The 144,179-nt window shown below is 37.1% G+C and overlaps 1 pseudogene across 1 annotated transcript; it reads right to left on the bottom strand.

Annotated features, from left to right (window-relative positions):
• Positions 1–13,157: 13,157 nt before the first annotated feature.
• On the bottom strand, positions 13,158–15,313 carry LOC306661305 (heat shock cognate 71 kDa protein-like; annotated as a pseudogene). The gene has a single exon. The product of its transcript is annotated as a heat shock cognate 71 kDa protein-like (transcript).
• Positions 15,314–144,179: the final 128,866 nt, after the last annotated feature.

The raw sequence follows: 144,179 nt of genomic DNA on the forward strand, positions 1-144,179 counted from the left end.
TTGGGCTAAAGAATCTAAATTGGGATACTACTTTCTGACAAAAATATGATGGATTTATTCAGTGTGTCACAGTGAGAAGCATAACCCTTCCAAGAAACAAACAATTTAGTATTTCTAGGTCATGGGAGACTGTGAATTCTACCACTGAAGATATTTTAGGCATGTTTAGTGTAAATGCAAATCTTACCAAAGAGTGGAATGACAGCAGGGTTTTCCATGACTCGTACTTTAAAAAGCAAGCATATGAATTGGTCTTTTCTAAAAGTTCAATTTTTTCTGTTACACCATGTCTTATGATAACTTGATATATGAAAAATAGAGAATCCAAATGGAAATACATATGAATAAACATCTCTGGCTTTACATACCTTGGGAAAAGAAAAAGATTGAGATTTTCTAAATTTTATTACAAGGGCTCAATTACAAAGGTAGAGAGGAGAAGATATAAAGGAAGGTATCAGTTAATACCTGTGAGGTGGTCATAGGGACATCAACAAAAAGATTGTCCATATAGAAAACTTAAATTCCACCAAAGCTGACCACAGGACCATTGCACCCTTTCTTCATATAAACTTTCCCAACCATTTAACCAATCCAGAAGCAACAAATACTTCTTATAGACTGGACTTGTATCCCAAAGCTGCCTCATGTTATCTGACTCCTCTTATCTGCAGCCACTGTAGGTTAAAGTGTTTTCCTTCCCCAATACTTTTAAAAAATGCTCTTAGCTCTAGCAGAAATTTTTCAGATGCCACCTAAAACTGCTGCTGGTAGTTGTAGGAACTTGTCCCAGGACCTGGTCATTTCTTTTCCTAACTAGCATCTGCAATGCTTCAAAAAACTCTTAATTTCAGATATTACTTGATCTTTAATGTTTTGGCTTAACACATACCCTTGCTTCTTGTTTCCTGTACCTTAAAATACACTTAAGTATTATTCCTTTTGCACACATGAAATTTAAATACCACTCAATAAATACTAAGCTACTAAAAACAGTGAAGCACATTTTCACTATTGTGACGATCCACATGACTTTACCGACATTTTCAGGTTCCTGTCAGAGATTCCATATAGAACAGGCTAGAGACTAATACTGAAGTTATATGTTGTGTTTGGATTTGAAGTGCTCCCCAAAGGCTCATGTGTTGAAGGCATGGTCTCCATTTCAGCAATGCTCACTCAGAAGGGGGCTTTTGGAAAATGATTGGATCATGGAAGCTCTACCTCATGAGAGGATTAGTCCATCAATGGATTTATAGCTGAATAGATTGCTGGGAGGCAGAGAAAACCATAAGAGGCATGTTATGGTTTGGACTTGGTATGGTCCCTGAAAGCTCATGTTTTGAAGATTTGGTCCCCAGTGCAGCAAATGTCATGGGAAAGGACTTTGTGGAAGTGATTGGATCATGAGGGCTCGGACATCTTCAATGGATTAATCCATTGATAATGGAATGGATCCCTGAGAGGTGGTAGAAACTGCAGGGCATGGTAGAGGAAGTAGATCAGTGGGAATGTACATTTGGGGACTAAGTCTTATCCTTGTCCTCTTCCTTTCTATTTCTCCTTACTGGCTGCATGAACTTAGCAGCTTTCATCTGCCATGCCTTTCCTCCATGACATTCTGCCTCACCACAGGTCTAGAAATAATGAAGCCAACTGACCATGGACTGAAACCTTTGAGACTGTGAGCCAAAATAAATCTTTCCTCCTTACAGTTGTTTTTCTCAGGTATTTTTTTCACATGGATAAAAAGCTAACTAACACATTATAAGAGGTGATAGAGCAGTGATAAACCACAGTACCCAATGGATCCTGGAAATGTTTTTGAGTCCTTTGGAGTATGAGAGCAGTGATTTGACCAAATACTCTTTTACTTTTTGTTTGTTTTTTTGGTTTTTTTTGTTATCTTTGGAAGTTAGGACACCCACCTCCAAATATATTATTCCTTCAGATAACCAGATAACTCAGTCAGTTTTATGTGCATTTTCTCCATTTGCTAAATAAAGCATTTCAGTTTCCAATCTAGAGGCATATTCTGCAGAGACATTATGGAGTACCAAACTCTGGCATCAGATATAGGGATGCAAGTCTTAATCTCAGATTTAGTCATTGTGTGACTTTGACCTCTCTGTGCCTTTATTGTCCTCTGTTTCCACTTAGGATTGTCAAGAACTTAAATGATAGAGTAACCATAAAGAACTTAGAACAGGTTCTTTCATAATTTAAGGGCCTGAATATATTAGTTATCATTATTACATTTCAGAAATACATGAACACTTTAAATACAGCTCTGCTAGTTGCTGGAAAGTCTGGTATAATGTACACTGACTTTTCAGCTGCACCTGAGTTCTAGCCCTATCTCTAGTCCTTATGGGACTATGTAATGAAGTAAGCCTTTTATTGGCCTTGAGCTTTGGTTTCCTCATCTGTAGAGTGAAGCGTATCAATGTCTTCCTTGCTGGGCTGTGACAAACTTTCAGATTAAATGTTAATGTTCAGCAAAGAAGAGAATTTCTCACATCTACATTATGCTTCTTTAATATCATATCAGATTTTTATTGTATACAGTTTTGATATATATATAGATACATACATATATATGCACACATAAATATACGTCATATCCTCTACACTTTTTGAAAGTATAAAATTTTAAATGTATGATTTTTTTAGCAGGAAAATCCTGGAAACCATGTTGTCTAATGATTATTTCATTAGCCAATAAACTAAAAATGTGCACTGCTGACAGCCGCATGGTTAATTAATGGCAGATCTAAGGCCACAGCTTTCTGATGAGCAGACAAGAGCTACTATTTTTTCCATATCTATATTTCTAAATGATCCCTCTAATGTATCTAAGTTGTATTGCAGTTGCCTACTGTTTAATCAAAATAGTCAAGATCTTTGTGCTTTCAATTACAAATATTTTCACATTTTGTTTCTTCACTTTCAATGACTTAAGTTTAAGAATATTTGATTTGCTTTATGACAAATATTTTTGTTAGACAAATGTTTCAGCAATATAACTTCTTGTGTACCCTGCTTGGTTAGGGCAGAGGTACAATGAAGGGGATTTAAGAAAAGGAATGCTAGATCAGAAGAGCATTTGGAAAAGAAAATATTGCCTGGTCTCATTTTCCTTTTAGGGTGACAAGCATCAATGTTTAATTTACTGTATGGCAGGTATCAGGTTTTGTAAATCTTAGAGTTAAGAGAAATTATCACTGTATTTCCAAAACTAAATTGAGAGAATGGGCTATGCATTACATGCAGTCTGAAGTATTTGCATTGAATATTTAGATACTGGTACTCATTTCATCAACTGTCTGAGTATTTTCTGTAGCATCTGTATATTTATTTAAATAATATGTTTATATATGAGACCAATAGCCATTCACTTCAATGAATTCAGTCAAAGCAAAGAGGAGGCAGCCTTAGTTACCTTGATTGTTCCCATTACTCCTCTTCCCCAGCGATGTGATTTTATTTTATTTTGGAACTTCTCACCCAGTAGACAATACTATGCTTAAGTCAAAGTAATTTTTGAATGGCAATCAAAACCCTGCTGTGAAAATGTCAGTTAGTTTTAATTCTCTGATTTGCAAATCACCTATGTTTACAGGTGTTCTTGAAGAACTGTGCATTTGAATCAATGAGTTCTTTAAAGCACAGTGAATATTGAAAGTACTAGTTTTCCAGTGCATTCTTTATTACAATACAAAAATGAGTCAAGTATACTGCAAACATATGTTATCAAAAAACTTTTACTTATTGTACATCTACTTAACTGAAATAAATTGCAAGCCTACCAATTTCCAAGTACTATGTAGTATATTTTATTAAGCAATAATTATATTTACAAATTATTTTCATCAAAAAAGAGGGAGAAAGGAAAAGAAACCTGGAGATATCAGTCAACTATTCAATTATTACAAAGTATGAAGCAATGTAGAATGTGAATTGGTTTTCTTCTGTCTTGTTTAAAAACAGGAAAGAAAATTGAATGAAACTCTGAAATAAGTTGCTTCCAGTGTTCATATTTTATACATTTATTTTGCTTCTCATTCTTTAACTTATATAAGGTAAATTAACCTTCTCTTCAAATGAGTATATAGGTTAGATATAAGAAAACACTTCTCATCAGAAAAATTTATCAAAGCACACAATCTTTTTGAAAAACAATATAAACCCCAACTCTGGAGTCCTTTAAAGGAAAAACAAAATGGACAGGGTGATGATGCATTATTTTGTAAATAACTTGGGCTGAAACTTTGCCCAGCTCCTTATTCTATAAAGAGCCTCGTCCATTGTGAGAGCTTAATAAATGTTGAATTTTGAGTAACATTCTTACATAGCCTCTGGGGATGGACTCTCAGTCCTAATAAGACTTTTCCGATTCTAATTCTCATGATTTGCTGCTGTATAGGTAATAGTCAAGAATTCAACAATATCTATAAATGCAAAGTATTTTGTAGTCTAATATGTCAAAGATAAGATTTCATTGAAAGTAGTATTAATATGAAGACCATTGAGTAATTCTGCAATATAGATCTAAGGACAATCTATAGAATTTCCTATGGAGTGAGCATCATATGAAGTGCTAACCCTGGTTAATTTTAAGGTGAGATTGATTGGGAAATAAGATGAAATAGAAATAAAAAGACATTATCCTTAAAAGTGAAATATGCTGGAGGATTTATGGTGGGAAAAAAGCAGAAAAGACCCGAACTAGTGAATTAGGTAAAAGTTCAGTATATATCAAGTTGATCATTTTGGCACTAATACATTTCTTGAATAATTCTGCTTTAGACAATACATGAAAAAACATAATGTGTATAGATGGTGGTGAGATTCAAGGAGGGTGGGAGGAGGGTTTCAGAAAAAATTGAAGCAGAGGTGAGGTTAATGCATCTTTTGGATTAATGTGGTCACAGTGTAACTGATGCAAAGAGAGAGTAGGTCATAAATTGCTTCAAGGGAATCAGAGGGCAATAGGGGGCCTGAGCAGACACTCTGAATAATAGTTTCAGAGCATCTGCTGTGCAATATGGCTTGAACCTTTTCAAACCCCACTGTATAACTCACTTGTCACTTGGCTTGAGGAAGAGATGACAGATCTGCCAGGGACACTCAGAAAGATTTTTTTTTTTCTAAGTAAAGGGTACAAGCCAGCTGTTCTTGTTGTATTGGTATTTTAACAAATGTATTGATCTACGTATTCCAAATTTATCTCAGACTTTAATATTTAATATATAATACAGTAAGGAAAAATACTGCTCTAGTACCTAGAAGAGGGCTTTCTAGACCCAGAATGAAGCCTGACGGGACATACTTAGCACAAAGTCATCTTAAAGATTAAGAAACGCCTTGTTTTATTTCCTGTAATTTGTTTCATTATCTTTTCTCTGAGTCTCCCTTCACCTCATGAAATGAATACAGAAATTTGACCTTTTCAAACTGTGAGGAAGAATAAGATTGCCCAGGCATCAGTTGTGAGAAATTCCAGCATTTAGAGAAGCAGAGGTTGTATCCTGCTCTTCCCTCTTTAATATACACCCACCCTTAGATCCTCTCATTTCTCTCTCTCTCTCTCTCTCTCTCTCTCTCTCACACACACACACACACACATACACACACACATGTGCACACAGGGGTGGGTGCATGCACTCCATCATCTCTACAAGTGAGCCATTTATGTTTAAGGTTATCCAAAGTTCCCTGGATTATTGCCTTAGGCACTCATCTCTGCCACATATAGTCTCCAATTTCCAATAAGATGGGTGGGATTTCTAAAAGGTAGATCTGATTGCATTACTAATTCCCTTCAAATCCCCTTCGAGTGACTAAAGGCTATTCATTGCTTTTAGTCTTCTTGGCATGTCGGTCAAGGTCTGAGTTCTCTTACTCTTTTTGGCCTCATCAGCCTGTACTCCCTCCATAAACTCTGTGATCTGGTTTCCTGGCTCTGCTTGCCATGCCTGAAAAATGTCATGTTTTTCCTTAGTGATTCTTGCACTCTGATAGCTGGTTTGTCTGAGCTGAATCCCTAATGTTCCTTTACTTCTCTTTAAGTCAGATGAAATCCTACCTAGTTGCTCTTTATGGCTTAGTTCAGTTGCAACCTCTTCTATAACATCTTTTTCAAAAGCAGATATAGATTTTTGCAAGCAATTATATTATTTTCTTCATGATTAGCTTTTGTACTTACCGACTCAGAGCACAATGTCTTGCTATTGTTAGTGATGGTTTTTCTTTCAATGTCATGACCTTGTTAGGTCAAGAAACATAGTTTAATAATTTCTAAAGCCCGAGGACCTAGCACAGCCCTCACTCATGAGAAGTATTTCTTGAGTATTTATTGATAGAGCACTATCCTCACCAAAGCCCTAAGGCTTATATTTTGAAGCTTGTTATTTTTTAGCCTTTTCCTTCCTATGAGGTATTCTCCCCTCTATCCAAATCCCAGATGTCAAGATAAAAGTGTAGTCCAGCTGCATATCTTTGTGTTCAACTCTAGAAATACTCAAATCCTATATATCCTGTCTCACATAACTTATGTGGTTCTTGTTTCACATGATATGAAATAATCCCTTTAATGCTGGCACTAAATTTCTGCTGTTCACCTGTTTTTCTTTCATTTTATACATATCAAATGCCAATTGTCTTGAATCCTTAATCTAAGATGCTTTCTTCTCTATTCTTCGGAGGCCACTTATTTATTTATTCATTGGTGATTCTTCACTAATACTAAACACACAGCTAAGTGCTAGGGATATAATGAGTTCTATCTTTTTTAAGCCTGCAACCTAGATGGGAGATAGAAAAAGTATACAAATAATGGCAATACAATGTGATGTGTACACATATAAAGAAAGTAAGGGTGCTTTAAAAGCATATTGGTGGTAAGTTTGCCATGACTTGGGGACTGAAGTTAGAAAACTTAGTCATGGTTAGTCAGGTAAAGAACTGGGAGAAGAACATTCCAGCTAAATGCAAGAGCAGCACATGAAAGTTTGTAAAACAAAGAGTATGCATACACTCAAATTTTAAAAATATCAAGAGATAAGACTACCAGCTAAGCTGGAGTAATACTATACAGTGTCATTAAAGTAGTTTCAATTTACCAAAGAAAAATGAGATATCCATAGAGTATTAAAGAGCGGACCTAATTAAATTTATATGTTAGAAAACTCAATTTGCCTCAACTACGGAGAATGGGTTGGGGAAACCACAAGTAATGCTGGAGGAGCAGCTAGGAGTTCACAGCTGCCATTCAAATGATAGATGAAGGTGGGTTCAACTAGGTAGTTTAAAAGATCCAAGAAATCTGAGACTTAAAAAGTGTTTCCCCTCTGATTAATTAAATATAGGGAAGGAGGAGGCCAATGGGAAATTAGTGGTGGTTTAGGAGTCAAGGAAAATGCTTAGGCTTCTGTTTGGAATGATGTAGACAGTAGAAGCAATTGCTATGCTAACTAAAAATGTAGAACCAGATTATAAGAAAATAGGACTTGGACATTTTGAGACGAGGTGTCTGTGGTTAATAGCAATGAGCCTGCAACCCATCAAGAAACCATTAAGAATCATTAGCACTTGAATTTCATTTAAATAATGGGAGTGAATGTGTTTGCCGAAGGAAGCAGAACACTCAGAAATCAGGAGAACCTAGGTCAGAACTGATGGATGGGAAAAGAAATCCTCAAGGAAAGCAGAGGAGAGGCAGAAGGGAAATCAGAAGCATCTGAGCCCCTGAAATTTAAAGGATCGGCATGATTTCAAACAGAAGAAAAAGGATATTGGTGTCACATGCTATGAAGAATTCAAGTGAGAAAGACTGAGAGATGTACATTTAATTTAGTCACAAGAAGAACTTTGACCCTAGTGGGTGCTGCAGATAAAGGTCAGATAAGAATGAGTCGAATTGTGAATGGGCGATGAGGAAGCGAAGATGGTAATACAATATCTGAGATGCCCTAACCTGAAGGAAAGGACAAAAGGCATTGGTGCAGTTCATGAGTTTTCTGACTTTGAGATCCCTCCCAATTCCAACCACTTTCGTTCTCTCCCCTGAACATCCTTCATTTATGAAGCTGTTCAACTTACTGATTTTCAAAAACTATGAGTGCATCCAGTCTACAGAAAGACTGGAAATTTCCATACAAGGCCCCAAAGGCATCATTTCAGATGTGTTCGAATGTCTTTTTAGTAATACAAGTGTTTTTAAAACTCTCATGAATAATTCTAATATATTAAAAATAGATTAATTCTGAGCCATTCCGATTTAAATAGGTATGAAGGGCCTGAAGCCCCAAACTCCTGTCCCCTATTTGATTTTCTGAGGTAGTCCTCACACGTATTTCTAAAGAAAACTGGATTCAGAAAAACTCATATTTAAAATCGCCTTCCAATTCACAGGTTACTTGGGTGGAAGACACTGACTATCCACCTCCTGATTCTGAGATTTTCACTCACAGCCTCTGGACAGGTACTGAGAAATGCTACTTGCTATCAGCAAATATCCTCAGATAGAATAAAATAGCAGATTTTTGAGATAACAGACACTTTAGTAAAGGTCAAATTCAGTCAAAAACCATTTAAATGGTACCAGAGTCTCAAAAATAGCATCTAGGTAAACAATTTCTTTTCAGAGTATTTCCCTGCTCTGTTCTGTCCTGTTACTCTACAGAACTTTAGAAAGCCAAAGCAGGAAATGAGAAGACAGTGATGTTGAGGATGTGAGGGACTTTTTGTGAATTTTCCATGAATTGTCTCCCGTTTTTTCTGAGGATGTTAGAGCATGTCAGGAGAAGAAAACTGCATAGAGACCCTGTTTTGACAAAGTATAAACTATGTGGGTTCTTATAGAAATTGCAGAAGAATAAGCAATAGAAAATAATAGACATCTGTGCAGCACGGAGCACATGCAAGAGCTGCCCAACATGAATGGAGCCAAGCTCTCAGGACTTCTTTCTATCTGTGCCTGCTGGCTGGCAGCAAAGGAAATCAATCCACTGCGTGAATGAATACAGGCAGAGAAGAAGAACGATGTTGTGCTGGAATAATACTCTATGCAATGTCCTTAGATAGTTTATATCCTTCCTGGCAAGCACAGAGAAGTCCAGGAGGAGTAAGAGGAGAAAATAAATCACAATATCCTTCAGAAACTTTATGATATAGATACTATTATCCTCATTTTGTAGACAAGAAAACTGAAGTGCAAAGGTCATTTTATTGAGTGACATGCACCAAGTCACAGGGTAGCCACAGGGAGAAGGTAGAATTTTCTCACATTGTTCCCAAAGTGCTCTCATTATGATAGTAAATTAAGAAAACAACATTCTTAAAGAATGTGACTAAGTATTGGCCATGAAGAGAACACAGGGCTGCCTTTTCTTATACTTACTCTTCACAAGTCTTTCAAATAGTACTGTTAATGGTTTCCTTGCATCTGTTAACTGAAATTTAGGTCAGCTCTAGATTTACCCTTTGGTAATAATATCTCAGCTAGTTAGGATGAAGATCACCAGGTAAAATCTGAGTGCTAACCAGAAGGATACTCTCAACCTATCCAACTCCAAGCTAAGAATTACAATCACACTGCCTGTGTTTTCTACCTGAAGAGCTTTTTTAAATTTCTTGACTTTTCAGCTTTGTGTCTTTCAAAAATATAAATGTTCTTCAGTTAATTCAGTTCATTAATCTTTTTTAGACTTAAGTTATACAGAATCTTTTATTGGGTAATATAGTAGAATTAAACAAAGCAAAGACCAAGCCTTCATTCTTTGTTGTAATGGCAGATGGGGTTTGAAAAGAAGCTCCCCTACTACTAATTTTTAAAAGATTTAAAATTCACATATGAGTAATCCATTAAAACACCTGGTCCTGCTACAAATGGGCAATTTGGGGCAGCCTGTCTCCTTTTCCACATATTTCTTTTCAAAGTATTCTTTTATGGCTCTTCCTCTAAAAGATCACTCTCAGTGACTATTGTAAGTAGGTTTTATCAGGGTAAAAAATGTTGGAAATCAGCTCCACATGAACTATATAGGATTCCAAGGAAGATTTTTGTTCCCTGGTATCTCATGGGAGAGGAGTTTATTACTATCTCAGCTTCCCTGTTCACTATCCAAGGTTCTGATACACTTTCCTTGGACAATCATTAATGTTAAACACCCCAGTTCTAGTCTAAGTCGCAATGTTATTCCGGCAATATTCCATTTGGCATATTATTTGAATTGGGATTTAAAATGATATCCAACTATGGAGGCTTTCCCCTTCCTTTAAACCAAGTGATTCTGAACCAGTGTCATTGCAATATCTGGATACATTTTTGGCTGCCAAAATTGGGAATGTAATGGAGGGGAGGGGTATTACCGGCATCTAGTGGGTAGAGGCCAGAATACTGCTAAGTGTTCTGAATTGCACAAGACAGATTCTCACCACAAATAATTATCTAGTCCATGTCTGTAGTGCCAAAGTTGCCAAACCTTGTATTAGATAAATCTCCAGAGAATGGGACACTGCTCCTTTCCCTCTTCTGGTATGGTAAGTCAAGAGACTCTCTGAAGGAGGGAAATTTGTAATTAAGAGTTGGAGTATTGAATTAGTCACATGTGGACTTTTCTCTCTAGTGACATGAGAATAAATAAACTCAGTTTCTCCTACTATATTCTCACAACACAGATCACTTCTGTACTCCTAAAAATATGGGAAGTTTTATCCACCATTAAGCAAGCTACTAATTCTTCAGTGGACAACAGCTGGGTATCCTCTAATTTAATTCAGTTCTGACATTATTTATCTGTATGTCAGATATCACAGATATAGGGCTAGACCCTAAGACTATTCCCTCCCCACACTGGATGCCAATCACAAGTCCCAGTTTGTTTTACCTGTGCTTCTGACCAACTGGCTATAAATCAAGTTTCCTCTAACTTCCTTTTCAGGTTTAATTAATTTGCTAGGGCAGCTCATAGAACTCATGAAAATATTCATGTTTTCTGATTTATGATAAAGGTTATTACAGAAGATACTGATGAATGTCAGATGAACAGATGGATGAGGCAAGAAATAAGGGAAAGAGTGTGGAGCTTCCATATCCTTTCTCCACAGGAAGCATGAACTACTCTCCAGGAACTTCCATGTGTCAATTATCCTGAAACTCTTCAAATGCGTTTCTTTTGAGTTTTTGTAAAAGTTTCATTATAGAAGCATGATTGATTAAATCATTGGCCTATTTAACTTTTAGCCCCTCTCCCTTTCCTGGAGTTTGGGTGGTGGAGCTTCAGATCCTCACCTACTCCTGCCTTTGTCTTTCTTGTAACCAGCCCCCAGGAGGCCTGCCAGGCATTGGTCAACTCATTAGCATACGTATGACAATTATCATTTTGGAGTTCCAGGTATTTGGGAGGTTGGAAACAGGAAAAAAGGATAAAGTACATATTTCAAATGTCATACTGACAGACGCCCCACTTATTATCTTTGTGATCCTGCATAAACTTCATAACCTCTCCATAACCCAGTTTTCTTAGCTGTAAAATTAACAATAGTATTATTTTATTAGGTTGCTGTGAAGAATCATCAAATGCATAAAAATGCTTGGCAGAGACCCTAGCAAACATGAGCATATGTGAGCTCAACGATTGCTATTCTCCAGCTAGAGCTTTATCAACTTTCAGTTCAATATACTCAAACTGTAGAGAAATAAGTCTTGATACAAACCAGTTCTAGATTCATAAACCAAAGGACACCCTTCAGTACCTTTGCTAGATTTTACTATTTATTAGCCCACTGTTTCTTCTGTGGGCCCTTTCTGGTGGCAAACAGGGAACACATGGGGTGATGGTGATATGAGCAACAAAACTAGTCACTAATGTTCATTCAATCATTCATTATATAGGCTGGGCTTGAGACAGCAGGAAAGAAAGTAAGGACGGGTGTACTAGATGTAAAGGTAAAACAAAAATGACTAAGATTTGACTTCTGATAAAGAACTCAAACGACAGATTTAGGATAGGGAATCTAAGGCATGGACAGGAAAGCTTGATACAAAGTGGAATATTATGATCAAACGCCAGAGAGAAAAAGTGAAAGATGAGCTATCCATGACAGTTTTAATGAGAAGAGACCATCTATGGATGGGGGAAATTTTGAGGAGGTGGTGATGTTTGCTTTGGATTTGAAAATAAAGGGATAATTTTTGTAGGTAGGGATTGGAGAAGTCTATCCAGATGGAAAGAATGGCCTGACCAGTTAATTATAGAGAGGCAATAAATCATGAGGAATATGGATGATATGATTTAGTTTAATATGGCATGCATATCGGTTAAGTACGGTGAGATAAGCCTGCAACTATGAGTGGGGACTAGTTTATAGGGGACCATGGATGTTAATCCATGTTAGTCACTGTTCTTATGGAGTTCATAGGCAATCCACATGCAAAAGGTGACCTACTACCCAAGAGTTAGGCATTGCATCCTGTCAAAGAATAAACAGTTCAACCTCTGGGATCAGGGACAACATCTCAATGAAGGTGACACGTAAGTTAGAACTGAAGGATAGAGTTTTCCAAGAAAAGAAGGAAGCTGAGTATGGGAGCTGGGAAGAAAAGTTAAGCCCCAGGCAGAATAATCAATTATACAATAAACAAGGAAAGTCATTTGATATGCTTGAGCCAGGAGTAGGTGTGGTTAGCAGAAGCCGAGATTAGAAAGGAAGACAGCAGCAAGATGACAGAGTTTCTGTATGCCACATTAAAGTATTTGGTGATACCTCTGCAGTGGGGAGTCCTAGAGCAGGTTCAAAATGGGGACAATAAGGAGACATTTGTTTTTCAGTGATATCACTCTGACAGCCCTGGGTTGACAGAATGGGTTGAGAAAGTGAAGACTAGATGGAAAGACGCCAGTTTGGCAGATACAAATTGTTACAGCCCAGGAGGAAAGGCTGAACCTAGCATTACTAGCAGAGGTGTGACAAGAAGAAATGAATTTATAGGGGGCAAAATTTACCAGACTTGGTGACCAATAGACACTAAAGTGGTGGAAGGAGCTGGGCGATGACATCGACACACACCATGCTGATTTTCTTCATGGTGCCAATTTTAAATACAGTTTTATTTAAGACATTGCATTTTCCACTTAGAAGACAGCGTTTATAAAGTGCAATGTTATTTCCTTTTCCCTGTGTACATGTTCCATATTCAAGTATTGGGAATGCCCAGTAATTTATTATAGCATCAACATTAAAACTGCCACAGAATTTGCTACAAATTTGGGTCCTTGCATATTTTACTGTGGAATAATGCTACATCTATAGTTAGACTGACTTAATCAACCTCTTCAATGGTGGGCCCAGAGGAAGCACCAACAGAGGGAGGAGCTTCCCCACCAGGGAAGCCCCCAGGCATTCCTTCTGGTATACCTCCTACACTCTGGTACAGCTTGGTAATGATGGGGTTGCAGACTTTCTCCAGCTCTTTTTGCTGATATTCGAATTTTTCTTTCTCTGCAGTCTGATTCTTATCCAGCTAGTTGATGATTTCATTACATTTGTCAAGAATCTTCTGTTTGTCCTCATCATTTATCTTTCCTTGAAGTTTCTCATCTTTAACAGTTGATTTCATGTTGAATGCATAGGACTCAAGTGAGTTCTTAGATGACACCTTGTCCCTCTGCTTTTCATCTTCAACTTTGTACTTTTCAGCTTCCTAGACCACGTGCTCTATGTCTGCCTTGCTCAAATGACCTTTGTCATTAGTGATGGTAATCTCGTTTCCTGTACTTTTGTCTACAGCAGAGACATTGAGGATGACATTGGCATCAATATCAAAAGTGATTTCAATCTGAGGAACACCACAAGGTGCAGGAGGTATGCCTGTAAGTTCAAACTTGCCAAGCAGGTTGTTATCCTTGGTCATGGCACTCACCTTCATATACCTTAGTGAGCACACCAGGCTGGTTGTCAGAGTAGGTCGTGAAGGTCTGCATCTGCTTGGTAGGAATGGTGGTATTACACTTGATGAAGACAGTCATGACTCCACCAGCAGTTTCAATACCAAGGGAAAGAGGAGTGACATCCAAGAGCAGCAAATCTTGAACATTTTCAGATTTATCTTCAGATTAAATGGCTGTCTGGACAGCTGCACCATAAGCAACAGCTTCATCAGGGTTGATGCTCTTATTCAGTTCTTTGCCATTGAAGAAGTCCTGCAGAAGCTTCTGAATCTTGGGGATACGAGTAGAACTACCCACCAGTACAATATCATGGATCTGTGACTTGTCTAGTTTGGCATCTCAAAGAACTTTTTCCACAGGATTGAGGGTGCCGCAGAACAGGTCAGCATTCAACTCTTCAAATCAAGCACATGTAATGGAGGTATAGAAGTCAATTCCTTCATAAAGAGAATCAATCTCAATACTGTCCTGTGTGCTGGAAGAGAGAGCGTGCTTAGTTAGCTCTTTCACTTGCAGTATGGAGATGTCAGAGGGCTCTTTTGTTCTCACTGATGTCCTTCTTATGCTTGTGCTTGAACTCAGCCATAAAATGATTGACCATATGGCTGTCAAAGTCTTCTCCAACTAAGTGGGTGTCTCCAGCTGTGGATTTGACCTCTAAGATTCCATCCTCAATAGTGAGGATTGACACATCAAAAGTGACACCTCCTAAATCAAAAATCAGCACATTTCTTTCAGCTCCAACCTTTTTGTCTAAACCATAGGCAATAGCAGCAGTAGTTGGCTCATTGATTATCCTAATCAATGGTTCCGGCATCTTTGGTTGCCTGACGCTGAGAGACATTGAAGTAAGCTGGCACTGACCACAGCATTGGTAATAGTCTTCCCAAGGTAGAATTCTGCAATTTCCTTCATCTTTGTCAGAACCATAGAAGACATATATCCTCTGGATAGAAACTTTTTGTCTCTCCCTTGTATTCTACTTGAACTTTGGGCCTGCCTGCATCATTTGCCACCATAAAGGGCCAGTGCTTCATATCAGACTGCACAACAGCATCATCAAATCTACGTCCTATCAGACATTTGGCATTAAAAACTGTGTTGGTGGGGTTCATTGCAACCTGATTCTTTGAAGCATCACCAATCAATCATTCAGTATCAGCGAAGTCGACATAGTTTGGGGTAGTTCAGTTCCCCTGATCATTGGCAATTATCTCCACTTTTCCATGTTGGAATACACCCACACAAGAGTAGGTGGTGCCAAGATCAATGCCAACTGCAGGTTCCCTAGACATGGTTCCGTATGTGTAGGCCAGAATCTACTTGCGAAGAGACCATGCAAATCTCAAAAGCTGCCACCCCGTTCAATGAGTACCATGCTAATTTTTACCACAGGCTCCAGCATCAAACTGCATGGATTTAAATGCTGGATATATCATTCTACTAGTTCAGGTAACTTACTAATTGGCAAGTTACTTCCCAATTTGCAAATTGAAAGTGTTGAAAAACAGCACAGTTCTTGTGATAGTTATAGGATATAATCCAAGAGAAACACTTAGTGCAGTGCTTGGCACATGGTAAAATTCCATAAATATTACAATATTAATTCTTCTCATCCCCTTCCTCTTCCTCCTCTTTCTTCTGATTGCTATTATCATTACCTATCATCTTTGATAACATGATCATTATTGACATTGTTACCATCATTTTGAAACAATTCCAGCTCAAACAATAGAGTGGTGAAGTTATTCTCCTAAGTAAATGAATGCAGTAAGAGGCACAGAACGGAACCATCATCTCACCTTTCCAATTCAGTCTAACCATTTACCAACTCAAGGCCGTAGTGCAACCATCAGTTAGCTTTAGCTTGTGTCATTAGAAATCATCATGGTGGAGTGAATTTACTTTATATGCACTTTTAACTTTAAAGAATTTGGTTAAGAACCTGTAGCCATGAAAGAAAGCTAAGAGAAAACAGGAAAAGAGGCAAATTCAAGTAGTGGAGCTAAAATAGCCCCCTTAATAAGCATTTATTTACATTAAGCCTGGGGGCAAAAATGAGTGTTTAGCCACATACAGTGTCATTTGGTGTATAGAGGCACACACCAGAAACATATTCCCAAGCATAAAGTGACTCCTTCATCTAAGCCCATATGAAGACAGAGCTGTCTCATTCAATGCTCCTGTATGGAACTTGGGAAATGGTATAGTTTCCCACATGCTCTTTTTTACTGGTAATGTTTTGACTTTTTTTATTTTCTTTTTTTTACTGGTAATGTTCAATGGATGTTACTTTTGTTTTATGATATGATATTAGAAACCAACCTCTATATAAAGTACTATCATATTCTGTTTTAACTTTGGTTTCATCTTAGAAATTTTCTCTTATCTTTTGTGCCCCTTTTAAACACTTCCTCCACTTACCAATGATCAATGCATACACATCATACTGAGCATTCATACTCTTTCGCTGTTTGATCACATAAATGATGCCTACAGCAAGGTAATCAGACAAATTTTTGTTTTGGCACATCAACTTCAAAGATGCTTCTTTAGCAAAGGTGGTTTGAGAGCCTCTGTTTTTGAAGGAATACTTGAGAGGAGGTCTCCTGCATTAATAATACCAGTATCTGAACTTGGTTTGGGGGGATCTCAGAGAAAAAAAGATAGTGACCCACCTATGATTATAAATGTCAATTACATTTTCATATAATGTTTATACTTTGGATTAAGGAATCATTGATGCTTACTGTGATCCAAATGGCTCTGTAAAATGATATTATTTTACTTTCAGTGATCTTTCCTGAAGTCAGATTAACAAGATTCAAATTCTGGTTCTACCCATTCCCAGCTGTAGTATTGAAAGGGGTTGTTGTGACAACTTACAAAGTTAAATGAGATAATGCATGAAAATGCCATGTCTGATCCACACAAAGCTACTAACAAGCACTTGCTGCTGTGGTGGTGTTTGTTGATATTATTCTTCCTTGAGCACAAGGTGGGGGGGCTTCAGTGGAAAGACATATGAAGTAGTCGATGGATAGCTAGAGCTTTGCACAGTGTTCGCTTCATTTCGGTTCACTTTAGAGAAATAAAATCTGCCCCAAATGTACGTCACTATTTCCCTCAATAATCTGAAATTTGATGGGTGCTCCTTTCCACCTTGTAATACAGGAGTTTTCAACCATGCAGTTAATCTCAAGTGCCAGCTGTCTGAGCAGATTATTCAGGCTGAACAGTTATAAGTTGGAGCTCTCTGATTTGGTTGTGCCCATTGATTAAATGCTCTGTATAACTACCAACTTTTCTCTTATATCAATGCTCTTAGTGTGGCCCACTTCAGTAGGATTCTGATTTCCTATCATTAGCACACACATGCCACATAAGGTGTGCGTAGCCTAAATGAGGTGGCCACCTCTTTGCAAAGGCTTCTTTAAACCCTCGGATTGCATTACCATCTATTTTCTCAAAACCAGAGTAGAAGTAATTTTGTTTACTTTTTTTAAATTAAAGAAAAATAAAAGCATATGACTCGAAGACACCTCAGATGTTCTTTAGATTAAGAGCTTATGTCAATTTCCTGAATAGTAAACACCATTTATTCTTTATCCAAGATTCTTTCTCAAAAAGTTTAGAGGGATTGTATTAATTCTAAACCAAGTGATTAATTAAACTGACTCTGAGAGTCCTCCCTTCTTTCCTTCAGCTTCAGTGGTAATTAATCATGGCTATTCCTGGCTTTTAATAGCATTAAAGTTGTGCTTTACTACATTATGTTGATTGTCTCTTTGGAACTCAATCGTGTCAGCATACAATAATGCAAAGAATAGGTTCAGAAATGTAAATTAACCTTGATTCGTCCCATCTCTGAAAGGAGCTCCTGGAGTCTTTCAGGAGAATGCTTCCTGTCATCCAATGTGACAATATCCATTAAGGCCTAGGCGTCTAGAATTTTTCAAAGTGCTCTCAATAAGGGGCCAGATAGTTTGGCAATGGTAAGCATATCCTTGAATACTAGCGAACCATTTTCCTATTTAAATAGGTTTTAAAAGTTTTAGACCAAGGGGTAAGAATATCAAATATATAATGTCATAAGGGCTTTAAATTCATTAATATGATTTATGTTGAAAGGTATCATATATTTTAAGCCCTCTTTCAAAAAGAAGTTTTAATTTTCTGTGTTTAAGATCTTCTGTTCTCAACCACCCCACAAATCTTCATGAATATCTGCAGAGGGGAAAATATTGCTATAAAAAAAGATAGTGTTATATCTCATGCACACACATGCACACACACACACACACACACACACACACACAAATTAGTCACTGCAACAGTATGACATTTCCCAATGTTTGCAAGGCAACAGTGACAAAAAGAGACTTATGATTGATAGCAAATGCTGATACACACATGAAAGAGACACACCTTCTTTCTTGAAGAACTCTAAGGTGGAAGATTGTTCATCCTCCACTTTTTGAACAAAGTATACAAGATCTGCAGCAAGAAAAACTTTAAGGTTATCACAGTATATTTTCACAAAATGAAAAGATAGGAAGTAGAAAGGGCTGGTGGTAGAGCACTAAGTTTTGGGAATTAGAATTCCAAAAAGTAAACTTTAGTCTGGGATGCAGATAGGAGAAGCCCCAGTGCAGGGAGGACTGTAGTTGCTAATGCATTTTATCTCTTTTGAAGATAAAGGAGCAGGACTGAAAACAGGCAGAGGCTCCACTCAATTCTGGTGTCCCATGGAGAAGAATGCCTTAGGGTCATGAGAAATAAGCTGATACCCAGGTATTTTAATTGGTCTTCCAGCTGTGTACCTAAAAAGGGAATCTCACTCACATCCAAGGATGCACCTGTCAGCTGCCCTGTTTAGTATGTGTATCTGTTAATTTGCATATTTATGAAATGAACTCTCTATTTATACTGTAATCTCTTGGATTAGTGGAGACAAGTTGATTCCCCCTTCCCACCTTGGAACACATAGAAAGCACAAAGGGCCTTTCTCACTGTGTGATTCTTTATGTTTTAGATTGGATATGAATGTTCTCCAAAAGCCCACGTGTTAATGGCTTGGTCCTCAACTTGGAAATATTGGAAGGCAGTGGAATCTTTAAGAAGTGAGGCCTACTGAAAGGCTTAAGGTCACAGGGGCATGCTCTCAAAGGGATTGTGGGACACTTGTCTCTTCTCTCTCTTTGCTTCTTGGCAAAGAAAATTTCCTCATCAGTACAGACTGGAACCTGGAACACTGTGAGTCACAATAAATGTCTCCTCCTTTTAAACAGATTATCTCAGGTGTTGTTCTACAGTGTATGAAAGCTAATTAACATATCTCATAACCAGAGAAATAGACCAGCAAACCACATTAAAGATTAAAAATAACAATGACAATACAAAACGATTTTGGGTTGGTAGAAAGCATGCCTCCATTATCAACACTAATACCATTCCTCCTTTCTATATATCTCCATCTCTTGTTCACTAAAATGTTTTCCAATCTAAGCCAGAGAATGCTAGATTTTTAAATTATTTTCCTATCTAGTTCCTATTTGAGAGGCTGGCCACTAGTAATTAGTTTAACATAATATCAGTCAAAAAATACATGTGATACTGGGATCATATTGCAAGATCTTTTTGAGTATAGGATGTGATAATACTTGAAAAACATTTATTATAGTATCCATCACATAAAAACACCGCATACAAGAAAACCTAGAAAAATGTCTAACTAAAACATAATTTTGAACCAAGTCAAAAATATCACCAAGACATCAATAGTCTGGCCTGTAATCAATAAGAAAAAGAAAACTCTGGGCTCAACTAGATAGCAGGGGCAGGAGAAGTACATACAAGGGGCCCACATATCAGCTTAACTGAAGCCTGCAGATGTTATATCTCATTTCATAATATCCTTTCCTTCAAATATCAGGGATCTCTTCTCTCTCTCTCTATCTCTAGTACCAGGGATTGAACACAGGGGTGCTTAACCACTGAGCCACATCACCAGCCCTTTTTTATATTTTAGAGACAGGGTCTCACTGAGTTGCTTCAGGCTTTGCTAAGTTACAGAGGCTGGCTTTGAACTTGAGATCCTCCTGCTTCAGTCTCCTGAGCCACTGGGATTACAGGTGTGTGTCACGGCACCAGGTCCTCTCCTCTCTCTTATAAAATGAAATTGAGCTTTTCTTTCTTTCACACACCAGAATAAAAACAAATCAAAAGGGTCCACAGAGCATTGGTAACATGACTTCTAAAAATTAGAAATGAATGCTGTAGCAATCTATGACAATAGCCAGGCTAAATAGGATCTTTCTTGATCCTTACATGACCAACTATCTGGAGAATTTCTCTGTTGTGTTGGAAAACTGTGGCTCTGGTATGAGACTGGACAGTCTGAATCTTATTGTCTACTCCCTGACATCTATGCCTAAGCTACACTAGGTAGAACTCTTTCTGGGCAATACTATCTGTTTTAACAGATACCCCCAAACTCAGTGATTTAACACAAGTATCAACTTCAAATCAGGCATTCCTGGCATTCCTCTTTTAAGGACACCTATGGTTTGTAAGTGTCCCTCAAAGGCCCATGTGTTAAAGGCTTGGTCCTGGGCTTGTGGGGCTATTGAGAGGTGGTGGAACTTATAGGAGGCGGGGCCTAGAGGACTGGAATCCCTGCCCTTTTCTCTCTCTCTCTGGGATTCCTGACCACCATGAGATGAACAGTTTCTTCATCACATGCTCTGTGCCAGATACACTGCCAAGTAGTGTGGCCAAATAGACTGACTCATCTGAAATTGTAAAGCCAAATGAATCATCTCTCCTTTTAAACTGACTTTCGTAGGTATTTGTTATGCTGAGGGAAAGCCCACCAACACAAGCAGTGGTTCAGGGATTCAGTCTCCTTCTGTACTGAGCAGTCAACTTCCAAAGTCAGCATGTTGTATATGACTAACTAGTAGAGACAGAAAGAGCTTCAGTGACACCAGCCTTCAAGAACAGGTAGCACTTCTGCTCATATCTCACTTCACATGACCCCACTTAAACAAGGAAGTCTGGGAAATGGGGTCTCCCTGTGTGACCATGAGAGAGGGGAACAAGATTTTATGGTCATCCATAAAGGATCAGGACAAGGCCTGTTGGGAAATAGAGTTGAGAGAGAGAGCTCTCCTCAAGCCTAAGTGAGCATTCAGCACACAGAAGCTGTTACAATTTGTGTATGTTCTCCAAAAGTTCATGTGGGGAAACTTAGTCCCGAAATCCATATGTTAATGGTATTTGGAGGTGGGGCCTTTCAGAAGTGATTAAAGTTAAATGAGGTGGGATCTGCATGATGGCAATAGTGACTTTATAACTAGCAAGACCTGAGTTAGTGTGCTTCTCTGTGCCACTATGTGATTCCTTCTGCTTTGTAATCTTGTGATTCGGTTAGAAGGCTCTCACCAGATGCCACCGGCTTGATACTGGACTTCACAGTCTCTAGAACCTGGAGCCAGGTAAACCTTTATTTATCATTTAGGAAATCTGTGGTATTCCATTATAGAAATACAAATGGATGAAGATAGATAGACTAGATAGATTCAAAAATACATACACACATACGTACATAGAAACATAGAAACATAGAGAGATATCCCTGAAACATAGAGAGATATCCCTGAAATTAAGCTTATGGAAAAATAAGCTCAAATACTTGGAGTCAGGGAAATTCACAACTATACCTAAGACTCTATGGAGCACCCCACTGAAGAAAGTTATTTAATCCAAGTAATGAAAAACAAATGATGAAAAATGCCTTCCTTGATGATCCAACAGCATCCTTTCTTCAAAGCGACTGTGAAGGTATGATGAAAGAAAAGCCTGCGAAGGATGCAGGGCTGCAAATAAAGTTTCTATAAGAAATAATGCCTCACAGAAATCATCACATCCTGCCTTCTCACATGCATAAGCATGATAAAGGTTCTCCCTGGTCGTTCAGTGCTCTTTCACAGCATCGGTGGCTTATTTTTTACATCCAAATATTCATGATTGAAGCTGCTTCTCAGACTGCTTCATGTGCCTCCTCTGTAAATGTTTGGAGTTTATGCTCCCTTATGATTGTCAATAAACTTTAGAATTTAACATGTACATGAACATTGGGAAAACTAATATCTCTTGATATTAATCTCCTGATTTACAGATAATGTATACGCCTCAGTTATTCAGGCTTTCTTTGAGGCCAATCAAAAAAGTTTTGACATTATTTTCTTATTTCTCTACATTTATTGTACTGATAAAGTAAACTCGGGCAAATCAATCTTCTGAAGTCTAATTTTTTTCTTCTTAATTGAATTAATAACACAAGCGTATTTACAGCAGAGTAGTACTAAATAAAATAATATATATAAAAGTACTTGGCATATGGCATATGGAGTAATAACTTCAATACATTAGTAATTATAATTGTTACTAGATTATTTTGATTTTATTTAATTGTCCTTTTATGTAAACATGACTACAATAATTTGCTTATATTTTCTAACTGGAATATCAGCACTTTTCTTCCTTTTATTAGGTATATAAGAAATATTTTACTTACACTTACTAGGTTTATGGTTTACTAGATTCCAATTATTTCTAAAATTTGGGTTTTTTTCCCTAATAACTAAACTTTATTTTTATCCTATATTACCTCATTGACTAAAACTGACAGAATAATGCAGATTAGTACTAGTGACAGCAGCCAAAATTTATCATGTTAAAAAGGTGAATTTTGGACTGGGGATATAGGTCAGTGGTAGAACACTTGCAGAGCATGCAAGCGAAGGCCTTGAGTTTGGTCACCAAAATTGCAAAATTAAAAAAGGAAATTGTATTCCTCCTTTAGGTATGAAAGTTTTTAATTAAAATTTAATTGGGGGTGCTTTTATCACATATTTTTTAGGCATGTCTTATAAACGTCATGCTTTTATGGGTTTGATCTAATACTGTTTGAATTAAATTAATAGATTTTGAACCACTAGTATATTAGTGGAATATATCTTACTTAGTTTTAATGTAGTCTTACAATACATTTCTGGGCTTGATTTTTTTAATTTGTTCTAATTAGTTATATATGACAGTAGAATGCATTTTGATACATCATATATAGATGGAGTATAATTTCTCATTCCTCTGATTGTACATGATGTAGAATCCCACCAGTCATATAGTTATAAATGTATGTAGAATAATAATATCTGATTCATTCTACTATCCTTCCTACCCCCTATTCCCTCCCCTCCCTACACTCCCCTCTTGCTAATTTAAAGTAACTCTATTCTTCCTTAGCTGGCCCACCTTACTGTGAATTAGCATCTGCATATCAGAGAAAACATTTGGCCTTTAGTTTTTGGGGATTGGCTTATTTGACTTAGCTTGATATTCTCCAGCTTCATCCATTTACCCACAAATGCCATAATTTAATTCTTCTTTAAGGCTGAGTAATGGTCCGTGGTATATATATATATACCACATTTTTTTCTCCACTCGTCTGTCCAAGGGCACCTCGGTTAGCTATTGTGAGTTGAGCTGCTATAAACATTGATGTGACTGCATCATTGTAATGTGCTGATTTTAAGTCCTCTATCCCACTCCTTGGTTTATAGCCAAAGGACTTAAAATCAGCATATTACAATGGCTTGATTTTTTAATGTTTTTTATTAAGAAAAACTAGATTTATATACATAAGTAGGATTGGATTCTATTTTAAAGTTCAATATTTGTCAGATTTTGCAGTTGGATTTTATAAAATTCTTTAAATTATTTAGGACCTCCCTTTTTGTTTTGTACTAAATAGATCATGTAATATAGGTAGCATATATTTTTTAAAACTTGAAATAATTAACCCATAAAACTACCTGGAGTTGGCATCTTTTCTAAAAATAATTATTGGTCATCATTTAAAATTTCATTTCTTTTTTTTGTATTTTATTCTTTTATCTTCAGTTCATTTTTCTTAGAAAGCCATCTATTTCCTGCAGAATTTCCTAATAAAAGACATAAATAAATGTATACTGCACTTTTGTTTTAAATGCTTTCTTAATACAAATACCGACTTTTCTCCCTGTAAAATAGACCAGTTAGATGGAATGAGTTCTAGAATCCATTGCAACTCTGACCATGACTGTGATCCTTTGATTGAAGCAAGTAAATTTCTAATTCTAATAAAAGAGATTAAAAGTAGCTTCCATTTAGTATTTTTACCTCTATTTTTCCATCTATGTACCATCATCCTGGCTCTCACATCCCCTTTTTGAGAAATTCATAGTTGATTTTCTCTCAAGTATCATTCCCTCAATTCTGTGCTTACTATCAATGCCAAAATAACTTTCTAAAGCCAGTTTGAATGTGATACCTCTTAGAATTCAACCCACTCCCACCTATGAAGACATTTCTTCATCCTTCTGTTTTCTAAATCTCAGGATCCACCTCCTCTATCAAATCCGTGCTGGTGATTCCTACTCTTGGGCCCATGTCACACTTAGGCTCTGCCCTATCACTCCTAGCCCTGGTTGTGTTTTTTTTTTTTTTTTTTTTTTTTTTTAATTTATTTTTATTGTAAACAAATCAGATACATCTTGTTTCTCTGTTGGTACATGAAGTAGCGGCATACCACTTGTTGTAAACATACCTTTACATAGGGTAATAGTTTTTGACTCATTCTGTTATTTTTTTCTCTTTCCCCAAACTCCTCCCACCCTTCTTTTCCCTCTATACAGTCCCTCCTTCCTCCATTCTTGCCCCCCTCCCACACCCCATTATGAGTCATCATCCGCTTCTCAGCGAAATCATTCCTCCTTTGGTTCTTTGAGATTGGCTTAAGTCACTTAGCATGCTATTCTCCAATTTCACCCATTTGCCTGCAAATGCCATAATTTTATTATTTTATGGCTGAGTAATATTCCATTGTATATATATATACACCACAGTTTCTTTATCCATTCATCAATTGAGGGGCATCTAGGTTGGTTCCACAATCTGGCTATTGTGAACTGAGCAGCTATGAACATTGATGTGGCTGTATCTCTGTAGTATGCTGATTTTAAGTCCTTTGGGTATAGGCTGAGGAGTGGGATAGCTGGGTCAAATGGTGGTTCCATTCCAAGTTTTCAAAGGAATCTCCACTCTATATTCCAGAGTGGCTGCACTAATTTGCAACCCCACCAGCAATATATAAGTGTACCTTTTTTCCCATCATCCTCTCCAACACCTATTGTTGCTTGTATTCTTGATCATTGCCATTCTAATTGGGATGAGATGGAATCTTAGGGTAGTTTTGATTTGCATTTGTTTCATTACTAGAGATGTTGAACATTTTTTCACATATCTGTTGATTGTTTGTAGATCTTCTTCTGTGAAGTGTCTATTCATTTCCTTAGCCCATTTGTCAACTGGATTATTTGTATTCTTGGTGTAGAGTTTTTTGAGTTCTTTATATATTCTGGAAATTAGCATTCTATCTGAAGTATGAGTGGCAAAGATATTCTCCCACTCTCTAGGCTCTCTCTTCACATTGCTGATAGTTTCCTTTGCTGAGAGAAAGCTTTTTAGCTTGAATCTATCCCAGTAATTGATTCGTGCTTTTATTTCTTGTGCTTTGGGAGTTCTGTTAAGGAAGTCTGATCCTAAACCAACATGTTGAAGACTTGGACCTACTTTTTCTTCTATAATCTGCAGGGTCTCTGGTCTGATTCCGAGATCCTTGATCCATTTTGAGTTGAGTTTTGTGCAGGGTGAGAGATAGGGGTTTAGTTTCATTCTGTTGCATATGGATTTCCAGTTTTCCCAGCACGATTTGTTGAAGAGGCTATCTTTTCTCCTTTGCATATTTTTGGTACCTTTGTCTAGTATGAGAAAATTGTATTTATTTGGGTTTGTGTCCGTGTTCTCTATTCTGTACCATTGATCTACCTGTCTATTTTGGTGCCAATACCATGCTGTTTTTGTTACTATTGCTTTGTAGTATAGTTGAAGTTCTGGTATTGTGATACCCCTGCTTCACTCTCCCTGCTAAGGACTGCTTTAGCTATTCTGGGTTTTTTATTCTTCCAAATGAATTTCATGATTGTTTGCTCTATTTCTGTGAAGTACATCATTGGGATTTTAATTGGAATTGCATTGAATCTGTATAGCACTTTTGCTAGTATGGTCATTTTGACAATATTAATTCTGCCTATCCAAGAACATGGGAGATTTTTCCATCTTTTAAGGATTTTTAAATTTCTTTCTTTAGTGTTCTGTAGTTCTCATTGTAGAGGTCTTTCACCTCTTTTGTTAGATGGATTCTCAAGTAATTTTTTTTTTCAAGGCTATTGTGAATGGGGTTGTTTTCCTAACTACTTTTTCTGAGGATTCATCACTTATGAATAAAAATGCAACAGATTTATGAGCATTGAACTTATAACCTGCTACTTTACTGAATTCACTTATGAGTTCTAAAAGTTTTCTGGTGGAATTTCCTGGTTCCTCTAAATATATAATCATATCATCAGCAAATAGGGATAGTTTGAGTTCTTCTTTTCCCATTCATATCCCTCTAATTTCCTTAGTCTGTCTAATTGTTCTGGCTAGAGTTCTGGCTAGAGAACAATGTTGGATAGAAGTGGTGAAAGAGGGCATCCCTGCCTTGTTCCAGTTTTTAGGGGGAATGCTTCCAGTTTTTCACCATTTAGAATGATATTGGCCATGGGCTTAGCATAGATGGTCCTTACAATGTTAAGGAATGTTCCCACTATCCCTATTTTTTCTAGTGTCTTGAGCATAAAGGGATGCTGTATTTTATCAAATGCTTTTTCTGCATCTATTGAAATAATCATTTGATTCTTGACTTTAAGTCTGTTGGTATGGTGAATTACATTTATTGATTTCCAGATGTTGAAACAACCTTGCATCCATAGGATAAAATCCACTTGATTGTGGTGCACTCTTTTTAATGTATTTTTGTATGTCATTTGTTAAAATTTTGTTGGAATTTTTGCATCGATGTTCATTAAGGATATTGGTCTGAAATTTTCTTTCCTTGATGTGTCTCTGTCTGTTTTAGGTATCAGGGTGATATTGGCTTCATAGAATGAGTATGGGAGGGTTCCCTCCCCCTGTATTTCATGGAATACTTTGAGGAGTGTTGGAATGAACTCTTCTTTAAAGGTTTTGTAGAACTCGGCTTTGAACCCATCTGGTCCTGGACTTTTCTTTGTTGGGAGGCTTTGGATGACTTCTTCTATTTCATTATTAGAAATTGATCTATTTAAATTGTGGAGGTTTTCAAGATGGCGGCCTAGAGGGTGGCTGCATTTCATGTTGCTCCAGGACTCAGTATTCAAAAGAGGAGATATTGAGACACTTGGGACCAACTCAAAGCAGCCTGGTGACTCTCACCCATTGGGAAGGCGTCTGGGATGGGACGGTGGTCCTGGAACGCAGGAAACTTTGTGAATTAGAGCTGCCGACGAGACACGCCTCCCCTCGCTGAAGCAGTGAACTCAGAAAACTGGGAGTGCCGTAAAGGAGGCCGCTCAGCACAGCGCTGGGACTCGGAGCAACCACTGGGGCTCCAGCGGCTGCCCAGGGGAGCAGTGGCGAGGAGAGCTGTGTGGACTCAGAACACTGGGGCCTGCCCTGAGAAGGAGGAGGCGGAACGTGGCCACTTGGATTCGGAGTGACTGCACCAGAGCTACAGGCGGTTGCCAGAGGAGAAGCTGCGCAGTGAGCTGTTTGGACTCAGACCACTTCTGAACACCGGGGCCTGCCCGGAGGAGTAGGAGGAGGAGGAGGAGGAGCGTGGCAGGGCGTTTGGACTCGCAGTGACTGCATTAGCGCTCCAGGCGGCTGCTCAGAGGAGAAGGCGAGTGGTGAGTTGTTTGGATTTAAAGTGACAGCTCCTGAACACAGGGGGGCTGCCTGGAGGAGAAGCGTGGTGGGTCGCTTGGTATTGAGTGACCGCACCAGAGCTCCGGGCGGTTGCCCAGAGGACCCGTGCAGCGGGTCACGTGCATTCAGAGCCACTCAGAGTGACCGCTCCTGAACACCCGGGGGGTTATCTGGAGAAGGAGGAGGAACGGGGAGGGTCACTTCGACTCGGAGTGATTGATTGCCCAGGGCTACGGGTGCTTGGTGGAGTTGGAGGCACGCAGTGAGTTTCTTGGACTCCTAGTGACCGCACCGGAATACTGGGCGGCTGTCTGGAGGAAGAGGCATGTGGCGGGTCTCTGGGACTCCGAGCAATTGTATGGGGCCCCAGGTGGCTGCTCAGAGGAGGGGCCGCATAGCCAGGCGATTAGGTGCAGAGCAGGGTCCCAGGATCTAGGAGGCTTCTTGGTGGAAGAGCCGCACAGAGACAGGCTTAGGGCGGAGCGAAGGTTCCAGGCCTGCGGGCAGATTCTCTGAGGACGGGCAGCCTAAGGAGATTCATCTGCGAAGGGTGAGGCTCCCAGGCCCAGGAGGTAGGGCTGGGCCCCTGGGAACTTTGTAGAGGAAGGCAGCCCAGCCCAGGCGGTAGCTGTAAATTGAGGAGAACCTCTAGGAGGGAACTGACCAGCGAGACCACCCCACCGGGTGAGTCTTCAATGCCGGGTGAGGTTTCCCCACAAGGACGGTAAAACCAGAGACTCAGGCCCAAACAGGCCTTGCCTCAGCCCGCAGCCAAGGTCCCCTTTGGATGACCATTGGTCAACAAGTGGAGGCACCTCTGCCCACTAGCAGGGATTATATCCCACCTGAAGGCCACCACTCCTAGAGAGGCAGCTTCCTTGTGGAGCACCGCATTATCAACTTCCTCCAAGACTTCAGCCTACTGAAGGCTAAGGGGGGATATATATAGAAATCTTCAGGGACATTGTAAGTCAATAGAGGAAATCTGCAATGTCTCAGCGGTCCACTGATACCTGAACAATATGAGAAAACAAGGAAAGAAAATGCTGCAAACAAATCTAGATGTTACATCAATAAAACCCAATGACAGCATGGCAGAAGAAATGACAGAAAAGGAGTTCAGAATGTACATAATTAAAATGATCAGAGAAGCAAACGATGAGATGAAAAAGCAAATGCATGCACTGAATGATGAGATGAAAGAGCAAATGCAAGCATTGAATGATCGCGCCAATCGACAATTAAAAGAGCAAATACAGGAAGCAAAAGATCATTTCAATAAAGAGTTAGAGATATTGAAAAAAAACCAAACAGAAATACTTGACATGAAGGAAACAATAAAACAAATTAAGAACTCCATAGAAAGCATATCCAATAGGATAGAACACCTGGAAGACAGAATCTCAGACATTGAAGACAAAATATTTAACCTTGAAAACAAAGTTGAACAAACAGAGAAGATGGTAAGAAATCATGAACAGAATCTACAAGAACTATGGAATATCATGAAAAGGCCAAATTTAAGAATTATTGGGATTGAGGAAGGCCTAGAGAAACAAGCCAAAGGAATGAACAATTTATTCAATGAAATAATATCAGAAAAATTCCCACATCTGAAGAATGAAATGGAAAATCAAGTTCAAGAGGCTTATAGGACTCCAAATACACAAAATTACAACAGACCCACACCAAGGCACATTATAATGAAAATACCTAACATACAAAATAAAGACAGAATTTTAAAGGCTGTGAGAGAAAAGAACCAAATTACATTCAGGGAGAAACCAACACGGATATCAGCAGATTTTTCAATCCAGACCCTAAAAGCTAGAAGGGCCTGGAACAACATTTTTCAAGTTCTGAAAGAAAATGGATGCCAACCAAGAATCTTATACCCAGCAAAACTTACCTTCAAATTTGACGATGAAATAAAATCCTTCCATGATAAACAAAAGCTAAAAGAATTTACAAAAAGAAAGCCAGCATTACAGAACATTCTCGGTAAAATATTCCATGAAGAAGAGAAGAAAAACAAAGAAGCAAATCAGCAAAGGGAGGAATTATCCTAAAGGAATTGTCAAATAAAGGAGGAAACAAGTTGTGTCAAACAAGTAAATAAATAAAATTTAAAAAAATGAACCAAATGACCAGGAAACCAAATCATATCCCTATAATAACCCTGAATGTTAATGGCCTGAATTCATCAATCAAAAGACATAGACTGGCAGATTGGATTAAAAAGAAAGATCCAACAGTATGTTGCCTGCAAGAGACTCACCTCATAGAAAAAGATACCCATAGACTAAAGGTGAAAGGATGGGGAAAAACATACCATGCACATGGACTCAGCAAAAAAGCTGAAGTATCCATCCTCATTTCAGATAATGTGGACTTTAAGCCAAAGTTAGTCAGAAGGGATAAAGAAAGTCATTTCATACTGCTTAAGGGAAGCATAAATCAGCAAGATATAACCATCATAAACATCTATGCCCCAAACAGTGGCTCATCCATGTATGTCAAACAAATCCTTCTCAATTTCAGAAACCAAATAGACCATAACACAATAATACTAGGTGATTTTAACACGCCTCTCTCACCACTGGACAGATCTTCCAAACAAAAATTGAACAAAGAAACCATAGATCTCAATAACACAATCAATAATTTAGACTTAACAGACATTTATAGAATATACCATCCAACCAAGAGCGAATACACTTTCTTCTCAGCAGCACATGGATTCTTCTGTAAAATAGACCATATATTATGCCACAAAGCTACTGTTAGCAAATACAGGAAGATAGAGACACTACCTTGTATTCTATCAGATCATAATGGATTGAAGTTAGAAATAAATGAAAGAGTAAAACACAGAAACTATTCCAACATCTGGAGATTAAACAATATGCTATTATATGATGAATGGATAACAGAAGATATTAGGAAGGAAATTAAAAAATTCTTAGAGGTAAATGAGAACAAAGAAACATCATATCAAAATCTCTGGGACACTATAAAAGCAGTACTTTGAGGGAAATTTATTTCATGGGGCGCATTTAATAAAAGAAGTAAAACTCAACAAATAAATGACCTAACACTACAGCTCAAAGGCCTAGAAAAAGAACAGACCAGCACCAAAAGTAGTAGAAGACAGGAAATAGTTAATCTCAGAGCTGAAATCAATGAAATTGAAACAAAAGAAACAATACAAACAATTGACAAAATAAATAGTTGGTTCTTCGAAAAAATAAACAAAATTGATAAACCTTTAGCCACACTAACAAAGAGAAGACGAGAGAAAACCCAAATCACTAAAATTCGGAATGATCAAGGAAATATAACAACAGACAGGATTGAAATACAAAACATAATTAGAAGCTATTTTGAAAATCTATACTCCAACAAAATAGAAAATTTTGAAGACATCAACAGGTTTCTAGAGACATATGAATTGCCTAAACTGAACGAGGAGGACATAAACAATTTAAATAGACCAATTTCAAGTACTGAAATAGAAGAAGTCATCAAAAGCCTACCAACAAAGAAAAGTCCAGGACCAGATGGGTTCTCAGCCGAGTTCTACAAAACCTTTAATGAAGAGCTCATTCCAATACTTCTCAAAGTATTCCATAAAAAAGAAGAGGAGGGAACCCTCCCAAACTCATTCTATGAAGCCAATGTCACACTGATACCTAAACCAGACAGAGACTCATCAAGGAAAGAAAATTTCAGACCAATATCCTTAATGAACATCGACGCAAAAATTCTCAACAAAATTTTAGCAAATCGCATACAAAAACATATTAAAAAGATAGTGCAACATGATCAAGTGGGTTTCATCCCAGGGATGCAAGGTTGGTTCAACATCAGGAAATCAATAAACGTAATTCACCATATTAATAGACTTAAAGTCAAGAATCACATGATTATTTCAATAGATGCAGAAAAAGCATTTGATAAAATACAGCATCCCTTCATGCTCAAAACACTAGAAAAAATAGGGATAGTGGGAACATTCCTTAACATTGTAAAGGCCATTTATGCTAAGCCCATGGCTGATATCATTCTAAATGGTGAAAAACTGAAAGCATTCCCCCTAAAAACTGGAACAAGGCAGGGATGCCTTCTTTCACCACTTTTATTCAACATCGTTCTTGAGACTCTGGCCAGAGCAATTAGACAAACCACAGAAATTAAAAGGATACGAATTGGAAAAGAAGAACTCAAACTATACAAAGGGGCCAAAAATATGCAATGGAGAGAAGATAGCCTCTTCAACAAATGGTGCTGGGAGAATTGGAAATCCATATGCAACAGAATGAAACTAAACCCATATCTCTCACCATGCACGAAACTAAACTCAAAATGGATTAAGGACCTCAGAATCAGACCAGAGACCCTGCAGATTATAGAAGAAAAAGTAGGTCCAAATCTTCACCTTGTTGGTCTAGGATCAGACTTCCTTAACAGGACTCCCATAGCACAAGAAATAAAAGCTAGAATCAACCACTGGGATAGATTCAAACTAAAAAGCTTTCTCTCAGCAAAGGAAACTATCAGCAATGCGAAGAAAGAGCCTACAGAGTGGGAGAATATCTTTGCCAATCATACTTCAGATAGAGCACTAATCTCCAGAATCTATAAAGAACTCAAAAACCTCTACTCCAAGAATTCAAATAATCATGTCGACAAATGGGCTAAGGAAATGAATAGACACTTCACAGAAGAAGATCTACAAGCAATCAACAAACATATGGAAAAATGTTCAACATCTCTAGTAATAAGAGAAATGCAAATCAAAACCACCCTAAGATTCCATCTCACCCCAATTAGAATGGCGATTATCAAGAATACGAGCAACAACAGGTGTTGGCGAGGATGTGGGGAGAAAGGTACACTCATACACTGCTGATGGGGCTGCAAATTAGTGCAGCCACTCTGGAAAGCAGTGTGGAGATTCCTTAGAAAACTTGGAACGGAACCACCATTTGACCCAGCTATCCCACTCCTTGGCCTATACCCAAAGGACTTAAAATCTGCATACTACAGAAATACAGCCACATCAATGTTCATAGCTGCTCAATTCACAATAGCCTGACTGTGGAACCAACCTAGATGCCCTTCAATTGATGAGTGGATAAAGAAACTGTGGTATATATATACAATGGAATATTACTCAGCCATAAAGAATGATAAAATTATGGCATTTGCAGGCAAATGGATGAAATTGGAGAATATCATGCTAAGTGAGATAAGCCAATCTCAAAAAGACAAGGGACGAATGATATCGCTAATAAGTGGAGGATGACACATAATGGGGGGAGGGAAGTGTTAATGTTAGGGTTAGAGTTAGAGTTAGGGAGGGGGGCAAGTATGGAGGAAGGAAGTACTGTATGGAGGGTAAAGAGGGGTGGGAGGGGTGGGGGGAAGGGAAAAATAACAGAATGAATCAAACAACCTTACTCTATGAAAATTTATGATTACACAAATGGTATGCCTTTACGCCATGTACAAACAGAGAAACAACATGTATCCCATTTGTTTACAATAAAAAAAAAAAAATTGTGTATGTTCTCCTGGCTGAGTTTAGGTAATTCATATTGCCTCTAGAAACTTGTCAATGTCTTTGAGATTTTCTATTTTGTTCAAGTATAGATTTTCAAACTAGCTTCTAATTATGTTTTGTATTTCAGTCGTGTCTGTTGTGATATTTCCTTGTTCATTCCGAATTTCAGTAATTTGAGTTTTGTCTCTCCTCCTCTTTGTTAGTGTGGCTAAAGGTTTATCAATTTTGTTTATTTTTTCAAAGAACCAACTATTTTGTCAATTTTTTCAATTGTTTCTTTTGTTTAAATTCCATTGATTTCATCTCTGATTTTAACTATTTCCTGTCTTCTACTACTTTTGGTGTTGCTCTGTTCTTCTTTTTCTAGGGCTTTGAACTCTAGTGTTAGGTCGTTTATTTGTTGATTTTTTCTTCTTTTATTGAATGAGTTCCATGAAATAAACTTTCCTCCTCCTACTGCTTTCATAGTGTCTCAGTGATTTTGATATGACATATCTTTGTTCTCGTTTACCTCTAAGAATATTTTATTTCTCTCCTCATGTCTTCTGTTATCCATTCATCATACAATAGCATATTATTTAATCTCCATGTGTTGGAGTCTTTTCTGTGTTTTATTCTTTCATTTATTTCTAATTTCAACCCATTATGTTGTGATAGAATACAAGGTAGTATCTCTTTCTTCTTGTATTTGCTAACATTAGCCTTGTGGTATAGAATATGGTCTGTTTTAGAGAAAGATCCATGAGCTGCTGAGAAGAAAGTGTATTCACTCTTTGTTGGATGGTATATTTATATATGTCTGTTAAGTCTAAATTATTGATTGTGCTGTTGAGATCTATGGTTTCTTTGTTCAATTTTTGTTTGGAAGATCCGTCCAGTGGTGAGAGGTGTGTTAAAATTGCCTTGTATTATTGTGTTGTGGTCTATTTGGTTTCTGGAATTGAGAAGGAATTGTTTGACGTACATGGATGAGCCACTATTTGGGGCATCGATGTTTACGATTGTTATGTCTTGCTGATTTATGTTTCCCTTAAGCAGTGTGAAATATCCTTCTTTATCCCTTCTGACTAATGTTGGCTTGAAGTTCACATTATCTATTATGAGGATGGATACTCTGGCTTTTTTGCTGTGTCCATGTGTATGGTATGTTTTTTCCCATCCTTTCACCTTTAGTCTATGGGTATCTCTTTCTATGAGATGAGTCTCTTGCAGGCAACATATTGTTGGATCATTCTTTTTAATCCAATCTGCCAGTCTATGTCTTTTGATCGATGAGTTCAGGCCATTAACATTATTATTGAGATATTATTTGTATTCCCGGTCATTTGACTCATTTTTGTTTTTTGACAAGACTTCATTTCTCCTTTATTCGGCTATTCCTTTAGGGTAGTTCCTCCCTTTGCTGATTTTCATCATTGTATTTCATCTCTTCCTCATGGAATATTTTGCTGAGAGTATTTTGTAGTGCCAGCTTTCTTTTTGTAAATTTTTTTAGCTTTTGTTTATCATGAAAAGATTTTATTTTGTTGTCAAATGTGAATGTAAGTTTTGCTGTGTATAAGATTCTTAGTTGGCATCCATTTTCTTTCAGGGCTTGAAAGCTTTTAGGGTCTGGATTGAAAAATCTGCTGATATCCTTACTGGTTTCCTCCTGAATGTAATTTGATTCTTTTCTCTTGAAGCCTTTAAAATTCTGTCTTTATTTTGTATGTTAGGTATTTTCATTATAATGTACCTCGGTGTGGGTCTATTTTATTTTGGATATTTGGAGTCCTATAAGCCTCTTGTAGTTGATTTTCCATTTCATTCTTCAGATTTGAGAAATTTTCTGATATTATTTCTTTGAATAGATTATTAATTCCTTTGGTTTTTTTCTCTAAGCCTTTCTCATTCCCAATAATCCTTAAATTTCGCCTTTTCATGATATCCCATAATTCTTGTAGATTCTGTTCATGATTTCTTACCATCTTCTCTGTTTGGTCACCTTTGTTTTCAAGATTAAATATTTTGTCTTCAATGTCTGACGTTTTGTCTTCCAGGTGTTCTATCCTATTGGTTATGCTTTCTATGGAGTTTTTAAATTGGTTTATTTTTTCCTTCATTTCAAGGATTTCTGTCTGGTTTTTTCTTGAGTATATCTAATTCTTTATTGAAATGATCTTTTGCTTCCTGCATTTGCTCTTTTAACTGTTGAGTGGTGCAATCATTCAATGCCTTCATTTGCTCTTTTATCCCATCATTTGCTTCTCTGATCATTTTAATTATGTACATTCTGAACTCCATTTCTGACATTTCTTCTGCCATGCTGTCATTGGATTTTATTGATGTAGCATCTAGGTTTGTTTGGGACTTTTTCTTCCCTTGTTTTTTTCATATTGGTCAGGTATCTACTCCTCTAATAGTGAAACTCTATTGATTTATAATGTCCCTGTGATTTCCAATAACTCACCTCCTAGCCTTCAGCAGCCTGAAGTCTTGGAGGAAATTGATAATGCAGTGATACACAAGGAAGCTTCCCCTCTAGGGGTGGTGGCCTTCGGTTGGGGTATATTTCCTGCTGGTGGGAAGAGGCAACTCCACTTGTTTACCGATGATCAGTAAAAAGGGGGACTAGACTGTGGGCTGGGGCATGGCTGGTCTGGGCCTGTGTTTCTGCTTCTACCACCCTAGTGGGAAAGCCTCACTGGGGAAAGACTCACTCAGTGGGGATGTCTTGCTGGGCTGCTCTCCTCCAAGAAGTTCCCTTCGGTCCAGGTCTACCACCTGGGCTGGGCATCCCTCCTCTGTGACATTCCCTGGGGCTCAGAACTACCACCTCATCTGAGGTCCTGGGCCTGCGAGGTGCTCTTTCTCTGAGTGGCCCTCCTCTACCATGTTCCCTGGGAACTGGACCTACCGCCCAGTCCTGGGACCTCGCTTTGCAGCGAAGCCTCTTGCTGGGCTGTCCTCCTCTACATGCTTCTGGTTTTCTGGGTTCACAGTTCCAGCAGGGGAGTCTCACTGGGCAACTCTACTCCACAAAGTTCACTGCATTCCAGGACAACTGACCCATCCAGGCACCTCACCCTGTAGGAGAGACTCATCCGGCTGCTCTGAGTTAGTCCTGAGTCTCTCTATACCTCCTCTTCTTGAATTCTATGACCTGTCAAAGGGCCTCCAGTCTCCTCTAGGTGCCTCAGGAAGGGAGCCACCCTTCCAATGCTGACTGCCACGCCCTCAGGAATAATTCAAAGTGCCTGCACCTGCCTACAAAGAAGCTGGGTAGCCCCAGCAAGTGTGTGCCGAGTGAGCACAGAGGGAAGTGCAGTGTCCCTCAGCAGTAGGGGGGCAGGCAGCTCAGCGATGGCATCCGACCTCCATGTGGTGGTCAGGCGGGCTGGCTAGCTCTGCCCAGGTTGGTTTTATTTTACACTGTCATCTTTCCATATGTGTCTTGCTTAACTGGGTTGACAGCCTTGACAGTACTGGTGGTGGTGAACCTGTAGCATCAGGTTAGTTCTATAAAGTATGGGAGTTGGACAGAGCAATGAGTAGCCAAGGTAGCCAGGACTTTTCAGATGCCAATGATTTGTATATTCTGATCATATGACTTTCCATAGAAAGGAATCTGAGACTGACTCTCCAAAACCAGACTCTAAGTTTTTGGGGTGACAGTAGGAAAAGAGTTTCTTCACAGGGATCACCTGATACTCAAAGTTTCAACTCTTTTCTTTTCATCCTTTTATTAACATATTCCTTCTTGTTTTTTTACTAATGATTATTGATATCATTGTAAGATCACATGAATTCAGAGTCCTTCCTATTTCCTTATGGAGAAGCAGAACATAGGCTATATTATTAAAAATAGTACTGTCTCAAGACAAACAACAAAACATAAGTTAAAGCTAACATTTGACTGTACTTGCCTAGTGATAATACACACACACACACACACACACACACACACACACACACACACACACAGTTCATGGAATGCCTCCATATGACCATGGTCCATTTTCACTACATAAAAAGTGGGGTATGGAGTTGGGCAGAAACAAGAAGTTAATAGTTTAGAAACTGAGAGTAGAAACAATAATATAAAAAAATTCTAGAATGTGAAAGAAATTTAAGCACTCCCACAAATTTGCCAAATAAAGTCTAAATTCCTGACAATGGCCTACAAAGACCTAATAAGACTACACCTTATTTTTCCTTTCAAATATCATTTGCTACTTCTTTGTGCTACTCACTCCTTTTGTACTATTCTGGCTGCCTTCCTCTTCCAACAATGAACATTTTTTTTCTGCTCCAAAAACTTTCACTTTATTTAGTCTTTTCTCAAAATTGGCCTCCTCAGAGCATCCATCTCTAGTCATCAATATATTTAGTACCAATCCTTATTATATTCCATTTTCTTACTGTTTTATTATTCATGTCCTGACAGTGTTATTGATATTTCATATATCTCCTCCACTGAAATGTAAGCTCCATGCAGCAGGCCTGTTCTTTTCCAGTGTTTGGAACAATAACATTCCCAAAGTATTGCTCCTAGTCACGGTCTCTTTCTCCACATGCATCTGTGGATACACCATGATTAAATTAATGTTCCTATCACCAAGTTGCAATCTCATAACTACATTTTTCAAATCACTGAATTCTTGCTTATTGCTTACAGAATTCAGTCAAATTCTTTACAAAGGTGATTTGATTCAGTCCTAATTTTTATGCTCTTACTATCCATTAAAACTTTATTTCAACTAAACTGGATTTTGCAATGTGATTTTAAAAATGTCCTCAATATTGCAATATCCATATTGTCAAAATTTTGCCTATAAGTCTTCTCTTAAATTATTCGCTCCCAATAAGGAAATTTCTACTCTGCATTCCTGAAGAACTTGGTCTCCATTTTTTTTTTTTTTTTTTTACTGGATTTATCTGGTCTTTACTTCTCATTCCATTACAAGACCAAGACCATATTTTGCTCAACTCCAGTTGAACCCGGCACAGCGGAGTGCAAGACTCATGGTAAGTGTGCATTTTTTTGCACACTTGTTGATTGTTGAAAGAAGGGGTGAGTGTTGGATCAGAAATAATGTAACCACCTGTGGTAGAACCATTATTAATTCCATTGTACAGATGAGGTTAGGAAACTCATTTAAGGTCACAGTGGTGGAACTAGATTCCAACTCAGGTATCTTATCACCAAGGTAAATGCTATTGTGAGGAGAGACAGCAGCATGATTGGAAAGAAGATCGCTATTTTGGGTGTGAATTTTAGGATTTGTTAAAAAAAAATTTTCCCTCTTGGCTGGTAGAAACGGTTTATTTCTGTGTTTGATAAATCTTTGTGTTGCAATATGTTTTTGATGGAAATGATATGCTTTCCAGATTTACAAAACTGTTTAAAAACTATACATTCTACACCACTTCTCAATTGAGTCACCTGCACTTTAAACCAATCCACAATGTGTGTTCAAGTGTTGGGGGCTGTGCCATGTGGGCTGCGCCGGGATGACGCCTGGTGGCCAGCCAGAGGTTGTTTTGATCACATCGGCAGTGAGGAAGTTGATTAATATAAGCACACCCAGGTGATTTATCATTGGCCTTATTCAATTAAGTCCACGCACACAACGCGTGCACAGGTGTTCCCAAGTGCTCCTGCTCGGGCCAGCTCGTTTTAACTTTTGCCGTGATAGGGCAGCTGGCTCCTTGCCTGACCTCAACTGGCGAGGCCCTGCCCTTCGCCTCCTGGAGGGAATAAAAGCGGGCAGTAGGTAGAAGGAAAAAAGAAGCAGCTAGCAGAGAGAAGAAGCAGCAAGCAGTAAGCAGCAGGCAGTGGCAGAAGGCAGATCATAGAGCGGAGAACTGTGAACACACCTCTAGGTCGTAGATCACAGATCACAGTACGTGGGACGCACCACTAGGAAGCACCTCAGATAGATAGCACCTAGTTCACAGGATGCGAGACCTACCTCTAAGAAGAAGCAGCAGAACTCTAAGAAGAAATAGATCTCTGATAAGCGAAGTAAGCCTGTCTTTCTCTAAAAACTTCCTCTATAAGTAAAGCCTCTTTCTCTCAAAGCTTCTCTTCCTCTAAAATCAAGCAAGCCTCTTTTTCCTCAATAAGCTAGGGAATAAGCAAGCAAGCAAGGCAGAAATAGAAGTAGTTTATTCCCAGTCCACCTCCGATAAATACTGCAGGCGGTAACGAATATCCACGGGATTGTTGCCGCGGGCAGCGACACTCAAGATGATGAAGTGCACAGAAACAACTAGTCAGGAAGCTTTGGCACCCAGAGGATAAATTGCATTTATACACACATTCTGGGTCCATCACACAAAACTCTTTCATGAGAATAGACTATTTATTCTTGTTCATTAAACAATGTCTGTTGAATGTTTGTGGATGGTTTGTACAACCCAAAGCTTTTGTTCTTACAGGTCAGAGCACAGACTCCTCACACAGAATATTGTACAGGCTACTTACAAGGGAAGATGAACTATGTTGATGCAGTTATCAACATTTCATGGGCTTGGAATCTACACTAAACTCTTGAAGGTTCTTTATCACATTTTTATTAGCTATTTGACCATGTGGCATAGTGGGAACTATATTAAACTTAATTTAGGAGCCTAGACCATCCTCTCACTAGTTTATGATCTGGGAAAGTCATTTTTCCCTCTAGTATAAAATAGGGAAGTTTGGTTATGAAAAAAATTCCTGATTAAAAATTCTGTATACTGTTCCTACTGAGATGTAAGAATGCAAACTGTAGAGTTTATAAAAATCTATATACATAATAGATACTCATGTCTTACTTTTCCTTATAAGAACATTTCCTAAGCTCCAGGGGGAAGTGATATTAAAAAAAAAAAAAAGGTTCTTGAAACTTAGACTTGGGAGAGGAATTGGATTAGATGTTATTGGTCAAAACCAAGCTCTGTTTGATAGGGTGAAGGAATATAAGTCCATGTGCTTCTTTTTCTTAGGTTTTGCTGTTCTATACAGGGTTTTGTGACTCCCCAAGAGCTATTACTGTTGGGATCCCAAATATTCCCCAAAGGCCATGTATCTAAAGGTTTGGTTCCCAGGGTGGCTCTGTTTGGAGATAGTGAAACCTTTAGGAGGTGAGGACTAAAGGAAGTTAGGGCATTAGTGATGTGCTATGAAGAGATTGTTGGGTTCCCCGCCTCTTCTCTCTCTCTTTTTGCTTTGAAGGGAGTTGCTTTGCTTTACCCTGTGTTCCCTACCAGGATGTTCTGCCTCACCACAGGCTGAAGGACAATGGAGTCAACCAATCAGGGACTGAAATGTCTAAAACCATGAATCAAAATAAATATTTCTTCCTCACGTTGACTTTCTCAAGTATTTTGTCATAGTAATAGAAAAGTGACTATAACAATGATCCTAAAAACATTCAGCCTCAGGGAATATATCACTAAAATATGTTGAAGTAACAATAAAATAAAATCCAACTCAAACTATGTAAAAACTTCCTTAAAAAGTTGTTTACTTTCTTCAAGAACTACTTTTTAAAAAATATATATTTATGCAGACATTTATATACAAATACACATATGATACAGCCTATCTCTAATATATACAAAAGTATATGATTTATAGTTGTTGTGTGATTTAACACATGCCTAGGTTAATATAAAAGTGATTTTTAACCTTTTTCCTCTTGTATTTACAATTGTAACAGTTGTTACAAAACAATTACTTTCATTTTAACCATTGTATAGTAATCTATTTTTAACTGGTTCCCCTCCATATGAACAATTAAGTTGTTTCCTATTGTATGCTTCAAGACAAAGTATCTAATGGATTATTCACCCACTAGGGCAAAAGAGGCTTCCCCAAACAGACTACTTGTTATGGTAATGTCTCTTGCTGTTTCTGCCCAGCTACCAGGTTTTCATGTGAACATAAGTTTCCATTTTTCTGGGAGAAATGCCTGGGACTACAATTGTTGAGCCATATGGTATTTGTATATTAGTATTTTAAGAAGCTGCCAAGATTTTCCAAAATGCATATACTATTTTACATTCCCACTGGTAAGTAAGAGTGATCCAGTCTTTCTGTATGTTTTTTAGCACTTGGAATTTCAGTACTTTTTATTTTAGTTATTTTGATAGGTGTCTAGTTATATCTCATTTTCATTTTAATTTTCATTAACTTACCTTTATATGCACATTCAATATTATTTTAAATTGCATTTATTTCATTGGCTAATTGTGGTAAGCATATTTTCATGTACTCATTTGTTATCTGTATATCCTTGGCAGTCAAATGTCTTTTCATATTTTTCTAATTAGATTGTTCTCAATACTGGTCCTTTGTCAGATATGGAGTATTCAAATACTTAATACAATCCAGTAAACTGTCACTTTATTAGCTTCATGTGGACTTTCCCAAAATGTAAGTTTAATAGTTTAATTTTGGTGTTGCTCATTTATTATTTCCTCCTTAGATGAATTACACATTATCTATAGAGATCAATGTTAGGGGTTGCTGGTTCAGTTGTGGCTCGCAGGTAGCTCCCAGAAAAAATGCTCTGCAGACATGAGATCTCATGCAAAAGACTATTATTGGGGATGGATAAGGTCTGCTCGGGGTGGAAAAAAGAAAAAAGAAGAAGAAATGGCGTATGGCTTCTCCCAGATATTGGAATTTCACGGGTTGGGAGGAACCAATCGCGGTGGAGAATTCTTGTAGACTGACTGATGGACCAATAACATGTTAGGACATAATGTGGGAGGCAGGAAGATGATGGCAGTGTAAGCCAGAAATTCCTGGAACGTAAGAGGCGGGCAGAACGCAGATTGACAGGTGGTGGGGAGGCTGGAAATTCCTGTAACGGGAGAGAAGGGTGGCTTTATACCTTACAATCAACAATTTTTCTCCAGCTATCACACAAAAATATTTTTAGCTTTTTATTTTATATTTAACTCTGTGGTCCACTGTGAATAAATTTTGTATGAAGTGTGAGATTTTAAGTCAAGATTCAATTTTTACCTCTGGTTGTCCAGTTTGCTTCAGAACCATGTTTTTGAAAAGATCTTTAGAATAGTCATCAAAAATCACAAAAACATATTTTTTGGGTCTATTTCTAAGTTCTCTGTTCAGTTCCATTGATGTATTCTTCCACCATGCTGTCTAATTTACCTTAATATTGGGTAGAGTCATTCGCACTATGTAATTCTTCTGTGTCAAAATTATTTAGTTATTCTAGTACTTGGGTGTGTCTACAGAAACTTCAGAATAATATGTCTACAAACAACTTTGGTGGGATTCAATAGGAATTGCATTAAACACAGATCACCTTGGAAAAATTTCCTATTTTGAATCTTCTAAACCATGAGCCTTCTTTGATTTCTTTAATCAGTATTTGATGGCTTCTAGCATAGAGATATTGTGTTTATTTTCCTTGGTATACACCTGATATCATTTTCTTGGGCACAAATGGGAATTTGATTTCAATTTTATTCACTTGTGAATAGTTAGTGCATAAACATACAATTGACTTTTGCATGTTGATCTTGCATTTTGTAGCCTCCCTGAACTCTGTTATGATTTCTAGGAGGTTTTTGTAGAATCCTTGGGGTTTTCTGTATAGATGATAATATCATCTGAAGATAGCAACAATTTTGTTTCTTTGAAATAATATGCCTTTATTTTCCTTGCCTTATTTGTGGCAAGTAAACATTTTAGTACTATATTAAATGAGAGTGGATGGTAACAGTGACATCTTGCCTTCCTTGTTCCTGACCTTAGGGAGAAAACTTTCAGAGTTTCACCTTTATTTCTAAGGTTTCTGTTGGGGGCTATGCCATGCAGACTCTCCAAGATGGCGCCTGGCAGCCATCCAGAAGTTGTTTTGGTCACATGGCAGTGAGAAGGTTGATTAACATAAGCACACCCAGGTGATTTATCATTGGCCGTATTCAATTAAGCCCACGCACAAAACATGTGCACAAGTGCTCCCAAGTGCTCCTGATCATGCCTGCTCATTTTGACCTTTGCCATGATTGGGCAGCTAGCTCCTCGCCTAATCTTCGCATAATTGGCGTCAGCCCTACCCTGCACCTCCTGGAGGGGATATAAGTCCGCTCTCCTCTAGTAGCAGAGTTCGGAGTTGGAGTTCGAGGTTGAAGGTCTCAAGTTCCAGGTTCGATGTTGGAGGTTCCAGGTTCGAGAGCCAGGGTTCCCGGGTTTCCTGATTCAACAATAAACCCTTCCGAATTCAAGAGCCTCTCTACTCATTTGTCCCCTGCGCCAAATTGATGCCGCTGAATGGTGTCAGTTTCTGTCCGTGTTCTTTATCAAATCAAGGCAATAACCCTTCATTACTAATTTGATGACAGTACTTATCAGGAATGGGTGTTGATTTTTTTAATTAATTTTTATTGTGTCAATTGATTATAGGATTTTTTTCTTCCTAGTGGATTTCTTCTTTGGTAGATTAGTTTGATGGATTTTCTAAAGTTTATCAAAACTTGCATACCTTGGATAATTCCCACTTATAGTGTTTAATTTTTCTTGTACATTATTGGATTTGGTGTGTTAATATTTTGTTGAATATTTGTGACAGTTCACAAGAGAAACTTGTCTATAGTTTTCTTTATGTGTACTCTCTTTGGGAACTTTTGGTGTCACATTAGTAAGGGATTCATAAAAGTGAATTGAAAGTGGTGCCTCAACTTGCATAATTATTTTTATGCTTCCTCTTCTAATCCTTTTCTAGAAGATTATATAAATGGTTCTGCTGTGTGGCATTTTAATTATCATTATTTTAGTCATTCTGAAATTTCACTTCTGATTTCCCCAATTTAGCATAAAGTTTATTTAAGAGAGATTATTACATTTTCTAGTTGGAAAAATCCTTTTATGTTTGAATTTTAATATTAATTACATAACTAATATTGTGAAATGCATAATCATGTTAGAGTTTTACATTTTATAACATTGTGTCTATGTAGAAGGATATATTGTGGTTTTCTTGAAGCCATATAAAGTCATATTTTATGATTGAAAAGATTTCTATTATCAAATTATGAAGCTTGATAAGTTTCAATTAGGTTTACCTTGTTCCATTTCGAATTTCTACATCCATGCTCACTTTTTAAGTACTTCATTTGTCATGGGCTAAAAGTGTAAATTAAAACTTCCTATGACAAATGTATCTATTTATATTATAAAAAATATTTATTATAATTTACTAGTTTTGTTCTTTAAGGTTTTTTTTTTCCCCCCTATGGTTTGGTTAGTAGTTATCCATCACAGGCATATTTTACTGCTGATTTTTCTAATGAAGTGCCTTTGTTTGTTTCATATAATCCTCAGGATTGTGGGCCCTTTAATGTTTTCTTAGGTTTTCCAAGTTACTTTCTTTTATATATTCTCATATGCAATATATAGCTATGTACTTCTTTGTGATCAGGTCTAAGAGCTTTTAAGTTTTACTTAGATGATTTTATCCCATTTGTGTATGTTCCTAGAATACATATTTCAACTTAATGTCATCATATTTTCTTTTATGCTCTTTAGTTATCTTTTTCTCTTTAAACAGTATTTTTCTGTATAACATCAATTTTCTTTATTTAATTGTATATACATGTGTTCCCTAGGGTAATTTGTTGATTTAATTTTCTGTTTTCTTAGTTCTTTTAGTATAACCATTTAGAATATTCAGTTATTTCTTTATATAATATTGATATAACCAGTATAAGCAAATACAAAATTATAATACTTCCACCTATAGCACTTTTTCCTTTTTCCCCTCCACCAACTGATTCAAGTTCTTATATTATCCTTGGTTTTTTCAATGATTAAACTTGCATCATTAAATAGAATTTTATATTTATTACCTAATATCTTGATTTTTAGTTGTATATTTTGTTTGCTATATTTATAACCTGTTCCATTTTCACCATTTCCTCTTCCAAATTTTATAAATTATTTTACTTTTATGTATTTATTTCATATTGCATTCACATTCCGGTCTTTGATCACTGTTCCACTGCTGTTTTATCTACGTGGCTTCCTGTTTATCATTAATTCTCTACTAATAGTTTCTGCATTCATGTCTTCATTGAATAAAGCAAACCCTTGAAAATTTCTTTAGTAAGTGTGCATGTAACTATAATTCTTTAATTCTTACTTATTAATTTTTTTTACTTTGTGCATAAGGTTTTCATTTCAAGATTTCTTTCTTTCAAAAGTTAGTAGGCATTTACTCATTTAATATTTTTGTGGCTAGGTTTATTTGATCTTCTGTGATTGTATTTCCTATTATAGTTAGCAATCTTTTTGCCTGCATACCCAAAATATTCTCCATTTAATTTTGAATCAGTAAATTTATTAGCATATGTCTTGATGATGCTTATTTGTGTATTTTTTTTTCTTTGACACAACATGCCCTCCTTCAGGCTACCTTTTTGAATATAAGTTCAATTGTGGATGGGACTCCATTCATTTTCTGCTTAATTATAGACCTATCTGGGATATAGGAGGTGATCAATAAGTTTTTGTTGTTGTTACACCAGGAATTTGTTTTTAAATTAAAAATGAATCTTTTTGTAAACCATTCCATGTTTATATATTTGAGGAAAAGTAATTTTGCATACACTGTAAAATTTATTTTTTCTAGAATCTTTTTGAATTCTGCTCATGTTAAGTCACTCACATGATTTGATTCTGTCCACTATATATTTTATTGCATTTTCACAAGCGACTTTTCTCCAGTTTCCAAAGGGAACTTCATTTCCAGGACAGTGTTACATTTTCTTCCATTTCTTTCCTGAGCTCAGCTACCTTATTTTTCTCTTCTCAATGTCTTTTTCCTGAAGTTACTCTCAATAGTGACATTTCTGTTCTCAGAAGTTATTTTTAAAAAGTAATTATTTTATAACATTTTTTTTATTTAAATAGCAATGAGTTTTATGCTTATTTTTCTTTTTAAACAACTGAGAATTATAGGTTACAGATTTGCTTTGCATAATTGTGCATTGAAGTCATGTTCTTAACTATTTTACGTTTATATGAGATATGTTCTTCCTAGCTCGACAATTTCAGGTGTGGAGGGGTTCAGCCACTATTCTGAAACAGTAGCAATTTTCCTTGATTTCAAGTGGCAACCTTAATGATAGGTTTTATATGCAAAATGTTTAACTTTCCTTCTTCCATTCAAGAGAGATCAGCAGCTGCAGTATTGCACCCAGATTCATATTTCATTTTGTCCAGTGTGGCTTTTTGCAAAATCCTCGCTCTGAACCCTGTTTGTGTGACCCACTTCCCCATTTATTCCAGTGTCAAATGAGAGACAGTTTGTTCCACCTCAAACTAATTTTTTTTTTTTCAAAACAGGACTGTTGGGTTTGTGCCTTAATATATGCTTCGTGCTTTGAAATACTGAGTTTTTTTTTTTTTTTTTTTGGTTTTTTTTTTTTTGTTTGTTTTGTTTTGTTTTGTTTGCGGTACTGCTGAGCTTTAATAGCCTTTTCAAAGATATGCAGACACCGGTGTCTTGAGCTCCTCCCACACATCTGCTCTGCCTTTGACTGCCCTCTGGACTACATGGAAATCAACTAATTTGTAGTAAATGTGAAGTTTCTGTTCTCTCTCTCTCTCTCTCTCTCTCTCTTTCTCTCTCTCGCTCTAGCTTGGAGACCATTTCTGAGAAGGAGGAGAGGAGGTAGAAAACTCATTATTCTGTCATCTTTATACCAGAAATCCTTTATCACTATTGCATCCCCAAAATGATCACTGATATTGAAGTATTTTACTGGTCAAACACCTTAGTGGAGGAATTTGGGTATGTCTTCCTTCACTATTGATCAAGAAATTAACATCAAAGATATATTTCTTGGGATTCAATACATATGAAGATAGAAAGAATGACCATACGCTGCATCATCTTTTTAAATGAGAGCCATCAGAGTCCAAATGGACCAAACAGAATGATTCTAGTTGTGTTTTTCTGTCTTGGATTGGGATAAGTTAATCCCTGAAATCTGGGTGGGTGATCCTACAAGAAATTACTAACCTACACCAAATGATGTACCTTAATTTTTTGAAGCTGCTGTAACAAATTAACACCTACTTGGCAACTTAAAACAACAGATTTATTGTTTGACAGTTAAAGGCCACAAGTCTGAAATCGATATCACTGGGCCAAAGCTGGGATGTTGGCAGGGCTGCAATCCCTCCAGAGGCTCTGGAGGTGAATCTGCTCTGTCTTCTCCAGCTTCTGCTGACTGTCGGCACGTCTTGGATAGTGGTTGTATCACTCCAATCTCTTCTTCCAGCTTCACAATGTCTTTTCCTCTGTGTCTCTTATCTCCTTCTACCTCTCTTTTATAAAGACACTTGTTTCCATTTAGCATCCACCCAGAAATTCTAGGAAAATCTACCAATTTCAAATTCTTAATTACATCTGCAGAGACACTTTTTTCAAACAAAGTCATATTTACAGGTTCCAGGGATTAGAATCCAATATCTTTTAGGGCCATTACCAGACTACCACACTAATAAAAACCCATTTCTAAAATATCAGCCGTTGATGCATAAACCACATCATTGCATGCATTCTGCAGGCTGGAATCCATTTATCTACATCTATAAATGGATCTCACAAAGCTTTTCAACTGAAAGCACTATTGGTTTTAATAGAGACATATGGAATGCCATGAGCTAAAATGGAAAAGAAACTTTAGAAACAGCAAACAATCTTTCTCCTGTTACCTGTAGGCATTAAGTTGTAGTTATTATCTGAGGTTGTCTATAGGACAATAGAAACAAACACAAATGAGGTGATCCATCAAGGAACATAAATGGGGTATAGTTGTTGAAAGTCATCTAAAGTCAATGCCCTGAGTCTAGGAGACAAATAGCTACAACCAGCAGACGCAATTAGGTAGTCAAAAGGATTATTACTTGCATAAGACAGTTCACTCTTTCTTCTAAATGCCAACAAAGTTGAAATTAAGAAAATCAGAAAGTGTCAAACAATGCAACTAGTCCAATGACCCAGCTGAATGAAACTTGAACACAGTTTATACTGGAATTTATAACTCAGCCAGAAAAATTAACTCATTCAACATGTATGAAATGTAACCAAAAGGATGTGTTGCTTTACAAAGGAGATGAGCAGGAATATAGTGCCGAGAGAGTAGCAATGAGAGATAGTGGACAAGAATCTTCATTAAATAAACAGCTGTGTGACTTCCATCTCTGGAATTGTTTTTTTTTTTTTTTTCTTCTTCTTCTTATCTAACATGGTACAGGGTTTAAACCTAGAGCTATGATGAGTTTGAAAATGTAATCTCCTGCAGTCATTCAAGGTACAATAGTTATGATGCTGTGATGTCAAACCTTCAACATCGTTTCCCCAGGAGCATGAACTTTTGGATTTCAGAAGGTAAATATGGCTAGAATATTGTAATAAGTAGTAACGAGGGAGAAGACAATTGGATTAATTACAACATTTATTTCTTCAATTGGTTAAAGCCAGGTGTTAATTGAGGTCAATGATGTGGGTTCAGTTCCTCTAAGGGCCAGATGGCTTTGCTTAGTTTTGGGGCAAGAGGCTGCTACACTGGTCCCCCACCAGTCATCTCACTAATGTGTGTCATCGATCCTGGAGAAGAAGAAAATAAACCAGAGTCTATGCCCCGTGAGCAAATAGGTCATCATCCTAGACTCCTACATTTATAGAATCTGAGGGTTGAACAGAATAGTGTGACCTTCACAAGGAGAAATTAGTATTACTACAATTAAGATATTTTAAAACCTAGGACCTTGTATTGTTAATCCTTAAATGTCCTTTCTTTGGGAAATGTTGTAGGCTGGGATAACATATCATTTAGGGTTTGACTAGAAAAATGGAATCACTCCGACTTATATAAAGTAGTCTGATTATATAAATTGTCCATGTAAGGCAGATGCTTCTACATCTGGTGCTGGGTCTGGAGTCAGCATAGCAGGCAGTTGGGAAAGAGGTGGATGGATAGTGGAGAGAGTGAGACTGACAGGAACTCACAAGGCGACCAGGAACCTGCCTCTGCCTCATATCACCTTCAGGCCTCCAGCTACACAAGAAGCTGGTGTCCTTCTACCCAAGAGCTGCACAGGAGTCTGATCAGTATTCGGTGAAACTGATGGAGGATGTCTGGCAGGAACTGTAGTTTGAGTTCCTCATAACAAGTTTGAGTTGTCTCATAACAAGACCACGCAACAACATGTGTGAGCTACAACACACCCAGTGCCTCACACCAATCTTAGAGAATAAAACAAAATATAGGTTGCTGCTTCAAGTCTGCCTTTTTCCAAGTCTCATACAAAACATCACTTGTTGTCCATGCTAACCCAGAAATGTACAAAGAAGGGGATTCTGAAAAACGTATTTTTGGTTTAGCTAAATTGATAGAGCACAAATCTACTATAGAAGAGATTCTAATTTAAAAACTCTTATAAAGTTCTGTAAATTCTATACATGTATCCATGCATATATGTGTGTATACATGTGCATATATATGTATAAGAAAATATAAACATGCTCTGTCCAATTACATTATAGTCATTGATGAACTGAATACTTGAGGGTGGTCTCATCAGGTTATATCTTTAGGAACATCACAGCCATCTTAGTTTGTATAATTACACTCTGATGTTTACAAAACAAAATCCCCCAAGGACATTTCTTAGAATGCATCCCTGTCATTCAGAGATGCATGTCTATACATACACATTAACAAACACACATATATACACATATGTGAACAAGTTTTCTTTTAAAAACAATCATTTTGTTTTTTCCCCAAGTATCTGGATGTTGAATCTCTCACTGGAGCAGGTAGGTAATGAATGCCTTCCTCTAGCAGAATTAAATCAGGGGTCAGCACATTGTAGTCTGTTGACCAAATATGGACCACTGTTTATTTCTGTAAAACAAACAAACAAACAAAAATAACAAAATTTCATTGGAACATAAGTCTTTCCATTTATTATGCATTCTCTGCAGCTGTTCTCTCACTACAACAGCAGAGTAGAACAGTTACAACAGAAACGATATGGCTTACAAAACTTAAAATATTTGCTATCTGTCCCTTTGCAGAAAAATCTTACTGACCCCTACTCTAAAGCTCTACATTAGGCTGCTATTTTGAATGGTCTAATTCTGAACCTTCCATAGACAGCTCACATCTTCCCCAAAGTCCTCTTAATCCAGAAATCTCTCCCTTTAATTCATATATATATATTTTTTCCCACAATTCTGAAAATTCTATACTGTGATTAAGTTAAACTTCTAGAAAGCATCTGGAAGTAAAAATTATCAATTTGCCACCCTGTTTTATCCATTCCCATTGAAAGTGATTAGATTCCATTGACTTGATTTATAAAGTTCATTGAGTAAACTCAGGCCTGAAGACATAGTGCTGAAGTGGACACTGAATTGGAGGTTCAGGATTGTCAAATGACCAGTTCAAATCTGTATTTCTAGGTTAACCAGATGTACCTGAGCCCGTCAAAAGAAAGTTACAAGTATTTTTGCCTTGTGGTCAATTTATGAGAGAGGTGAAAATGGAATGCCCACTTCCCCACATCATAATTTTGTTAAAAACCAACTGCTGTTTTGAGTGTCTGTCCTTAAGAATTCCCATTGCAATAGAGTTGGGAGGTGGGGCCTAGTGAGAGGTGTTTGGGTCATGGGATGTATTGGTGTCATTATTGTGAGTGTGTGTTAGTCATCCCAAATTCAAGGTTGTTACAAAGCAAGTCAGGCCATCATGCCTTGCCTTTTTCTAGCTGGCTCACTCTTGTCCCTCACCCTGTGCCACGATCTGACAGGGAGGACATAGAGGGCCTCCTCAATGCTCACCACATGTTCTCAGACTTTCCAGTTCCCAGAATCATTAGTCAAATTTTTTTTTTTTTTTTATAAATCATTTAGTCTCAGGTATTCTAATACAGCTACAGAGAATGGACTAAGATAACAGCTATGTCAAAAAGAGAGACAGTTTTCTCTCCCAGCATATGCCAACTAAAAGAGTCCGTCAGGGAAGACTCAGAACTGCAAAAGAATCCTTCTAGTTTAAATCAGACTTAAGTCAAGATGTCTGCACCCAGGTTATAGCCTTGAGTTCATGCATTTGACAGGTGAACCTTGACTCCATCAATTTCATGATGTAATTGAGCCTCCAGCTCTTTGGAGAGGCTTGCTAGCTCAGCAAGGAAGTCAATGGTCACTCACTTTATTGCTTTCCTAATGGATCTCTGCCACTGCTATCTTCCTGGACTTCTTTTAATCTCTGATTAGGTGTGCAGCATAGTCTCTTATTTAGGTACCTGAGTTTCTTTGTGTAAATGGAAAGCTTTATTAATAAGATACAAGTGAAATCTCAGGAGTGTTTCCTCCTGGGAGGTGACTTTCAACTCTGTGTGAAGCTAACAACGTGGTAAATAAAGGTTATTTCTCAAGGTCTCATGGGCCGAAAAGTGGGCAAAAATTAGAGCAAAGAAAGGTCTTGAGTTAACTTGTGCAGGGACTGTTTATCATGGTTGTACAGCTTACTAAATACTCAAAATCACTTTCTGAGCAATGAATGACCGTTCATGCTGCTTGACTGTGGAGCTCAGTGTGTGTCTTTTAAGGTTACAATAATGTCACTGCTAGTCCTGGCTTCTTAATCAGTTAGAACTCTTCCACCTTAATCCTTGTTCTTTTCAATGTCCCATTTTGTACTGCTGTGATTTCCAGTCTTAGAAACAAAGGCACAGTAGAAAAATGCCCAAATTATTTAAGAGCATCTGCATAACCTGTAACAACAGAAACTTGTGGTTTCCAAGGAAATGAAATGCCAGGAAGTCACTAAACTTTCAAGAATGCAACACTTAATCCAAATAATCCAAAAGCAATCTACCTGGCAATCTAATTATATTTCCTTAGGAGGAAACTGCAATAGTGTTTGTTTGCATTTAATTGCCTCCCTTTAATATGTTTGTGTTGTACTCATCTCTGACTCCATTCCCAATTGAAAGGTCCTGAATGTAATATTTGATTTTGCTTTCCAAACTAACCTAGGGGATTACACTTGGATTCATATATTATAAGACAAGCAAGTTCTTATTTTATGTATGTCAGAGCTAATGTCAGTTTTGAGAAACAATTACTTTGCTTGGGCAGGTAGAAAAGAATACTGTGGATGTAAATGGGCTGATTTGTTTTGTTCCACACTTGTATTGAGGCATTGGCAGCAGACACAGAGAAAATTCCATGCCTCTCTTTCTCCCATGATGTGTTTAATGATAAGTATAGAGAATGCTATGAAAATGCTGCATCACCCAGCCACATGTAACAGAGAAATACCTGCTTCATGGCTAGATTCTGGCATGAGTCTTACTCCTCTTTATTAGTGACAGTGTTGCTTATAATTAATTGAAAATGCCACATTTGCATATCATTCCTGAGTTTTCTTGGAGAACTCAGAGAAGCTGGGTGAAGGTTGAGGCCAAAAGTTACTTCCAACTATCAGGAAAATCACATTATGTGTTTTGAATTCAAAATCATCTTGCTGATGTGGAGAAATGTGGACTTTTTTTTAATGTCAGCACATGCTTTTCTTCTATCTTGTGCTTTAGCATCAAAGCAAAATTTCAACCCTTTTCCAACTATTTTACCTTTTAAAGTGCTCTTCTCTTTCTGGAATTCCTTCCCAGGACTTCTCTTTTTCTCCCCCATTCTCCATTACATCATAGGGATGCTGCTAACTCCAGGTCCTACCCAACAGACAGAAGACAAGATTCTACTTGTATCTCCAATCTAAAATCACAATGTTGAACCCATTTATAATGTCCAATACTATTTGTTGAATAAATGAATTAATATCAATATTTTGACATGGCTTGAAGAAACACATTCTCCCACACTAAGGGAAAGAGAACACTACACAGCATTTGTTAAATTCCTCTATTAAGATCCATGGTTAAAAAAAATAAAAAGACATGACAAGTGAGTCATCAGTTTAGGAGGAGTGATAGAAATGGAAAGGGTCCATGGTTAAAAAAAAATAAAAAGACATGACAAGTGAGTCATCAGTTTAGGAGGAGTGATAGAAATGGAAAGGGTCAAGAGACACATTTATTTTCTCTTTTACATTTTGGAATATTTTTCTTTGTTTTGTAGTTTCAAAAACAGAAATCCCTCATGTTTAAAGTGAAACTTCATTAAAACAAAGAATATATAAATTTTTAAAAGACATGTAACAAATGACTCAGGTAGGCATGTTGATAAAGCCTAAAATTACTAGTAATAATTAGTGGGACTTGGAAGCATGAAGCCAGACAAATCATTTATGGGAGATAACCCAGTTGGGTTAAAATGAGTTGTTTGTCAGGTTTTAAATTCTTTCTTACAAGTGAATGATTTGGGGGCTTTAGCACAAAATAAATTGGTGTATAAGTAAATAGCTAAAATAATAAAGGAGACAGCTAATTAAAGTACATGAAATTAAAATTGCAATGACTAAAGAATATAAGTAAGTGGTAAGAAGTACAAGAGTGATTTAAGCTCAGCTTTGTACACTGTGCCTTTGGAGTGAGGCAAATGACCCTCTGCCAAAAGGAATATAAGTAATTCCTAGAAAAGGAGTTTTTCTCTCCTTTGCTTCCAACCTTGGTAGAATCTTAACTTTTAGCTCTATTCACTTGCAAACCATTCTTTGGGAACAGATATGAAAAATAGACAAATGAATTCCTTAAGGGAGATATTGTAAATTGAGGGAAGAATTTTTCTACTTAACATATTAAGAATCAATATATCAAGCAAGAGTATTTCTGATAGAAATTATCCTTCAGAGTCTAGCCGAGATAAAAGATATACTCAATATGATCCCATAACAAATATTTCAACAGGGGAATGATGGTTAAGATTGCGAAGATGTGAATTAGAGTAAGTTTCCCAAGACAGACTTTTGTAATTTTCAAGCCTGGATTCACTCATTTGTTTATTTATTCATTCATTCAGTAAATGTTCTTTGAACCTCTATTATGTTAAATTGCCTCTGCTCTGTGAAATTTATACTGGAATGGCCATCATAAGCAATGAAAAAACAAGAGAGCCTGAAATGTATGTGATGGCAAAAGAGTCGTGAAGGAGCAAAACCAGAGTAGAAGGGCGTGGCTCTTTGGAGGACTGATTTTTAAGTAGTAGATCAGAGAACCCACCTGTGAGTTGATCTTACCAAAAAGATAACTGAAATCTACTTAATGGTACAGAGAAGAGATCTGAAAGCTTTATCTTTGACCACTCTGACATGTGGAGATCAGGAAGTGGTGGAAGGAAAATGAGGAAGGGGTCCCATCAAGTAGGGATGGCCTGGATGTGCACAAAGGCTGAATTAACTTTATTCCTGGCCTGGATAAGATGGATTTGTTATGGCACTGTGACTGTGTGACACGTGGCCCACTCAGCAGGGCACTGGAGTTCTAGCAGGGCTCTGCAGGGGTACTTTTGCAGGGCCAGCATCTTCCAGGCTCTGCACCTGCGATGTCAGTTTCAACTCAGAGTTTTCCAGGTTCCTCTTAAGCATACCTGAATGAGGTCTGTAAAAAGATAACAAAAATGGTTCATAAGATCAGTATTTAAAACATAAAATAAGCGATAAGCCATGTGTAACTTAACAAAACAATAGCAGTGTGAACATAAAGCCTCTTTTTGTGTTACCTCCCAACTTCCCTCCATCACCCAACAAGGTGCAAGTAAGGAAATAGCTCTGTGCTGACTTTCTTTTTGTTTTGTCATCACCCTCCTACATGGATTCCTGCCCATCTTGTGTCTGTTCTTCTGTTTTCATGTACCCACAATGTCCTGTGCAAATTAACTATACACTTATATCAAAGTGGATATGGGTACTTCTAGTAATTCTCTGCTATGCCACATTTAGTCACTAATGTTATAGACTTCACTGTGTTTCTAAAGCTATGGATAATTATATTTCTAATAAATTGGTTCGTGAGATGCAGGAAGTTAGGAAATCTCATTGTCTTTCACTTCATGTTCTGGAAAAAATGCCTTTCTATTTGGTGCAGGTTCTCTGGTCTAATTCCTAAGTCCTTAATCCATTTTGAGTTGAGTTTTGTGCAGGGTGAGAGATAGAGGTTTAATTTCATTTTACTACCTATGGATTTCCAGTTTTCTCAGCACCATTTTTTTGAACAGGCTATCTTTTCTCCATTGTGTGTTTTTGGCTCCTTTGTCTAGTATGAGGTAACTGTATTTATGTGGGTTTGTCTCTGTGTCCTCTATTCTATAACATTGGTCTGCCTGTCTATTTTGGTGTCAACTCCATGCTGTTTTTGTTAGTATTGTTCTGTAGTATAATTTAAGGTCTGGCATTGTGATACCTCCTGAATCACTCTTTCTGCTCAGGATTGTTTGGGCTATTCAAGGTCTCTTATTCTTCCAGATGAAGTTCATAATTGCTTTCTCTATTTCTATAAGGAATATCATTGGGATTTTAATTGGAATTGCATTAAATCTGTATAATGCCTTTGGTAGAATGGCCATTTTGACAATATTAATTCTGCCTATCCAAGAACATGGGAGATCTTTCCATCTTCTAAGGTTTTCTTTCAATTTCTTTCTTTAGTGTTCTGTAGTTTTCATTGTAGAGGTCTTTCACCTCTTTTGTTAGATGGATTCCCAAGTATTTATTTTATTTTATTTTTTTGGAGGCTATTGCGAATGGAGTGATCTTCCTAATTTCTCTTTCAGAGGATTCATCACTTATGAATAGAAATGCATTAGATTTATGCATATTGATTTTATATCCTGCTACTTTGCTGAATTCATTTATTAGTTCTAGAAGTTTTCTAGTGGAGTTTTTTGGATTCTGTATTCTAAATATAGAATCATATCATTGGCAAATAGTGACAGCTTGAATTCTTCTTTTCCTATTTGTATCCCTTTAATTTCTTCGGTCTGTCTAATTGCTCTGGTCACTCCCAAAGCACAAGAAATCAAAGCAAGAATCAATAAATGGGATGGATTCAAACTAAAAACTTTTTCTCAGCAAAGGATATAATCAATAATGTGAAAAGAGAGCCTACAGAGTGGGAGAAAAATTGTTTCCACGCGCACTTCAGATATAGCACTAATCTCTAAAATTTATAAAGAATTTACAAAACTTTACACCAAAAACACAAAGAATACAATCAATAAATGGACCAAGGAACTGGACAGATACTTTACAGAAGAAGATATACAGGTGATTAATAAATATATGAAAAAGTGTTCAACATCTCTAGTAATTAGAAAAATGCAAATTAAAACCACTCTAAGATCTTATCTTACTTGAATTAAAATGGCTACTATCAAGAACACAAACAATAATAGATGTGGTGTGAATGTGGGGAAAGAGGTACACTTTTACATTGCTGGTAGAGTTGCAAATTGGTGCAGTCACTCTGGGAAACAATGTGGAGAAGCCTGGGAAAACTTGGAATGGACCCACCTTTTGACCCAGATATCCCACTCCTCAGTTTATACCCAAAGAAATTAAAATTAGCATACTACAGTAACACAGTCACATCAATATTTATAGCAGCTCAATTCACAATAGCTAGATTATGAAACTAGCCTAGATGCCCTTCAACAGATGAATGGATAAAGAAACTGTGGTATATATACACAATGGCATATTATTCAGTCATAAAGAAGAATAATATTATGGCATTTTCAGATAAATGGGTGAAATTGGAGGATATCATGCTAAGTAAAATAAACCAATCCCAAAAAACCAAAGGTCAAACATTTTCCCTGGTAAGTTGATGATGATATATAATGGAGGAGGGAGTTGGGGGTGAGAGAAGAATGGAGGAACTTTGATTATGTGGAGGCAAATGAGGGGGTGTATGAAAAATGGTAGAACAAGACAAACATCATTACCCTATGTACCTATATGATCACATGAATGGTATGAACCTACATTGTGCATAACCATAGAAACAAAAATATGTACCCCATTTATGTATGATGAATCAAAATGCAGTCTGTGAAAGTAAAAAAAATTAAAAAATTAAATGAAAATGAAAAAAAAAATTCCTCTCATAAGTATTAGATAAGACCCCAGAACAGCATCATCTCTCCTATGGGAATTTTATACATTTCCCTAAATTGGGTCCAGAAAAATACTTTCAAGTTGGATGTTATTTCAAAACTATAATCTCTTCCTAATAAAAATGAGTTTCTACACGAAATGAAAAGGACCACCCACTCATCTTTAGCAAGCTTTGACCTCTTAGTGCAACCCATTTCTGCTCCATGGTCTACTTTTATATAAAAATTCCTCAGTTTTTAAGTACATACAACTTCTGGCTTATTTAAATGATTCTCTGGTAATTAGCTCTGGTATAGAAAAGTGAGAACCAAAGAATCATAGTTTAAGAATTTGATGTCCCAAGTAATTCAGAAATGGATCCATAGTCTCAAAGTGTGGTAAGGGCAGGACTTTGAATGGATCCCAGGTTTTATTCACCTGCTTCACCACTTCTAGTGACACAGTTGATCCTTTTCCTATACCTCCTCTGTCCACCTGAGCTCTCTGATGTCTGAGGTAGTTAGTAACAACACACAAATGCCATCCAACTGGAGTATCTAATCTCTCTTCTTTTCTTCTAAGGGCTTTGTCTGGCATCAGAGGAGTATGCTTAGCTGCACACAGGTATAGCTGAGGGAGTTATTATCCTTGAGGAAAATCCTCAAAAAGTGGAACATGAATAAATATGGTGGGTAAAAGGGCCTGTAGTTATGTCTTTTGGTGAGCTGATTGTGATGATCATCATTGTGGTTTCTAGAAAGATTGAGTCACAGTTTCTCATAGGACCCTTTATCAGCATGTTCCTACTTCCCTGTATTGACTTCCCCATTTTTTCTCTGAGCTTCATAGATTTTCTTCCAAATAATCTATGGGCACCAACATCATGTCTTAGGCTTTGCTTTTGGGATGACCCAAAACTAAGATTCTGGGTATTTGGAGTCCAGTTTTCAATTAAAGCCCCAACTAATACAAATCACTACCTGGAAAAGGAAGAATTAAGTTAAATTGTGATTTATACCCCATTCTTCTGTGCATCGGTTGAATTGCAACAATAGTAGCACAGTGAATTCTAGGTGGTACAGCTTAAGATGTACATGAATGATCATCAGCAATAAATACAGAAAAAAAAACAAACAAACTTTTCCTCCTTAAATTTTTTCTAGTCAGGTCTTTTAGTCACAACAGTGAAAAAGCTGACTAAAACAGAAATTAATGACCCCAGAAGTGGGGTCATTGCTGTGACTAACCTGACCATTTGGTTCAGAAGTTTTTGAAGCACTTTAGAATTTGTGGGAGGAATTTTGAGATGTTTCACAATGCAAGCTAAAAATGTTTCAGAATGTTGTAAAAAAACTTAATGGGAAATTCTTGTGAGAGCTCAGAAAATCAGAATGCCAATAGGATGGTGCACAGTGAAAATAGGGCTCATGAGGTTTCAGAGGAGAAGGAATCTACTTGAACTTGGACTAGAGACCATCCATTCATGTTACATTCTGGCTAAGAAGTTGTGTTACATTCTGGCTAAGAAGCTGTATTCTTTTTGCCTATGACCTGAGACTTTCTGTGAGACTGAATTGAAAGGTGATACACTTCTTAATCTGTTGGAAGAAATTTCTAGACAGCATAGTATTCAGATGTTGGAATAGATATTGCTGGTGGTTTTTAGCCAAGTTTATTGAGATATTCAAAGCAGAACAGAAATGTTTGAAAAACTTGGACTTGAAAGGTGGGACTAAAACTGGAGCTAAGGAAATTGAAGTTTTTAAAGAAATTACCACCACTAAAGAAATACTAAAGACTTTTCCCAGAGACAATAAGATAACTTTAGAGCATCTCAGGAATTGGCAAGACCACACTTATCTCAGGATCAATTGAGTGAAAATTAAAGTTCCTTTGAGAAGAGTAGAGTGGGATACCCTCTTGTACAAGGGGACCTAGAAAATGTTTTACCATGCTTAATCACCCAGGCACTCAGAGGCTTCAGTAACTAGGGTCCTCAGAGGCATGGCTACTGCCTGACATGGCAGCAGACCTTGTAGGCAACCACATAGTGCTGGTTCTGCAAGGTTACAGGATGCCAGAGTTTGGGGTCATATGTCAGCCTGGAAGGTCAGGCAAGTACAACAGGATTGGCACTGTGCATACAGATAGGAGGAGGAAGCTGCAGCTGCACTGGAGACCCCCAAGATTAAGAATTGTCAGTACTGTGGAACATCTGCAAGGAAAGCTACAGGAATCAAGCAGAGTAAAGCCACGAGAGGCCAGATGGGCTGCAAAAATACAGGTCACAGGGGCAGAACTACACAAGCCCTTTGGAGAGAACATTACAGCACCATGTGCTCCAGAAGCCAGACACAGAACTATAGAACTTGTTTGCCAAGTATGATTTTGGTCTTGCTTTGGTCCCATTTCTTCTTTCTATGCCCCTGTTTATCCATTTTGGAATATAAATATTTACTATGTGATTTTATATATAGGGTATATGTAACTATTACGGGGGCTCATGCTGAGAGTTTGCCTTGAATTTCAAGGAGACTTTGAACTTAATTCTAGGGCCATCTTGGAACTATTGAGACTATGGGGACTCTTGGAAATGGACTAAATGTATTTTGTATTATGAGAGTTTGGGTACCAGGGATGGAATGTTATGGTTTGGATGTAAGGTGTCCCCCAAAGCTCATGAGTGAGATAATGCAAGAAGGCATAGAGAACAAATGATTGGGTTATGAGATCCTTAGCCCAATCAGTGAATTAATTCCCTGATTAACTGAGTGATAACTGCAGGTAAGTGGGGTGTGATTAGAAGAGGTGGGTCTTTGGGATATATATTTTATATCTGGTGAGTGGAGTCTCTCTCTCTCTCTCTCTCTCTCTCTTTCTCTTTCATGACCACATCATGAGCCACTTTCTTCTACCACACTCTTCCACCATAATGTTCTGCCTCACCTCTACCCTGGAGGAATGATGCCTGCTGCTTTTGAACTGATAACGCTGAAACCATTAGCCCTTTTCTTCCTCTAATTTCTCTTATCTGTTCTGTTGGTCACAAGTGGCAAAAAGGTTAACTAAAACATGATGTATTTACTTGTATTTGACTTGGTCTGGGTTATATTCCCAGTGATTAGAACGACTGTTACTCAGAAGTGTAGATGACCCTACAGACCACAGGAAGAACATTGTCCCACTCACATGAAGACTGCCTGAAGGACAATATCTTGGTACATACAGACTGGTCAGTGTCAATATTGCTTGTTGTTCTGGTGATATTAGTTCTCTCATACTTCATAGACTTTGGTTTTCTAAAGCTACCTTTTACAGCATTTCTTCTCCTGGTTCACTCAACCATGTAATTGTGGGGAAAGGAGACATGCGGGCTCTGTTTATTGCTGGGTCACTGATGTGTAGATAATTGAGCCTCAAAGGTTCCTTTACCTTTTTATCAGGGGTCCTGTATCTTCCTTAGGCACTCACACATAAAAACATTCATTCTTATACTTTTTCCCAATATGAGGCTTAACAACTGTTCACAAAGAGCTTACTAGTTCACTAGCAAAAAAAAATCCTGGCATAGTCCTGGACATAGTTCTTAGATTGGCCCTTCTTCTAATGTAAAGGGAAACATGTATGGTTTGTGTTGCTGTGTAATAAATTAACACAAAGTGAGTGAACTAAGGTAATATTTATTAACAAAATATTTGTACATCAGAAATCTAGACTTGGTTGAGCTGGATTTTCTGCTTAATATCTTACATGGCTAAAATCAAGATACTGGCTATAGTCTCATTTTAGGCTGAGGAAATTTGAGTTGTTGGTACAATTTAGTTTCATGTGGCCATGATTTCAAGATCATTTGAATTGCTGGCAAAATTCAGCTCCCTGTGGCCTTGGCTCTGATGTTCCAGGAATTTTCTGACTGTTGAGTGGAGGTTACTGTCAGCTCCTAGAGACTGCCTACTGTTCTTTGCTGCATGTCTCTCTTTCCAACATGCCAGTTGCTCCTTCAATGTCAGTAAGAGAATGTTACATTCTGCATATTTCTGACTTCCTCTATCTCTGAATTCTAGACATAAATTTGAAAGACTCATATGATCAGATCATACTCACTTGGATACCCTCTCTTTTCTTTAATTTTAAGTCAACTAATTAGTAGTGTCAGTTACATCTGCAAAATCCCTTTTGTCATGTAAGGTGATGTAATCTCAGAAGTAACACGCCACCTCTTTCTCATGTTTCTTCTACAATCCAGAGGAGGGTGTTATGCACTCTAAGGTAGGTGAAAGGCATTTCAACAGTGACTTTAAAATGTTGCCTACCCCAGGAAAGCACAGAATTTTATTCCCTCTCAAAATATCATTTCCTTATTAATGTGAAGAACCACTCTTTAAAATGTGAGTTGAGTTCCTGCACTCCTCTCTGTTTGGAATGCAATACAGCCACTCAGTAGGGAGATTAGATTTCAGGTGTCAGAAGTGTAGAACAACAAGGTCCACACTACCATTCAGTTGCTTCTGGAACTGAGATTCTGTGCTGCTGAGGAGGCTGCAAGAAGGCTGGGGAGTTTGCCTCCTACAGTTCTGTTCAATCCTTAGTGTAAGTTCATGAAAAGAAAGGACACATGGGGATTCTGATTTCTTCTATGTTAACAATTATTTTTGTCTTCCTGGATCCTTATTATTGAGGGTTATAAAATATATTCCATTTATGATTTTCTGTGTTAGAAGCTCAAGTCTCTTAGTGTTCTGAATCCACTACCTCATTCATGGTCTTTCTCCCATTTTGCATGAATACTTGTGAAAAAGTTAGAGCAATTGAAAAGACATGTAGACTTGAGGAGACATCAAGCTGTTACAGTTACAAGATGCTCTAAAGAGTTATCTGGAGTCACTCGATGGAGGTTGTGTTGAGAGAATTGCAAGAGGAAGGCGGGACTAAGAAATTGCTCAACCCTCTGGCATTATCTTTCTGCCTTTCAAAAGAGCTGGTGAACTCGCCTAGCATTTGTTCAGCTGATCTGTGCCATCCAAAAATCACCATCTTCTCCACTTGAGAGACAAAAAGCATCTCCCCATATGGCTTTTCTGACAATTTTCTGTCAGACATTTGCAAAGCTCGTCAGACATGCAGACAGGAGCCTTTGACAGAACAAGGGTGACATTTCAAAGAAAGAATGATGATAGGATGCCTAACAGCACACACCAGAAATAAGCACCTTTGAAAGGTACAGTGAAAATTTCAGAGCATCAGCCTGGTATTTCACTGTGTAGTGCTATCCACTGAGTCCTTTCATGTAGCTCAACATGAGTTAAATTATGTAGAAGTTGCAAATGCCAAATCACAGAAAGGTGAATTTAAAATTCTTATTTTACAGCTTCGAATTAGTTTGGACAGTTCCCATCAAGAAGGACATTTGTTTCACTTGAGTTCTTGGCACAAATATTGCTCTTTTATGAACAAATTGCCGCAGGAAAAATGATGTTCCCCACAGGTAGAAGGAAGGCATTGCTTTTACATTTTCAATAACTAAATGAATATGTATTTTTGATAGCCACTTTAGAAATGCCTTCCTTTCAGGGTGTTAGAAACTATAGTTACCACAATTTGAAATACTAAGCCTTAAGCACTGAGAAATAGGTTGGCCTTTCCATAATACAGAATTGAGCAGGAAAGTAAGATGCTGTTAGTGGCTAGATTGCCAGTTCTGGAGGAATTTGACAGTGTGATGAACTCAGTGAGGGCAGAGCCAACTCCTTTGGCTGTTTGCTTCACATCAGAGTGTAATTCTTATAGATGAATCCCCACATGGTGTTGGCACTTCCATTCTATAGGGTCTTGGTTGCAGGAACATTGTTATATCTACCTCCTGCTTAGAGTGGATCCATACACACAGAGGAAACTTTTTATTCCTTGTTTATTTCCTCTCAAATGACAGGTTGGAAATTTTGGTTTCAGTCCCAGATTCAACATACAATCTTTGGAAATTTTGGAACTTCCCTGAGACTCAATTCTTGAACCAGCAAAATGAATTAATCCACATGTTCCATTATGCAACTTTTCTTTTCCAATGCCTACCCATCTCAGAGTTAAAGCTGAAGGTCTTATAATTGCTCCTAAATCCCCATGTGGTTCCTGTGATACTCTCATTTAGTTCTTCTGTCCAAACGCATGAACTTCTTGCTGTTTCTCAAATATTTCTAAAACAGTCCATTCCCCAGAATTTCCCTCTTGATATGCCTGTTTCCTGGCAGTTTCTTCTACCAGCCTTTCTTTCTTTGAGAGTCCCTAACTACTTACTATTCCTTCCCTTCTCAGCAATCTCCCTATGTATTAATTCCTTGATATTTCCCCAAAGGACTTAACATATCTAACTTAGTATATACTGTACCTTTTGTTTATTTATTGGCATATACATTAGTTGATTTTATTATTTACTTCTCTGTCTCAGGGCCAATAATATTTCTTGGCATATAGTAGAAGACCAATGCATATTTTAAATCAATATATGTAAATATTTTAATGGATTTCACAAGTTATTAAAATGGCATCCTACAAGAAGAAAGTAATTTAAATCCCCATTACATGGATGATTAAAATGAAGTTTTAAAACACTGAAAATTCTATTACAACTAGCATGTGCTCAGGTAGGAAGTATCCTCTACCTCTTTTTAATCCAATTTCATATTCTGTTCATCACATTATTTTGTCTCTTTATACTTTAGAGGGCCTGTGTGAGGATCCAATTTAAAATAATTTGAAGTCTTTGAACACTGCAATGTCCCATCAAAGGAATTCTAAACCCTATTTTTGTCTCTTTGTTTTTTGATGAGAAACAAAGTGCGCCTATTAGAATCCATTTCTTTTTCTTCCACTTGATTTCTGACAGGCACAGGTTCAAACATTTCCCCCATGTCCACTGATTCTTTAGGAGATGAAACAGAAGGGAGAAGACTATGTTTAGTGAGAGAAGAAGATGAGGAGTCATATGACAAAGTGGTGTCTTCCTTTTTTTTTTCTTTCAAGAAGTACAAGTTTTGTCATCCTCAGTTGTTGCCATAATCCTAGTTGCATTAGCCTATGACATTGTTGTGTGTCTGTTTGAGTTTCCAGGAGAGTCAGTGTATCTGTGGTGCCCAACACTGCCCATGGAGGGAATTCCGTCTACCTTCCCTTTCTTGAGTGCCTGAGGTGACCACATACATTCGCTTGTTTCCTGTTTCACAGTTCTGTCTCATGACACACTGGCTATAACTCTGGGGAGACACCTTGCTACTTCTCAGGAAGGAAACAGAAATTCTTGGCAGTCAAATAATCACTCTATAAATGTATAATCATTAATTACCTATGACATAAGGGTGAGGGCCAGACAGAATGCCGTGAAATGGGTTGCAAGTAAAATATCACACCTTCCCCTTCCCATTATTTAACAGAATATATTTAGGCATACAACTGTCAGTGTGCAATCACTTGTACTCTTACACACAAGTGTTCAATAGAGGGCAGTCACTATACGTCATGTTCTCCATGCCAACTTCTATCTATGTACAGACTGCCTGTTTGTAACCCATGCAAATGTGGGCAAAACACTTAGCGATTTTTTAGTCTTCCTCGAAGAAATTCACTCTAACATATATGTTGCAAATGCAGATTTTATTGAGAATTTTGTAAAGGAAAAGGATGAGGGCTTTATACTAAGTGGCTTTCTTCAAACAATGTGAAAACCCACCACAAACAATATTTCTTCCTAATACCTCATTTTGGCCAAACCACTGCTCATTGTGTGAGAGAATGCTCTGTAGACCCACCTTCCTTGCTTGGCTGATTCCAGTCTACTATATAGTGTATTCTCAATTATACTCACTGAATGGATAAATGATAGAATCAGTGAATGAATGAATGACTAGAACTTGAAAGCAATGTTTTCAGCAAATCAATTTTCCCAAATTTCTTAAACTCTATGATTCATTGAAAAGACTTTTCTACATGTAAAATATGAACTCTTGAAAAGCTATAAGTAAAGCATTTTTAAATGACTGATGGAATCCTATACTAAATTATTCTGAAAAATGGTTTTGTGAAAAATCAATAAATAATTAACAAGGTTGTGGCAACTTAATCAGCTTTTATAAATTTGATTTCCTATTGGGTTTGTTCAAAATTCATCTAATATGCAGACGGTTCAAGATTTTACATCTCTTTTTCTTAGTCTAGAATTTCAGGTTTATAAAGCAAAACCATATTTCTCTGTAAACATCCAGGAATTGAATATCTAACTGAAATATTCAGGTAAATAAATAAGCCAGTATGTCATATGAGTGAGGAATAATTTTCAGTGTCCTATCAAAGGAGCTCTTTGAGTTGCGTATTGATCCAAGCATAAAGAAAATATGTCTAGGAATTTAATTTGACATTTATAATCAATAGCACTAAGATGTCAGTGGAGCAGAGATTGGAAAAAAAAGATGGCTTTAAAATTACAGTCATGAATTTATAATTACATTAATGAATTGAAGTAATTTATTGAATTACTGTTTCCAGAGTCTAAGAAAATCAGTCTGCCACAGCACATTGGAGAGGTAGGATCTTGATTTTTCCAGATAAGTCTTCCTTGTCTATGTCTTGCTTTTTGTCCAATCATTTGGACTTTTGTGCTTCACTTTCTGAGTTGTGGTCATTTACACATACAAAATAACTATTGCACACTAAGCTAATGCAAAGACTGAGTCACTCAGATACTCAACTGTAAGAATGAGCCATATTGCTTCTGTTCATTATCTCGCCATTATCAAAAAATCTCTAAGAAAATACAATCTGTGTTTTGGGGGAGGAGTGCTTTGGAGGAAAAATAAATATGATGCTTATTGCATATGCCTAGGGTTCTGTATTGAATGAATGAACTAGCCATTGGCATCAGTAGTGTCTGTATAAGGGCACAATCCATGTAGGCAAAAGACACACAAACTGAAAATAACAAGTATGCTCTTAAAACAAAAAGTCTATGCTTGCATAGTTTATTGTGGGATAATATGTACTTTAGGGCTTCTTGATTTGTGTTCTTTCCTCCATGGCATCCTTCCCTTCTTTTTCTACAGTTCCCTTCATGACTTATCTGGGCTCAGAACTTTAGATATCCACCCCTTACTGATGTGCAAAGTCATGTCTTTGTCCATGAATGCTTCCTCCAAACTTAAGTGCTTCTTTCCTCCTGCTTATCCCATTCCCATTAATGGGAAACTCACGTTCAACATTCCTCAACTCAAAGTTTATGATTTTTCCTTTTCCAAAGATGCTACTCTGTCAATCTTCTTTATCTCCACTAATGGCAAATCCCTCTTTAAGAGAAAAATCATTTTTGATTCCACTTTTATCACAACTCAAATGCAATCTGCAGCTAATCTTTATCATCCAAAAGATTATGGAATCTAGCTCATTCTTTGTTTCCTCCCTAGCTCCCTGGCCCCAGTCAACAGATTTCACTTGAATTGTTGCTTTGATCCTTCCAGAAACTCAACCCAATCTACTCTCTGTTCCCAAAGTAATAGGTTTAATGGTACTTTCATAACACTCGTGAGACCACGTCCTTTCTCTGCATGGACCTCTGTGGTCTCCTTCATAGTAAAAACCAAATTGGTACAGTGATCTAAAGGAGCCTATGTGAGCTGGCTCAACAGTAACCTTAACTGATCTCCTTCCTTCAACATCCCCCCCTTTCAGTCTATTCTGGACAAGCTAGTCTTCTTGCTGTTTATTGAACATGCAAATAATATTCTCTTTTTGGGTATTTAGATTTGTTTTTCCCTCAGCCAAGTATTCATTTTCTACAGATGATTTGATTTCTTCACTCAGTTCCTTCAGGTGTCTGCTCATATATCTTTCAATCACTAAGACCTGGCCCTACAATCCTACGTAGGGATTATAAATTATAGAACCTCCTCTCCCACCAGTCCCACCACTACCACTACATTCCTGAATTTTCTTTGCTTTTTTTTTGTAATTTCTCCATAACTTTGATCACCATATGTACCACTATTTGTTGGCCTGTTTCATTTCTTGTTCATATTTCCTATTGGACTGTATGTACAGACATATTTTTTATGTCTGTACATACAGTACATATTTTTAATATACAGTGTATATTTTTAAAAAATATGTACAGACTCTTTTTTTTGATTCATTGTACACAAATGGGGTAAAACTTTCATTTCTCTGGTTGTACACGAAGTGGAGTCACACTGTTTGTGTAATCATACATGTACATAGGGTAATGATGTTTGTCTCATTCAATAATCTCTCCTTCTCCCCTCCTCCTCCCCACCCCTCATTTCCCTCTTCACAATCCATTCTTTGCCCTCATTCTACCCTCCCCACCACATTATGCATCATCATCCACTTAAAGAAGAAATCATTTGGCCTTTGTTTTTGGGGGATTGATTTATTTCACTTAGCATGATATTTTCCTATTCCATCCATTTACCTGCAAATTCCACAATTTTATTCTTCTTTATGACTGAATAATAGTCCATTGAGTTTGTATACCACAGTTTCTTTATCCATTCATCTATTGAAGGGCATCTAGTTTGGTTCCACAAATCTAGCTATTGTGAATTGAGCTGTAATAAACATTGATGTAGCTGCCTCACTGTAGTATGCTGATTTTAAGTCCTTTAGTTATAGATTAAGGAGTGGGATAGCTGGTTCAAATGGTGGTTTCATTCCAAGTTTTCTAAGGAATCTCCACACTGCTTTCCAGAGTGGCTGCACCAATTTGCAACTCCATCAGCAATGTATGAGTGTACATTTTTCCCCACATCCTCTCCAACGCCTATTGTGGCTTGTATTCTTGACTCCCAAAGCACAAGAAATAAAAGCAAGAATCAATAATTGGGATAGATTCAAACTAAAAAGCTTTTTCTCAGCAAAGAAAACAATCAAAAATGTGAAGAGAGAGCCTACTGAGTGGGAGAAAATCTTTTGCCACACTTCAGATAGAGTACTAATCTCCAGAATCTATAAAGAACTCAAAAAACTTTACACCAAGAATACAAATAACCCAGTCAATAAATGGGCTAAGGAAATGAGCAGACACTTCACAGAAGAGGATCTACAAACAATCAACAGATAAATGGAAAAATGTTCAACATCTCTAGTAATAAGAGAAATGCAAATCCAAACTACCCTAAGATTTCATCTCACCCTAATTAGAATGTCTATTATCAAGGACAGACACATTTCTGCTGTTTGGCTTTGCAGCTGTATTCCCAGTGTTTAAAAAGCTTCAATAAATCTTTTTGGATGAATCAAATGAATTACAGTTACCATCCATTCTAAAGCATTGCAAAGCAAAACTGCATTTGCCATTTGAAAGAGGACTATAAAGTTTTGGATTACTTTTTGATCATACTGATGGTGAACAACAATCGTGCTCTTGTTTTTATTCCACTAATATGCTATTAAACAATTAAAATTTTGTTTCATAGTTGCTCTAGGACATGATAAATGATTATTGAATAGGGTAATGTATTTGTAATAGATAACTTGACTCTTCAACCACATAGAGGTCTATTTTGGCCATATTGAGTTGTGTCTAGTGAATAAACATTTCTGATACTCTAGGAAATATATCTCCATTTTCCAAAAGGTTTTTAGGTGGGCCTGCCAACATCGTTGGTAAAGTACTTGAAATAACTGGTAGCTGATGGTTGATATATTTTTTCAGGAATGCAGTGAGAATAGAAATCTGGGATGGCATTTTGAGCTCAATATTTCATTCAGAACAATGCCAACAGTTCTGATGACAGGTAGGTACAGATGTGAGGACACCTGTCCCTCCTGATCCTAAGCCACATTTGTTCTGGTCCATCCAGGCTATTAAAAGGACTGTGGACAGATCTTCTCTCATGATGATTGAAAAGACATAGGAATATACATGTTATACATATTAAAACATAGTTATATACATATGGTGATTCATATTCAAATTAAATTCTGTGCAGGACTTGAAAATCCTTGATATCATAAAGAAGTCATTTTAACAGAATTTTTTTTTTATTGTTGTTCCAGACCAAAGAGATATTCCCTGGAAAGGATCATGATAGAATGAGATCTTCCCCCACCCCTTATTTAAAAAAAAAAACCAAAAAAAAATAAAAACCAGTAAATAAGACTCACAGAGGATTGTTCCTTATTGGAGTAACCTGACAATCATATTTCTCTTTTTATATTTATGTCAATCAAGACCTTTCATCAGTCTGTAATCCAACTACAATGGCTCAGAAGATACAAGCATATTTTGTACTTTTCTACCTGTGGCTTTCCTGCTGGTTTCTGATCTTCTATTCACCTAAAATACTGTGTCTGTACAACTCCAAATGCTGAAAGTTTGCTCATACTTGTAAGTAAAACTCAAATACTGCCTTTTCCATAAAGCTTTCCCTATTTCCTCTAAAATAAAAAAGAAATTAGTCTTTTGCACCTCTGGACTCTCATGTTTGTCAGTGTCTCTGTAAGTCTTGTATGCATATATATATATATATATATATATATATATGTATATATTATACAAATCAAAAATTATATTTATGTTATGTTTTGTGTCCCTTTTAAGTTTGCAAGATTGTGGATATTAGGGACCATTCATTTGACTCTCCACTCTGTGGATAAGCTCACCGTTCCCTGGTGTCCTTAAATAATGACTATCAGTTGACACATGATTTATCCAAAATCTAAATAATTTTCATCACGCCATGGTAGAAAGGGAAGGGGAAAAGAACATGTATATAATGACTGAGAGATAGGACAAGTTTGAGGAACATGAAGATATATGATATAGTAAGACTGACTATTAGTCTCTGCTTAAGTAGTTCCTACCACAGTGGTGCCTAATAATCTTCCCAGGCAGCCTGCTCCTTTGATGTGAATTTGGTAATCCACTGACAGCAGCCTAGGCCAGGCAGAACATTACTTCTTTAGTATTAGAACTGTAGCAAAGCTTTTGTTTTTGTCCAATTTGTTGAAAAAGAAACAAGAAAATCCTAATTTAACAATGGGACAGTGATGGTCCACAAAAGGACTTTTTTTATTGACAACTGAGGGAGAAAATGTACTATAATTATCAGGAGCTCCAGGGAAGATTAGATGTTGGAGATGGTGTTTCAAGCGATTAAAGGATTTTTTTAAATCATCTTTTCTTTTCCAGGATTTGGACCAGCTTAACTGCAGTGAACAGTTTTTCTGGAGGAGTTCCTTGGGAAATGGCAATTGGGGCTTAAATCCCAATTTTTTTTTTTTAGATGAAATTCCTACTCTGCTTTCCCATCAACTTGGGATATCCTTTATCCTAACATCTACTATACTTTGTTACAATTATTTGTTCAATGTGCATCTTTAGTGCCAAACTGTGAGACTGAAACAGTCAGTAATCACGATTGTCTTGTCAATCACTCTATTCCCAGGACCAGCAAATATTTGCAGTTTGGATAAATGGCTGTGGATGGGTAAGAGTATGAGGTGGGTTAGTTAGTATTTTGGAAATTAGTGTGTTCTTTTAAAGGTGACTGCTTACCAACATACATTATCTCTAAGTAATTTTTTTTTTTAAATTAGTCTCCCTCCTCTGCAAGGTAGACATTTATACTGGTATAATTTAAGACTTTGATTTATGACTTACATAGATGTATTAGAATGAACAAAAATGTTTATCTAAAATGATGTCTAGAACTGAAATCATAGAAAAGAGAAACTGAGAAAGGATACAGTAAGCAGTAGGGAAGAATAGAATTACATAGCATCTAACTAAATATCAATTAATTATTTTCTTATTAATAATCTCTTGAAAACTACAAAGAACCACAGAAAAATATATAATGCTGGTGTAAGTTATGCGTTTGGAAAATTCAATAATGCAAACCCATAATGTGGTAAATAATAGATTGGTGGATTGAATTTCCTGAAATAACAGCAAACAAGCAGAGGTTGATGAAGTAAATACCTTGATTTATTGCTTACTACAGTGTAAATTGATTAAGTAAATATTGATTGAGTATTTATTAGGATAGGCAAAATAATAAATGATTTATAATCATTAATTAATTTGATCTTCTGAGACGTGATTATTTTATTTTCCATTTTAAAGATAAAGAAATTAAAGATCAATTATGTTGAGTAATTTGTGAAAAAGTATATAGTCAGTAATGGACAGAACTGGAGTTTGAATTCATGTATGATTTATCCCAATCAAAATCTAAATTGTTTTCACCATGCCATGGTAAAAAGGGAAGGGAAAAGAACATGTATAAATACCAAGAGGTAGGGCATGTTTAGGGAACAGGTAAGCAAAAGAGGTTTGAGGTCATATCTGAAAGTCTTTATTTTGGATATATTGGTTTTAAGTAAGAAAAGAGGATGCTTTTTGAATTGTTCTGCACAGGTGATTCTGACTGCATAAAAGATGCTAAAATCTTGGGCAGTTCTGCAGAGGAATAGATAGAATCTAGAGACGTTTTATGTTAGAGAACTATCTCAATTTCCACAGGATTATTAGCATCAGCAAGTAGGATCTTCCCTCCTTCCATAAAAAGCAAACATATCACCATGAAAGGTGACAAGGCTGCAGGAGGCCATGGAAAAACCTGATCTGATAAACAGATGAGCTCTGTGTCTAGAATTATACCTCGCCTGTGACAGTGAGTCTAAATAAATCCCTAAAAATCACCTCACACAGAGAAAGACAAGCAGGATATATTAACAAATTGAAGAATTCTTCCACAGGAATCATGAGTCTCGATAAGCTATGGTTAATTTTAATGCCTTCCTTAATTTGAACATTATGACTTTGAGAAAGAGTAGAATGAAGGGAATTGAATATTGAACCTAAATTGGTTTGCAAAGTAGGCAATTGTTTTGTAACTATAATTAATTTATTCATGAAATGACACTTGCCAAGTAAAAGAATGATTTAAAAATCATCCAATTAATATAAGAACATGTGAATTTTTTTTTCTGTACAAAGTTCACAGAGAATTATGCAGGGAAAACAATTAAACTCTCCTTCCCTCTCCACTTACTACTACCTTGATTAATAGGATAAATGGTTTCTGTCTGTTGATCATTTTCTCTCTCCCTTTCTATGCAATTCCTTGCACATTTATAATATATATATATATAATATTTAAAATACCTTTTTAACAATTCCAAAACATTCTACAGGAATTGTGTATCAACCTTTTCTTTATTAATGAGCAATGAGGTGATTTCCATTGTCTTGCTATTGCAAATAACACTACAATAAATATCAGTGTGCTTTTATCTTTGTATGTATACACAGACATTTTTTTCCTGAAAAATTTTCACACGTTAAGTTCTTTGGTAAAACGTTATCCACACCTTTAGTTTTGGTAGGTATAGACAAATTGGCTTCCAAATTAGTTTCAATGGTATGTATTTCTTACAAAAGTACATGGAAGTGCCTATGTTCCTTTTACTTCTCAATTTATTTCTTAATCTTTATCCATGTGAACATGCCAAATCACTCCAAATAATTTAAGAAGTTGTTATGGTTTGGATATGAAGTGTCCCCCAAAACTTCACCTGTGAGACAACATAAGAAGGTTCAGAGAAGAAATGATTGGGCTTTGAGGGTCTTAACCTAATCAGTGAATTAATCCCTAATGGGATTAACTGAGTGTTAACCTGAGGCTGATGGGGTGTGGCTGGAGGAGGTGGGAATCAGGATATGGTTTTATATCTGGCAAGTGGAGTCTCTCTCTGCTTCCTGATCACTGTGATGTAAACTGCTTCCCTCCACCACCCCTCTCCTGCCATGATGTTCTGCTTCACCTCGAGTCCTGAGGAATGGAGCTGGCCTTCTAAGGACTAAGACCACTGAAACCGTGAGCCCAGAAATAAGCCTTTCTTCCTTTATAGTTGTGCTGGTCAGGTCCTTTAGTCACAGCAGCTGATTAAAACAGAAGTATAACATTGTGCATAGCAAACAGTAGCAATGGATGGTCTTTCCCTGTTCCAGCCCTCTGCCTTCCTTAACAGGTGTTCAAATGCCAGATTTTGTGTTTTTATTTCCTTGCCTTTTTAAGGAAGAACAGACCTGATTTTCTAGAACAGGTTTTGACTCACAAAACAAGCCAGATGGAAGGTAGAGAGTTCCTTTAAACTCCTTGCCCCCCATACATGCATAGCTTCACCATTGTCAACACCCCTGCCAGAGTGGGACATTTGTTACTACAATATAGTAGACTACATTGACATTGACGTGTCACTACACCCAGGTTCCATAGTTTATATCAGGGTTCACTTTTTTTTTGGGGGGGGGTGCTGGGGATAGAACCCAGGGCCTTGTGCGTGCAAGGCAAGCACTCTACCGACTGAGCTATCTCCCCAGCCCCCAGGGTTCACTCTTGCTGTACGTTTTATAGGTTTGAACAAATTCATAATGGCATAACTATTATATTATACAGAGTATTTCGTTGCTTTAAAATCCTGTGAGTTCTAAACCTATTTACTTTTTTCACCATGCTAACTTCTGGTAACCACTTACCTCTGTACTATCTCCTCAGTGTTGCCTTTTCTAGACTGTCATGCAGTTCTCATTATACAGTATGAAGTATGTCAAGAGTGGCCTTTTTCCTTTAATAATATGCTTTTATGATTCTTTCATGTCTTTTCCTGACTTGATAACTCAATTCTTTTTAACACTAAACAAAATTCCATCATCTGAATGTACCACAGTTTATTTGTACATCCATTTGCTAAAAGAAATATTCATTGCTTTCAAGTTTTGGAAATATGAATGAATATGGCATCCACATGCAGGTTTTAGTATGGACATAAGTTTGCAACTCCTTTGGGGAAGTACTGAGGAGCATGGTTGCAAGATAGCACAGTACAAGTATGTTCAGTTTTTTAAGAGCACCTTCAAAAGTGACTGTACTATTTTGCATTCTCACCATCAGTGAATGAGTTCCTTTTACTCCACATTCTCATCAGCACTTGGTGTTGTCAGTGTTCTGAATTTTGACCATTCTAATATGTGTGTAGCAGAAATTCCTGTAAGCTTTCCTATGATACTGACTAATGTGGTGGATCCCATTAATGGATTTTTGAACATTGAACTACTATTGCATACGTGGGATGAATCACATTTAGTTGTGGTATTAATTATTTTCATACATTGTTTGATTTGATTTGCTGATATTTGTTGGAGATTTTTTCCATATATGTTCATGACAGATATTGATCTGTTGTGTTCTCATCTTAAAGTGTCTTCAGGTAGTTTTGTTATTAGGGTGTCTCTGGCCTCAAAAGTTAGAGAATATCTTCTTTTCCTCTATCTTCTCAAAGAGATGACAGAAAACCAAGAAAATTTCTTTCTTAAGTGTTTGGTAGAATGCACCAGTGAACCCATCTGGGCTTAGTACTTTCTATTTTGGAATGTTAGTTATTGATTCATTCCTTACTTTTTAATTCCCTGGCCTTTTGAACTGAGTAGAGTTTCCTGTTTAATTTTGAGTGTATGAAAACAGTGTCTATGGTGCTTGCTGAGAAACTTGTTTAAAAATTTAATTCTGTGTCTAAGATATATCCAGGTAGTTATATACATCTATGGCTAAATAATTTTCACTGCTATGTAATATGCTTAACTATATCATAATTTTTCTGTGTCTTCATGGGCCTCTGAGTAGTTTCCAATTTTTTGCTATTTGGAAAGTATTTTTATTGACATTCTCAACATGTGTCCTGGTCCACAACTTCTTGTTTATAGATCTCCAACAGGAATTACTAGCTCCGGTCAGGTAAATTAAAGTCTAACACCATAAAATTATATACCCAGTGGACAGCAGGTGAAAATGTCAAACTTTTCCTGAGACCTGTGCTCTTTAAAGATAGGGATTGTTAAGAAAGTCATCATTTTTTGCGGGTGTGGGGTGGTCCCATGAAATGACTTGTTGAAAATACCTTTCCCTATACTACTTACATAAAAATAACAGATTTTAATCCCCTGCCTTTTTACCCATACCAAGACTAGAAACAAGTTCTCTACATTCCCATTATTACCCACTGATCAAACCAGGGAAAATATCTGACAACTTGATTTGCCTAAACTTTAATCAGATTTCTCTCCTACCCCTAACTTTGAATCACCCCCAGCTACAACATACTAAATACAGAATAATCCCTCCTCAGTGGCATCTTTTGAGAATGTGGACTTTAAGGAAAGACATTTTTTTCTGCTCAACTGTTCCATCACTCCACCTCTTCATCCCACTATCCTAAGTGTGGTTCTTTATAGCCTTGTTTACTCCACTTTACAAAAGAAGATTCCTTTCTGCTCAAATTTTGAGACATGCCGATATTATGATGAGAGTTCTCTCCATTGATTTTCTTTCCTTATTGCAATTATCTTTGTAAGTAAAAGCTCTCCTTATTTAAGTCTGGGTTTGTGCTTTTATTTTACCCAGAAACAATAATCAGTGATGGGAAAGGAAGAGTTAATGGAAAATAAGAAATAATATCATGAACAAAATTCTACCATAAAATAAACAAGAAATTGTTAAGTGGATTAGATATACTAATTACATATCTAACAAATCATGCTATGTGCATGAACAAATATACCACAAAAATTCTGCATATATCTGCATGTATATGTATAATGATAATGCATGAAATAAAATAATAATAATAATAATAATAATAATAATAGGAGGGAGATCAGTAGAGCAAGTGGACTAGGAGAGGAAGGAAGGGAGAGAAAAGGAAGGTACTGGGGAAGAAGGTTGAGCAAATTTTTATGTGCATTCTGATTATGGCATAATGAAATCCACTGCTATTTAAAATTATAGCACATCAATAAAAAATAAATAATTTTTACAAATAAAAAATATCCTTGAACAAAAATAAACTGAAGGAAAGCTAGATCTGTATTCATACAATGTGACTAAATAGTATTTAAGGCAAAAGCAGCATAATTTTTTCAGAATGACATTATATACTTATACAAGGTATAATAAAACAACTGCATAAACACACATGTATCTAACAATACATCCTCTAAATAAAATAAACACTAACTAGACAGAATGTGGGAAAAAGAGATGACAGTTACAGGGAATTTTAACACCCCTAGAAACAAAGAGATTAAGAAGGCAGAAAAAGCAAAGTTTTAAAAAACTAAAACAATAGTAATGACAATCTATATTCAGCAAAGAGAGAGAGAGCATTTTCTTTAAGCACAAACAATGATAGAAAAAAAAAATGGTCCCATACTGGAACTCAAAGGAAGACTCAAGAGATTTCAAAGAATTAGTAGAATGTGAAGCAAAAGTATTGCTTTGTAAAATTCATTATGTTTGGAATGCAAACATATTACCAAACAACTTGGGTAAAAAAAAAAAAATGAAGACAAGAAATTTAAGTGTTCAGAATTTAGATAGTAAGTTAAAAGTCATATTGGTAAGGCAAAACTAAAGCAATGCATAAAGGGAGATGCAGAACTATAAATATAAGAACTATAAGGAAAAGTAGAGGATAAATTAATCTAACACTCAGTTCAATCAAACCCACAGAAGTAAGAAAAAAGAAAATAAGAGAAATAGGGGCAAATACATAAAATTTAGACAGTAAGCAAACAAAAATATTGACAAATGGAAAACTGATCCCTCCAAAAGATTATTAAAACTGACAAAGAATAATAAGAAAAACTATGCTAAAAATTGGAGCAGGGGCAGGACCTAGCAAATGAAATTGACAGAATGATGTTAAATGCCTGTACATATATATCCCAATGATACTCACATTTATGTACAATTATTATGCATCAATAAAATTTTTTTTAAAATTGCAGAATGAAAAAGGTAGACACATCTGCACAGTAGAAATTAAAGAGAAGAAAATAACTATAGAGATTTTTTAATGTATTGTGATTTATCATAAGCAATAAATTTAAAATCCAAATGAACTTGATGAATTCCTAAAACAATATGTAAAATTCAAAAGGATAAAGGGATAAGGAAAATTAAGTCGGGTTGATCATCTGCAACAGTGAGTGAATGAATGAATCTGTGTGTTTTCTTCCTGTCTGACTTATTCAACAAATTAGCTAAGGATAATGATAAATGAATGAAAGAATGAATGATGCTCAGATACTCCTATGATTCTAGGTGGAAGTGCAGAGGTAATTCCAGAGAACTGCTGTGACATCGAAACAGAGGATGAGAATTGAGATGGCTAACACTGGAAGAAACAAGAAAAGCGTGTAGTGACATTGTGGGCAGAAGGAAGAATTATATAGAAAGCAGGGACAACAAGTAGCTCTAAGATTTAAGACTTCCTTAAAAACAAACTCTGAGAAGAAGGAAGTGTTTATGTAAACAAACAACTTCCATTTCATGAACTAATTTAGTTTTGGGATAATCAAGGTGAGCTTTTCATTTTTACTTTTCATGTACTGCATCCGAAAGCCAATTTCATGACATTAAAAGAACAGAATTACTAAGAACAAGGCAGCTCCTTTTGGGTAATATTGAAAAGCCTAAGGGAAATCTGAATAAATAAAAAAAAAAGAAAGATAAGGAATTCCATTTTTTTTCCTTCCCATTGTTGAATGACAATTGGCTTTGTATGCACAAGTGAGCTTTGGAAAAGAAAGACACTGTTGTGACAATATCTTTCATGAAATTGGTTAATAGGTTAAACACAATAAATTTCAGATCAAATTAAAGGGAAAACAGTCCAGAGGCATGGTGTGGTGTTAATAAGAACTTTCTGAATGGGTGCCTTCTCAAAACAGTTAACCCAACCTGGGAAAGGTGACATACCACTGGACTAGGGTACTTGAGTCTGTGCCAGGTCATGGGGTGCACAGCTGGTGGAGATCACTGAGAAGCTGCACTGTACAGTGAGTTTGCATGTGTCTTCTCTTCCCAGGTGATCGGGTTTTGAAGGCTTTTCTTCGGCTGTTAACATATTTATTCAACCCACTGAGGAAAGTGAAAGCAAGACTAGCCTGTTTTGAGGATGACTCCTTGCTCCTGCTGTTTCTTACTAAAGTAAGGGAGGAGAAATGTCTTTTCTTTACCCATGCTAAGTTCAGGGTTGAGACCCTGTGACATAAGACATATTGGTGAGTGAGAAATCACATTAATTTATTTTAAATGTTTTATGTGACATGGGACCATCATAAGGAAATGAAGACACAAAGGAACAGTTAAATTTGCTTATTTTTACACTAAGCTTGATGAAAACTGGATAGTCATAGTGAAATATAATTGGACAAAAGGGACCTGATCAACAGGTAATGAAGTAGGAGACCTTAGCCCACTTGCTCAGATGATCTGAGTCCTGTGACTTATAGAGATATGGATGTCCACTTCTCCAGGCATAGGTTAGGCCCCTCTCCCGTGAGGGTCCTGTAACCTGCTGCATGGGAAGGTCAGAACATCCTTCCCAGTCTAAGGACTGCTTCAGAGGAGAAGAGTGAAGAAGGGTGACAGTGATCTTCCTACCCTTGCCTTTTATTCAGATTCCATCTCTTAAAAATGTTCAATACCCTAGTGTGCACTATTTGGAGGAATTGTGTCTCCAATTCCCTCACTCATTTTGTCTCCACAGCTCTCTCTTTTCTCTCCCATGACCAAATTACTCTTCAGGGAATATTCTAATTCCCCAGCTCCACAGATGTCTTGAAATTTAGTTGTTTTATTTTTTCTTCTCCAGAGCACCTGCCCTTTCCCTCCAACTCCTCTCCAGATGCAAGGTTAAAAAACTCTGGATCTCCTTAATATTTATGTCTTCAGAGAAAAGATGAGTGAGGTTAAAGGCTACAGGAGGGAAATGAGAGTGTCTGAAATATCAAAGATGGTTTAATCCTTACATCACTAAAGACATATTACCACTTCATGCTCAGTATTTAGTCTCTCAACTATGACAGATCCTGTTTTTCTTACAAAAATCAGCACATACAGTCTGAGCAGTGCTTTGTAGAACATTACTTCCTCTTGATTTGTGAAATCTTGGGTCCATTTGCCCCACCTGGACTCTATTACAGAAAGTCCTTAATTCATTGCACTTCCATTTCCCAGACCTTGGCCAACATGCTGGGCACCTGGTTGCTGTAGGTATGTACTTTTCTACTCTTTCTTGGATTTACCCTTTAGCTTCTGAGTCTTTAATGTTGCCAACATTAGGTCAAATATTCTTTCAGAAAACTGTAGGTAAGGGAAATATTTGAAACAGATATTATAGATTAATGGCTAATAAACAAATAAAAATGTTATGAAAATCAATGAGAACATCACTAAAACCAAATGGAAAGAAGATAATATACAAAACACAACAAGAAAATATAAGCACATGAAATATGAATGACTAGTAAGCACAGACATTAAGAAAAATATTGAGATTGACCTTTTTGCCTATCAATAATCGAAGAATAAAGTAGATTTTATTGATATTAGATGGTGTTTTGAAATCGTTATTCTTATAGACTGTGAATATAAGTTATACAAAACTTCTCAGGAAGTTATTTAGTAATGTGTCCTGATAAAATTAAAAATTTTTAACCTTTTAAAATTCTTTTTCCCCTAATAAGAGTCCATTCTAAGTAAGTAATCAGAAATGTTGCTAAAGACCAGTATATAAACATATTATTTATAAAAGAAAAATAATTTCTAAAAAATTATGAGCCTTGCACAGTGGTGCATGCCTGTAATCCCAGTGGTTTGGGAGACTAAGACTGGAGTATCACAGATTAATAGCCAGACTCAGCAACTTAATAGGGCCCTAAACAACTTAGCAAGACCCTGTCTCAAAATAATAAATAAAAAAGATATGGGGATTTGGTTCAGTGGTTAAGTGCCCCTGGGTTCAATATCTGGTACCAAAAAAAATTGTTATGAATACTATCAGAATAGTTAAACTAATTATAGTTCTACCATATAAGTGGAATATTATTCAATAGTTGAATATTATGTTTGTTGACACTATTAATGAGGTGACAGAATACCTATAAGTAAGAAGACAGAGTTGAACATTACATATGATAAAATCTCAAGTATATCTGTTCTATGTTTCTGTGGCTTCCACTCATTTTGTATTTCTTTGTGGACTTCATTCATTCTACCTGTTTCTGATTAAATAGAGAGAGCTGATATATTTTTCTTCTGTCAATATTCCCTTGGTTTAGTAAAATACCTTTTCCTACCTTTTCAAGTGCAAAGTTGCAGTGGAACAAGCACTTAAGAGTAGGGGTTTCAGTATCAGTCCATCATCATTAGCAAATTATCAAATGTTTACTCATCACAGCAATCCACCAAATATTATTTAGCAGCAAAGGAAGGGAGAAAAAAGAGATGGAGTTCCTGCAGTAAGAAACCTCTGGAGGGATCTGTGGTATGTGTTTATGGGAGAAGGATGAAGATCATGAATAAGAGAACATTCAGAACCTAGACGTTTTATGAATTTGGGAATATATTATAATGATGATGGCAACATGTGAGGTGGGCTGGTCGTGCTTCTTTAGCTGGGGTGACTGGGCAGAGGGCTCTTTGAATAGGTCACATTAAATTTGAAATATAAATAATGAGCAAAGAAAACAACAAATACATACTAGAATAAGAGAAAAATTACTGTAGCTACTTAGCAAGTGAAAAGGATAGAGGAAAGAGATGAGATTGGAGAACTGACCAAGGTAAGTTTAAGGATCATAAGAATTATACTTTTTTGTATAATTAGAAGCTATTGGGGAGTTAGTAGCAGAGGGAGACATGACCCGAGTCATTCTTAAAATTACCCTGAGAATATTAGAAAGCAGGTGATTGAATTAGGACCATGACACTGGAAATGGTGAAATGCAGTCAGATTTGGAAAGTATTTTGAAGTTTCTCCTGTGGGACTTACTGATGAATTACATGTAGCAGGTGAAGAGAAGAAAGGACTCCAAACTAAGGTCCTGAACAGGTAGGTTGTTAATACGATACAGGATGCAGATGTGGCAGATGGTAGATTCACAGGAAGAGAGATTATGATGAGGATTGTGATTAGATGTCATGGGGACAGAATCCAAGGATGAAGTGAAATTCCTTGTCTTAAATATTAGGAATTCCACTTTCACTATGATGGGTAAAAAGGAAGTATGCTTAAGTATACAAAGAACTTGCAGAGGAAATGTTGGAAAATTGAGAAAACCTTCATGTCCTTGATGAAGTTACCGGCTGATATTATGGGGTGTGGAGGAGGAGACTGGGCAATTTGGGGAAGAAAACACATGAAAAATGCCACCTGAGAGTGCATAAAATAAATTCAATCCATAAGTGAGGTTGAGGCCTAGTGATGCTGTGTGCTTCTTTGAGAACTTCAGTCAGGAATTTGAAATGAGTGCCATCACATAGTGCTATGATTTATTTTTTCTTTTGGCAAATTTCAGTGGATCATGTGCAAAGTATGGAGCGAGCAAATACTAGGTTTTGTGAGGTAAGCAGAGAGGAGAGCAACAGGATATGTGAAAAATAATTAGCATTAAGGTGTTTACTATAGATTCAAGACTAGGTAAGAAAAAAAAGAAAGACAAAAAGGGTGATGGAAAGCAAAAATGTGCAATAAACAGAAGACCTTGCTGAGGTCATTGTTGGAGTGGGATCCTGGAGTGAGCTGGAAGAATAGGTCAGGGTTGACTTTTCAATCATTGATGATTGTCATAGGACTGTAGATCTTAAATAAGGGAGGGGTAAAATTTAACCCTATGAGGTCAAGAACTGACAGATCAGTTCCCTAAATTTTAGTCTCTGAGAATTAGTACTGAAAGTGTGGCTAATAAGAAGACAGTGAACAAGATGCCAAAATTATAATTTAAGGAGGGACTATTTCGGTCAAAGAAAACAAGAATGGTAGGAAAAGAGTCCAGTTGACGGTACATGCTTGTAATCCCAGCTACACAGGAGGCTTAGGCAGGAAGATATATATATTGTGTGTGGGGTGGGGGATGTTGGATCATCAAATTCTGAGTTGCAGAGGGTGCAGTAGAAGAACTTGGGGAGGTAAAGAAGGATGAAAGGTTAGGAGATGTACAAAGAAGCTGGAGGTATGAAAACAAATGAAAAAAAAATATGAGGAAGTTTGGAATTCCACTGGTGCCTAAATGGGATATGAGGCCCATGCTGTTGGTCTTGGACGCCAGGAGCATTCAGCAACTGAACATTAGTCTGTTATATTTGAGGACACAGTACTTTAAATACATAGAAGTTTAAATGCAAATAACTTTCCTCAGGAAGTAATTTTCCTACAATATTACTTGTGCTTGCCCTGGTACCGTGTGAGGGAATTAAATAGACTTGGCCAGTGCATCAGGATTTTTCAGGCAGGTCGTCATGAAAAGAAGCAGGTCGTCATGAAAAGAAGCACGTGAGAGTCGGAGGGGCTACTGGATGAGGATCTGATGCATTGAAGCTGACATAGATGAAAGCAACCAGGAAGCAGGAGTAGGAAAAGCAGAATGAGGTCCTTAGAAATAAAAACGGCTAGGATTTGTGAAGCATTTCTCATAGTCAAGCTTGTTCTACATATTTCACCTGTATTCACTCATTTGCTCCTCAATCCAGGCTCTAAGGAGATACTTGACCACATTGTACAGAGTTGAAAACTGAGGTACATAATGGTGAAATCCAGCTAAGAAGTCACAGAGTCAGGAAGGAAACACAGAGCCTGACTCCAAGCCACCTCTCCAGGCTACAATACAAGGTGAACCCAAGCACACATTGCTCAAGTCAGGTGCTGGGAAATCATCACAAATTCCAAGTTCTTCCCTGAGTTGGTCCCCACCGTCTGGTTCTGATCTCTACATTGCTCTTCTGTGTACTTTTTTCTACTCCCACTCCCACCCTACCACTCCAATTCCCTTATCACCAGGATTACAGCAATTACTCCCTAAAAGACTTCCCTGTACCTCACCTTGGCCCCTCCAAGCCAAGCTCCTTAGTGGAGATGGAGAAATCTTTCAAAAGCATAATTTTCTTCTGTCACTTTCCTGCTTTCCATTGCTCATGGGATGAAGTCAACTGCATCATGAAGCTGAAGAGGCTGTCTGTCATTTCACTTCCACTTACTCCTCAGGTTTTCTTTCTTTCCTCTTTATCTTATATACTTTACCCATACTGGATTTGATCCAGTGCTTTGAAAGGTGAGGCTACTTTACAAGATGTTTCCTCTGCCTACAACATGATACCCTACAGCTCTTTCCCTCCCCTGTATGTTAAGACGTTTTCAGAACAATTATTTTTAACAATGCATTTAATAATGGCCATAACAATGATGTATCTACAGTATCTAAAAAGAATTCCTTAGCTAGTTTCAAAGAACCAACCTCTTTCTATTTGATCATTCTGCTGCTTTTAATTGTAGTGTTGAATTATACCATTAAGCTTATCATCTCAAGGGCCAAGATGGTAGATGTGGCTTCTGATGAACACTGAAATAAATCACTCAAATCCCCTACAACAAAAGAATGATTTGGCCTCAGTTCTGAGAGTGCTGTTAGTGGGACAACCTTTAGCTATCAGCTTCTGGGGAGCAGTCTATACACAATGACTAATATGGTTATATAAAGACCTGGCCATCTTGTGCTGGGGTGGGTGTGTACTGGGGTGGAGAGGGCAATTTTGAAGAACCTTTCCAGCTACAAAATTCCTGACTGGCTAAGGCATGATATTGGACTTCTTACTAGTACTACACTCAGCTTCTTCTGCCCCCTTTTGTATCACAGGTTTGATCCCAGGGGTATTCACAAACATCCTGCATACTCAACTATGAGATTCTACTTCTAAATGGAAACACATGATAGTTGGTCAGAGATAGCAGCCCATAAGACAGCATTTTTGACCTGGGTCCCTGTAGATGTTCAGAGACGGGTTTGCTGAGGGTCAGGACGAACGATGCCTACCCTACCTAGCCTTACCCAGCGCACTTACTCAGGCATCAGAGATCAAACTCTGAAGGCATGGATCTAATTTTATTTAGGGTTGCACAGGACATATATAGGCACATTATCCAATCAGGTTAACATGCTTGTTAAAGTATAACAGAGTCAGCCTATAGGTGAACTATACATCGAGGGTCCAGGTAGTATAAACAAACCAAGCATGCCTAAGCAATTCTGCCCAACAGGTCTGAGACAAAGGACTGGGGGAATGGCAAGCTCTAGCACACAGCATGAGGGAAGGCAGAGCTCACATCACACCTTTCTGTGATGCATGACAGAACAAGGCCTCCCCTCAGCTCAAACTCAGCCTCAGCAACTGCAAAGACCTTCATTCCATGGTGAGTCTTTACCATTACCTCAGTTTCTCTGTTCAGATTGTTTGGCTTACTTAGACTACGGTGTCAGTGACTGCTGTCAGATAAGCTTGAGGAATGTTCCCTACAGGTCCCCTTCTACCAGGTTCTCAATGAAGGTCACATTAGTGGGGGCAGAGAGCCTCTGCAAAAACTGGCCATCCAACTGCTAGAGCATTGACCAATGATGAATTATGTCGGTAGAAGAAAATGTACTAGATAATACAATTTATCAGGCATTTGATAAATGTAAAATAGTAACTATAAGAATAAAAGGACTGAACAAGTAATTAACTCTGGAAAAAGGCAATAAGAGGGAAATTAAGGGCCAACCTGAAAGCTAAGAGTGAAACTAAGAGTGAAAGCCAGAAGGCCTTGGTGATGGTATATACAGAAGATCTGTTCTCCTCTGGAAGCAAGACAGAGGTGATTGTAACTGGGTCTAGAACTTGATGTTCAGAGGAATACGGTGCTAAAAATCTTAAACTTCTACCAAAATTTGCATCACCTGCCTGAGAAAGCTGAAATCTCTTGTTCAGTCTTTTCAGCTGAAAATCTTTTGCTCTCTTCTGAGTATCTTTCAGCCCTCCCAGGGCATAAGCAATTCATGCTAATTTTTGAGGGGATTTTTTTAAGCATAATTGGGTAACCCACTCTGTAGCTTATGCTTTTTTGGAGTCCTGCTTCCTCTTTCAATTTCTTGTCACCTCTAACCAAGAAGACAGATTTTCTGCTTAATTTCTATGGCATGCTCTCACGGGGACAGTTGCAAAATCCTGGACCTCTCCTGGCCAGGTGCATCTTCTCCTCTTTCCTCCTGCCTCAGGCTTTTCTTCAGTGACTTAAGTAGCTGCTTCTTTGTTTTGTCCAGATTGTGTAACTGCATTCCATGGAAGGGTTCGTTTCATACCAACTGTCCCAGCACTACAAATAGGAGGAATCTCTGTACCAGGATATTTTAAATAAGGAAGAAGTGAAGAATGTCTGCTGCCCCATCTACCTACCATCAAATAACACCTCTCTGCCTGGCTAAGTCCTTCTCCCAAACTTAGATTTCAGATTAAACCTCTCTGTCAATATATGGCCTGCCTCCCTTAGCTTCTAAAAGAAATTAGATCTGCCTACCTCTGGTTCTGCCTTGTGTTCCCACTGTCACGACACTGATAACAATTTATTGAAATGACTTGTTTTATGTCTGTTTCTCTAAATAGGCTGAAAACTCTGAGTATGGCAGTCACATGTCTCATGTTTTTGCTGTATTCCACAACCTCCCACATAGTAGACAAAAGAAAAGTACACATAAATAGGAGTGACTAGGTACAGATAGAGAGGAAGGTCATGTATTTTAGAATTGCAACACAGAACAGGAGTGAGGGGGTTTTGAAAATCATAAGGTCCACCCAGTGATGCCTCCACAAACCAAATACAGCTCTGTGGCCAGTTCTCAAGGCCCCAGCCCATCTTCCTGTTCATGAGATCCTTGATAGGATCCTATGACAAGGACCATTTGGGTTGAAACCAGAGTTGGGAAAATGCAAAGGTGTTTTCTTGTTCATGAGTGGAAGCTAAAATCTCTGATCTTAGAGAAATATAGAGTAGAACAGTGGTCACTAGAGACCAGGAAAGGTAGAGCAGGCAATTAGAGGAAGGTTGGAAGTCAGGCACCAAAATGTTGTTAGATAAATACAGGTAGATAAGAGGAATGAGTTCTAGTGTTCTATAGCTTGGGGTTGGGGGGGCACAACTATCGTTCACAATGACTTACATGTGTTATGAAGAACTGGAAGCCAGGACTTGACATCTTCCCAGCACAATAATATGATAAATATTTAAGACAGAAATTCTAATTACTTTGATTTAATCATTACAGATTTCATACATGTATCAAATTATCACACTGTGACCCATAAACATGTACAATTACTATGTCATTAAAAATTAGAGATTTATAAGGAACAAAGAAAATGCAAGGGCAAGTACCACTAAGAAGTGTTCTTGTATTTTCTCTGATAAATATGAACCTTCTGTCATGAGAGAAGCCAGATATCACTTGAGAGAATATCACTTTGGAACGTTAAGTCCAAAGGTCTTAAATGTCAGGTTGTTCTGTTAATTGAAAAGTCAACCTAATCAGCATGCTGTGACCTTAAAGACTCTAAGCAGACACACTTTGTCACACTTAGAGTACGTCTGTCACATGCCTTTTGTGTTTTATTATCTGTTCACAGAGTTGAATATATATATAGATATATGCATATATATGTTATATATATATTTGTATTATATCTGAAAACATTGAAAAATGAGCATTGGGAAATAAACACTCAGTCAGCACTTATAATCTATTAAGGTAATTAATCAAACACATACTTTGTCAACTTCCTCTTGTTCGGTTATGTTTTATGACTCTTATTATTTCATCAGCACAATAAAAGGAATTAATCTTCATCGCATGGAAAATATTTGGGAGACAAAGAAAAGGAACTTAGCTGCCTGTCCCTAACTTGTGGCTCAAATCAATCATAGTACAGATTGAATTATTTTTAACTGTGATACATTCATTAGGCCTTATTGGAGACATTTTAATGCATTATAGGATTTCCTACACTATCAGAATACAAATCTGTCACTAAGAATGAACTCGTTTAACAACTCAGATGCCCCTGCTGTCTTTCTAATAGGATATGAAAAATTTCAGTAATCAGGAGAGTTAAAACCTTGCATGAAAGCTTATAAGTGCCTTAACAAAGGCACAAATGTAAACTTAGAAGACTATTTCAAACTGGAAATAATTAATTAATAATAGAATCAAATTAATTAATAATAGAATCAAAGGATTCTGAAGAGAATCTGGATGCCCTTACACAAGCCAGGTGTTCATTTGTTTCTAGAAATATCTCCTCAGAGAAGTGGATTGTTTTTCTAGATCCAGTACAATTCAGAGTGAGAGGCAGAGTAGTCATGAAAATAAATGCTCATGAAAATATGTGTAGTAAAATGTTCTTATTGAGTACCTATCATGGTATGCATAATGAATTAATAAATTAAGCTATATGAATCTAGAAAGCAATAAAATATGTGATCCATATTGGTAATGGGAGTTGGCAAAATTCTTATAGAAACAAAGCATAAGTTAATTGTTTCAGTATATGAAAAATTCCAGCAGATCAGGGTGAATATGTGCCATTAATCCAACACAGGATAGGATGAATTAGAATACAGTGTGGGCTTGAGGAACCTGCAGATTCTGGATGCAGGTTAAATGTACTATACATGTCTAGGACTTAGGGGAAAAAAAAAAAAAAACCTTGCAGTCTCAATGAGAATCTTATAGATTTATAAGTGGCTTCACACATTTTCTCCTTTCTGATATGATTAAGTATTAAACCAGAAAATTCTACCAGGATAAGCTTATATGAAAATCTTCATTTCAATACCTACAACACTTTATTTCCATTCTCTCTTTTACAATGATTCTATTTTATCTTATAAAAAGTCCTGAACCCTCCATCAGGTCCATGTATGACCTTGGACCAATTATTTTATTTCACTGAGACTCAAGTTTTCTTGTGTGAATAAGAGAAAATGGAGCTATATTGTCTTTGAGGTCCCTTGTTGTTCACAAGTATTTGTATGAAGAATTTTTTCATTTTCTTTGTTTAGAGAACAGATATCAGAAAGCCCAGTTGATTTCTGTTGGTCTTTGAATCCATTTCTGTCTTTCCAGTCTGTCCTTGCCCCCATTTTTTTTTTTTTTTTTTTTTTTTTTTTGTGCCACAGGCAATTCCTCCATGCTGCCGAGAGAGTAAAGAGGTAAAGGAAAGAGGCCTATTCTTCTAGTTCACTATTTAGTTCTAAATTATTAATGCCATTCCTGTTCTCCTATCACCTTGAAATTGTTGGAAGCAAAGGGTTATCAATAAAGGACAAATTTCATGAGGTCAATGGGAAATATTCCAAAGTATTTCTCAAAGACTGCCAAGTAGAAGGTAGCAGGAAATGGGAATAGGAAAAAGGTAGGAATGACAGGAATCAATTCCCTGAAATCTCACATATTTTAAACAGAAAAAAATATTATCTTTGAAAAGTGTCCTCACAGAATTAAGCCTATGATAAATTCATATCTTTGAGGAACAATCAATAACAAGGTTTGCACTGAGCTGAAAAGCTCGCTATAAAATGGAAACATTTGGATTTGTTCCATTTCCCTTAAAATTAACCCTGGGTAAAAAAGAGCTGTGTGTAAGTGGCATAGAGCATAAGTTCTTCCTCATGAAAACTCTCTCTGTAAATTACCTTTAGAAAGCCCAGCATTTGGCTCTGTAACCCAGAACATTGAAATGGACTGAAAATATGATGCTGAAAGTCTCAAAATTAAAGCAGACATCTGCATCTCCCCGAATGCTTCTGCTGAAAGCTCCATGTCCCAGAGTTGAGTCTAGATTTGGTATATATTCCAGGCACTGAATGAAGACCAGCCCCAAAACTTGTGGTTGGGACCACAGAAACTAGACTGTATCTACAAGGAGCTAAAAGGCCAAAAAATAAAAATTACAAAGGCTCTCCTTAAAAAGGTAGTTATTTTTATAATTATTTAATGAAAATCATCATCAAATATGCTGAATTTCACAGAAGTAGTTTCTTCGTTGACTGTGATATCTGCATAGAATATCTTCTGTGAACATCATTGAATCTCTGATAATGGAATATTCTTTCACTCCAAAGTTGTAAGACTTCAGTTCAGTAAAGGCAACAATCCAAGAGGAACCAAAGACTGTGTCAGACATTGTCAAATGCTTAACATACATAATTATAATAAATATTTGCAACTGATGTTATAGTTACTCTTGTCCCCATTTCAGAATGGGAAATATGAGACTCAAGAAGACAGAGTTAGTTTGCTTGAAGTTACACACTCAATACAACATTCATAAGCCCCTCTCTGCCTGATCTCCAAACCACCATCCTCTGAACCACTATTTATAATACTATACACCATCAACCATTATAACAATGACAATAATTAGTTAATAGTGAAGCTTTACATGCATTATTCCAGTTCATCCTCAGAAAGTCATTAAGATAGATGCACATTTTTTAAATTCATAAATGTTATGATTGAGCCCTAGAAGCTGAGGAGTCAATGTCATATGTTGATAAACATGTGAGAGAAGGCAGGCCCATAAGCTCCAGTCCTAGAAAGTTACAATATTATTGGAATGTGTAGAGGGAAATGAGGGGAGGGGAAGGGTTGGGGAAGGAAAGATAGTGGAATGAGACAAATATCATCACTCTATGTAGATGTATGAACACAAATGGTGTGACTCTACAGCACATACAACCATAGAAATGAAAAGTTGTATTCCAATTGTGTTCAATGAATCAAAATGCATTCTGTAAAAAAAAAAGATAAAAAAGAAAATTACAATATTTCAGAAAACCATTAAACATTAATGTCTTTATATTCTCTAGCAAGGAAATGAGAGTACTGGCAAATAGGTGTTTAGTGTGACATGAGTATGATTAGACACAGGCCAATGAAGAGAGTATCCAAAAGTAGCTTCACTACACCTGTTACTTTGGTATTGACAAATATTGCACCTCAAGTCACTGGGGAAACAGTCAAGGTTTTAATAAATGGTTCTTTGACAGCTCAGTGGTAATTTGGAAAAAGATAAAACTGGGTCCATACCCAAGAATATATCTTAAATGGTTCAGAGATCTAAATGTAAAACAAGAAGAACATACAAGGATTAAAGGAAAATATGAACCTGTTTCTCTTTAACTTTAGTGAAGGAGAAGATTATCTAAATATGACTTAAAATTCATAGATAATAAATGAAAGATAGTAAATCTGATGACATACAAAAAAATCAAAAACCATGGTAAAACACTATCAACAAAATGAAGAGGCCACTGGGAAGCTGGCAGAAGACATTTAAACATATATCATAGTTAAAGATCATTGATAACTCATTAGTATATGGAACTCTTAAAAAATGAAGGGAAAAGGACCAAAAACGTGATAGAAATATGTGAAAATCCATAAACAGATCATTTGCCAAACATTAGATAATTACTGCTAAATACATAAGCTCATATTCCACCTCACTTATAATTATACAAATGCAAACCAAAAGTACACTGAAATAACATTTGTCACTTACAAGATTGGCATTCATCAGAATTCATCAGAATGTGTGACAATATATTCTATTTGTGAGACTTTGGGGAACAAGCAATCTTACATTGTGTATTAGTCAGGATTCTCTAGAGAAACAGAATCAACAGGATGTATGATTATAAAAAGGGGATTTATTAGATTAGCTTTCACAGCCAGAAGCTGGATAGTTCACAATGACTGTCTGCAGGCTTGAGAACTGGAAGAGCCAGTAACTGTGCAGTCCAAGAGGCGGAAGCCCCAGAACAAGAAGGATCAACATTGCTACCTTAGTTCAAGATCAAGGCTTCTGGAAACTCCCTGGAGAATCACTGGCAGAGTCTTGCTTTGGAAGAGTGAAGATGAAAGAGTCTGATATCCTCAGACAAAGCAGCAATCAAGAACCCATTCAAGAAGAATCCATCTTGCATCTGCATCTGCTTCCTTGTTCTTCCAACTTTTATTCCATCCAAACCACCATCCTATTGGGTGGTGCTGCCCACACTTAGGGAAGGTCATTACCTCAGTTTACTATCCCATATTCCAATCATTCCTATACAGACCCTCATTGACATACCCTGAAGCCTCTTAATCATTGGCATCTCTTAATACAGTCAAGTTGACAATTCAAATTAACCATTATGCATTATCATGGGAATGCAAATGCATTTTCATTCTAAGAAAATTTGACCATATTAACAAAACTACATGATCACTTATCTTTGACCCAATAACCCTACTTCTTGGAATAGCAGTAGGATGCACCTAGAACAATGAAATATTGTATTTGCACAGGTCATTCAATAAAATGTTATTTATAACTTCAAATAATTAAAAACAATCTAAACACCCATGCATAGGACAATACTTGAATAAACTATGGTTCATCTGCCTAGTGGAATGTAAGTCACCTTTACATAACGAGGAAGGTTTCTATGAACAGATAAGTAGGTATTTCTAGATATATGAAGTGAAGAAAAGCAAAGTTCAAAAGAATACCTGTGATGCATGACTTTGGTGTAAAAAAAAGTGAAGATGAATAAATATTCACATGTTGGCTCACTTATGAAAAGGCAAATAAAGAACATATGAGAATATAGTGATATTAGTTAACCACAGGAGGTAGATGAGAGTGAGAGGAAGAAATACAGAAATCAGGATGGGGTAGAGAGGTTTGGAAGGAGTGACAATGCTTGAAGTACACCTTGTAGTGAGGGCTGTCATACTAATGTGTCACTCAAAATAAACAAAAGCAACAGGAATGTAAACTGACCTCAAAGATAATAAAAATGCAAATGATTATAACTATCACATGTGAAAAACAACCACAGTAGATGAGGAAGGAAGTAAAGGTAAGGAACTTTGGAAAACATTGTTCTTTTTTTTTATTGTAAACAAATGGGATACATGTTGTTTCTCTGTACATGGAGTCAAGGCATACCATTTGTGTAATCATAAATTTACATAAGGTAATGTTGTTTGATTCATTCTGTTATTTTTTTCCTCGCCCCCCCACCCCTCCCACCGCTCTTTTCCTTCTATACAGTCCTTCCTTCCTCCATTCTTGCCACCCTCCTTAACCCTAACCCTAAACCTAACCCTAACCCTAACGCTAACCCCTCCCACCCCCCATTATATGTCCTCATCCACTTATCAGCGAGATCATTCGTCCTTTGGTTTTTTGAGATTGGCTTATCCCACTTAGCATGATATTCTCCAATTTCATCCATTTGCCTGCAAATGCCCTAATTTTATCATTCTTTATGGAGGAGTAATATTCCATTGTATATATATGCCACAGTTTCTTTATCCATTCGTCAATTGAAGGACATCTAGGTTGGTTCCACAATCTGGCTATGGTGAATTGAACAGCAATGAACATTGATGTGGCTGTATCTCTGTAGTATGTTGATTTTAAGTCTTTTGGGTATAGGCCAAGGAGTGGGATAGCTGGGTCAAATGGTGGTTCCTTCCAAGCTTTCTAAGGAATCTCCATACTGCTTTCCAGAGTGGCTGCACTAATTTGCAACCCCACCAGCAATGTATGAGTGTACCTTTCTCCCCACATCCTCTCCAACACCTATTGTTGCTTGTGTTCTTGATACTCGCCATTCTAATTGGGGTGAGATGGAATCTTAGGGTAGTTTTGATTTGCATTTCTCTTATTACTAAAGATGTTGAACATTTTTTCATATATCTGTTGATTGCTTGTAGATCTTCTTCTGTGAAGTGTCTGTTCATATCCTTAGCCCATTTGTTGATTGGATTATTTGTATTCGTGTAGTTTTTTTGAGTTCTTTATAGATTCTGGAAACTAGTGCTCTATCTGAAGTATGAGTGGCAAAGATATTCTCCCACTCTGTAGGCTCTCTCTTCACATTACTGATAGTTTCCTTTGCTGAGAGAAAGCTTTTTAGTTTGAATCTATCCCAGTTGTTGATTCTTGCTTTTATTTCTTGTGCTATGGGAGTCCTGTTAAGGAAGTCTGATCCTAAGCCAACAAGGTGAAGATTTGGACCTACTTTTTCTTCTATAAGATGCAGGGTCTCTGGTCTGATTTCAAGGTCCTTGATCCATTTTGAGTTGAGTTTTGTGCAGGGTGAGAGATAGAGGTTTAATTTCATTCTGTTGCATATGGTTTTCCAGTGGAAAACATTATTCTGAAAACATTGTTTAGCTTTAAGGCTAAAGATAAAAACTATACGTATCATACTCACGCAAATAGATCTATCTTTCTCAGAGGGCTAGGTTACAAATTCTGAAACTTTTTTATGTGTCTGATAGGTTAGAACCAGTCATTTGCTGTGCATAGTAAGAATCAAATGTCAGAGAAAGAAGACAAAGAAAAGAAAAAGTCTATTTAACAAATCATGTGTTTCTGAATTGAAGTTGGAGATATTACTAGGAAATCATGGTAAGATAGACTGATGGAAGAAAGTGAGAGTAATGAAGAGAGAGGGAGGGAGGGGGAGAAGGTGGAGTAAAATAACAAGAAAAAATATGTATATGTTGGTCTTTCCTGTAGTTTATAACATAAAGATTCTAAATCACTTGAGCTAGGGGTACTAGGAGAAATCTTGTTCAATATTTGGGCTTTGATCACTGTTCCTGACACAGAGTTCCTAATCCCTTGTCATATGGGGTCGAGATGGGGTGAAGAGAACTATAAATTAGCACTTGGGATTTGTTCTAAAGGGTCCACTGATGGGTTGAAACTTCTGGGCAAACTCAATATGAAGACTGGCTGCCAGGGGAGTCAACATGTGATCAACTTCTAGTCCTACTACCAGTCTCTAGAAGTGGGAGAGAGAGGGACTGAAGTTTGAGTCAATCACAATTGACCAATGTTTTAATCCATGTCCACTTGATGAAGCCTCTATAAAAATTCCTGAACTTCAGGGTGTGGAGGACTTCCAGGCTGCTGAACACTTGGAGGTGCCTGGAGGATAGTGTGCTTAGAGAGGGCATGGGAGCTTTCCACCTCCTCTTATATACTTTGGCCTATGCATCTTTTCCAGCTGTTTACCTGTATCCTTTTAATATCCTTTGCAATAAATTAGTTAATACAAGTGTTACTCTGAATTCTCTGAACTGTCCTAGCAAACTAATTGGATCTGGGTGAGAGTAGTGGAAGTCAGGATTTGTAGTCTGAGAAGAGGGCATAGAAGCAATTACGTTTCTGCGTAATTCTGATTTTGGTTTCTAGGCACCATTGTTCAAGAAAAGGAGCCAGAGGTCTGGAAAAGGGCAGATTCCTGAGTAGATGCAGGAAAAGAACAAGATGAGTCTGAAGAGGATTTTTGTTGTAGAAAGTGAGGAAAACCAGAAAAAATAAAAGAGGATATTTTTCAAAAAGATGCAGAAGCCAACTTGAACATCTCCCAGTGGTCAAATCCAGGGCAAATTGAGCAGCATAATGAGTGTAGAAATAGTTTCCCCCCAAATAAAATCAGCATCCATAAGTTGATATTAGTATAAAAATTCTCTGTATTAAATCACTTTTATATCAATATATACTCTCTGGGCAAAAGGAACTCTCTTCTTAAAATTGAACTGAATAAATGTAGAAATAATGATGAAATTAGAAAATTATCTTTTGATTGTTTTATTATCAATTTTTATTTCTCATTATTTTGTTTCTTTTATTATTGTGCAAAGAACACAATAATAATTACTTCAGGCAAGAACCATTAATGGGTGCTAGCTTAATGGGCAAAAGTATGTTGACCAAAAAGATATCCACATAATATTAATGTATTTCCTCATAGAATACAAAGTTAACTTCTTCTGAGAACATCAAGCAGATAACGAGGCAACATTATCAAGTCTATATCTACTAATATGAAATGAAATGGATCAATCCCTCAAAAAAGAAAAATACAAACTATCACAATACATGCAATATTAATGGAGATACTTTGAATAGTCCCATAACTTTTAAGAGAATAACATCAAATTTAAAACTCACACAAAGGAAATCACCAGGTCTACATGCTTTCACCGAAGAATTCTACCAAATGTTTAAAGAAGAATTAACATCACTTCTGAGCAATTTCTTACAGAAAATAACAAAGGAGGAAATACTTCATTCATTCTGTGAAGCTTGTATTATCTGATATCAAAACCAGACAGTAAATAAATGAAAACAAAAGAAGAAGAAAGAAAGAAAGCTATGGATCAATCTCTCAGTTATATAGATGCAAAAATTCATGAAAAAATTTAGCAAATAAAGCTAGGTGCAGTGGTATATGCCTGTAATCCTAGCAGCTAGGGAGGTTGAGACAGGAAGATGGCAAGTTGGAAGTCAACTTCAGCAACTTAGTAAGGTCCTGAGCACCTTAGAGAAACCCTACCTCAAAATGAAAAAATAAACTGGGCGGGGATGTGGTTCAGTGGTTAAGTGCCTCTGGGTTCAATCCCTAGTACCAAAAATAAATAAACAAACAAACAAACAAATAAATAAAGTGCATAGTATTCAACCATGCATAAAAAGAATACACACCATGATCATGACTATTACTAACTAGAGTGTGTTCCAATTAAGCAGGATCACTTCAAGATTTAAAATTCAATCAATTTTAACCACCAAATTAACAAGCAATGGAAGAGAAGACACATGATTATATCAATTGATGCAACGAAAGTATTTGATGAAATTTAATAATCATTCGTGATAATATTTCTCAGAAAAATGGAATAGTAGTAACTTCCTAAACTTGAAAGAGCATCTTCAAATACATTACTGCTAACATTATAGTTGGTGAAAATCTTAACGATTTTCCCCTAAGATTGGGAACAAAGCAAGGATTCTTACTCTTCTTCCATACTGTGCTTCAACTTCTGGCCAGTGCAGTGTCAAGAATAAGTAATACATGGTACATACATAGGAATTGAACATGGGAATAATATATTCATCAGCAGATGACATAACGGTCTACACATAAAATCTTATGAAATCTACAAAACAAATTTCATAAAACTAATAGTTTAGTTCTATTGCAGGAAACATAATAAACATATAAAAATCAAATCAATTGTACTTGTGAATACTATATAATTGAAAATCCACTATAAATTACAAGTTCAAAAAGAAAATAAAGCAGGTATAAATTTCACAAATTAAATATGAAGTTTATATGCTAAAAAGTACAATGCTGATTTTAAAAAATAGAGATAGAAATAAAGATAAATATGCCATGTTATGAATTGGAAGTCTCAACACACTAAATATGTCAATTCTCCCAAACTGATATACAAGTTTACCATAATGCTTTCCCAAACACCAGCAAGATATTTAGTAGATATAAACAAACTCTTCTAAATTATATATGGAAATTCAAAGGGACTGCAATAGATAAAAGTCTTGATTATAGATACTATAATCATTGATATTGTAGAAGGGATAAACAAACATAGAACAATGAAATGAGATGAGGAACTAGAAATAGCCCTGCAAAAATATGCCCAACTGATATTTGACAGAAGTACAAAAAGCAATTCAATAGAAGAAAGATAAGTTTTTCCACAAATGTTGCTGGAGCAAGGGGGCATTCTTGACACACACAAATGGAATAACGTATTTGCACACCATATATGTGACAGTGTACTGGCATCAACAGTGTGTGAAGAACTTTCAAAACATGACAGAAAAATAATATTAATAGATCCTGGGCAAAAGACACAAGCAGACATTTCACTAGATAATTAACTCATGGCAAATAAGCAGAGGAGGACCGAGGTTGTAACTAAGTGGTAGAGTGCTTGCCTATTATGAAAGTGGAAAACATATCAGTGACTGCCAAGGTTTAAGAAGAGGATGGGGGAGGAGGAAAGTGTGTGTGGCTATAAAAGGCAAAATGAGGAACTTTCTGTTGATGGAATGTTCTGTGTTCTGACTGCATTAGTGTCAATATCCTAGTGGTGATAACTGAGGAGCTATACCAGAATAAAGTAGAACAAGGAAAACTGCATACAATTCAGGATCTCACATTTACCCCTGGATCAGAAAAAAAAATTATTAATTGGAAAAATTAGTGAAATTTGCAGGCTTGTAGATTAGATAATATTATTTCAATGTTCATTTATTGATTTTCATAACTGCACTGTGATTTGGAGGAATCCAGGTAAAGTTTGCAGAAACGTTTTCATCTTTATTTGTATGTCTAAAGTTATTTTAAAATTGTGCAATCATTTTTAAATATCTTTAAATTAGAAATTGATGTTGGACAAATTGATGAAAAAAATAGACTTGTCTTTTGTTTATTGTTTGATGAAATCTAATACCTAAATTCTCATTATATTCATGGTGGCCAAGTATAGAGCTCTCACTAGCACAGAGAGGTGAGTCAGCGTGGAGGGTCCAAGTGGTGCACTGCAGATTGTTTGTTTCAAAAGGGAAGTGAATTTGTGTTTCTATTGTTGTATTATTATTATTATTATTATTACTATTATTATTATCATCATCATCATCATCATTTGGTATGATAAAAAAGAGAATACCTTAGGAGAACTGAGTTGTGCAGTCTCATAAAATAGGTTTTTAAGGCTGAGAATGATTCTAATTTGTATCCTCTTGAATCTATTTAAGTTCTTTTCTTTTCTTTCAAAGGAAAACTTCCAACTGAGTGGGTTGCTGTTGTGACAGGAGCAGCCAGTGGCTGTTTAATACATCTTGGTCTGACAGTGGGAGAATCGGATCCCCTCAACCTGTCATCTCCATACTTTGGTTTCATTTATTTTTCCACCCTACCTCTCTGTTCCAGGGTAATAGCAGCAAAGGCAATGCAGTCTCTAGCACCAGCCAGAGCAGCATAAATATTAGTGATAATTGTATGGTACAGTAATTGCAAATAGCGGTGATTAATTCTTACAATAATAGCTGTCCTAAGAACAATTGATTTCCCTTCCAGTCATGCCTGAGTTTCCCATGAGAAAGCTTTAAAATGGTTATTATTATTAGTTTAAGCTTTGGGGGGAAACGGGAAGATGAAAAGAATGGTGATTACATTGGAGTTGTCAGCACTGATTCTTCATCAGCACGAGGAGCAAGGGCATCCATGCCACTGCCTCATGCCACTGTCAGGTCCTCCTTGCCAGAAAATCAGCCTGATTCCAAAAGCGGACAGAACCACAATTCCCTAAATGTGGATCACACAACGATGACAAGTACTGCCTTAAAACTGTAATGAGACAGTCCTGGAATGGAAGAGACAAATTCTTGCTCACATGCAAACTCGCCCTTGCCTAAGTCTCATCCAGCACTCTGCAAATAATTTTTGAAATCTTCCTGATATAGCTATCAAAGTATTATCTCCATTTAATTTATGCTAATGGATAGAAATATAAAGCAGTAAATTGCCTCTTTCAGATCACTGAAGAAGTCAGTGTTCGACCTGGAATTTAAGATTAAATAGCCACAACTCCCATTTTTATGATCAAATTAAAGTGCTATACCAAAATTTCAGGGATAGTTTCCCTCACTGCCTGCCTCCCACCCCTGTTCCTCTGGGTTAAGCCACATGTTAATTAACACCAGATAAAATTTATCATCATGTGTGTAGTTCCAAACTAAAACCAATAATTTTATCATATATTAATGTGCAAATTTCTCAGTGTGAGACATCAGAGTTTTGTTTGGGTTATTCTCCAAACTGGGGAAAGCAATTCCTAAATTTATTAACTAGGGTTCATTTCTTATCACTAAAGCGAATCGTTTGATTTTTGAATGCTATATATTTGCATGCATAAACTAAGTAGTAGAAATGCTTTCTATTTAACATTTAGTGACCTTTTGTCTATGCTTATATACATCCAAATAGACATGCATTCAGAAACTGATTCATAATTTTCCCATTTTGCCATGGTTTTACTAGATTCTAAACTCCATGAAGAAAGTGCTCATTGCTCTGTCCACAATTAATCCCTGGATCCTCAGCAGAGTACAGTGTCTAGCACAGTACCTGGAACATTGTGATGAATAGATGGTTTTTGAACATTTATTATGTCCATATTCTCTCCATTTCTTTCAAGGTTTCTGATATTTACTTTTTTGGGCACCATATAAAGTTTGTCTGACTACATTCATCCAGAAAGAAGGAATTTTGCCTATATAAGTCAGCAATCATTGCACCATAAATTACCCCCAAACTATACAACAACAGAGGTTATGAGTCTGGATAGTCCAAGTTCAGGGATTTTAGTGAGTTTCAGGGACACTGTTGGCCATGACTACAGTCATCTCAAGGCTCAAATGCAACTGTAGGATCCACTTCTGGCTCATTCATGTGATTGTTGGTGGATCTCAGTTCCTTGCCTGTGGTTGACCAGGCTTCAACTCTTTGCCACAGGGTCCTTTTCCTAGGGCTATTTACAACAAATTTCACAACATGTCTTTCTCCAGGGTAAGTAATCTGAAAAAGAAACAGAGATCATGTAGCCAGTAAGGCACACAAAACAGGAATATAAACTTTTAATTACCTAAATGTGGAATGACAAACCATCATGTATTTGATGCAAAGACCAATCATGATACAATAGATAAAGGAGGAACCCACAGGAGAGTGTGACTATCAGAAAGCAGGAATATCATGGAGTTTGACTATCATAATGATAATACATCATTTTATGAATAGCCTTTCACTTCAAGCATATGTATCATATCAGCAAATTATTAAAGATGAGAACGACAATTCTTTCAAGAGAACAGCACTACCTTAGATTTGAGAATCTCTGAAGTAGACTTTATCTTAAATTCACTCACAAGTTTTCAACATTAATCCACAATGTAAAAGCACTGGAGTTAACATTAGGAAATATCAGGGGGATAAAAGAAGACAACTAAATGAGGGAGAGGAAAACATCAATTTGCATGTCTCTCACACAGGTGGTAATGGGTACTCATCAATTTCCCAACTTTTAACCTCTTCTTCAGGGCAGGGATATCCTGTATTTCTGCCAAAAGTTGAAGGGGTTGGCTTAGTTGTGTGAAATAGGTAGTGAAGATGGTTGATAAATTAGCAGGATGGCTGTATAATTTATTGTCCAAATCAGGTCACTGCTTAGAGTAAAAAGGAGTGCTATTAATAATTATGCCAAGGCAACAGGAATAAACTGAGACCATCCAGGGGCAGTCTTGAGCATATATTCACCCTATAAATTAGAACCATTTATTTTGGGTCATTTTTACTGTGAGGAGCTTGGAATAGTGAGTTTGGTAAACTGTCCCTCAAAACTTGCCTTTTGTGCTTTCCACATGAATATTTCACCCAGAAAAAAAAAAAAAAAAGAATTGAGAAAGAAGCAGACAGTACAATGTACTGCTTCTTGACAAAGGACAGCCTCTTGGGGAAAGATTGATTTGTTAGGATGTTGTCTAAGAATTCATGTCCTTCTTAAGGAAATTACCCATCATTAGGGATTTAAGCAAATCTTTTACTGCAGTTTTCCTCATACCAGTTGCAAATAGAGGGTCTGTTTAATTTTGCAAAATTTCTTTTCATATGCATCTAATTAAAGTATCTGTTGAGTCCATCAAGTTGTGTTCAAGTTAATTGAATTGAAAAAAATTTAATGGTGCTCTATTAGATTTTCCTGGTTAATGTCATAGGCATCCATTGATTTTTTTTTAATTAGAGATTTTTGTTAATGGATTTGCACAAATTAAACTCTGTCTAATAACCAGTGCTCCTCTGGCAGTTCTCAGGACACTTGCTGGGATTTTGGCAAGCCCCCTTGATGGCATTTTGGGGAGTTTGCCTTTTCAATGACAGGCTCTTATAGAATTCTAAAATGAGATTAGAATTCCTGCTGATAAACTTTGTCACTCCATAGTTTTTTCCTACTCTTAAAAATAATCAGGAGACTCTTAGGGAGAAAATGTATAAATAGTAACACTCCCTTGCACCCAAACAGCATATTAAACCTAATGCACAAGAGCCCTATGGAGTTGTTGGAATCTAGGTAGAGAGTTGTAATCTTCATTTTTCTCTGTCTACAGCAATAATAGGAGAATCACTGTAGGGCTAGTTAGCTTAGATGTTTAGCATGACTATAATTAAAAGAAATAATTATATCCAGAGTGGCTAAATTATAATGCACTCCCCATTTTCCTCTGCTTTTTCACCTCCAAAATGCACAAGCAAAATAAGCCACAGTTACTGTCTAAAGCTGATCCTAGTGTAGTGTTCCAAGAGTAATATCCAGACCTGGACTGGTTGCACATGGTCTTGGTCATGATGTCTAAGATGGCTTAAAGTCAGAAAGGGTCACACGTTATTCTTACTGAGACTTGCTTCTTCCCAGCAAATCATCTCAAATTCATTCTGGATTGAGTCTGTTTTAGAACAAATAGAAGGCTGAGAGAAGTTCAAGGGTTAAATAGACAGTCTTAGGGCCAAACTCTAGCCTGGAAAGAAGACAAACACAGGATCCAGGCAGCGATGACAAGAATACCAACACTAACACCCTCAGGACACACCAGTCCTGTCCTACTGTTTTTTTCTTTTTTTTTTTTTTTCTTTTTTTTTTTTTTTTTTTTTGAGAAAGAAGAACATGCTTCCAACAGACCTCAGCTGCACAGAACCAGATTATATGGGAAGCATCAAGGCAGCATTCAGCTGGCCGGCTTGGTTAACCTTGCCATTTAGTTGTGGATACATAGACAGCTCAGTCTCACCTCCAATCAAGCAAAAAAACATTAATCCTTTTCCTTTTGAACCATCTTTAAGGAATAAAAATCTAGAAGTCACCAAAGACAATAACAAAGTCCACTCAGTTTCTCATATTGCCTCTAAAGATGAAAGTCCCTCCATTTATATCTTTAAGGCTCTGCACTTTCTCTCTATTCATCCAAACCATACCTGTTCTTTCATTTTCTAGACCTCTGTATAAACTCCACTGAATATTGTTACTAAAATTCATCTCAGCACTTTTTATCTGAACACTGGCAGTGCATGCATGAAGAAGAAAGAAATTCAGTGCTTAATTATATGTTTCCTTTCATTATTCTCTGTTTCATGTAAGTACAAAGGAAATAATATTTTAGAAATATATTTATGCAACTTTCTCTTATGTTTCCTGGTATCTACCTCTCTATCAACTACCTACCCTCTCAACCCACTTCACCCACCTTGTTTCTTTCCCAAAAGTATCCATCAGGCCTGTTTCAGAAGAAAGTCACATAGAAACAATCACCATTTCTATAGGACCTAATATATGCCAGTTGAGAGTCTAACCACTTTACTTATATCAACTGTGTTAGTCAGCTTTTTATTGCTGTCATCAGAATAACTGACAATAACAACTTAAAGGCAAGAAGATTTATTATGGCTCATGCCATCAGAGGTTTCATTCCACGGTCGGCAGGCTCCATTGCTTTGGGCCTGAAGCAAAGCAGAACATCATGGTGAAAGGGCATCTCAGAGGAGATGCTCAAGCTAAGGGATGCTTAGCTTGTGGGAGCAGAGAGAGCAAGAGGCCTGTCACAAGGAATAGTCCCCAAGAACATGCCCCAGTGGCCTACTTCCTCCAACCATGCTCCATCTGCCTTACGATCTCCACCTCCTCTCAGTAGTGCATTCAAATTATTAATCCATCAATTAATCCATCCATTGATGAGGTTAGAACCCTCATGATTCTCCTTCAGGAATAAAATGTCCAACCTCTAGATATTGCTATAATGGGAAGCAAGTCTTCAACACATGAGTTTCTGGGAGACATTCCAGATCCAAAACTACCACCTGTTATCTACACTACAACCCTGTGATGTAGGTAAAGATACTTTTATTATTTTACTGATGAAGAAACTGAGGCACAGAGTGGTTATATAATCTGAGATCATAAATCTAGTAACTGGATATCTGATTTCAGTGGTGTTGCTTCAGCGTTTGTGTTGTTAACTGCTCCATCAGTGAAAACACACCCAGAGAGAGAGAGAGAGAGAGAGAGAAAGAGAGAGAGTAAATTCTACCTCAGTATCCAAATTGTGTTTTGTAGCAACTAAAGATCTAAAGCTTATGTTAATACATGAGCTCCCACTTGGCAGACCATGTATCAAGTCTAAAGTATCCAGTTACAATGTGCTTATCTGAAAGGAGGGTCCTTTTGTCAACAAGGGTTTGGGCAGGTGGCTTAGTTCCCTCTTCCATCCAGATATCATTTAGTTGAAGTAAAAGGGAGAGTGAAATCTAAAAGACTGAGCAGTTAAATGAACAGACAGAATCATTCAAAATTACTCTGAAACAAGTTATGCTTAGGAAAATAATTTTGCATAGAATGAAGGTAAGAAGGGATATACATGTATCAGAAAATATTTCAATATTATTGTCAGACAAGTTGAAGGGTACTCACTACACATTGGTGGTGGTGGAGTGTCACAAAATCCAATGTGTTACAGAAAAAATATCAGGATCATATTATTCACACATCTAATTTGTCCCTTGAGCAATTTTTAAACCATACTACACGGCTACCTGATTTGATATTTTTCTTCCACCAAGCGATAACTCCTAAGACCAGGAAGCTTTTTTCTCCTGCTTTTACATGTACTGCTAGTTCAGGCCACAATTAGGGACAGTAGATGACCAAGACTAGTTGTTGAAATGATGCTCCTAGTCCCAAATAAAGGGAATGGAACTCTCTAGAACCCTTCTTGGTCTGTGATTCTTTTTGTAACCATTTCCTGCCCCTGCATGTGTCTTTCTGCTGAGCGCAGGTTTGGGAATAAAATCTGGCCTTGTCATGGCCTCCCTGACTGTGTTATAACCCAGGGAGCAGCTCCAAAACAAGATAGGCCAATTAGTAGTGCGTCTAATTTTTGTAATTTTCTAAACTTTCCATCACAATGAGGCTATTACAGGAAAATTAACCTCTAAGCAGTTGAAATCACTCAGTGTAGAATTTAGCCAGGGGCAGAAAGCAAAACTGAGACTTATACAGAAAAGTGTGAAGTTTTTCCTTTCAAATGACTGTGAAGAGTCAGCCAAAATGCGGAGACTTTGTCATTCCACAGACTTTTCCTCTCCTTTGGCAACTGGCAGTGGATGCAGGCTTTAGGGAGGGAAGCACTAAAGTGGAATCTGTTTGGAAGAACAGATTTTCACTCAGTGGCCTTGGGCAAATGGACATGGGGAAAAATGGAACAGAAAATCAGAGAAAGAAAGAAAGAAAGCTGTTTCTAGTACAATGTTTGACACACAGAGGACATTAATTGAACATTTTAATAAATGAATGAATGAATGAAGATTTGAAGTTGGTATGTGCCAAGTAACAATAGGCACATTATTGAAGATTTCAAGGCCAATGGACATTTATTTAATGTCAGTTTTGGATTAAATGCTATTAGTGAAGTATACCAAGAGATGTTATTCTTTATTAAGGGAAAACTCACCTCTGATAAATCTTGCAAATCTGTGATTTCATTTGGCTTTTTTAACTACAGCCCATAAGTGAGTTGATCCCCAGCCAGGATGGAGAAGTAAGAAGTGTTACACATGTCATCCTGGACCAATGCAATGAAATCTCTCTGACAACTCCTTCCTGGCTTCCTTTGTTGGTAGCCTTCAGCTAACTTGGATTAGAGCTTTGCAAAACTGCCTTACTTGTGAATATAATCTGAAATTCTGGTCTTTACTCCTTCAGTTAGTGAATCTTTTTAAAACCCCTATTTTCTCTGAAAGTATTTAGCAGAAAACTCTACTTACTGCTTGTTTAGACAGCTTTTTTGCTGTTGTGACCCAAAGACCTGACAAGAACAATTTTAGAGAAGGAAAAGTTTATTTTGGAGCTCACAGTTCCAGAGGTCTCAGTCCATAGATGGTCGACTCCATTCCCTGGGACCTGAGATAAGGCAGAACATCAGGGTGGAAGAGTGTGTTAGAGGAAATTGGCTCAGGATGCACTCACCACACCCTACCGGCTTATAGTTACCACCCACTTAATCCCTATCAGGGGATTACTGTACTGATTGAGTTAAGGCTTTCATAACCCAATCATTTTACCTAAACTTCCTTGCATTCTCCCCCACTGCTTTTAGGGGACACCTAGACCATAACACTGCTATTCCATTGAATAGATTGACAAAACAAAACTGCCATCTGCCATCATACTTGATAGTAAAAGCATCTACAGGATGTTAAAGTTCTTTTTGAGCCATGTTGGTGTTGGGTCTCTCTATAGAATGTAAACTTACTGTCACTTATACAAGCCTAGGTAAACAAGAACTCTTGTAAAAGCAAGAATGAAATATATCTGGCCCAATGCATATCTACCTATTCAGTCAGCTGTCTTGAAGACAGAATGACTGACACCATTCAGAGAATCCCAAATCCCTTTCGAGACCTTAGGAAGGCCATTAGAAAGCACAGTGCTTCTCCAACTTTAACGTGTACATGAATCACTTGAGGATCCTGTTTAAAATGCAGATTCAGGTGTCTATATTATGCATTTCTAGCAAACATTAAGGTAATGCTAATGATACTAACTTATGGTCATCATCTTGAAAGACCAGGAAGGAATTAGATAACATGATACATTCTCAGAATCCAAAATAAAAAGTATACATTTCAGTCTCTTTGCACCTCCCCCATCTCCTCCCCACTCCCAATACATTGTTATCTGTTCGCAACATAAACATCAGCTAAAGAGCCCTCAAGTTGCAAACAGTTGTGGTTTTGTGGTTTAGGGGGGATAGGAGCAAAACTGGAACATTATATTTCAGGTGGGACCAAATGATGCAGAATTCTGTGCTTCTATTTGGGGCTACATCAACTTAAGTTTTGGTGTTCAGGGAAGTGGCTTAACCTTTAAAAAGCCACTGGGAAAAATGCTGCTGAAATGGGTATTAATCAGAAGCTTGTAGGAGAGTAATCCTAAATGACTTCCCTTAATAAACAATAATAATCAGCAATTTTCATTTTGCCTCTATTTAAAGGCTCTCAAACCACTTTGCATATTTTATGCTGTGAACTCTGACATTACTAAATAATAAAAGGGAAGACCAATACTTCAGTGTCATCAAACTGTAGGCATGCCTGACACCTATATTATGAAATACAAAACATATTGCAAAAAGACCCACTTTCCTGGCAGGGTCAATAGGCAAGCTGTGAATGAATGATAAAGGTCTGAGCCTTATCTCTAAGCCATGCTTAGAGATGATTTTCAGTAGCAATTAGAGTATGAGAAGCTCCCATGACAAGAGCAGTGGGAAGTAGATTTAGACAGGCCTGGCACTTACCTGATCTGATAGTAGAAAAGGACAGAATCAGGGAAAACCTGAGAAAGGTAGATAGATGCTGTGAGTTGCAGTTTGCTATTTACTCTGTCAATAATAGAGGGGGGTCAAGCAAAAAGAAACAGTCTGAAGAAAAAGCAGATTGAACTCAGAATTACTTAGAAATAAACTCCTTTCCACAGAGCAAAATATCATGTATTGAGATTAGATGATTTAGTCTCATACCTTCATATTTACATTAAATACGAGATGACAACACCCCAGAAGCATGTTTAGGGCATGCATGTATCTTTGATGTCTGAAGCTTCAGGTCTGATTTCTAAAAGCAGCCAGAGAGACAATGAGTAAGCCACTCCAGGACTGCATATGCAAAACTGGAAAAACAAAAGAAAAAACTAACAATATTGAATCAGTAAAAAACTTTACCATAAAAAAATGGAAGACAAAACATTCAAAATATGGATAAAGATATGTTTTTAAAAAAGACACTGTAGGAAACAAATATAAGAATACATCACATGTTGGGTGCCATGTTACATGTCCATAATCCCAGAAATTCAGGAGGCTGAGGCAGAAGGATTGAAAGTTTGAGACCAGCATCAGCAACTTAATGAGACCCTGTCTCAAAATAAATACAAAGGACTAGGTATATGACTCAGGGGTAAAGCACTGCTGGGTTAAATTGGGTTAAATTCCTAGTACTGATTAAAAAAAAAAAAAAAAAAGAATACATTACATTGTGCTTCTAAAATTTTCACAGAAACAAAGACTCTACATAATAAAAGATTTAAGATAAAATAATAAAACAAAAGATTAATATTTGATATGGAAAGGAGACTTGCTAAGAAGCATACATTTTTTGAGACAGGAAAATAAAAGGAGAATTTTTTTTAAAAAAACAACCATAATCAGATTTAATATCAGAATTAAAGCATTGAAGAGCACATTTGAATGTATCAGAAATTAAATCAATGTTATGAAGGTCAAACTTGAAAATAGTTCAGAATTTGCTAGAAAAGAAAAGACATAAAAATGAGATTCAGATGATTTACACTGAAAAGAAAGAAAAATTATCTACATATAGATAATAGGTATTTCTGAGAAGAGAACAAACCAAACAGGTAATAATTTAAAGTGAAATAGACAAAATCTTTCTAAAACTGAATCAAAGTATAATTCAGACTAAAAATACTGAGGAGTACATGGGGGAATATAAATAGCAAACAAACTTCTTACATTTAACCTGGTAGAATTTTTGACTCTGGAGCCTAAAGAAGGGTATCAATGAGCTCTGTTTTGTCTATTTTTGTTGCAGAACAAACTACTTCAAAAGTTAAAACAGTGACCATCTTTTTATCCAGTTATTTTTTTAAAATTTATTTGTTCTAATTAGTTGTACATGACAGTAGAATGCATTTATACATTTTGATAAATTATACATAAATGGAGTGTAATTTCTTATTTTTCTGATTGTACATACTGTAGGATCACTTCAGTCATGCAGACATATGTACATGAGGTAATAATATCTGTTTCACTTTACTATCCTTCCTATCCCCACACTACTCCCCCTCCCTTCACTCCTCTCTACCTAATCTAAAAGTCTCCAAAAATGGTCCCAGTTTCCAGAGGACATACCTAATATAAAGTAACTATATTCTTCCCTAGTCCCACCCCTCCTTATTGTGAGTTAGCATTCATATATCAGAGAAAACATTTGGTCTTTGGTTTTTTGGGTTTGGCTTAGTTCACTTAGCATGATATTCTCCAACTCCATCAATTTAATAGCAAATGCCATAATTTCATTCTTCTTTAAATCTGAGTAATATTCCATTGTACATATATGTGTGTCTGTATATACACACACACACACATGCACACACACACACACACATATATATATATCACATTTTATTTATCCATTCATCTGTTGAAGGGCACCTAGGTTGGTTCTATAGTTTAGCTATTGTGAGTTGAACTTCTATAAACATTGATGTGACTGTGTCATTGTAGTATGCTGATTTTAAGTCCTTTGGGTATAAACTGAATAGTGGGATAACTGGGTCAAATGGTGGGTCCATTTCAAGTTTTCCGAGGAATCTCCATACTGCTTTCCATAATGGTTGCACCATTTTGCATTCCCACCAACAAGATATATCATCAATAAATAAATATATGAAAAAAAATGTTCAACATCTCTAGCAATTAGAGAAATGCAAATCAAAACAGTAACCATTTTATTATGCACATTCCATGGGTCAAGAGTTTGGAAAGGGCTCAGTGAGGATGGAGCAAAAGACAAAAGGCAACTAGACAATTAAAGATGTGATTTTCATCAGTCTTTGTCAACCAGGAGAACATTCATCAATGAGGGCTATTGCAGGGAGAAGAAAGGGGGCATGGGGCTTTTCTGAGACAGGTAAAGAGGGGAGATAGCCTCAGTCGAATGCAGTCATGGGGAAGGATAGAGGATGCCCTGGACCATGTGAGGGCAGAGTGGTCTTTTGTGCTTGGTTGTTTACTAACACACAGAAATTGAGAGGATTTTAATATTGGGCAAACCCAAAGAGCTATTTTGAACCCAAGCAATTCTTTTGTTTTAAGGACCAAGTATAGGGCAAACACAGGTTAATGCCTTGTTATGGTTTGGATGTGAGGTGTCCTCCAAAAGCTCCTATATTAATGCAGGAATATTTGAAGGTGAAATGACTGGATTATGGTAGCTGTAACCCAATCAGTCTATCCTAATTTGAATGACTAGGTGGTAACTGTAGGCAGGTGGGCATGACTGGAGGAGGGGGTCACTGGGAATGTGACTTGAAAGGGTGCATTTTCCTTGTCTTTCTCTCCCCTTCCCTCTCTCAGCTTCAGGGCAGAAAATGAAATAAATAGGGAGTAAGTTACGGAAAATAACACAGACTGACTTTGCAGAGCTTAAATTCTAAGCTGGTATGGTGTCCACAGACATGTAGCAACCATGTAGCATTTGTCACACATAAGTATATGCTTCGGTTAAAGGACTAGCTCACCCCTCAAACAACAGTGACAGCACACCAGTACATTCAAAGAATTCCTTAAAGGGTAATGAACACAATGAAGGCAATTGTCTTCGTTATGAAAAATGTACAACTGTCATCTCTAGTTAAAACCTTTGGAAATGTCATGCAAAAAGCAAGTGTGCTGAACTCTAGATTGTCTTTATAAGGTGAAGCCAGTGGGGCAATGGTGCAAGGAACCCATCTTCTGATAGGCTGATGTATAGATCAGGGCAGGATCTTCTCGTATTAGTATTTTCCTATGTTCTTTGAAGGGAGAAGAAATACACGTTTGCAGATTTCAACAGTGGTCATACATTGCTTAATTACTCTGCTTATTCTATCCAAATCATTGACCATTATTCTGCATTTCTAATGTTGTAAAAAAATATCATGCTACAGAGCAGGAACAACAAAGTAGTGGGATGCAATTCAAATAGGGTTTCTGTCTTTGAACTTTGTCTTTTCTCCTTTTTTTTCCTCCCTATCCCTTTTAATTTCTCTGTTGAGACAAGACAATTGAAGCTCACAGTTATGCAGTGGAAAGTCACAAAAGTCTCCAAAAACTGTCCCAGATTCCAGAGGACATTCTCTTTGTCTCTCCTGCCCAGTCTGAGATCTAGCAGCTGCCTCTGCTGGCCGGCCATCTGTTTGGACATGTGCAAGGACATCCTAGGGCTTCCGTGTGAGATGTATTTGCCCACTTTGACAGTGTGCCAGATTGGGTATATGAAAACCTAGTGTCCAGTAGGGAGCTGCCATCATCCATTGCTCTCCTATTTGTTCCCTTTCCTTTCCTGTAGTCTGTTTTAAATGAAATTTGCTCATTGTATGCAATTGCCTCACTCCTAAAATTCAGTATCTGAGAGAAAGGGCAGTATAAGCCAGAGAGCAAGAAAAATACCCTAGATCTAAGAACACTCTTTTTAATAAGGCACAAGTTTGGGTCAGGGATCAACAAAGTAAGAGCCCCTCCCAGGAGGCTCCTGGGAATATCCTCCAAGCCTTCCTTCTCCTCAGCATTGCCTCTTTCTAGTTCCCTTATTTGAACTGGAGATCCAGCCAGAATATATCTGGTGACATTCACTGTGGAACTCTCCTGAGGTCCCTCATTTCAAAACATTTGGAATAAGCTGTCCTGGAACACTTGGTAAAAGAGCAATTAAATGCCACTCTGCATGCTCGTGCTTAATTATCTTGTTAGGAACACACTGTAGCTCACTGCATCTAAATGCAAATTTTGTATTTGAGATTTTTATTGAATTTGATAAGTCAAATGATTGCTTCTTTATACTGGAAGGGGTTGAGGCTGATTAACTGTGGAAGCATAAATGAGTAACAATGGGACAACTATCTCCTTGATTCATTTATAATCCTCCCCCCCAGTTGTGTTTCCTTTCCTTACATTTTATTTCTATTCTTGTGCTGCTGGGCTCATTTTGCTGATGAGGAAGAGGATAATACAGAGCACTTGGAAGAGCAGATTGTAATAAAGCAACATAGCAGGGCGAGGCAACTTGCCCCAAGACTGTTGCTTATTGAATTGGAGCATCAGTGATTTTCAAAATTGGGGGGGGGCATTTTTATAGCATCACACACACACACACACACACGCACGCACATATGCCCTATCTACATAGAAAATTTCATGAACCTGTACTTTCCCTTATTATTGTAATTTATTTTCCATTCTTCCTATTTGATTCCATTGTTTGATTTTTAAAAAAGAAACTGTGTAAATGCTGGTTGGAGCCCTGTTAAAATTCAATGACAAATCTTGATCATCAATTAAAAGAGAGAGAGAGAGAGAGAGAGAGAGAAAGAGTTCTGTTGTAAATTGTTCCCACTTGTGGTATTTCTGAGCTTCATTAAAACCCCAAATGAATGATGGAAACAGTGTTCCTAAACAATACCTGTAGCCCAAAGTGCTAATTATAAAGGGTCAGCATAGAATCAGATAAAGCAGCAGGACTGAGAACAGCAGGACAAATGTACAATGGAATTTTCTGAAGACAGCAAGCTTGGCAGCAAAAGAATTCCCTGGCGTGTAGAATTATGTTTAAAATGGTGCCAGCTTCCAAGGGCATTTTTATGTCCACAAATGTAAGTGCTGGCTGTGCTCGAGTGGTTCTCAGGCACTGCCACTGCTTCCCTCCCGTCACCCCGCTCAGGCCCTCAGAACAATGGGGGTCTTGGGAGGGGAGATGACCTCATGTTCAAAGCAGGCCATGGCCATCATTTTTCTCCCTACCTTGCCGCCTGAGTCAGGCACCATTAGCTTTCATGACATCCTTTTATAGTAGACAGATCTGCTTTGCAGGTTCCACTTGCCTGCCAAAGTGCATCCTGTGTCAAGAGTAGTCCTCAGTTAACCCAGAGTCCAAACCATTAATGTTCCACACTCTGTTTTGACAAAGATAAGATACAGGGAATTATAAAACACTGTAGAGAAGGAAAAGGAAGAAGGTGGCGGGAAGGAGGGAGGACAGGTGGAACGTGTTGCTCGGTGGAACACAAGGTCAGACATTCTTTTTAGATACTAACGATCCCAATCTTTACAAGATGATAACTGATCCTATTGATGTAAATACGATCTTCAGTGAGACTGAGTTAGGGTTTCCAGCTAGTGGGTGATATAGATGAAAATACAATCTGTCTGGGTGTCCAGCATGTATGTCCTTCCCACGGGCAGACATTAAGTCTCACCTTGAACCAGAGATCATCCACTAGAAGAAAAGCCATGCTTGATACTGGCTTTCCGATACTGGCTTTCTGGACTAAAATTTTTTGTACTGAACGTCGAAAAACCTGAAGGAGACATCTGTGATTGAAAGGAAACTGTGTTGAAGATCTTGAGATCAAATTCTTAGATTACTTGGATGGGTCAGGCAAGATACTTTGGAACTTGAGTGAAGAGATAAAAAGGGGGGAGAAAGGGAAGAGAAATTGGGAAGAGAAAGAGATTTAATTAGATACACTGCTCAAGGGGAAAAAAAAAGTGTAAGATATGTGCTCTCAGATAATGAGGGCTGCAGGTTTGATCCAAAATCTATTGTCAGCTTCATTTTCTGTCCTCACCTCTGTGATCACTATTCACTCTGCATTCACACTTGACAGATTTGGACTTTGTTCCTGATTGGTTTAGACATGACCTCTTTTCAGAAAACTAACCTTCCAAAGCTTTCCATCAAATCAATTTGATGTTTTGATGATTGTTACTTAATGTTTTATGTAAGGAAGTTACCTATTTATAATTGAAAACAAGGAGAAACAGTTTTCTTGTGGTTTGGGAAATGTTCCCTGGAAGAGGGGCCTTCTGCCAGGTGCTAATTGCATTCCTATTGTCTTTTGGCTTCATGCTTCCCACACTAGGGAGAGGAAGAGAGTGGGGGGGCAGTTTGAAGATAATTGAACAAGGTGAAAATGAATGCTCATTAAATTCCGGAATGCAGGAGGACTCATTTCATATGAGAGGGCTGTAAATATGACTTTTAATGAAATTATGACATGGTTGCCAATAAAAGTCATTTACTCTGCAGTATTACAGTTAATTATACACAGCTGGAGTCATTTATGGTGTGTCCCTTGTTAACATTGCCTTCACTGCGTGTTAACCCTTTCAGTACATGACCAGCCAAGAACCAGGCTGTTTTATATCTAAAGAATCATCAAATAAATGTCCTACATGACTCAGGAAAATTGTCAATAGTTGTAGGAGAACACACCCACTTGCTTCTCCTCTCAGCATACCCTCCCTTCCAGGAGAACAGCTGACAAAAGGAATGGAACAGAGATGCCAAAATAAAAAGAAGTATTTTTTTTCTTGTTCCTTTGTTTATTATTATCATTATTATTTTTTGTAAAAAAATATAGACACTTCCCTTGATCTGTGGGAAAATTTATAGACCTAAATTTATAGACCTAAAATATAGCATTTTATTACTAGTATTAGGAGCATTTTAAATATATTTCACGTTATTCACAGCAGTGTTACAGAAATATCTAAATAAAGTAATCATGAAATAGTGAAACTGACATGTTACCCTTAGCAGCTAACCTTGCTGACAAAGAGCCTGTCCCACAGCGTGGCTGGCAGAGATCTCTGTGGCCCAAAATCTTGCATTCGAGATAGGTGGATAGTTATCAGAATCCACAGAAGAATCACAGTTACAAGCTATTAAGTTTGTCCAGTGGGTTATACCAGGAGCCAGAAAGGCATCACATCCTAAAAGCACTGTTTCCTGGATGCACCATGAAAAACAGAAAGATCCTACTTTTCACCTATTATAATAATTCACCTATTACAATAATTTCAATGAGGGTTGCAGCTTTCTATCTTTATTCTGGAAGCCCAGTTGCTCTGAAAGCAAGAGCACTGCCTGGTATTACTCTTTGTCATAGATTAGAAGAAGGGGATCCTTATTCAGTGACCAAAATTGTCCTGGGATTCTTTTGGTTAAGATTCTTGTTATCAGTTTTCTGTTCATGACACTTTTTGTATATGATAAATAAATGAAGAATTATTACAAGGTATGATTCAGCTCTCAAAGTCACCACAATGCAGTGCTCAGTAACTGTGCTATATGAGCATCTTTGTTGGACCCACCCTAAACCCCTCTCAGAATGAGTAGCCATGTACAGTAATCGTGAGATCTTTTTTTTTTTTATTGTAAACAAATGGGATACATGTTGTTTCTCTGTTTGTACATGGCGTAAAGGCATACCATTTGTGTAATCATAAATTTACATAGGGTAATGTTGTTTGATTCATTCTGTTATTTTTTCCCTTCCCCCCACCCCTCCCACCCCTCTTTTCCCTCTATACAGCGCTTCCTTCCTCCATACTTGCCCCCCTTCCTAACCCTAACTCTAACCCTAACACTAACCCTTCCCTACCCCCATTATGTGTCATCATCCACTTATTAGCGATATCATTCGTCCTTTGGCTTTTTGAGATTGGCTTCTCTCACTTAGCATAATATTCTCCAATTTCATCCATTTGCCTGCAAATGCCATAATTTTATCATTCTTTATGGCTGAGTAATATTCCATTGTATATATATACCACAATTTTCTCATACTAGACAAAGGTGCCAAAAATATGCAATGGAGAAAAGATAGCCTCTTCAACAAATGGTGCTGGGAGAATTGGAAATCCATATGCAACAGAATGAAACTAAACCCATATCTCTCACCATGCACGAAACTAAACTCAAAATGGATTAAGGACCTCGGAATCAGACCAGAGACCCTGCATCTTATAGAAGAAAAAGTAGATCCAAATCTTCACCTTGTTGGTCTAGGATCAGACTTCCTTAACAGGACTCCCATAGCACAAGAAATAAAAGCTAGAATCAACCACTGGGATAGATTCAAACTAAAAAGCTTTCTCTCAGCAAAGGAAACTATCAGCAATGCGAAGAGAGAGCCTACAGAGTGGGGGAAAATCTTTGCCAATCATACTTCAGAGAGAGCACTAATCTCCAGAATCTATAAAGAACTCAAAAAACTCTACTCCAAGAATTCAAATAATCCAGTTGACAAATGGGCCAAGGAAATGAATAGACACTTCACAGAAGAAGATCTACAAGCAATCAACAAACACATGGAAAAATGTTCAACATCTCTAGTAATAAGAGAAATGCAAATCAAAACCACCCTAAGATTCCATCTCACCCCAATTAGAATGGCTATTATCAAGAATGCAAACAATAACAGGGGTTGGCGAGGATGTGGGGAGAAAGGTACACTCATACATTGCTGGTGGGGCTGCAAATTAGTGCAGCCACTCTGGAAAGCAGTGTGGAGATTCCTTAGAAAACTCGGAATGGACCCTCCATTTGACCCAGCTATCCCACTCCTTGGCCTATACCCAATCGTGAGATCTTGATGAGGCTGTTTCTGAATTATTTCTGGTATACAACTGGTTTATTTCTGCTTCGTTTCTGAATGGTTTCTGTCATGAAGTAATGGCCAGCTGGTTTCTCTCCAGTGTCAAGCACTACAAAATTGATGCTCTTGTATGTCTGTAGGATGTCACCAAATTTCTGAATGGTTTCTGTCATGAAGTAATGGCCAGCTGGTTTCTCTCCAGTGTCAAGCACTACAAAATTGATGCTCTTGTATGTCTGTAGGATGTCACCAAATTTCCATGGACTCTGGTTTTTCCTTTCTTCACAAATGAGAACAACGATTTTATAAGACCACAGGACCATCTCAACATAGTGATGGAAAAATTGCTTGATGCCACATTATACATCATTGATCTTCTCTTTAATAAGGGGTGGGAGTGAGGCATCAGAGGAAGGATCCTCAAATTGCTTATCTGGGTCCTATTTGAAGGGGTTATCGGCATATAATCCCTATAACAATTGTTTCTGCAGAAAGACCGAATTGTCCAGTGTCACCAGTTTCCTCTGTGTGTCTGTGAGAAAATTCTCAGTCTGCTCTATGCAGAGAGAAGAGCATTACATGCTCTGTTTATAATTATAGCCTCTTCCCATCTATAGCCAGATTTTTATTTTAGGGAACATGTCTGGACATTTGTTGATCATGAGAATCTATTCAATTTCCACACTATGAATATCCAAGGCAAACACATCTACCATTAAAGGGAAGAACACATTTGCAAATATTCAAAGAAATGAAGAAGTTGACCTGGTTTGGAGACCAGAGTGCCTAGGCTGGCTCATAAAGCAGGTTGAGAATGCACCTGAGGGATGAGAGATGTCCTTGGAATTGATATGGCTTAACTGAAGTCACAACCCCTTTCATTAATAAATACCTTCCTGGGAAGTTCAAGGATATCTGTATATTGGGCTTTTTCTTGCTTCTTGTCTTCAAAAGTTTCAAGAATAATATTTCCCAGAATAAACTTAGACATTTCTACCTTCGGAAGTTTGTACCCAGATATTCCTATCCGGGGCTCAAACCCCAGAAAATAGGCTCACTCCTTACCAACAGAGAACACACCAGAAGAATCCCAGCTTGTCCAGAACATTGATAAGATTCCTTTGCTGTATAATTTAAAGTATTTTCTCTATATAAGTCTGGTACATCTTTGTCTAACTCCAGAGGAGATTAGCGAGTTAAAATATCTTAAAATTAAAAGAGAAAAGAAAGACATTAGATGGTTAATACTTTAAATGTGCTGGCCTTTTAAGGAAAACTTCTCTACCAACTTAAAAAATGTCCATTTGTGCAGACAATGAAAGATCACTAGGTAGGAAATACAGAAATGCAAATGCATATCAAGTAACAACAAATGGTCATGAAAACGTGGCAATGGAAATGCAGTTGACCAAATTATGTTATGTGCATAAATTCCACTGTTATGTGTAATTATAATGCATTGATGAAAACATTTTTAAATGTGCTAATGAAAGCTTTTAATACACTTTTTGTACATGATAAATAAATGCAGTATTATTACAATGTATGAGCTTATATAATACAACTATGGATTGAGGGAAATCTTTTGATAAATGGGTTTGGTAACTGTGGTTTAAAATTGAACATTGTGTCTTCTAAATTTCTCATGAAGAATAAAATATAAAAATACCTTATGTAAGACTGGGTATTTTTTGTGGAAAACCATTTTACTTTTTACATCCTAAATTTCTAAGGCAGTTTGGAAATCAGATTATCATTGGTTTCTTGCACTACACTACTTTAAGATTATGAAAATGTGCACATATGTGTTTAATCGAACTATAATAGTTAATGTCTCCTTAAAGTTTAGTTTTTATGAACTTTAGACAATACTATAAATAATCTGGGATTATTTCCTCTACTAATGCTTCCTGGATAAAACTTTAAATGTCACCTCCCTAATGAAATATCCTTTTCTATATACAACAAATTTTCTCCTTCTAAAGCTACAATTAGGAGGAACAGTTCATTATGGTAGAGTCATCTCTGATTAGGTTTGGAGAGAGAGAAAGGAAGGATGGGGGAGGGGGGAGAGAAAGAAGCTGAAGTTAAAAGCCTTAAATTTGTATTCTAAATAAGTATATGTGCCAAGGACTATGGAATTTATTAATCACAGAAAGTTTATAAATAACCAACCAATTGAAAATCAATCTCAATGTGTTTGAATTTTTACAGTAGGTAGTAAAAGTCACTATGTTCTGGGTAATCTGACCAGAGAAAGCACCTCCCAATATGCTTCTATTTGTGAGTCTTTTGATATTTGTATGTCCTTTTGGTGACTTTTATCAGGTTCAGAATTTTTTTATTAAGGTATAATTTAGATATGTTTAAAACGGAATGTTTGTAAATGTATAGTTTAGTGAGTTTTGATACATGCGAACATCTGTGGAATCCCACCACAAGCAAGGTGTGGTTTCCTTCCACCCCTAACTGTTCTTTGGGACCCCTGCAGCAGTTCTCCCTGCATCCCTGGTTCTAAGTATGTACTGATCAGCTTTTGCCACATAGGTTTGATTAGTCTTTTCTAGAATTTTATATACTTGGGCTTATATACCATGTGCTTTGCTATATCCAGTGTCTGTGGAAAGCATATGGTTTTTAGATTAGTTTGCACACTTGGGTGTAAAAGCTCATTTGCATTTTTATACACTCTATGGAAGTACAGTTCGCCATTCGCCTGTCAATGGGCTTTGGGGTAGTCTATATTTGGAGACAACGTTGAATAGAGTTCTGTAGGTTTTTATAGGCAAGTCTTCTGATGGGCATATAGTTTCATTTTTCTATGAATGGGATTCTGGGTTTTAAGGTAAATATGTGTTTAGATTTAAAACAAACCGCTAAACTCATTACCAAAATGGCTTATGGATCATTTTTAAAATAAGTGTTCTTCATTTCCAAAAGGACAAAATTTCCTTATAATTGAAAGGGCAAATTTACTTTGGTTTATATTATCTTTCTGAATAATAAGTTAATCAAAATAACAGTGATTTCTCATCCTTATGTGTCTATATCACTATGACCATGTGTTGACATAATGATGATTGTTTTCTGACAAATCCTTCTTTTCTAACTTCTCCCAAATTTAGTTTCAAAATTCAGATTAATAAAACCAAAGCTATCATTTGCATTTAAGGTGTCACTTCCTCAATGGCCTTAAGGTGACCCCAAGGTTGCTCCTTTATCTCTTAAAAGATGGATGCTAGAAATAATTAAGCTTGTTTGTATTCACTATGTATTTTAAAAAATGATTTATTAAACTGGCATTAGATCTCCCCCATAGTGCAAGAAATAAAAGCAAGAATCAATAAAAGGGATAGATTCAAACTAAAAAGCTTTTTCTCAGCAAAGGAAACAATCAATAATGTGAAAAGAGAGCCTACAGAGTGAGAGAAAATCTTTTCCACCACACTTCAGACAGAGTACTAATCTCCAAAGTTTATAAAGAACTTAAAAAACTTTACACCCAAAATACAAAGAACCCAATCAATAAGTGGGCTAAGAAACTGGGCAGACACTTCACAGAAGAAGATATACAGGTGATCAACAAATATATGAAAAAGTGCTCATCACCCTAAGTAATTAGAGAAATGCAAATTAAGACCACCCTAAGATTTCATTTAACTTCAATTAGAATGGCTATTATCAAGAACACAAGCAACAAGGGTTGGCATGGATGTGGGGGTAAAGGCACACTCATACCTTGCTGGTGGAGTTACAAATTGGTGCAGCCACTCTGGAAAGCAATATGGAGGTTCCTCAGAAAACTTGTAATGGAAACACAATTTGATCCAGCTATCCCACTCCTTGGTTTATACCCAAAGGACTTAAAATCAGCATACTACAGTGATGCAGCCACGTCAATGTTCATAGCAGCTCAATTCACAATAGCTAGATTGTAGAACCAACCAAGATGCCCTTCAATTGATGAATGGATAAAGAAACTGTGGTATATATACATAGTGGAATATTACTTGACCATAAAGAAGAATAAAATTATGACATTCGCTGGTAAATGGATGAAGTTGGAAAATATCATGCTAAGTGAAATAGATTGAGCCCAAAGAATCAAAGGTTGAATGTTTTCTCTGAAAAGTGGATGACCATATATAACAGGGGGAGTGGGGGAAGAAGAGAAGAATGAAGGAACTTTGGATGGGGTAGAAGAAAATGGGGTGGAAGGGGGTGGGGGACAGAAAAATAGTAGAATGAAACAGACAGTATTACCCTATGTATGTTTATGATTACATGAATGGTGTGAATCTACATTGTGTACAACCATAGAAATGAAAAGTTATACCCCATTTGTGTACAAAGAATCAAAATACAGCCTGTAAAAAGATTAATAAAAAAATTGCATTAGAGCAATTTTAGGTTCACAGCAAAGTTGAGACAGAGATTTTCTATATACTTCCAACCCCACCTATGTATAACCTCCCCAATATGAACATTCCCTCTCACAGTGGTACATTTATTATAACTAATGAAACTTATTGGCATACATAGTTGGATTAATATAGAATTGATATATAATATATAGTTTGCATTGGGGTTCATTCTTGGTGTGTGTTATATGTTCTATGTGTTTGGAAAAATGTATAATGACATATGTCCCCCATGACAATATCATACTGAATAGTTTTACTTCCCTAAAAATCCTGTGTTCTATTTGTGTTCACTATTTTTTAATATTATCTCAATGCAATATCGAGAGTTATCAAAGTACAATAATGGAAAAATAACATAATGGAAAATCTACTTATCAGAAAGAAAAGCTTAGTCTTACCTAGGTGAATTGTGTTCAGGTAAAATGTTATTAATACAAACGTTTCAGCCATTGTTTATCTGGCATGTTCAACAGAAATCTTACCTCCAGGTGTGAAATTGGGCATGAGACCTTTGTGTTAGCCAGCTTTTCATCACTGTGACCAAAATACCTGAAAAGAAACTACTTCGAGGAGAAAAGGATTATTTTGACTCATGGTTTCAGAGGGTTATTCCATAGTTGGCTGTCTCCAAGCCTGAACCATCATGAAAAAAAAAAAAAAAGTATGATGGAGGAAAGCTGCTCAACTCACAGTAGCTGGGGAGCTAATAGAGAGACAGAAAGAGACAAAGATGAACTGGGAAGAAGATAAACCCTTCCAGAGCACACCCCCAATGACCTGCTTCATCTGACGAGGTTCCACCTCCCAGTTGTCCATCAGTCATCCATGGATTAATACACAGAAAATATTACTCAGCCATAAGGAATGATAAAATTATGGCATTTGCAGGCAAATGGATGAAATTGGAGAATATCATGCTAAGTGAGATAGGCCGATCTCAAAAAGCCAAAGGACGAATGATATCGCTAATAAGTGGATGATGACTCATAATGGGGGGAGGGAAAGGTTAATGTTAGGGTTAGAGTTAGGGTTAGGGAGGGGGGCAAGTATGGAGGAAGGAAGTACTGTATAGAGGGAAAAGAGGGGTGGGAGGGGTGGGGGGAAGGGAAAAAATAACAGAATGAATCAAACAACATTCTCTATGTAAATTCATGATTACACAAATGGTATGCCTTTACGCCATGTACAAACAGAGAAACAACATGTATCCCATTTGTTTACAATAAAAAAATAAAAAAAAATACACAGAAAACGCAAGAGTCCTTATGATCTAATCACTTCCCAAAAGCCATACTTCTAAACACATGAAACTTTTGTAGACATCCCAGATCTAAACCATAACAAATTGCAACAAGTTGAATTTTGAAAGTCATATATGTGGGTCTGAATTGCCCTTATTAATTGGTAATTGCTTTACTGGATGGGTTCAGAGAGCCAGAAAATACATTAGTGCCATTACTATTCATGATATGTTCTTCCCATCAGCATCATCACTGTGTAAAGCATCATGAAGTAGTTATGTGTTGTACTCCACAGAGGTTTCTACTCATCCTCATTTTTATTTTGTTGGTTGCTATGATGAATTCACCACAATGCTTAGCTCTTATTATCAACAGGTGGTTCCTGGTTTTTCTGATGCAGTTTTCTCAAGGACTGTGCTACAAAATTCAGGTCAGAAAAGGAATCTTTTAGAAGAAATATCAGAATTGTAGCTTTTGCAAATGCATGTACTAGGTGCTCTTGATATTGGCACCTGAACATAGTAGATGTGATGTTCTTCCTCCCTACAGCTCATCTGCAGCGTTGAACAGGCTCATTGTGTGACTTTGATTCACAGCACTGGCTTGATTTACCTCCTTTTCAGGGCCTCCCATCCCTAGGCTTCTACCCATTTTTCCTAGGAAAACTTCATGATAAATCACTTTTAAGCCAGTAAGACAAGACACCTACCTTGCAACTCTCTCCTTAGTGTCTATAGCATCATGTTCCAAAGCATCTTTGGTCAAGTTCCATGGTCCTAGATCCACCTCTCCCTACAAGAGAAAAATGTTCAGCTTTTCTGTTCTCTCCAATATCTTCAATCAGATGCGTGCTCCTGGAAGTGTCTCCTCTGCCCAGGTTCAGCCAATTTCAGAAGGATGGGATCTGGCCCCAGACTTGGGGAAGTGGCTTCTTCCAAGATAAGTTCAGTCTTTCCACCTAGTAGAGTTGTAGTAAATAACTAAATCATCTGAGAAGCTCCCTGACAATTGGCACATCTCAGCAAAGCAAACCTTTCTTCTTTCTTTTTGTTTTACTTTAATGAAGGGAGTACAGCTTAGTTTAATATGATAAAACATTCCTGTATTTAAACATGTGTAATCTTGCTCCTGGCAGTAAAAAACAAAAACAATGAACTATAGACCTAGAATCATATGACTGGTTCATGTAACATAAATCACCACTTTGAATGACTCTATCTTAATGGTGGAACCAGCACCTGTTACCATTCTTCCTGATATCTAGATCCCTCTGATAGAAGACTGGGACCAGTATGGCATCAACTGCACTCATTCCAAGAGTAGGGACAAAGTGTGGACTATACAAACCTTTATGGGCATGGGTTGGAGGTATGTGAATTTCTTCATGGTTAAGAAAAAGTCCTCTTTGTGGCATCAAGTCCAAAACATTCAAAACCTTACTACATGAATGGCTTAATGATATAATGAAGGAATTATGTAAGCACACGTTAGATAGCATAGCATCTTGAGAATAGTTTAAAATTTTAATTCTGAAATTTTAAGTAATCTAAAGAAGATGGCAAAGTGACAATCAGTCTGAATACCAATTCTCAAGGCAGAGAAGTTGTTGCTCAGCTAGCATGAGAGATTAGGTTGAAGTAGCACTGACCCTAAGACGTAATCTGAAAATTATAGAGTTGGTTATTTAATCCAATCCTTGAAAACAATTTATTTATTTTCAAAAGCCTCCTACAGGCTCCCAATGTTGGCCACAAACAGTTCTTTTTAAGATAATCTGACAAGATTTTACTGTTTTTAGAATTTGAATACATCATCTGTTCTTATTGCTAATGAGACAGGAACTACTGGCTGCTAACTTCTATTTCCTCTTCATTTTTAATTCCATACCCACAAGTTTAGGGAGGAGGTCACTAATCAGCTTAATTTAAAAACATTAATTTCTCAATCTCCTTAGGGGTTAAACATGGCCAAGGGACATGGTTCTGGTTCAAGGGACATAAGTGCAAGTCATTAGATACAATTTCCAAGAGAGCTTGGGAGGGACTGATCCAACTCTCAGGGTCTCTTTCATTTTCACCTTCTTTCCTTAACGCCTAGGACACAGACAATGGTGTGGAGCAGCCATTGTTTAACCATAAGGTAACAATCAGGGAAAGGTCCATTGGTTTTCAGAGACCCCACATCTAGCAGACAGGATTGGCTGATTGAGTCTTGTTAGCAAACACCTACCTGACTTTGTGGGAAAAATAAAGACCATGTTTTGTTTAAACCTCTTTTTGGTTTGTGTTGGTTTGAATTTTTTTTTTTAATAGCAGAATATAGATCGCTTTTTGATAGAAAAATACTTGTCCAAACTTTGACCTGTTCCTATAATTTGAATCCCATTTGTCCCCACCAAAACTCATGTTGAGGCTAGGTGCCCAAAGTGTTGGTGTTGGGATATGGAGCCTAGTGGGAGGTGTTTGGATTATGAGGAAAAGCCCTCATGACTAGATTAATGCCATTATCAAGAGACTAGTTACTGCAAGAGTGGATTATTATAAAGCAAGTTCACATTTTATGCCCTGTCTCTTCCACCCACTTGCCCTTCCACTTCTACCATGAGTTCATGCAGCATGTGGCTCTCACCAGGACCAACCATATACTACCATAATGTTCTCAGACCTCTCAGCCTCCAGAACCATGCATCAAAATAAGTTATTTTCTGTATAAAGTATCCAGTCTCAGGCATACTGTAAGAGCAACAGAAAACAGACTAAGACACTTAGGAACCCAGAGTCTAAAAATTATATTATCCATGTTCTATCTCTGGCTGTGTCATTGATAGACTATTAAACTTCTTGATGTTTGATTTTATGTTATAAAGAACAGTGACATTGACATCAGCTCTACTAGACTGAAGAAAATGGACTTCTACATATGTACAGTGACAGCAAAACATTTGAACTCCTTCGGCACCCACCTTCCAACACCCACCAGCAAACTGATTTCTGTGTTTCACCAAATTCTGCAAAAAAATTATATCATGGAAGGAGGAAGAAATAGGACTGTATTTTTTACACATTTTTCCAGGTTGGGTTTTAATGGCAAAGAGGGAAAGAGGAAGAGCCAACCAAGAGTGTAAGGGTGAAGCAGGAGGGAGCAGGACAAGGATGCTTTAAAACAGGAAGTTTTACCCTACTACACACTGTACTTCCATCCAATGTTTTCCTGTATTTCTAATTTTATTTAAAATCCTAATGCCAAGACATCCATTCATTAAGTCCATCCTTTTTACTCCTCCTAGACATTTTTTGCACAAGTCCGTAGAATTCCTTACACTATCTGGAGTGTGCCAGTTAGGTGATGCTTGCATCCCCAAAGATCAGGAAAGGGGGACCTGGGGATATAGCTCAGTTGATAGAGTGCTTGCCTTGCATACACAAGGCCTTGAGTTCAATCCCCAGCACCACAGGGGGAAAAAAAATCCTAAAAAAAGTATCAGGAATGGGGGCATCTACTAACAGTTGCTGATAAAGGGGCAGGGAAAGGCTAGTTGTTTAATGTTCTGTGAATGCTCATTTCAATTTGGATTTTGAGTAAATTATTCTGTGGCTGCTTCACTCTGCAGGAGAGCTCCTGTTCCTCAATGCAGGGAGTTTGATATGCCGTCTGTTCTGAGGAATCTGGATTAGTCCATCTGTTTCTGGTTTTCAGAAACCTGAGGTGAAAAAAATAAATAACACAATAAAAATAAAAATAAAAAATGCCCCTGGTTCTAGAATTGCAGAGCCTGCATGTTCTCCTAAACCCCCTGTTTCATCCAGATGCACGAAATCCTGCTGGACTTCCTAGTCAGAAAGAAAGAGAAGCATCCAGATTATGTTTTTTGAGGATCTTTAAATCCTTAGAAATGTAGCCCATTTTACATAAAAGACTGACATTTCCCATTCTGTGGCAAAGAAATAAAGGCAGTATTCAATATATGAAATCCTGTTCTATCATTTGCTTTTTAAGGCTATATTCCAGTTTTCTATCAAGGCCTTTGAGTTTCTTTTTTCAGAAACAGAAAGATCTAGCCAAGGAATCAAATATTTGCCTACAGATGACATGATCATAGCTTCCCAATACTTAAGAGTTAACTATGGATGAGCATTTGTGCTTTCTCACCTTGGTTCCAGAAAAAGATAAAATAAAATGAATAGGTAGAAATCATAGGGAGGGAGACTCCAGAGTTTACTGAACATTCCACTAGATGATCTGCTAAATTTTACTTGAACCACCTTGGATGATAGTGGGAATCCACACCTATAGAAGACCAGGAGCAACACAGGCTGCAGGGAGGATCCCTGCGTATTAAAAGATCGAACAAGATGGCTTACATGCTGTTGACTCTCTCTACACCTCACTGAATTTATTTTGTGTGGTGTGTGTGTGTGTGTGTGTGTGTGTGTGTGTGTGTGTGTGTGTTGCTGGGAGTTGAACCCAGGGCCTTCCACATACCAGGCAAGTGCTCCACTACTGAACTACACCCCAGCCTGGCAATTCTATTCTATCCCTGAAACTAACATTGTCCTGAGGTTATGAATTATCACGGAAGATGTTTGTTTTTATGATTATTTTCCACATGAGCCAAGACTACAGTGAATTTATTGATGATTTTGTTTTGTTTTGTTTTTGTTTCTCTTCTTACTAGTGGAATTTTAAAAATTCCAGCTTTATGCAGGGATCTCAGTTCTAGACCACTGCCTAACAGAAACATAAAGTTCTGTGTTCTGTCCCTAGTTTGCCATTTAAATTCCAGGTTCTAAATTCCTTGTGTGTAATTCATGCCACACAGGCACCTGTTGCATTGGAATTAGCTTCCATTCTGGTTTAAACTCCGTGATTTATAGAATGAGTTGACAAATGACCTGTTCAGCTCTGTATTGGTTTTCTATTGGTGCTGTAGCAAATTATCACTAACATAAGTGACTTAGAGCTACACGAATACTACCTTTCTGTTCTGTAAGCCAGTAGTTGAACCTGGATCTCACTGGATTACAAACATGGTATTGGTAGGGCTGAGTTTCTTTTAGGATGGGTTTCAGTTAACTTTGTCGCTGGTGTAACTAAAAGATCTGACCAGAACAACTGTAAAGGAGGAAGAGTTTATTTGAGGGTTCATGGTTTCAGAGGTCTTAGTTCAATAGATGGCCAGCTCCATTCCTCAGGGCTCAAGGTGAGGCAGAACAGAACATCATAGTGGAAGAGTGTGGCAGAAAGAAACAGTTCACATGGTGATCATGAAGCAGAGAGAGATTCCACTGTTGGATACAAATATATACCCCAAAGCCACGACCCTAGGGAACCACTTCCTCCAGCCACATCCCACCTGCCTCCAGTTACCACTCAGTTAATCCCATCAGGGATCAATCTACTGATTAGGTCAAGGCTATAACCCAACCATTTCTTCTGCAAACCTTGCATGGTCTCACACGTGAGCTTCTGGGGGACACCTCACATCCAAACCATTAACAAAAGCTTTAGGGAAGAATCAGTTTCCTGGTATTTCTCACTTGTATGTGCTGTGGTTCTCTTCCACAGTGTCAAAGATAGCTACAAGGCATCTCTGTCTGATTCCATGGTCATACCATCACCTGCTTTTGATCTCACCTATGAAAGGTTCTCCACTTTGAAGGACTCATGATTAAATTGGGTCCATCTGGATAATCCAGGCTTTTCTTCCCTTAATCTCATTTAAATCCCTTTCTGAACCATATTCACATATTCCTGGCATTAGCTTGTGGGCATTTGGAGGCACAGTGGACACTACTATGCTGGTCACAGGTTCTTGCTAATCCTGCTATAATTAGATGTGTGTTTTTTAAGGAGGATATGTGGTTTTAATACATTAAACAGCTTTAATAATCCAAGAACCCATAAAATAGTCTTAGTTCCTAGAACATTAGAGGATTTTGAAGTAATAGTGAGTTAATTTTGACTTTTTGTATAGTTGTCACATTTCTATTTCTGGATCAATCATCTCCTTTTTGAAGCCACTCCCTGGGTCTATCTAGATCCCCACAATGATTAATCTACTTATAACCATTGTGTCAAGGCAAATTCAGGAATCTGAATTTATTTCCCTGGTTATCTAACTTATATATTCTTTATTTTTTAACCATGAACTAACCTGTTTATTTACTCTGGTATTTTAAAACTCTGATCAATTTCAGGAAAAATTAATATTTGGGGAAAAATTTATCTTCTGGTGTTTTCTAAATTTGAGAACAAATGTAATGTCATGGAAGGATACCACCAGGCTACCCATTGGAGAGACAGGTGTTCTATTTATCTTTTTTCCTATTTCATTTTATTGGATTCCAGTTTCCTAATAGGTGAAAAAAAGGGATTGGATTAGATGACTTGGGAGGTCACTTCTACTCTAGACAGAGGACTTACAGAGAATTCCAGATTCACCACTTTTCACTTTGGAGAGACAATATTTTAGAGGACTTAAATACTAGGGACTTCAGCTACTGACAGTTTTGAAATCCTCCCTTTGTCCACCCCCATACACATGTCTGATTGTGATAAATGTGCTATTTCAATACTTTCAAGATGATGCTTGAAAAACCTTAAGATCTTAAGTTCTTTTATGGTCAGTTTCTTTCCACTTTACTACCTCATCTTTATCTCTCACTCCAAATATACCTGTTCTCCAGCCTCAGTGACATAGTCAAGTATTCCAAAGAATTTTGGAGCACAATCATACTGTTATCATTAAGAAGCTAGTCTCAAGGCATTTCAGAATAACCCAGTCAACCAACAAGGACAGAGCATTTAAAAATGAGGTCTTCATATTTTCTGGAGGTGGAAGATCTTAGGAGAGTCTGCCGTTTATAGATGATAAGAATAAGATCTAGCGAAGTTTGAGTTTTATTATTATGACAATTCTGGAGAACCTCACAGTATTTTAAATATAGAACTGTCTAAATCCAAAAACACAGTTCTAACTTACCTATATAATTACACTGTGTTAGACCTCAAGGTATTCTGAATTTATCTTTCTACCTCATTTCCCCCATGTTCCCCTGACCCCTTAACACAGAAAACTCAGATTCATAGGCATAAGGGCCTAGAAATAAACATTGAATAAACTTTACTTATGGGATGGAACCACAATATAAATTTAATTTGCTCTTCAATGTCCATTTAAATTTAGTCAAAAGAGCAGCAATCATTGAAAAAAAAATCAGTCAGTGTGAAAACTCAGATTTTGACTGGGAAATTAGGCTGTCCTTTCCCTTGAAATTAATAATTCAATCCATTCAAATGCAGACTTTTCCTTCTCTTTTATCTAGAACCTGTTGTTTCATTCAGAAAGTTTGTGGCAAGGAAAAGGGACTAAGGACAGAATCAATCTCAATTTCTCTCTCTCTCTCTCTCTCTCTCTCTCTCTCTCTCTCTCTCTCTCTCTCTCTCTCTCTCTATCTCTTTCTCTCTCTCTTTCTCCTCCCCTACCTCCCCTCCTCCTACTCCTCCTCTTTCTGTCATTTATTCATATTCTCAATAGCTGCTGTATTTCACTAGGGCTAAAATGGAAGGTGGGAGGAAAGCCAGGACTATATTTTTAAAAATTTCCCAGTAGCTATCAGGCACCATTGACTGCAAATGTTCAACAGGCTTTCTAAGAGTTCTGGCTTGAAGGCCTCTGTGCTGACCTGAAGTGAAGGATAAACAATCTTCCTTTTCTCCTCTTGGAGGTAGGTAGACAATAATAATGTGACCAGTGAGCTCCAAATGGCCCTTTCTCCACTCCCCTCTTCTAATGACCCTTTATGTGTCTGCCTGTTAGTAAAGGATTTCAGTCACTGACCAGGTCTCTATCACCCCACGATTATTCAGTTGTATAATGTGGTCTCTTACCGCTCACTTTGGTATCTGATATTTTCAACTAAGAATCTCAAATAAAACATTTTAATGATCTGTTACAAAAAATAAGAGAAAGTTTGTAGAGAAGGAAGCCAATGCAAACTAGGTTTCAGTCTATGGTCTCACTAGGCCACCCTAGGACAGAAGCTCCTCAATCCTTTGAAGATGGTTTCTTGACCAATGGAGTGCTTAACCTCTGTTCTCCTCATGTCCTTCTCCCTTTGTTCACTGTTATATGCAGAGGCATCTAAATTGAATTTTAGCATACTGTTTTTGGTGCTCCAACCAACTGCATCTGTTTAATCCAAGATAAAATTTGGTTTGAAAACAAATGAACAAAAATTCCCAAAGCACCCATTACTGGGCAGGGCAGAGGACCCCTGAGTGTTGGAGACATAGAATCTGCCTCTTCTGAACAACCTTGGGGATTTGCTGTCTGTTTCCTGGGAGCTTGCTAACACAGAGACTTTTATAGTGGCAATAAAGAGTCTGAAATACCTCATAAGCCTCCATCAGGCAGCAAGTCCCCTAGCACTTCTCCTAATTAACTTCTAACCTGCTGGCCATGGAGATTTTTTTCTCCTTTAACTGCTAATGAAGTCCGGAATCTCAAAGTCTCCTTTTACTTTACTACAGCCTTCTAGTTGTTAATTATGAGCCTTGTGTTTTACTTGCTCACTTGAACTATATAAGGTGCACCACTGCGGGAACTTAGTATTATTTTTCCTCTTTAGAGTTTACCCCTAATTTCTTCTAGATTTCTTCTGCTCATCTCTGCAGGTAAAACTGGAATTAGCAACAACAGCAAAGAGATCAAGAGATGTGCAAAGGGGTAAATATTTTGGGGGATATGGGACAAATCAAAAGAGAAATTTGAGAATATAATATCTCATTTCCCAGAAAAATATTACCCTATCTCTTTCCTCACTGAGTGAAAAATATTGGTCTGAAATTTAGAGAAATAAAATTCAATGACAGAAACAATAGCAATGCATTTGGATTTGCATGGGATTTTTAATTGCTTTAAATCAATTGCTTTTTTATTCACATGTTCATTTATTTAACGCATATTAGTGAGCCATCTTTCATGTGCCGGGCATTATATTAAACACTGAGGAGGTAGAAGTGAGTAAGCCCTGAAGATAGCATCTCAGTAGATCTCCAGCTGTTTTCCGTGTGACTGCAGAGTGCTTCAGAGGCTAGTTATATAGTGCTTGATTCCGTTGCCTAGTGAAAGAACCCACTAGCTTTCAGAAAGCTAAAGGGAAGCCCTCAGCACTATATGGGTATTTCTTTGCTTTGAAGACATGTCATTTCCATATTTCCTTACTGAAGGAGAAGGTATATGATAAAGGGCATATTGATAGCTGATAACATACATTTATTTCCCAAGCGCATGAACCATAATTTAATTAAAAAGATAATCTCAATGACCATTTAATAGATTAGCATTTCATTCAGAGATTATTTAATTCTAGTCATGTATAAAAACTGCCCAAGAAACTAAAAAATAGCAAAGCCTGGGTTCTACCCAGTAATGATTCTGATACTGTGAATATGAGTTAAAGCTTCAGTAATGAGCATTTTTATTTTTTAGTTTCATAAATAATTCTGGTAGGGTTTCAGAGGCAAGACTCTAGATCTAGATTTAGTTCAGTTCATTAATGGCTACAATCTAAACAACTACTTTTTCTGCTTCCAATTAATAGTGAATTATTTTCTCATAAAAGGACATTTTGGGGTCTCATAATAAATGAAGAATTTTCAGGGACTCCCACCTGGGAAAAGGTTTAATTTTTTCTTCTGTGTCATTTTGTTGGAGGTGAAAGTGTTTCATAATGGTGTGGGATTTTGACAACCAGAGGAAGCCCTGCCAACCAGGCGTGTGTGTCCTTTCTCTCAAATGACCATCACATTTGCCTTAATATTCTGAGACATTAAAATGATCTGCTCTCAGAAACGAGCCCCTAAGTATAGCTCATCATGCGCACCCTTTGACATTTTTCTGATTAGAGCATTTTACTTCTCATGTCCTTTGAGTTACCCAGATGAAACTGGGAAGAAAACGAGGGAGATACAAACACCAGTATTTCAAATTTACTTTTGATTGCTGTAGCTATATCATACTTTAAGAATTTAGCTGTGTTCTAGGATTTGGAGAATTTTGCATTCTTAGATAGCCTATCTGAGATCATTCCCTCCCTCTCTGCCTTAAATGATGCCACATGTTCTTTACTTCAGTTCTGTTGCTATCTTTGGGTGAGGCAAGCAACTGCCTCAGGACATGACATTTCCCTTTATGTGTAAGATAGGAAAATGATTGACTACAGTGTAATTGTTTTTAAAGGGGAGAAGGGAAAGAAGTTTGTCTAATATGATCTCTCACCACAAGATATTTTTAGACACTGTATTTATAAATTCAAGAACTTACCTGGGTTAAAGTCAAAATAAAATTTCCACAAACTTAAAAGTATATCTTCCATACAAATACTATATGAACATATTTTAAGGATTTTATTCAATCTGCTAATAAATAAAGAGACCAGTGAGGTGGTGAGGCTCTTTTTCAGAGTGTTTTGAAACATTTTATGGGTATACTAAAACAATAATAGATTAAGAATGACAGGATAAAACAAATCCAACTGGTCCACAGGAAGTCGTCCATTGGGTCATCTTTTCTACACAATAGAAACTATTTGGCCTTCAACTAGACCAAAATCTCTAGGTTAACAGGTACTACACTAAACAGTAAGTCAAACCAGCTATATTGTGCTACAATAATTTAAGGATCCTTGGTGACCCTGTTTAACAATGCTTCAGTAGAACATTGGAAGAATATGATGCTTATCTTTTTACCTGACTCTCATGTTTTAAATCATTTTTCTTGTAATAAATAAAGAATAGCAATGATTTCAAAGTCACATGCCCTGAGATAGCTCTGAGAACAACTTTCACCTGATAGTAATGAGTCCGTTTTCCTCCTTCCTAGGTTTGTTCCTGTGCATGGGTTTAAAGGGTACAAAAGCATACATGGGACATGGTCCAGCTAGCATTGCAGATGCAACCTGTTTGATTTCCATGGAAAAAAGAGATTTGCATCTCAGAGAATTCAAACTATCCTGGACCTTAGAACCACCCTTTTAAATTTTCTTTCTCTACTATCCTCTTCATCTTAGCTCCCTGTGCAGATTTCCTACCCTGGAGAAGTAGCAATATTCTAATAGGATCAGCATTGTTCCTTGGGACCATTCATGGAATGCATTTCATTATCCTTCATCAGGGACTTTTATACAGATTCTTAACAATCTAGAAAATAGGGAATGCCTTTTCCCAGATATACACCAAGAGGTTGTGTTTCTTTCAAGTCTACTGCAGCTTTTTTTTAAAACATAAATTTAGATTTCAATTCCTTTTATTGATGCCAGCGACATTCTCTGAGAGCGTTTCAGAAACAGAAAAGGTAAACCCAGCCTTCATACATCCATCATCTTGAAGAAGAGAATGTTAAAATAAACTCTGTCATTTGCCTTTTGTTTCCTTGCTTTCATCTTGAAAGTTTCCTGATAAAGGAGTTCTTAAAGATATAATCCCTTTATGTTAAGGGGGCCTACAATGATATCAGGATCACCCCTGCTAAATGCAAATGGTAAGTTTTTGAAACATTTCGAAGAGTGCTAACAGGCTTAGACTCTGTTTTCTAGTAGAGAATATTCAGAATGGAGAACCAAACTGTGGAACAGGGTCAGACCTGATTCTTAATACTACCAGTCTGTGGGCACGATGTAAAGTCTTACAGTGGCATTGTAATTTTCTCCAATTCGCTAACTAAGACTAATTATCCAAATAATTCAGCCTGACTATCTCCTCTTGACCACTGCAAATCTCCCTGCTGTTCCTCAAAGCTCTGTTTGTTCCCCATTTCTTCTCCTGTTTTAAGCTCCTCACTGTTTTGAGTGCCTTTTATTTAAAGAGAAATTGGATACCTACTGTGTAAATTTCTGCAGGGAGTCCTTTAATGTAGACTGTTGCAATTTTCTCCAGGAATATGCTAATAATTACAAACGGCTAGGGACTTGGACTTTGTTATCTACAGAGGAGGACTTGTGTGAGAAAAAGAGAAAAAAGAAATCTCAACTCTCTACACCACTGAAAAGAAAGCAAAACGGGGAAAAAATAGAAGGGAAAAGGAAAACAAAGTTATTTGTTAAAGTATAGGCTAGGTAAAGACAGATGCTTAGAAGTAGCAATTGTGGCCAGTGGTCTCTACTCAGGCTCTTAGGGAAAAAAAAAAAAAAACATCCAGGAAGGGAGAAAAGTGATCCCACAGGGCAGCAGAATGCTAGTCTCCGTAGTCATGGCTACAGAACATCCCCTTGCACTCTCGGGGAGTACAAATAGGACCCACCATCCTCTGTCCTCTGGCAACTGCTAGAAGTCCAGGTGTTAGAAGGGTAACTTCACAACCCTAAATTTCTGATTATGATTGATATAAGAGATCTCTGGATTTTGTTTCTTGCTTTCGTTTAAAAGACAACTTTTAAAGATAAATTGTATTGTTGGACTTAGAGAAAAATTTCCCAAAGGTAAATATGGCTCTTTTAGAACCTAATTAGCATTGAAGTGATGTTGCATTCTCTCGGAGTTTGATAAACAACACAGTCCTATCCTTAGGTTATTTGCAAAGTGGATTATTTAAGGTGACTGGAGTTTCCTATTTTTATTGCCACACAGGCCTCTGGTTCTTCAGTCTGACCCTCTATCACAATGCTCCCAACATGCAGTCACACCAGTAGCTTGTTTCAACCAAGATGAAGGGTAAAAGGAGATTCCTTTTTAGAATTCCTAAATGTGCAATATGACAAAAGAGTTGTTTCCACATAAGGATGTAAAAATTGAAGTGTTGCAATGGAAATATGATAAAACCATGATAAAAACCAAAGTTTACCCATGATAAAACCAAAGTTCAATCTTTTCAGGACCCAAGAACCTCAAATCCTTTTCCTATTTTTGTGGGCCAATCCTCTGGAAACCTGGTTTTTGTGGTTGCTTTAAGGATTTCCTCTATGACAAAGTCATTAGAAAAGTCTGCCAACTGCAAAGAGGCATGGATTCACTTTAATTGAAAGAAGACCACCAATACCCAACATAATTTTTTGAAGTAGCACAAAAGAAATTCTCAAAAGCAATCCATGAAGTTTATTTGGTCCCCATTTTGTATATGAAGAAATGAAACCTAGAGGTTTTTAAGTAACTTGTCCAGGGTGATATTATAAGAAGCAGGCTGAGATGTGAAGTAAGAAGTTTGCTTGAGTACACAGCATCTTATTCCCAAATTGCTATGTTGCATTTTTCCAAGATGAATTGTAGTTTTAGTTTTACAACCAAGAATAAATAAATAAATAAAGCAAAAATAAATAAATAAATAAACAACAACAACAACAACAAAAAACTAGTCCCCACATCTCTCTTCAGATGTAAGTAAGTCTCTGGTCTTACTTTCCTACTAAAGTTGTTAAGGATATAGCAATATTGTCTCTAGAAAAACCTGAATTAATAAACACAAATAGTGGTAGACATACCCATTGCTCCTCTCCAATCATGCCTTATGTACATGCATTAACATGCCACACGGCACCTCATAATTATGTACAATTACTATGCATCGTTAAAAATAATATTTGAAGGAAAAAGGGAAAACTGGAAAATGAATAAATAACCCCACAAATTGCCTGAGGGAGAAGAGTGGTCTATCTCTAATTCATGTTTCTTTTATTAGTTGATTTACTTAGTTTTCCTTCTTTAGCCCTTGAGTGAATGGGAATGGGAACGAATGAGTGAGCAAATGAAATAATCTCACAGTAGGTGCTATGCTGTGTCCTTCCCACACAAGTTCTGAAGTTAGGTGGCTATTGTATTATTGCTGCAGATAAGGATAAGGGATCTGCAGCTCAGATAAGTTAAACGAGCTTCTGTTTCCACCTGTGAATGAGACACTTTGAAAGAAAATCCTAGGGCCTTTGACACGTACTTCAAGATGTTCCATTCATCATTTAATTTTTAAAAAGTGTTTAGATACAAAAGAATGTTTTAGAAATTTCCGTGGGGAAGTGGGGAATAAAGAACCATCTTATAATAAGCACCAAATGTCTGTACTCCAAATTCGTAAATAAAATGTTATTTTAAACTTTAAATTCACCAAGTATCCCTTCAAAATCCATCTCCATTCCCTTCCATCTCAGACAGTTTCTACATAATTACCTATTTGGTTACGTTCCTGAATGATGTGTTTATTAGGTATGTATGATCTTCAACTTTAAATTGACTCAAACTGCTTTTTTCTTAATGCTTCCCTTTGCCTGATTTGTTTCTAAGATTTGTCAATGGCATTGAATAAAATTGCATTTAATTTCTTTTCATCATTGTATAACACTCCATTGAAAGACACTGCCATAACTTGTTTATATATTCTACTTTTGATAAAAATTTGTGCATTTTCTTTTTTTTTCTCTTTTCTAGTATAGGCCAGAATAGTACATATCTTACAGAAAGCTATGTATACTCTCTTCTGAGAGTGGCATACAGTCAGAAGATTTACAAGGCATTGATTCTTGAAATAATATCATTTTGTTTTCCTAAGATGATGAAACAATTTCCACTCCAATTTTTACTGAAAAGCACTGCACAATAATTCTGCTTCCTCAGAAAACTTGGAATGGACCCACCTTTTGACCCAGTTATTCCCACTCCTTGGTTTATACCCAAAGGAATTAAAATTATCATACTACAGTAATACAGCCACATCAATGTTTACAGTAGCTCAATTCACAATAGCTAGATTGTGGAACCAACCTAGATGCCCTTCAATAGATGAATGGATAAAGAAAATGTGGTATATATACACAATGGAATATTATTCAGCCATAAAGAAGAAGAATATTATGCATTTGCAGGCAAATGGATGGAATTGGAGAATATCATGCTAAGTGAAATAAGCCAATCCCAAAAAACCAAAGGCTGAATGTTTTCCCTGATAAGTGGATGATGATATATAATGGGGGTGTGGGATGGGGGGGTGGGAGAAGAATGGAGGAAATTTACATAGAGAGAAATGAGGGGGAGGAGGGTATGAAAAATGGTGGAATGAGACAGACATCATTACCCTATGTACATGTATGATTACACAAATGCTATGAATCTACATTGTGTACAACAATAGAGATGAAATGTATCCCCATTTGTGTACAATGAATCAAAATGCAGTCTGTAAAAAAATTAAAATTAAAAAAATAATTCTGCTTTCCCTATATCCTAATTAATTTTAATAGTTATACTTTCTTTTAGTTTTGACTAATATGATTGTTTTGAAATGGCATTTTGTAGTTTTAATTTGAATTTCCCTGGTTATTGATAAGATGATCATCTTGAAATAAATGTTCACTTACAATTCCTCTTCTGCAAAGGGTCCATTCATGTTCCATTTTTGCCTGCTTTTTCTATAAAGTAATTTGCTTTTTTTATTATCAAATTATATGCCTTCTGATACACTTTGGAGATTATTTGCATTAGATTAAATGACAAAATTTAATCTAAATTTAATCTAAATTTTGTCGCTTATTGTAGTAAATCTTGTAGTAAATTTACTATTGTAGTAAATCTTGTAGCTTATTGTATTTTTATTTATGTGAAAAGAAGTTCTTCATCTTACTATGTTTGCATTTATCAATCTTTCCCTTTCACAGAGGAAATCTTCTCAAAGTTCTGAAAATATTTTGTTCAAAATTTTAGTTTTCTTTTCTGCATTTATGCAATTAATGCAGCTAGAGTTGATATTTTTCTCATGGAGGCATTCAAGTACCTAATTAATTTATGGTTTTTTTTTTTTCCCTCTGTATAGATTACCAATTGTCCCAGACCTATTTATTCTCAATCTATTATTTTTTTTCCTCAAGGCACCACAATGCTAGTTCTGTCCAAATCTAATGTCTGCAGGTGTGTGGATATCTTTCTAGGCTCTCCGTTCTGCTTTGTTCAGTCTGGGATTTTGTGACAGTATTGTATATAACTTGCTATCTAGGCAAATCCCATTTCTTTGCTTTTCTGAAGCAGTATCTTACTATTCTTGTAGCTTTGATCTTTCCCATATATTATAAAATTAGTTTGCTAAATTCCCCCCAAATCTGTTGGTATTTTGACTAAAATCACAACACTAGAGCAATTTGGTGAGAATTTACATTCTTTAAATAGTTTCTCTTCTGACTAATGTGCAGACCATGCATGTGATAGTTTTCTGTTTATTAAAGTCTTTGAAAAAATTTCTTCAATATATTTTTCTCCATGTGAATTTTGCACATGAATTGCTTGATTCTTTAGTTCTTTACCTTTTTTAAATTTGAAGCCAATGTAAAAAGCAATGTTGTAATAATTACTTTCATAAATATTTCTTGAGTGTGTATCAAATTGACCCTTTTAAAATAATATTTATTTTTAGAACATTCTTAGATTTACAGAAAAAAATGGGATAGTACAGAGAGTTATCATAAATTTTGCACTCAATTTCCTCTATCATTAACTTCTTATATTATTATTATTATGTACTTATTGCAATTAATGAACCAATATTGGTATATTATTATTAGCTAAATCTCATACATTATTCAGATTTCCTTAGTTTTTCCATAAGGTCCCTTTTCTGTTCCGCGATCTTGTTTGTATACATTGCATTTGGTCCCTGGGTCTCCTCAGACTCTGATTGGCACTGTGAGTTTGTTTCTTTATTTGTTGACCTTGACAATTTTGAAGAGTACTGACTGGGCATTTTAGAATGTCCACTATTAAGATTTATCTGATATTTTCCTCATGATTATGAGTTTTAAGAAGGAAGATCACAGAGGCAAGGAGTCATTTTTATCCCTGTTTATCAAGGTGCATGGTGTGGAACTTGACCAAGACCTCTCCAAGATAGAGTTTGTCACACTGCAGCACCGTAGAGTCCCTCCTTCTAGTCCCCTTCAGGAGGAAGGCACTGCGCAGAGTCAATGCCTGGGCAATGGAGAGTTAGGTTCCACTCTCTTGAAAGTAAAATGTCCATATAAATTATTTAGAAATTTTCTAAAAGATTTGCCTTCCCAATTATTCATTTATTTAATCACTTATAATATTAATTTATACAATGGATAAGCCAAGGCTATATTTGTTTTATATTGTAGTTAAAATTTTTCATCTTTGGCCACAGAAGCTCTTTCAGTTGCTACTGTGTCCTTTTGACAGACCCCTACCATCATCGAGTGTTTTTGGTTTTTGTTTTTCCTGAGCACTCCCTCAGCAATTAATTTTTTATATATTGATTTTACATCCAGCTTCTTTGCTAAAATATTTTAGCCATTCAAATAATTTGGAGTTTTTAATCCCCACAACCAAATTACCTGCAAATAATGGCAGATTTTCTTTCTTTTGAATTATTATAATTTTTCCCCTTTTGCTTATTTCTTCTGCCTTGCTGCACGTAACTGGGAACTAGTATGATGCTGGGCTGAAGTTGGAACAATGAACAACCTTGACTGACTTTTTTTAGCAGGTACAGTAAGTTCAATATTTCACCACTGAATATATTTATCATGCTTTTAAAATATCCTTTATCAGTTTTAGAAGTTTCCTTTCAACCTCAGGTCCCTGACCCCAAAATAGACCCTGAAATGAGGGTTTAAATGAAGTAGTTTATTTGGAGTCAGGGTCACGAAATGTCATAATGTGAGTGATAAATGAAATAGTTTATTCAGAGGCAGGGTCATGGAAATGCTGTAATAGAAGTGGTAACTGAATCAAAGAAAGGAACTAATAAAAAGTACCTTATAGAATCAGTTACCATGCTGGACTCAAATCCAGTTGAAGAAACTCTGGGAACCAATGTAAAATTTGTACCTTAGAATCATTCAAACTGAAAGATGAGTGCTATGGTTTGGATGTGATATGGTTTGGATATGTGTTAATGCAGAGGTCAATGATTAGATTATGAGAGCTGGAAATTGATTGGTCCATCCTAATTAGAATGGACTAACTGGGTGTCACCTAAGACAGCTGGTGTGTGGCTGAAGGAAGTTAGGTCACTGGGGGCATGCTCTTCGGGACTTGTCCCCCTGACTCCTTCCTACTTCTCTCTTCCTGACCACCATGAAGTGAGCAACTCTCCTCCTCCTTCAACTGCCCTTCTACCCACTTCCACCTCGGAGTTCTGCCTTACTTAGGACTGAAAGCAATGGGGTACATCAACTATGGACCTCCAAAACTGTAAGCCCCAAATGAACTCTTCCTTCTTTAAGTTGTTCTTGTCGGGTATTTTGGTCACAGAAATGAAAAGCTGACTAACACTGTCTGGGAGTTAGGATTCCTTGGTTGAGGGTTGCTAGGGAAGGCTTATTCTCTGGCACTTTGAGGCTGCCTTATGGGCTACAAAACAAAAGAGAACACAGGCAGATAGCTGACAGGAAGAAGGGTTCAGAGAGTGCAGTTTAGTGGGCCCCAACAGCATCGTCTACACTTCCTAGGTTACTTGCATTTTGCTTTTTGCTGCAAATTAATGCTGAATTATTCCAATACATTTTATCTATTGATGGTTACTTAATATTTTTTTGCTGCTCTAATAGAATTTTTTGGTGAGTTCACTAATTTGTTGGGTTTTTTTGTGGGGGTGGGGGGTACCAGGGATTTTACACTAAGCCACATCCCCAGGCCTATTTTGTATTTTATTTAGAGACAGAGTTTCACTGAGTTGCTTAGCACCTCAGTTTTGCTGAGGCTGGCTTTGAACATGTGGTCCTTCTGCCTTAGCTTCCAGAGTTGCTAGGATTACAGGCAACTAATTTGTTTTTGAATGTTAAATGACCCCACAGTCTTGAGGTAACTCTAATTTCCAAATATTTTCTTTAAGATTTTTGCATCTCTGTTTCTAGAATGAGATTGGTCTGTAATTTTCCTTTTTCACATTCCCTATTTTGGGTTTTGGGGTCAAACCTATAGCAAATCTCATTTTATGATGTAGGACTTGATATAGTCTAAGCTCATGCTCTTTCCACCCAGATTGGTGTTTTTCTTATGCCCTGGAGATGGTGATTACAATGGGTTAACATGGCTTGGGATATGGCAATAGAACTCTGGTAGAATTGAGGTCAGCATAAATGTGTCAGCCCCAAGAGCATGGATAACCAAGAATGAGAGGACAAACAGAGGTGCTAATGAAAAAAAGAACATGTGCATTCCATCCTAGTTTTTTTCTTCCTTAACAATTTAGTTTTGCTTTAGAATCTCCTCCCCAAGAAAATCTAAATCATGCTGCACATCATCTTTCAAATCTTTGGGAGACAGTTTTATTTCTTTACTTCCTCCAAACCCAAACCAATAACATCACTCACCCTTTTAAATCATTACAGTATTTTAAAGTTGTCTGGAGAAGAAATGCGCGGGAGGCACACGAAGCAGTCCTAGAATCTGTTGGAAGGCAACTCTGGTGTCCTGCTATCGGGCCTTCTGCATGCAGCGCCACCCCGTGGAAAGCATGTGTATTTTTAAATTCTATAAAATTCCCCACACTTTCACAGACAATACCCTAAACCAGGATATTGTGCAACTTTGTAGTCATAATTCTCTTACTCAGTTAAGCATTACTCTTACTAATATTACCTTTTAAATATTTTTAAAATTGAAAACTCTAAATGGACTTTGTATTTGATCCTATCCTTACCTAAACCAAACTAAAAGATAACCTTGATAAAAATGAGTAATTTTTGAAAACACATAATACTCTTTTTGACTGCCTTTTCTGTTCCAGCATATTGTGGTCATGGTACTGAGATGGACCAGCTACTCCTACGTTCACTATCTTTCCTTAATAAGAAGCATGGAGTGTCTAGGTGCCTGTGTGTTTGCTTTTCCCCTACCCTTTTTAAAATTAATTGGTTCTTTTTTAGTTATTCATGACAGCAGAATATATTTTGATATAATTATACAAGCATGTATTGTATCTTATTCTAGTGAGAGTCCCATTCTCATGGATGTACATGGTGGTGGAATTCACTATGTCGTTTTCATATATGTATGTGGGAAAATTATATTAGATTCATTCTACTGTCTTTTCTTATAGCACCTGTCTTAATTTTCCCTCTTAGCCCCCTATCCTTTCCTCTAATTATACCAGGTCATCTTAATAAATAATTCACGAACTGGCTACCCTCAGACACATTTGTGCACAAGGCAGTTTGAATCATCTGTTCCTCTTACATCTTGTCTCTTCCTTTTCCTCATTTTCCTCTTCCAGTACCTTCAGATGGAGATGTCTCCTTCCCCTCACCCTGTCAACATTTGCAGCCTTAAGATATATTTCATAAATGACTAATTACTCTCTCTGCTCCCATATCATCCTCTCTTGGCATTTATAATTCATGAAAGATCAAAGCTTTAAAGCTAGGCAGATATGTACATTTTTTTTTTTATCTTGTGACTTAGGGTTCTTGAAGTATATAATCTTATGCTTCCTTGAGAGTACGACTTATATTGTTACCTATTTGGCTCCTCAGCACAATGTGCAAGGAAGGGTCCTGACAACCTGAAGCCATCCCCTGGCTGAATAAACAAGAGCCCTTCACCTTAAGCCCAGGCAGCTGTCCAATGACAAGCTATCCTATAATCAGATAAATGTTTCATTATTTTGGACAATTGAAAACATCTTCTTGCTAATATATTTTCTTTAAAAATTAAGATCTGGACCAAAGAGAAAAAAAAAATAGCTCATGTAAGAGTCAGGGTCTTAGTATTTCATAGAAGGAAGGAAACTCTTTCTGAGCCTTATTGAGGCTATCAAATACACACAGAGATTTTTCAAATGATGGTATATGTAAGAATCAACTCTGAAATATTTTTAAAATGCTGATTTTGATTTATTTCTTCATCCCCCATTAAGATTCAACAATTCAGCCAGGCCCAATGGCACATGCCTATAATCCCAGCAGCTCGGGAAGCTGAGGCAGGAGGATTGTGATTTCAAAGCCAGCTTCAGCAAAAGGGAGGCACTAAGCAACTCAGTAAGATTGTCTCTAAATAAAAATACAAAGTAGGACCTGGGATGTGACTCAGTGGTCAAGTGACCCTGAGTTCAATCCCTGGTACCCTCCACCCTGCCTCAAAAAAAAAAAAAAAAAAAAAAAAAAAAAAATTCAACAATTCCTGGTTGGATCTCTGGAATCATCCGTTCAGCAAGTGTCCTGAATGTTTTTGATGTATGTGCTTCACCCAGCAGACTTTAGAAAATCCATGTTGGTTACTGAGAAAAGGAGCAGTTCCAAAGGAAGTTCTCAGATTCTTAAAGGAATTCCCAGTGCAGGTCTCAAAAAGGTGAAAACTTTGCTGATGATTTGTAGGCAGTGTTATAGCATGCAGGACATTATTCTAATTTCATTCAGCTTCTACCTATTCTGGGTTATGTAACATAGAACAAGTGGCATGACTTCCTGGTCATTTATCTCCTATGAACGCCCTAGCAGTAGCTCTTTTCTTGGCTACAGATATGAGAGTGAGTTTAAGGGAAAAGTCAGCCAGATCTTACTACATATTGTTTTTCTGTTCCAACCCTAACTGGAGTAGTATGCCACAATTCAAGTCCAACACTAACAACCTGGAATTAGTACAGACTTCACAGGTTAAAGACAGTCATACGCAACACTATGCTTATTTCAGATGCCAGCTATAGGTGGGGACAGGCTATCCACACTTCCTGTTAAGTGGATATAAATTCAGGGATTTCTATACCACCTCAGATTTGATAATTTTCTACAATGACACCCAGAATTCACTGAATGTGCTACAATCATGTGCTCAATGTACACATGATTACAATTTTATTATGAAGGATGTGAGATGTGAGAGGAAGTGTGGACCGTCCATAACTTCTTGTGGAATTCAGGCTTCTCATCCCCTCAGTCTATCAGTTTGTTATCAAACAGAAAGCGCCACTGAGTTTCCATGTCCAGAAATGTTGGTGAGCTGTCATTATGTAGACACGACTAATTAATTCTCTGGTTATGTGATTCAACTCAATGCTCACCCACCTCCCTCCCCAGCATTAGGACTGGCCCCAAGTTCCAACCTTCTAATCATGTGTTTGGATTTTCTGATGACCAGCTCCCATCCTGAAGCTATCTAGTGGCTCTCCATCAGTTCTTTCATTAGCCTAAAAAGGTCACTTCTACATTGTGAAAATCTAAGGGGTTTTGAAACTCTGAACCATGCTCTTGGGGATATGGACCAAATATAATCTTGATTTTATCAGTCATGGAAGGTAAAGACACATGAAAGTGAGTCTGTACTATACATCCTTCTAGACTCTGGAATCAGAAATGAGAGAGATGGAAAGGGGTCAGGAAAGGCCTCTTGGGTGCCATGCAGCCAAGGCATGATGCTTGAGAGCCCCCTGAAAAACCACTCCAAAAAGCCTTTCCACCTTGAGAAAGGTTTGCAGAATTTCTAAAAGCACCCTTTTCCTGCTTCCTATTTTCCTCCTTTCCCCCTCTTTAACATCCCCCCCCCCCTTTTTTTAACCATAATTGGCTGAAACATACTGAAAAACTGCATGAGCCCATTAGGATCTTAATCACCTGTTAAAGATGAGAGCATCCAGCAAGGGACAACAGCATTTAATCTTTTGAGGGGAACTAATTGAAATCTCTCTTTGAATCCATGCCTGAGTAGATTCAGTGAGGACGTCAAACACAGAAACCTTGACTCAGACATCAGCAATATTAATGGGCTCGCAGATTAGGTTAGGAGAAAAAAAGAGGCTGCCCAGTGAAGAGAACATGGAGTTCATGTCCAGTTCAGCACTTTTCTTTCCTCCCGAGCTGAGGCCTGTGTACTACAAACTTTCAGAATAAAAAGAACCATATAAACGTAGGGAAACATTATCATAATTGCTTTGGGCGTAGAAATATTTTTTGC

This window comes from Sciurus vulgaris (genome assembly GCF_902686455.1).
Source record: "Sciurus vulgaris genome assembly, chromosome: 5".
NCBI classification, from domain to species: domain Eukaryota; kingdom Metazoa; phylum Chordata; class Mammalia; order Rodentia; family Sciuridae; genus Sciurus; species Sciurus vulgaris.